The sequence below is a fragment of the Nothobranchius furzeri genome, chromosome 1, assembly GCF_043380555.1.
Source record: "Nothobranchius furzeri strain GRZ-AD chromosome 1, NfurGRZ-RIMD1, whole genome shotgun sequence".
Taxonomy (NCBI): Eukaryota; Metazoa; Chordata; class Actinopteri; order Cyprinodontiformes; family Nothobranchiidae; genus Nothobranchius; species Nothobranchius furzeri.
In genome coordinates, this window is record NC_091741.1 from 76,271,372 (window position 1) to 76,415,550 (window position 144,179).

At 42.0% G+C, this 144,179-nt stretch overlaps 1 protein-coding gene and 1 long non-coding RNA gene across 4 annotated transcripts; one reads left to right on the forward strand and one right to left on the reverse strand.

The window, feature by feature from the left end:
* The first annotated feature begins 10,898 nt into the window (after positions 1-10,898).
* Positions 10,899-102,335, forward strand: pdgfc (platelet derived growth factor c). Of its 3 annotated transcripts, XM_054739291.2 has the most exons (7): positions 10,899-10,915; positions 10,990-11,060; positions 76,759-76,951; positions 83,207-83,387; positions 98,225-98,432; positions 99,432-99,652; positions 101,228-102,335. In XM_054739291.2, exons 3-7 carry the CDS (start codon positions 76,809-76,811, stop codon positions 101,333-101,335), a joined length of 861 nt encoding a protein of 286 aa, XP_054595266.1. In that variant the 5' UTR covers positions 10,899-10,915; positions 10,990-11,060; positions 76,759-76,808; the 3' UTR covers positions 101,336-102,335. The 3 variants fall into 3 exon arrangements, with proteins under 3 accessions (XP_054595266.1, XP_015806298.1, XP_015806306.1); XM_015950812.3 differs by lacking the exons at positions 10,899-10,915; positions 10,990-11,060 and adding an exon at positions 12,164-12,980; XM_015950820.3 differs by lacking the exons at positions 10,899-10,915; positions 10,990-11,060 and adding an exon at positions 12,168-12,980 and having other exon boundaries at positions 99,435-99,652.
* Positions 102,336-120,042: 17,707 nt separating this feature from the next.
* Positions 120,043-120,893, reverse strand: LOC139070888 (uncharacterized). Its single transcript, XR_011521278.1, has 2 exons — positions 120,791-120,893; positions 120,043-120,244 (listed from the first exon to the last, which is right to left on the reverse strand). It is a non-coding gene; the product is annotated as an uncharacterized lncRNA (long non-coding RNA).
* Positions 120,894-144,179: the final 23,286 nt, after the last annotated feature.

Genomic DNA, 144,179 nt, shown 5'->3' on the forward strand with positions numbered 1-144,179 from the left:
GGAACAAAAGATGCACAGGGAAGTCCTGTGGGGAGGGTGAGCAGTTGCTCGAGTCCATAAACGTTCGGGGAGAAACGATGTGAGAAAGCTGAGGTGAGCTCAGGTCAGTCCAGGGGTGATCAGGAACAGGTAGACAGCGGAAGGGGTCAAGCCAGGCACAATGTAAGAGGATGGGACGTGGTGTGAATATCCAGTCGGTGAAACAGCAAAGTTGAGACAGGTTGGATGATAATCTATACAGGAGCAATCATCTGGCGTAGTGAGGTGTCTCCATCCTCCTTTTATACCCGCGTCCCTGATCGTGGATCTTCTGCAGATGCGGCCCCCTCTGCTGTCACCTGTGGGAAATCAATCTGATAGCGTGAGATGGGGATCGTGTCACTCACCTCGGCTCAGGAACATGGCAGTGCCCCCCCCCCCCCCCCCCCCCACCCCACCCCCCACGCGGACGGTCGGACGCGGATAAACATGGCGGACCGGCAAGAACTAGTATGGCAGAGGTTCGTAAATACAGACATTTGTATGATTCAGCTCTCAGAGATAACCGTGATCAACATGTTGTTAATAATTCTTGGAGAGAAATAGCTCGCACTGTCGGAAAAGACGAGAACGCTGTTAAAAATGCTGAAATGCCATGTTGTAAACAGTCATTTTTACTTCTACTATGGTGTAGTGTTGGATGCATGCCGTAGAGCTCCATGCTGCCCCGTTCAGTTTGGGAGAATATTGGCTCACCGCAGAGACAAGCCGCACGAACCATAAACGCTGCGAGTTGTGAAGCGCGTTCCATCCGCGAGCCGTATCACCAAGCGGAAAGTGAATGCGTCAAGCATAAACCAAGCTTAACCCTCCCAGTCGACCAGGCACTGTATTCCTCGACCACGGGGACGTGAGTCGAGGATGCGCCGAACCTTGTAGACCAACCCCTCCTTGTAGAACTGGGCAGGGGGAGGTGAAGCCGGAGCTGGGCACAGGGGACTGGAGACCACAGGCTTTACCAGGGAGACATGAAAAACAGGGTGGATCCGGAGAGATGATGGAAGGTCCAGACGTATGGTTGTTGGGCTCGGAACAGCAATCACCTTAAAGGGACCCAGGTACCTCGGTGCGAGCTTTCTAGACAATGCTTTCAGGGGGTACATCCTTCGAGGAAAGCCAAACCCTCTGTCCGGGGACGTAGGTAGGTGCTGGGCGACGGTGACGATCAGCCAACCACTGATTCCTTTCCGCGGTACGTTGAAGGGCCAATCTAGTAGCCAGCCATGCACGACGGGCCCAACGAAGAAATTGGGGAGTGATGCTGGTGGAGTCTGTCTGGAGTGGAAACAGAGATGACTGATATCCAAGAGAGGACTCGAACGGGGACTGACCTGTGGCGGAGGAGGCGTGACTGTTATGGGCATATTCGACCCAAGCCAATTGGTCACTCCAGGAAGACGGGTTGGTCGAGCAGATGCAGCGTAGAATGGCGCCCAGCTCCTGATTCATTCTCTCGCACTGGCCGTTGGTCTGGGGATGAAAGCCAGATGTTAAAGCCACCCGGGCCCCTAAAGTGGTGGTGAACTCCCTCCACACCCGGGACACAAACTGGGGGCCACGGTCAGAGAGAATCTTGGTCGGTATCCCATGGAGGCGGAAAACATGCTTGATCAGGAGCTGGGCTGTGACTGCGGAGGTGGGAAGCACCTTTAACGGCACTAGGTGGCAGGCTTTAGATAACCTGTCCACTATTGTGAGGATGGTGTTAAATCCACGTGAGGGGGGTAACCCACAATCAAAGTTAATAGCAATATGAGACCACGGGCGAGAAGGTACAGGCAAGGGACTGAGTAGTCCAGCCGGTACTTGGTTGGTACCTTTTTGTTGAGCACAAACATGGCAAGCTGACACGTACTCCCTCACATTCTTGAAGATGGATGGCCACCAGAACGAGCGCCGAATCAGGGCTAGGGTCCGACCCACTCCAGGATGGATAGAAAACCTCCCGGTGTGAGCCCAGTGGATCACTTTCCCTCGCAGCTCCTGGGGAACAAACAACTTATTTGTTGGTCCATTACCTGGGCCGGGGTCCACCTTGATGGCTTCCAGCACCTGATCCCTAATAGTCCAGGTCACTCCTGCAAGGATGCAGGAGAAAGGCAAGATGGTGCCTGGTGTCGCCTCATGCTTGGAAGCGTACTGTCGGGACCGGGCATAAGGCTTAGTGTTCTTCGACCCTGGCCGATAGGACAGAACAAAGTTAAAACGAGTAAAAAACAAGGACCACCGATATTGTCGGGGATTTAGTATCTTTGCTTCCTTGAGATAAATCAAGCTCTTATGATCAGTCCATATAACAAATGGAAGTTCAGACCCCTCCAGCCAGTGCCTCCACTCCTCCAGAACCAGCTTCACGGCCAATAACTCCCTGTCTCCTACATCATACCTGCTCTCAGTAGGCGTAAGACGCCGTGAGAAGAAGGCGCAGGGATGAAGCTTGTGGTCGACCGCAGATACCTGAGAGAGCACTGCCCCAACCCCAATGTGTGAAGCGTCCACCTCCACCGTGAACTGAGTTTTAGGATCGGGTCTGGAGAGGACTAGAGCCTCTGTGAACCTTCTTTTGAAAGCCTGGAATGCTGCTTCTGCCTTTGGAAACCAAGAAAAGGGTTTAGTCACAGAAGTCAGAGCTGTTAGAGGAGCTGCGGTTTGTAGTTACGGATGAACCGACAGTAAAAGTTCGCAAAACCCAGGAATTGCTGTAGCTGCTTCCTGGTAGCAGGGGTGGGCCAATCAGTCACCGCTTTTATTTTGTCAGGGTCCACCTTCAGTCGACCACTCTCTAACATAAAACCAAGAAACTTAACAACAGAGACATGAAATTCACGTTTCTCTGGCTTAACAAATAATCTATTCTCCAACAACCGTTGGAGCACTGCTCGTACATGTTTTTTATGTTCAGAGACTGATTTAGAAAAGATTAAAATGTCATTGAGGTACACAGTTACGAAGTCATTGATATAATCACCCAAAAACGAGTTCACAAGCCTCTGAAAGACTGCTGGGGCATTAGTGAGACCAAATGGCATCACTAAATATTCAAAATGCCCCAAAGGTGTTTTAAAAGCAGTCTTCCATTCATCTCCTTGTCGGATCCTGACCAGATGGTAAGCATTGCGAAGGTCCAGCCAAGTAAAAATGGTGGCGTCCTGGACCGGCTCGAAGGTGGATGAGAGTAGTGGAAGTGGGTACTTGTCCTTAACAGTTATTTGGTTTAGACCCCGGTAATCAATACAAGGACGAAGAGAACCATCCTTTTTAGCCACGAAGAAGAACCCTGCCCCCAAGGGTGATGTAGATGGCCTTATGATCCCATTGGCCAGCGCTTCAGTAATATAGGATCGCATACAGTCCTGCTCAGGTTTCAAAAGACTATAAAAGCGACTTGTAGGAAGTGGGGCTCCTGGCAGCAGGTCAATGCCACAGTCGAAAGATCGATGAGGCGGTAAGGTGGCGGCTTGGTCCTTACTGAACACCTGCTGTAAGTTGTGGTATTCAGGAGGTACCTGTGCGAGATCAGGAGGCTCCTTTGGAGTCACGGCAGAATCTTTAGTTCCAGAAACAGCAGAGGCCAGACAGGTGAGGTGACACTCCGGACTCCAGGTCTCAACAGGGTTGGCTCTCCAGTCCAATTGCGGATTATGGACCTTAAGCCAGGAATGTCCCAGAACCACCGGATTCTGCGAAGAAGGGAACACAAACAGCGAGATCATCTCTGTGTGGTTACCTGAGACCTGGAGCTGGAGAGGAACAGTTCGGCACGTGATAGTAGATGGGGCCTCCCATCCAGAGAAGAAACAGTCAGTGACTCAGGGAGAGGTTTAGTAGCTATACCCCATTCGTGGACCAGTCGTGGGTCCACCAATGACTGCTCGCTGCCAGAGTCTACTAAGGCTGTCGTCTGGTGAGAACGGTTATTGCAGGTCAAAAGACAGTATATGAGGAAACGGGAGGTTCTATTACCTGAGTTGCTGCCCACCAGAACTCCCGGTCCTACTGGTGGGCTCGACCTTTTAACAGCTCCGGGCAGGTTCGCACAAAGTGTCCTGGTTGCCCACAGTATAAACACAGTCCTCTACTGCGGCGGTGATGTTGTTCCTCCGGAGTCAGGTGAGCCCTTCCCAGCTGCATAGGTTTGTCAGAGGTGTCCGGAGAAGATGGTCTAGGGGTTGAGTGGTGATGAGAATGTGCAGGTGAAATATCCTTTGTTGCAGATCTATGTAGCTCCCGATATCGCTTGTCAATTGAGATGGATAACGAGATCAGTCCATCCAGGGTGGATGGCTCGGGGCATAGAGCCAGCTGATTCTTGATGCGGTCACTTAATGCCTCGATGAAGGCCACCTTCAGGGTGTCCTCGTTCCATGACGTCATGGCTGCCCAAGTTCGAAATTCCTAGGATAATTCTGCCACTGTCCTCCTACCCTGTGGGAGGTGTAAGAGCCTCTTTCTTATGTCAGTAGTAGTATCAGAGCTACAAAAAGTCATTTTAAAATCCTCCAAAAAATCAGTGTAGGTACCAGACAGAAAACCAGGATTCCTACTTTTTGCCTCCGCCCATCTGAGTGCCTTACCTCTCAATAGTCCGACTATAAAAGCAATGTGCCAGTCAGTCTTATTTTCTACAGCACTTGGAATCTACAGCTGTGTAGACTTTGCTCTAACACTCCCAGCCTGAGTTAATCCATCTTCTTCTCCTGATCTTTAATGACCTTGTTGGACATTTCATTTGTGTTGGTCTTTAGTGAGTGCTGTTTTGTTGACCAAACTCTTTAATTTGTGAGCTATGAAAACAAACACTTCCAACTACAGTCATGTGTGATCTCTAACAGGAAGCATTCACAAGGACTTTTTGGAACGTTCTGCATCCATTAAATATTTTTGTAAACTAAAGCCAAACGAGAGCACGTTACACCAGTTTTAGAATCGCTGCATTGGCTCCCCGTATGTTTCAGGATCAATTTTAAGGTTCTCTATGGTTTTTAAGTGTCTTAATGGTCTTGGGCCCTCGTATCTTTCGGAACTGCTTTTACCTCACAAACCCTTGCGGCCTATGCACTCCTCTGGCAACCGTCTCCTTGTGATTCCAAAAGTCAGGACACATACCCATGGCGAGGCGTCCTTCCAATCTTATGGCCCTTGTCTCCGTAGCAGGCTGCCAGAGGACCTCAGGGTCATAAAGAATGCTCATGTTTTTAAGAGCTGGCTCAAGACTCACCTTTTTAGCTTAGCTTTTAACTGAAATCTATTTTAGATTGCGTGTGCCTGGCAAAGGGCTGTGGGATTGGGGGGGTGTAACTGTCACAATTGTTTTTATATTTATGGGGAAGGGATGGGAATATGGGTTATATTGGGTCATTTTAATCTGGTAAGCACTTTGAGCTGCATTTTTTTTGTATGAAAAGTGCTACTGTATACAAATAAATAATAAAGTTTGATTGGTTGATTGATTGATTGATTGATTGATTGATTGATTGATTGATGTTCACTAAGATGTATTTAAATCCATCAAACAGTGATTTGCTGTTGTTTTTAAACATGACTGATGAAGTTATGCTCCTCTAGATTAAGTCAAATTAAAGAGGTGATATAGTTGTGTCCATCGGGCCTCATGATGATTGTATAGAACTTTGATTTTGTCACTTCAAAAAACATGTGTTTTCTAGAATTATTATTGTTATTATTATTATTATTATTATTATTATTATTATTATTATTATTATTATTATTATTATTATTATTGATATTTTCAGTACCTTCCTAAATGAGGCATTTCAGGGCTTTATCACTTTAAAATGCCTTATAAGTCTTTCTCTGGGGTAAAAAAGCTCTGGTGTGTCTAACTGGCGATGGTGAGATTTAGACGGCAGGATTAGAAGTCTGACTTCCTGATATTCTGAAATCTTGCCTCTGATCGGCTAACAGCAAAATGACTCTACACCTGACTCTGTTTGCTTTGCAACGCTGCTGTTTAACCCTCTGGAGGCAGGCGTTGCAGATTTGCAACATTAAAACCTACCTACCTGGTTACTCCACATACGTATTTCATGAGCATTTTTTAAACTCAGAATTCCCCTGAAGGACTTAGTTGTTCGTCCTTTTATCAAAACTTATTTTGAGCCTGAGAGGGTTAATCCCCACAAAAAACTCAAGTCATCATGATGGACCATTATTGTATTCTGTTTTATTCAGCAGGGAGGTGCCCTTTAGCGGGAGCTCTTTACCTTCTTTGTGACTTTTAGCTGTAATGTTAGTGGTTAGCATTTTCAGTTTGCCAATCTTGAATGAAAAGCACAGGAGGATAAAAAAGAAGAAGTGAACATAATTCCTAAACCAAACACAGAGAAAACGGGTGGATGAATTTATTTCTCGTTTGATGTGTTTATAGATGTAATAGAAACCCACATGGCACCACAAAAGGATGAAAACAGTAAGTTTTGCATAAAATCAATCCATTTTCATCGGCTTACCCGGAGTCAGGTCACAGGGGCAGCAGCCTAAATCTTGGTTTATGCTTGACGCATGTACTTTCCGCTTGGTGATGCGGCTCGCGGATGGAACGCGCTTCACAACTCGCAGCGTTTATGGTTCATGCAGCTCGTCTCTGCGGTGAGCCAATATTCTCCCAAACTGAACGTGGCAGCATGGAGCTCTACGGCATACATCCAACACTACACCATAGTAGAAGTAGAAATGACTGTTTACAACATGGCATTTCAGCATTTTTAACAGCGTCCTCGTCTTTTCCGACAGTGCAAGCTATTTCTCTCCAAGAATTATTAACAACATGTTGATCACGGTGATCTCTGAGAGCTGAATCATACAAATGTCTGTATTTACGAACCTCTGCCATACTAGTTCTTGCCGGTCCACCATGTTTTTCTGCATCCGACCGTCCGCGTGGTTAGAAAATTTCCTAGGTGCGCGTTGCGGATATTTTGGGCCGTGCGGAGGTGCGGTGGAGGGGCGTAGTTGTTAAAATGACGGAAAATGACGCAACTTTTCCGCGCTGAGCCGTGCGGACCTAGCATAAATCAACCTTTAGCCGAGAGGCCCAGACTTCCCTCTCCTCAGCTATTTGAGCCAGCACTTCTGGGGGACCCCCAAGGCTTTCTCTGACCAGCATAGAGACATAGTCCCTACAGCAAGTCCTGGGTCCTCCTTTAGGTCTCCTCCCAAATGGGCATGCCCAGAAAACTTTACCAAGGAGGTGTCCAGGAGGAATCCTGACCAGATGCCTGAGCCACCTCAACTGGCTCCTCTCGTTGTGGAGGAGCAGCAGGTCTCTATTTGTATTATTTGCATAATGATAAATGACCTGCACCTGTATAGCACCTTTCAGAGTCAGAGGGCTCCAAAGCAGTTTACATCACAGTGTATCATTCATCCATTCACACACACTTTGCCCAAGGACACAACAGCAGAATTATCCATCCGGAGCTGGGATCAAACCTGCAACTTCCCAATCACTGGACAACCTGCCCAACCTCCTGAGCTACTGCTACCCATAAGATGTCCCATTTAACTGTAATTGTTTATGGTTTTCTTTACAATGAGTGGGTTCACAAACCTTCCAGAGAGGTGTGTATTATTTTTCATTCATCATTATATCACACAACAGGAAATCAGATTTTGGTTTCAACAGCAAAAAGAAAATTCCTCACAGAATAAAACTCAGTGGATCTGCTCCATGATTTGGACATTTATCTCAATTATTACTTAAAGTGAAACAACCTTCTTAGCCCTTGAAAAACAATTTAATTAGCAGCATTTTATTCATGTTTACGAATTAAACTACACCATATGCATGGAAACAAATGATTAAAGTTGCTGGTCACGGTATGATGCTGGTGAACCAATCACCTGAGAAAATATTCTTTTGTTTAACTTTAAGAAGATGTTTCTTGGCTGCCTTTAAAACACAGTTACACCAATCCAGAAATCTGTCAGGATGAATTGATTCAGTCCTCAGAGCTCAATTATTACCTGGCACACAAATCCCACTTCTGCAACTACTTTACCAGTATGAAATACCTGTTTCACAATGCAATGTCTAAATAATGTTTATTTAAAATTCCAAAGTCAAAAATAATTATTTAACTAAACCCAAAAACTAAATCCTAAAAACTAACTGTTTTTGGGACAAAGCACATTATACTGTGTCACAAGACAAAGTGTTTGGAACAGAAGTAACAATGTCACAAGAGCATTCAGAATGAAATAGATCTTGAAGAACTGTAAACCCTCAAGTTTGAAGAAATTAAATATGTGAAACATGAAATGGGAAAATGCTGAACTCTTTTATTCTTTAGATATTTTGTTTAGATGATCATACTCATTTGAAAATTATCATCCATTTGCTGTGCAATATGTTTGAGGGCAACACAGCTACTCAACTGCAGTTTTCTGGCTAAAAGCACCTGCCAACATCATCCGTCAGCTTTGAGTACTTCAGTTAGCTTGTAGCTACATCGTTTCAGAGTTTGATAGTTGTAGATCATCTGCCCCGCCCTGAGGCTTGTTAATGTATCATCTTTCCAAACACAAACATGAGAAATCTTTCCTACAAACTAACATTGTAGAATTTCTCATTTGTAGAGTGCTGGTTACAAGCACAGTAATTTCATGATGACATTTGGCAGTGGGGTGAATCTGAACTTTGAATTTTCAAATAAACTGATGGCCATAATGGAAACAGAGCCCTCCCATCAGCAAATGTCCCATTAGTGGACAGATAAAAACAATGCAGTGGGGGTACTGAGCCAGAAAAGTAAAGAATATGAAACATTACAGTTCTTGAAATGTTGAAGGTATTTTGTACTTAGATGGTAAAGGACAACGTGAAAAAAAGATGATTAAAAAGTGTGAAATGCTCTTTTTGCTGCACAGATGATGATTTAATAAAGTGCATTTCTTTGTTTTCTTTGGACTTTAATACTGTCTTTGACCTTGGCAGTAAATGTTAAAACTACAATGAAAGACTAATGCAGCATGATTTGGGTTTACTTCATCAAGGTGCTTTGAAGAGAAAAGGGTACAACCAGTACAAACCTTTTTAGTGGAAATAACATTTTCACATTTTTCCAAGATAATAAAAGCCTAAAGTAGAGGGTTAGACTAGAATGAAAACACACATCCAGTTTTAGAGTTTAGAAAGCAAAAGTTATTTGTAAAAAAAAAAAAAGTTGACTTTTGTTCTTTTTCAAAACTCCAACAGCAAAACTGCAAAACAAGCTGCACAAACTTAGTCACAGAACACACAGACGCATCACCTTCTTATAAGTGTTTAAAGCTGGCTCGGCTTACAGATTTGCTATTGTTGCTTTAATAACTGGTGGTTTTGGACTCTGAAGATGATTTGTGGCAAAACATGGGGCAGCAGTAGCTCAGGAAGGAGAGTAGGTTGCCCAGCAGTAGGAGGGTTGTGGGATCGATCCCAGCTCCTCGTAGTGAATGCTGCTGTTGTGTCCTTGGGCAAGACACTTAACCCACATTGCCTGCCAGTGGTGACAGGAGGGACCGGTGGCGCCTGTGCTCGACAGCCTCACCTCTGCTACATTGGAGCTCATCGCCACCAGGGAGTGAGTGTGTGTGTACATGGGTGGATTACTGATTGTTTTGTAAAGCACCTTGGGGGTTCAAGGACTCTACAATGTGACCAAAGGCAGCAGGCCATTTACCATTAAAGCTCAGGCAGTTTGCAAGGGATTGTTTTTATTCATAGACACAGGAAGTTTATTCTGTGTCCTAAATTTATTTGATTCCCGGCATTGTGTCATGATACAATTAGTTCCATCTACAAAAATGACAACATTCTAGTATACTCATTTCAACAACTGTCCTGACTGTAGCTTTGTTTGATGCACATGATCAACACCGGCCACTGAGGTGACCTGTGTGAAACTTTGGGCCACTGCTCTAAATGCCTAAAATAAAGAAAACCCTTTAACTACTACATACTTGATCCCACACAGGATATGAGGTTATCCTGAGGACACAAACGATTGGAAATCAGCAGACTGTTCAGCAAAGTTTGAATTATAACAAAAATAGATATAATTTATTTATTCCTGCTGTGAGGCCTCAACTTTTTAAGATGGGTATAAATAACATTGAAACCCATCAACATGAGTTTTTACTGCAGCAAAAACCAGTGTTGTGGAAAAAAGGCCACTAGGCATCACAATGAAGTTTGCAAAGCCTGTTTGACCTTCAGATGGGATAAGCATTTAGAAACATTTGGATGAGTGAACGGGTGAATGGCTGCATCAAAAGTATTTTATCAGAGAAATCCTTTGAATCACAGGATGAAATATGCTTCCTGTGCTGGAAACAAAACATGTTATTTTTTAAACAAAAGCAAAGAAACTTTCCACAGCACTTTTGAGTGGCAGTAGCAAACACTTGGAGCAGGAATCTGGCTGTAGCCCAGAGGAGCACCACCACTAGGGGGCTCTGGTTTCAAACTCAAGTGCAGCTGGGGGCAATTGATCCCTGTATAGCCCAACTTTTCTCCTGATCATTCCACAAGCAGAGAATCAAAACTGCAAAATATTTAGAAATTCACCCATTTACTAGTCTGGTAAAACACCAATAGTCACACTTCTAAATGTTAACAGGATTATCTAAGGCAAAACTATTCTCCTGACAGCATTGGTCTAATTTCTCTTTGAATAATCAGGCTTTCTGCCACACCTGTGGCAGATCCTGTCATTCATAGGGACCTATTGGTAAAGAACACTAGTCTGTTTGACTAAATGTGTCCTGAAAACTAAAACAAACCTAATGGGATTTAGCCTTGAGCTGATAACTGTGACAATAGTTGTATATATTTGGTGGAGATGGATCCCTCCTCCTGGCCAGCTTGCCTCTGCATGTAAGCCGTGACCCAAGTGGTTTACCTTGTCCCTAATTTCCTCTGTTTATTTCTCTTTTTTATTTGCATCAAAGTCTCCACATTACCCAGGACCACCGTGGTGATCAAGTGTGGATGCAGCCCTTTGCAGACAAAACCTTGTGAGGTGAGTGAGAGTGTGTGTGTGTGTGTGTGTGTGTGTGTAGCTGCACTGCGTGTGTAAATGTTAAGAAGAAAAAAAAAGAAAGCGGGATTCCTCAGTGCGAAGTGCTGACATCTGCTGCAGGCCCTTGCAGGGTTGGAATGTGATACTCTCCTTTACACAAAGGGCCTTGGCCCTTGCAGAAAGCACACGAAGACCTCTGTTTGGCTCTCTCCACAGGGGCAACACAATTATGAAATGACTGCATCTATTGCCCCATGCCTTCAAGCATTCCCTTTGATTAAAGCCACACAAACCTCCCTTCATACCTTGATACTACAGAAAGGCTGCTCTCTGTGCTGCTCGTTTCTGAACTATGTGAGTCTGGGGGTGAATTGCTGCAGCATTGCATCATGTGTCCAGCTCAATGGGTTCAACATGTCTGCGGCGCTTCTTTGATTGTTGTGTCTGTGCTGCAGCAGCATTAACCTTACAGCACGGGGATACACTGGTGGAGACTGCCAACAATGGGGTGGGAGGAACCACATGAAACACAGTTGATGAGGCACTGCAGGAGTGAGCTGGGGAGGAAAGGAAATTGGGAACAGGAAGGAGTACTGTTTCAAGCAAGGTTTTTGCTTTGATATGACAAATTGAGAAGCCCTTAAACATTTCCTTCCTCAGAAACATTTAGGTGGAAGGCAAAGCAGAAACTCAGGAATTTAGTTTAAATATTTCTTTGTTAGAATGAATTAATCAAGCTTTTAAATGATTTCCATGTTTCTTCTCTTTGGACACCTTTACTTAAAATTATTATTTGTTGTTAGACCGAACATTTCTAAAAACCACTATTGTGACTTTATTTAGTCATTCATCATATGATTCATGTATTTGTGGTTAAACAGTTCCTAGTGTCTCTCTAAGCTTCGCTTTTAATTGTCTCATTTAATTGTTTAATTTGAATTCTACAGTTTTTAATATTTAGTCTGATATTTGTTTTATTTCTACAAAATAAACTCAGAGATCCTTTTTGGTCCAACTGAAGTTCCGTTAGAAACATATAAAGTTTAAAGAGGAAGAGAACAACTGAACGTGCAGACATCTCATTAGACAGGACAGCAACTGAATAGTTAACATCAGGGGAGTTTCCTGGCTGAGAAGTTGTGCTTTATGCACAGCACCTGTTGTGCCGTCAGTTGCCAGTCTCCAAAAACCCAACCCTGTCCGTCCGCGCAGCGATATTTTACCTCCGTCTCCAAGTTATGAGTCTAGACTGCGCCAGACAACAGTACTCCGCTGCGGATGGTTTTTGGGCACAGACTGGTATCAAGTTGCGGGACTCCCTTGCCGACTCAGTGTGAGATTTCTCTTTAATGCATGCAGATCTGCTGGGAGCAGAACGCACATCGGGCGCGCGCGCTTAAGCCAAAATGTGTCTCTGTATTTCTGACCATTTCGTGCCATAAATGATACGCGTGCATAAAGGCGATTTTCCAACCAAGTCCAGCTGGATTTGAACCGCTTAAACTTTGGTCAACTCAACAAGTATCCACGTTAGAGCCAACAGGTGCGCACTTGCACTGCGCAGCAGAGGCAGTTTTGGAGGCTCAGCAGAAGCTTTGTTTCAGTTCATCACTTTAAACAGTTCTATTTTTGATTTTTGTTTTTGTGCGGACGAACTGATGCTTAAGATCATGTGGATTTTACCCAACGCTCATCTTTCCCAAGTGCGTTCAAAACAGCCCCTGTGTCCTGCGAACGACGCATGCTTGTGCTGATGCAAACCCACTCTGTGTGCAGCGCTTTGTAATCGCCAACTACCACTCATCCAAATGATCCTTCCATTAATATTCCTTCTTGCATCGCTTCTCCAACACTACGGCGCGGAGGCTGAATCGAGTCATGTCAGCAAATTCCTCCTTCCAAGCGTAAAGGAGAAAAACGGTGAGTTTTCCTGAATTCTTTGTGTCTTTCAGTAAAGTTATTAAAGTGTGAATAAGACCTGGGAACTTCTCACACAACTAAAGGCTCATTCTTACTTTGCTTAAAGCCAGTCTTATAAAAATGCGCATGTGGAGTGCGTGAATGGTTGCATTTCATTTAGTTCAAACAGCTTTTTCCCTGGATAGGAAGTCCCACATTACCTTTTTACCTTTAAAGTGTACCCGTGCTTGTGTGTTTAAGAGGGGAAACCCTCCTGAAATTCCTCGTCCCTCGGGAGAAGTTTGTGAACATGAAAAAGGCTCCATTCATTCGGCTGCAGTCGCTCGCTCCGGGCCATGCATTTACACCGACCTAAAGTTCACGAATTCAGTCAGAAATTGTTTTCCAGTGTTTTATGTTTGGCACAAGTTGATATTAAGGGCACATCTGGCTCAAGCTGGAAAGTTCTCTTGCTATAATTTTTTGCCATAATGGGTTTGATAACCAACTCCTGCTGCAGGGGTTTGGAGTGTGAGTAGTACAAAGATGTCTTTAAAATCTGGATAAGTATTGACATTTAGAGGAAAATATATCAGGAGGATCAAATGTTTACAAAAAAGCAAATTTGTCAAAAGTGGCACATTTAATTGACATTTGACTATTTCTGCACAAATAGAGATGTAAAAGTAGGCAAAGGCACCAGCTAAAAAAAGGAATTCAATTTGGATGTAAAGTATTCTTTTTTGTGTGAATGTGTATCCCCCCCCCCCCCCCCCCAAATAATTACTAATTTCTGTAGGAATAGCTGCATTTAAGCGATGTTGGTATATACGAGTTATGTTTAGTTCAGCAGCAGAGATTTGCACACTTTGAAGTAAAATATAGATTTTTGTCAATATTTTTGGTTCTCCACTACTTTGAGGGTCTGTCTGAAGAAATGAACTAAACTGTGGTTTAAAGATAATTAGTATGGTCTGTTTTTTATGATAAATTAATGAACCACATCAGACAGTAAGCTGCTTCATGGCCTATTTTTAACACGTTTTCATTTAAAATACACACATCCCTTTATTCTGCAGATGTTTCATTCCTCAAACCCCATTTATGAGATGTGTGTGAAGGCATGGAACATCAACTTTGTGATCGCAACAATAAGAGCTGGAAAAATCAGTCTTTCATTGGGATTTCCAGATGTAATCATGATGACAAAGACGAGTAATGCATGAAAGAGTAAAGATAGCAGTCACACGTGGGTTGAAGGTAAAGCAGCTCAGGCTGTCTGTGACCTTTGACTTGAGTGTCTGAGTGCTCACTCTTCTGCTTCTCTGATGCCCTGAGAAACAATTTGATATCGATCTGATTGTGAAGTGAGAACCAGAGCTGACTGGCATGTTTAGCAGTAGTTGCCTGGAGAGTTACGGTCCCCAGTCGTATTAAACTTGGCAAGTGGCTGTTGATGACTTCATAAGATATCAGATGGGATCATCTTCAGCTGACAGCCAGTGCTGTGGAGATATTTATGAGTGAGAAAATAATTTTGACAAAACCCAAGTAGAGAAACTGACCCAGACGCTGCTGTCTGATTTATCTTATTTTGTGGTCGGGAATATTTTAAGCACCTTTTCCTCTGGCACTTGGATTTACTGAATCATAAATGTAATTTTCATGCGTTTAAAAACGTGATCTCTTGGTTTATTCAGGGGGTCATCTCCAAACTGCAGTGTGCAATTTAGGAATTATGATGGGGCTGAAGATAAGTGATGCAATCTTTCATCCTGAGTGATGCAACAATGTCTGTTTGAAATAATTGAAAGACAAAATAGTTGGAAAATATTGATTTTATTTTAAAAGGTGAGTAGACATTACTTTTATCATCTTAAAATCAGTATCAACAGAAAATGCGTTTCAGGTCTGTTTATGTTACAAATCAAAGCTTTTATATAAAATATATACACCCTCTAGTTGAGCTTAATGTTCTACTTGATCAATAAGTCATATCAGGAAAACCTAGACAGACACCACTGCTGTTAAAGTACAGAAGAGCTAAATGAATGCCTTGTAAGTTGTGCTCTGGATGCAGAAAGCCCTGGTGCACCTGGTTCAGGATCTGGAAGTGATCTGGATCAGAGGAGAGCTTCAGACTGCAGAAAAAGTCTTACTTCCTGATATTTAGACAGCTCACCTCTGATTGGCTAACAACATTGCGACTCTATCACCGACTCAGTTTGCTCTGCAAAATTAATGTTTCATCTCCACAAACAGCACAAGCCTGGAGGAATTCTGCCATGTGGTGGAGTTGCTACTGCTAACGATTAGCTTCAAGTAGTCGAGAAGATCTCGACAAGGGTTGGGCAGTGTGCGTAATTTTTCCCACTGCCGATAGTCAGTTAAAAAAAGACAGGACGATTAATTTGTGCATGTGATGTCATGGCACGACTGATTTGCGAACACAGAAGAAGCCCAAAACATAGATGTTTTTATACAAGCGCAGCACATGTATTTTATTTGGTGTTTGGTGACATAAACGGCCCGTATTAAACACGGTTGAAGTGTTAAAAAGAAGCCTCATCTTTGTTTCACTGTGGTGCCACCCATCATGGTATTTTATTTAAGCAAGATGCTTTTTTTTTTCTGAACACAGACTACTGGGTTTCATTCTTTTATCTGTTTGAGTGGGAAAGGAAATGAATCTCTGCTGCATTTGGACGCATTCTGAGGACGGGCATTTGCTTGCAGCCAGAGGCCGCATGATCCATTTATCCCAGTCACTTTCATTTGTTAAATAATAAAGAATCATTTGTCAAATTTCATTTTAATTTATATTTGGTCCAAACGAGCTGATCAGAGTACCCCAGTAAAATAAACAATGCAATTAAATGATTTCACTTAAATGTGGAACATTTCACCTGCTGCGGCCCTAACGCACATTCCCTCTGCTCCACATAAACCTCAACTGGTCACCTGCAGCTCGTGCGTTATCAAATGTCTCCACAGAGCTTGATGAGGAGGTTATGAGGTTCTGGATTTTTGCCTCAGACAGACTTGTGGCTGTTTAAATATTTCTGCTGGAGGAATCCACGCTCCGCTGACACACTCGAAGCAGGTGCTGAAAAAACGAGTGCTACTTAAGACAACAGGAAACCTTTCACCAAATGAAATAACCAGAAGTCTTCCAGACTCTCTGAAAGATGGAAGGGTTTCCACTCAACACCGCGCTGCTGTGCACGATGTCGACTGCGTCACAGCCGCTCTCCGAGCCCTCCTCGAGAGCAACTGAAAGAGTGGAACACGGTGACTTAAAAACACATCTGCTCCAAGTGGTTTCAAACATGAGTCTCATGTTTCTAATATCTGTGACTTTCCCTTACGTGACCTTTCACCCGGGTTTAAGGGCATTGTCGTTTATTGGTTAGTAAACACTTGAGAGTGACGTTTGCTGCTCTTGCTGCTGGCATCTAATAACATCATGGTCATAGTGTCAAGGATACGGAAGCCAAAGGACATTTTGTGCACATCCTAGACATGCCACAGGCTACAACAAAATGGCAGAGTGTGATGCACTTGGAATGTGAACTGGCTGATTAGGACTTAATGTGAAAGCCCCGGGGAAACACTTTGTTCCTGATCAATCTGCTTTATTTCTACCTTCTTTTTTGCCCTCTTCCCTCTTATTTTTGCCAAGCCCATTCACTATCATCAACTGACATGGTGTTCTTAAGAAAAAACACGTTCAGCTTGCATGCTTTCTTTTACCAATAATCCAAGTCTACACGCGTCAGTCTACCTAAAGGATATCTTGCAATCTGCAAGCAAAGGAAAGCTGACCACAATGTTTAGAAGTGGGTTGTGTCAACTCTAATTTAGACAATAGCAGCAAAAACAGGGTCATGTTAAAAGACACCCCTACCTTATGTCGTACATGCACAGGTTTAGTAATTTACCCTAGTGAGTCTACTTATCAGCTTTTTCTACATCAGCAGTACATGCAATGAGAAAGAGACATGGACCATAACAAGTTAGAAACTTGCAGCATTCATAGTCAGAATATCTAAAGTGATACTAAAGCTTAAACAGCTGAATTATGCTCCCGATTTGAGCAAACACACTCTTATAAAGAGTTACAGTTCAGCCTGGTTTCTAGTTCATTACCTAATGGCCTGCAAAACTTGTGTTATTACAATATAATGGCTTTTCTTAATGCTATGTTTGTTGTAGTATTAGCTGCAGGCTGTGATTTGCTGGCAGAGGCGCCAGTTGTTAGCACCATATATCCAGCAGGAGATGCATCTCTGCTTCCCAATCACACAGGTCATCTCAGGGGGCGCCTCTCCACATCACCTCTCTGAGCTAAGTGGTTTCTCCTCTGTTTACCCTAGAAGGGCATGTTTTCTATCCCTGCCTAGCACTCTCATCAGCACAGCTGCAGATCTCATCACAAAAATCTTGCTGTAGAAGCTACAGATTACCTGTGATATTGCCACATATCACCCCCTGAGCACCACTAGAAAAAGGCATGCACCCCGCTGGATCTGCTAGTGATCACAGAGGCTGCTGTTTTACTGAAGATTATGAGATTAGAAAGAGGACTGGGGTCTTAAGGGCCATCGGACTATGGCTGGGGAACATATATACACACCACATATACTTGAAGGATGGAGGTGTAATGTATACTCATTAGATTATGATGTAGGTAAATAACATTTTTGCACAAGGCCTTAAAATAAACAGATGGACCTGGGTGGTCTTTTTTTTTTAGGAATAAATGACTTTTCAGCTGAAAGGGAAACTACATTTCACCACATTTCAACCACCAAAAAGCTCTTTCACAGTGCAGGAAATGTTGCTTATTTGCTTTTGCTTCCATTCTGTTTAACCAGCAACTCTTCTAACTTTACAAAAGCCGGGTGTTTTGGGTGACGTCAGCTGATGTCATTTGCTACGGAGTTGTAATCAATCAGCATGAGTTAACCAAAAGTTCTGCACAGCTACTCAGCCGAGCCATTTCAAGTACCTACCCCTGTTCAGGTATTCCGTTGGTTCCTGAAAATGGCCTGTTTGGCCTGGCTGGTGAAGTGGAGACGCGCACATGCCAGGAATTTCCAGTGAAATTACCCTAAAGTAGTGTAAACATGCTTCATGTGAAATTCTGTGCTCAAACTAATATGTTTGTTATTTATAGCCACAAAATCAAAGTGATGCATGCAAGCTGTGCATTTCTAAAGGATTACATTTGACCTATCTAACATCTTGATGAGGCTACTTTATATACCAGCATGGCTAAAGGCAGCACCTCATCAGGCTGTGACCCTTTATGACTAACTGGATATGCAAATCACTCTTGACTGTGTGTGATTCCTGGCTGGGACCTTTCTGCCAAGAGTTGGTGTGTTTATTAGGTAAGATGGGGGCAGCAGTAGCTCAGGAGGTAGAGCTGGTTGTCCAGTAATTGGAAGGTTGCTGGTTCAATCCTGGCTCCAACCAGAGAATGCTGCTGTTGTGTCCTTGGGCAAGACACTTAACCCACCTTGCCTGCTGGTGATGGTCAGAGGGACCGGTGGCGCCAGTGGTCGGCAGGCCTCGCCTCTCTGTGTGCCCCAGGGCAGCTGTGGCTACATTGTAGCTCATCACCATCAGTGTGTGAATTTGTGTGTGAATGGGTGGATTGTAAAATGGTAAATGGCTTGTATTTGATATAGCACCTTCTAGAATCTTGGGACACCCCCCCCCCCACCCCCCCCCCATGGTGTTTTACAGCACAATCAGACATTCAGCCATTCACACACACGTTCATTGATTGTGTTGTGAAGCACCGTGGGGGGTTGTAGAACCCTAAGAAGGCGCTCTACAGGCCTTTTAAAAATGTGTTCCTAAATGCTAAACTGAATCACTGAAAAGTCTTTGTCATTGTTGAAAACTGAAATCAGGGAATTCAGGCTAAATAATTCCAGTGGATCATCATGTCCCTTTAGTGTGGGGGTTGCATCTTTTGTTTCTTGTTGTCCTATATTATTTGTTATCTGTGGAATTTTATTTTCCCAGAACTCGGATGTATAACTAAAACCAACAGCATTTTTGAGTTGAAATCGTGCCTGACCTCATCATTTTGAACGTGTTTGGCAACATTTAAGGACTTCCTCTCTACCAGACCCAGATGTAATACTGGCAAACACCAGAGATATTTAGTCTTTCCATCATCACCTCACTTATCTTGTTTGACATATTTCCTTACGTTTATAGAAACAAATGCCCCCCTTTACATTCAGGCATGGATTTGTCAAATCTAATTACCCTTTGTGGTGATTTTTTTCTTTCTCTGCAAACTGTTAAATATGTCCAAACATAGTGATTTATGTATGTTAGACACTCTTCTGCCAACTGCTGCAAATTTAGCTAGCTGGCATTCAGATTTCTGAAATGTTATTTTTAAGTGGTTTCCTCTATAGTGCTTAACTTCATGATGTAATTAGAAAATATGGTGTGGGCCTTAAAGTAGTGAAACAAAAGTAGCTTGGCTTGGAATCTTCATTCATTCTTTAACACAGCTCAGACATTCTTCTGTGTGCATTTCATAGGAAGGCTTGTTAGAAAACTCTACTTTGATGCTTGAATGAATAAATTCAGCCCTTTGTAGTTAATCATTGTGTTGGGCAGCTCTGTAGCACCCTGTATGCTTGGCTGTATTAAAGTCGTCAAAGAAAACAAATTACTTCAACATTCAATGAACTCAGTAGAAGCAAAGGAGGGCAACAGCTTGACCGAGAATCATAGCTGTTTGATAAAACACATAAAGAGACTTATTTCATTTCTTATTCGCTCAGCTATAATATTTTATTATACTGTAAAATAAGAGTTTGGCCTCAATTCAGACCAATGAATGCAGGTAGGACTGTGTGTACACCACACCCTCCAGATTTGACTTTTATCTGTTCCTTTCTGCACTACTTCAACATGAAGTGGTTTATTTTGGCTGGCATTGCATGCCACTGCCTTCCCGGTGGTTTTTGTTTTAGGCAAGCAGCATTCTGGTTGTCCCAAATCAGGAGCTCTGGAAGGATCCAGGTCAGAGGCTTGATCTGTGCTGTAAAACAAAAAGAGAGAAAGTCAAGTCTGTTTGGGAGTTGATGCATTGACGATCAATAGTCTTCACTAATAAAGTTGTAAATATAGCCATAATAACACATTGGCAGCAACACACAATGAACAAAACAATGAAGTTTTTGATTTAGCAAATCCACCCTAGAGACTGCATTATGATAAGAATTTGTGATTTCAAAATTCAATAAAGCTTGTCATTGTTTAATGCCTGACAGCATCTCAGCTCTGATGGAAAAGTCTGATTTTTTTTTAATTAAAGTGTATTTTCCTTGACAATAGGGGGCAGTAGATACCTAAATCATTGGAAGCAAGCAGCATTTTTGTGTTTAAGTAAGACCTTACCAACGGATGTCCATTAGGGTCAAAATCCCTTGGAGCACAACCTCCAGCAAAATAACAAGAACATCAGATTCCCTTTCATCACTTGCAATGAGTGAAGAGGTATGTATAACAACAATGTTTATTATTGCTGAAAGTTTTGTAACTATTACAAATCAGCAAATGTATTTTGTCTGCACAGGCTTCCGTAGAAGGAAACATGGCATCCAATATGGCGTCTCGCAGAGACTTAGGCCCACTCCCATGTATTTTACACCCGATTTTTATGGTTATGTTCCAAAGCCGCCAATATTTTTCAACAACTGGGTATCTTTTAACTAATTTACAACAACATTTCAGTGGATATTCCCAGAGATTAATTGTATAAACTATACATTGTCACTTTAAATGTCATGGAAATAAACAGTTTAAAGTTTAAACTTTCTCCCTCTAGTTTTAGCTAAATATTCTGAGCTATGCCTGCCAAACTGGCAGACGTGAGAATTTCTCATGCAGGACATTTTTGAACCACGTAGGACAATGTCCTTGTAGAGATGTGTATCTACGTGTCTAACAGTGGGTTTTATAGTGACCTCTGACATTTTTACTGTGACAATCTGTTGAAATAATTTAATAAAAGAAAAATCTGCGTGATTTTCTGCAAAATGCAAACAATTTTCTAGCCTGAGGTTCAGACAGTCACTTTGCTCAGAAAAATACAGAAGTTAGTGAAGAGAGTGAAAGTGAAACGTTGAGGTGGGGCCTTATCTCAGCTGACACCTTTTATAGGACTGCATTCAATGAAATTCATAAACTCAATGTCATTTATCTCTCAGCAATCCGTTTTGTCACTGGTGCCCCTTTCACTACTCATCATTGTGATCTGTACTCACTCGTTAACTGGCCATCACTCCATTCCTGCAGGTTGTTAGATTGGTATCAGTTCATATATAAAACAGTCATCGGTAGAACCTCGTCATATCTTCACTCATTACTCAACACTTCCAACAAGCAGCACAATTTACGTTGCAGTAACTTCATTTCTATGATTACTCCCAAAGCTCGCACCTCCTTTGGCTGCCCCTCATTTCAGTTTGCTGCTTCCAACGACTGAAATGAGCTGCAAAAAGCACTAAAGCTCACTACCTATATTCCTTTATCTTCCTTCAATAATTCGTGGTGATCAATAGTTTCTGATCAATGTGCTTCTGAGTACTTAAAGGATGTTTGAAGTATGTTTTGATTGCTTGTACATATTATAGTATATGAGAACAGTTTGTTGTCTTTATGTCTTGTTTCATTTCTTTTTTATCTTGTATATTTTTATGCTATCTGTTTTCTTTGGTGTAAAGCTAACTATGTGTCTGTTACTGCTGCCTCTTGGTCAGATTATCGTCGTAAATGAGAATGAGTTCTCAATCGACTCATCTGGTTAAATAAAAATAAATAAAACAAAAGGTGGTTTACACTACAGTAAACAACAGTTAAACATTTTGTGCCAATAATATTATCATGATGGACTTGTTTCTTTAGCAAACTTAACTTTAAGTAACTTATACGTTTCTTTGGAAAACAGCTCCTTATGTCTTCAACCTTTTTTTAGCCTCCATTCTCTCTTGCTTTTGGCGCTATGTGTCACTTACGCCACATTTCAAACACAAGAGTCTTGATTTCGAACATTTTCCTTCTAGCTTTGGCGCTGCTAACCAGCATAGTTTGTCACGTGAGAATCTCGTGACAACTTGCGCAGCCAATCACACCAGCCACATGCGTTACTGAGGTAGAACTCGAGGAGAGTATATCATTTAACCCTTTTTGCACCTCTAGGGTAACGAGACAGTCGACAAGCTTGTTTTTTTTTAGCGGAGGCGGTCAAATTATTGGTGGGGACTATTTAGTCATCACTGGATGTTGATAGGGGCATGTCACTTCCATCCATCCCAAATCTACGCCCATGGACTACCCTAATAAACCACCTTTAAGAGCAAACTGTCATTCTTTCTGGTGTTTTAGTCCTGCACTAATGCTTTATTAATAATAGATTATCTTAAAGTGGTACTTCATTGAAAAAAAAACATTTTAAATTAATATTTCTGATTATAATCAGTCACTCTGAGTTTTTCATGCAGGCCGAACATGAAAACAGTCTCTTACACATAGCTCCTGCAAAAGCTGAGGGAAAATAGATGAGAAGTTGAAAAGCCAGACAGATCTACATCACACTGTCACTCAACATTCATGGACTCACCCATCTTGACTCACGACGAAGAAGGCTGTTGTTGGTTTAGCGTCCAGGAAACAGCAGAGAACGCCTTGGCCTGTAGAAGTTAACTGTTAGCATTAGCAATTCCAAAACATGGCAGAACTCCTTCAGGCAACATTAACCTTGCACAGCAAACAAAGTCAGTGGTAGAGTCACGTTGCTGTTAGCCAATCAGAGGCCAGATGTCCAAATATCAAGAAATAAGATTTGTCACGAGTTGGTTTAGGAGGAAGTTTAGGACCCAAGATGCAGATACCAGATGAATGAGGCTGGAGGTGGAAGATGAAATAAAAATCCTTTATTTAGGAGTAATCCAAGAAGGCAGGGGACCAAAAACCAAAAATCCAAATGACAAAAACTAGAGATGCAAAAACACTAGAGAACTTGAGACACTAGAAGCTAGAGAGCAGACAAGACGAGACGAGACTGACACGAACAATCTTCGTCTTCGTCTTCCTCCGCTTATCCGGGTCCGGGTCGCGGGGGCAGCATCCCAATTAGGGAGCTCCAGGCCGTCCTCTCCCCGGCCTTGTCCACCAGCTCCTCCGGCAGGACCCCAAGGGGTTCCCTGACAAGATTGGAGATGTAACCTCTCCAACGTGTCCTGGGTCGACCCGGGGGCCTTCTGCCGGCAGGACATGCCCGAAACACCTCCCCGGGGAGGCGTCCAGGAGGCATCCTGACCAGATGCCCAAACCACCTCAACTGGCTCCTTTCGATCCGGAGGAGCAGCGGTTCTACTCCGAGTCCCTCCCGAATGACACGAACAATGAACCGACAAAACACTTAAGACACAGACAGGGTTATATACACTGGGGAGGATAAGAGGGAGATGAGCTGCAGGTCTGTGGGGAGAGAAATCAGGTGAAGTCAATTACTAATCAGGGAAAGGGCAGTGAGTTGAAGAGGAAGAAAAGTAACATGACCTAAGATTAAAGACAAAACCTAAAAACAAGAAGAGCAAAATAACTAACTAATAATCTGAGGAAGGAGGACTAACGAACCGGGGGGGGGGAGAAACACACTAAAAAAGACTAATAGATGAACAGCTGACACTAAACATGTCGGTATGTCCACTTGACACATTTAATGTTATGAAGAAGAAATGCTTCCCTTTGCCAGTCCACTCCTAAATCTTTGGTTTTATTTATTACCTGCATGTTTAATTATTAAGTATTATTATTATTATTATTATTGTTACTATTATCATATATATATATATATATATATATATATATATATATATATATATATATATATATATATTAGCTTTGGAGTCAGTATGTTTTAGCGCCTCTTTGAGTAAAAAACTCCTACAACAACTTAATAAAGGAAGGTTTTAGCGTCAGACAGTGTTGGGAGTAACGTGGTACAAAAGTAATTAACTACTGTAATGCATTGCTTTTTGCTGTAATGTGGTAATGTAAGGCATTACAGGGAAAGAAAATGGTAATATTTACTCGGTACAGTTGTCAGTAACGCGGTAATTACAACACATTTTTAAACCCAGAATCAAGATGTGGGTTTCCTAAAAATTCTAATTGCGGGAAGCCTGAAAAAAGATCCAGTGTCTACATATATGACGTCATTTATGGACTCAGATTTGCAGCATTCTATGAGCAGAGAGGACGCAGCGGTAATGGCTCAAATACTCCAGCTGCGTCCTGCGCGCGGCCGCTGTTATATTCACAAAATCTCTCCACCAAAACAAAGTAATTCGTTTGCGATTGTTTATATCCGCCCATATTCTGTGGTACTTCATGTACTTTTCAGCTGAGTTCATAATCTGTGCGCCGGTGATTTCAACTCATTGCTGCTGGAGCGCAGCGCGAAGCTTTTTTATTTTTTTTATTTTATTTTTTTTTTTGCGTTCGGCAGATCCCTTTGGCTATTTAGTTAGAAAGTAGGAAATCTAGGAAACAGTTTTTCTGGAAGACGGAGAGAACATGCAGCATGCAGGAAGGTTAGAGAGAGAAAGGGCAGGAAGTTATTCACATAAAATCAAGAAAACAAAACAAAGTGCTTGAAAAGAAAAAAGTAGGTAGATTTATCCCCAATACACATTTTTACCAGTGAAAAGCAATAATATATCAGCATTTAATATTTATACATGTGATAGAATCAGATCACCCCAGAAGTCAGTCCCACATCCAGGGCCGTATCAAGGCATTTGGGGACCAAGGCAAATATAGGCTTGGAGCCCCCACCACCTCACTCCCTGCTCAGTTAATATAAGATGGCAGCGTGCTGAGAGTACAGATTGTTGTTGCTTTTATTTAATAAACAATCATTTTAAAGCACTGTTATTATATCTGACTGTTTTTAACAGCAACCCTAGCTCAGACACCACATCACTTTCCACATTTATGTCATGAGCTCACTGAGCATCACATTACCAGATTTATATTGAAGTTGTTTTGGTGAAAGTTACTTCAAGTAATGCAAAAGAAGTGTAATGCCTTACATTTTAAAATCAGTAATATTGTAATTAATTACTTTAAAATGAGGGTAACAAGTAATAAATAATGCATTACAGTTTTGAAGTAACTTGCCCAACACTGGCATCAGATGGGTGCCAAAACGTGCACGGGTCCACATCGCGCGTGGGAACGGGACTCGCGCGTGGAAGTTAGAAACTCTCGAGTGACAATATACATGGCGAGAGGTCATTTGTACACTGAGAGGGAGCAAACTGTGTCTGTGAGCGCACAAGGATGTGCACAAGTGACAAACTTGCGTGCCTTTCTGCGTGCGTGGCAGCCTTTCTGCGCGCATGTTTTCCTCTGCCGTGTGTTCGTTGGCCAACGCACGCACGCAAGTTTGTCACTTGTGCACATCCTTGTGCGCTCACAGACACCGTTTGCTCCCTCTCAGTGTACAAATGACCTCTCGCCATGTATATTTTCACTTGAGAGGTTCTAACTTCCACGCGCGAGTCCCATTCGCATACGCAATGTGAACCCGTACACGCGGTCTTGGCACCCATCTGACGCCTTAGAGGGTGTAAAAACATAGCATAGCATTGAATTTAAATAGCTGGAACATAATAGTAACAAAAAATAATCATATTAATGAACATCTGGTCATATTTCTTAATGTTGCCTCCCTGCTTTACACTCATCTTTAAGGGGTTGGATTGGGGGGTTAAACCACCAAATAGCTTCTGAGCGCAGCCACAGCTGCAGCTCACCGCTCCCCATGGGGATGGGCAAAAGATGAAGATAACTTTCACCAGTGTGTGATAATGACTAATGGGACTTTAACTTTTAATTAAAGACAGAAAATTATCAGCATTTTCATATATTTCTTTCTTATCCTGTTAAGTCACAATGGGAAGTGTGTTTTCCCTTGAAACCATTCACAAATGCTAAGAATTTACAAAAATGGTATTTTCACAAAGTTCTGCAGAGAGAAATTGATTGTTTTGATGACCTTTAAATGCCAGCAAGAATGATTGTCTTTCTTGTTGCAGTAGATCTTCTGAAACAGTAGCCTCCATTGATGAAACATTTCATCCGGTTTAAGGCTATGAAGCTTTGCCAGCATGGCACTGTCTTTGCACAGAGCTTAGCTGTTCTCTAAGCACTGATTTCCTGATGTTAGCCATAAATCCATGAATAGCAGACTAAAATCTTGGCAGTGACCTTAGTTGATCTGGGGTTCTGTCTTAGATAGGCAGGTCTGCAAGACTTTGCAGAAGTCATCACCTCCAACAGGGATGTTTTACTTGGTTCAGTGGGTTTCACAGACTACTGCGTTTGATCGATGGGGAGAAGTGCCAGAAACGTAAATGTTGCATTCTGTTAATGAAACTTGGCTTCACATACCAGTAACAACACATTTTTTATTTAAATTATTGAAAAAGCATTCAAGAAACAAATTAGCAACTTGCATTTGATGTATGAACAGCAAGCAGATTCTCCTAAAGCAACCATGTGCTCTAAGCTAATTTGTCACTGACTGCTACGTGTTGTTGATAAAGCGATGTTTGGTGTTCTGCATTCTAGACATTCATCTCTCATGAATCATCCCAAATCGTTTCTGAATCCGATTCTGTAACATTATTTACAGTTTTGTAAGGAAAAAAAGAAAAAAGAAAAGTTGGGGACAAAGAACATGTTTTGGTAAATTTCCTTTTTTTCCTACTAACTAGTTCTATCCTAGTGAACAACCTGTATGTTTGGTGGCAACATCATTGTATAAGCTTTGTTTTTGTACATAAAATAATAGAAGATTTAATGTCAACCTTTAATTTCATGGTGGATGCCTGAAAATTAGTATGTTCATTTCAGATGTACAAAGCTGTTTAACTGAACCATGATACCTACTAGTTGCAGGCCAAACATGTGGCAGGTTCTTTATGCATAAACGCCCGGTTCATACAGCAAGAGTTAGGGAAGTTAGGTTATCACATTTAAAATCATTCAGGCAGTAAGAAACACAAATGTAACAACAAAACTGCTAAACTCTTTCCAAAACATATGTGAAAGAACAGAATTGAAAAAGCGATGCAATGTATTTTGGCCGAGGGGTATTGCTGTAGTATGATGACATCAAAAATCGGCATGATAATCCAACAGTTTGTGCCGAGCTTTAGACATCTAGAAATGGCTAATGTGACTCACTGAGGTTCAACAGAGCAACAGAAAGGGGATGTGAGTAACTTTGGACACAGCATGGAAGATGGTGCCATAAATGCTGCACTGAGCCGCTCAGAAACTGCTGATGTACACTACCATTTCTAGGTTTCAGAGAAAATGTTCTGAAAAAGACAAACAGTGAGCCTCAGTTGTGTGGAAAAAAATGTTCTGTTGATGTCAGGTCAGAGGAACTGGGCAGACTGAATTGAGGTGATTCAAAGACAATTGTAGCTCAAACAAACAGTTGTTAAAACCCAAGATCTTGCATCTCTGTAGTACAACATGTTGAGCAGAGATGGACAACAGCAGCAGAAGACCACTCCTGGCAGCTTACAGTAAACGGAGGCTACAATAAAAACAGCATAACTGAAACTGTGTCACACCCTGTCCTGTCTTCTCTTAGGTTTTAGTCTGTGTCTCCGTTAATTGCTCCCACCTGCCTCTTGTTTCCCAATCACCATAGCTCCCGCTCCTCGTGTATTTAAACCCCTTCTGTTCTGTGTTCCATGTTGTGTCATTGTTTCAGTGTCCAGCGTGTGTATTTAATAAACCTATGTTAAACTGACCTACCTGTTCGTCTTCTTCCTCCCCGCGATTGGATCCCACCTCCGCTCCACTCACCAGGCACGCTCGTGACAAACTGGACTAGAAACAAAAAATTAAATAAATAAATTAAATAAAAATAATAACTATTCCTGGTCTGATGAATCTTTGAGCAGCATCTCAATACGGTCAGAATTTGGTGTCAGCAACATTTAAACATGGACCCATCCTGCTTGGATCAACATACAGATTTGCTGCTGGTGGTGGAATGATTTAGAGGATGTTTTCTTCGGCCAATACTGTACCACCTGAGCCTGGTTTAAACACCACCTACCTACCTGAATTTTGTTACTGACCATGTCCATCCCTTTTATGACTACAGTGGATCCATCTTCTGATGGTTACTTCCCACAGGAAAAGGCACCATGTCACAGAACTGAAACCATCTAAAATTGGTTTCTTGAACATGGCAATGGACAAGTCTCGGGTCCTCTACCAGAGGCCTGGGAGCTTGAGCCTTCTGCGCAGTATCTTAGCTGTTGTACATACATACATATATATATATATATAGGGGCGACGGTGGCACAGGAGTTAAGTGCTCGCCCCGTAATCGGAAGGTCGCAGGTTCGAGCCCCGCTCAGTCTGTCGCTGTCGTTGTGTCCTTTGGCAAGACACTTAACCCACGTTGCCTGTTGGTGGTGGTCAGAGGGACTGGTGGCGCCAGTGCTCGGCAGCCTCGCCTCTGTCGGTGTGCCCCAGGGCAGATGTGGCTACATTGTAGTTCATCCCCACCAGTGTGTGAATGTGTGTGTGAATGGGTGAATGACTGATTGTGTTGTAAAGCGCCTTGAGGGGTTCCAGGACTCTAGAAGGCTCTATGTCAAATACAGGCCATTTACCATTTATATATGTTTTTAAATATGTGTTTTCCTAAGATCATGTACACATTGAATCAGCATTTCTTCATGACAACAGCCTAAGATTTACATACCCAAGGACAGTCAGCTGTTTTGTTTCACAGTGACTCCCATCCTTTTCATTATCGTACAAAAGATCCATCATGTGTAAAACTGAGCCAGTAGGTTCATCTGATGCAGCAGAGACATTTCATGGTTATCAAGCTTCATCATTAAGCAGGCTAACTTTAGAAAGCAGCAGGGAAAGTTAGTGATGTGTGTACAGCCTCATAATGTACAAAAGACACACACAAGAGAACAATGGAATGAGTTTAAATATATCTCTAGAGAAGAAAAATAAAACAAACTGGTCCTTGGATTTAGCCTCAAAAAACAGGTACACAGATTAAACCATTTGACAGATTATGCAGTTGTTGCAATGTAATGTTAGTGTTTGCATGTTCAATTGTTGACATATTTATTACTGCTTGCTTGGCCAAATGTTGTTTTGTACTTCTGCAATTGTGTTTCTGTTCAGTTTATGAGTGATTGCTGATGGGTATACTGTACATACATTATTAGCAGTCCAACAGAGAATCAACACTACGTGCTGCCTAGGCTTCATACATTTTTAGCTGCATTGTATTTACCCAGCCTCCACCAATCATGATAAAGTCTTCATTAGCTACTGAACAGTGGAATATTCTCTACTGCTAATTGGGATTTTCATATGCTATGTTTATGGAAGCATCACAGCTTTTTTAAACTGTAAATTTGTGCTCAGTCATCATTTGCACAAAACATACAAAATGATGAGTTATTCATCTTCCCATGGTTTATAACAATGTCTTTATGTCATGGGTATGCTAGGGATTTAAGCAGGTAACATAAACTTGTGACCAGACGTTAGAATGGGGCAGTACAAGTGTGTAAATTATAGTTTATAATTCAAACATTCAATAGGTACCATATGTAATTTTTATAATTTTTTCATGTCAAAAACAAGTGGGAAGAAGCATATTTAATCCCATCCCAAACTCTAAATTGCCTTTAATTCATAGCTTTTAGAGAATAATATTCAACATTATTTACATAAATATATTTAAATGTTTACAGAAGGAGTCAAAATATATTATATCTTGTCAGGAAAAGCCAGTATACTCTGAATAAATATATTATTCATTCTTTATACTTGAAGAGGTCTTTCACTCATATTAATGGTCACTACAGTAGACAGGTACTCCAAATTGTTATTTATTTTTGCTATTAAGCACAGCTGTTGAAGACTTTATTGCATTTGAGCCCCTCCGTTTGGACTTCAGTAAGTCAAGCCAACATATTTCATGTTCAGAATGCATGCTGTCCACTGGGGTGGACATGTAATAAATTATTTGTAAATTAAATGTTACATAAAATATGTAAATATGAAATTTGTTTCATTCACACCTAAAGATGAATGAAAAGAAATGTTTAAAAAATCATGGTTGAAGATTTCATAATTCATGCGTCAAAGGGTTAAAAAAGTTTGCTTTAGTCTCTTGTAGGATTCAATGCTTTGTAAGAGAAAAAAAAAAAAGCTCTGGTGAACCTGTATCAGGAACTGTCTGCACTTGAAATAGCCAATTTTAAGAAGGTCAGTCTAGCCAATCAGAGGCAAGAAAGGCAGGATCTTCCTTGGATATCCTTTTATTCCAAATCACGCCTCATGGAAGCTACTCTCTGGTTTGAAACCTGTCTCCTCTGGCCAGCATAGGATATGTGGCTTAGGCAACTTCTGTCAAGTAGCAGACTTGGTAGCTTAAATCACGGAGATACAGCTCTGGATAGTGGATGGAAAAACAATCAATGATGAACAAGAGTCCTGCAAGACCTGCAGAAGGAGAGAAAAAAAAGGGACACAGAGCAATACAACAGGAGCAAGCTATCACTGCGTCAACCTGATGAGAAAATACAAAATCATTGTTTTACTGAACAGTCACAATAATAAATCACAGTGCATTAAGTGCCAACCACAGCCAACATGTGTTGAACATGCCCAAGACCTTACTTAATGAGAACACCATGTGAGCACCTGCATGCGTACCCGTGCTTGTATATATGAGGTTTCTCTATAGGAGCGTCCAATAGTGAGTGTGAGGGGCCACAGGTCTGCCCCCCAAAGATGCAAAGGAGATGGAAGGAGCTCCAAGTCTCAGAGATTCAGGAGCTGCCCAGAGCGCAGGGACCTCAGCGAGACAGCGACAAGAAAAGCCCCAGCCCCCTTGAGAGGCACAGAGGATTGCCCCGGGGGGCCACAACCAGCAGCGGGCAGAGCGGTGTTAATTTTGACAGGAAATTTTAATTTTATTTTAGTCTTAGTCTTTTGGCTAAAAATTAATTTTAGTCTTAGTCCAATTTTAGTCATTGGATTTATTTTATTTTAGTCCCATTTTAGTCGACGAAAATAAGCAATTTTAGTAAACAAAATGCATATATTTTTTCTAATGAAGTAATTTCCTACTTTTATATAGAGCACAGAAAAACTAGTGTAATTTAATACACAGGGTCCAAACTCTTAACCACCACTGATCAGATATAGCACACACAGCTAAGAACATAGAATATTTGAATAAAAAAACCACTTCACATGTTTAACACTTACGTGTTTAATAAAAAACAAAAAGCACACTGGAAATTACAAAGGTGCTCTTTTTAGCAATTGCACAACAAGAATTTACAAGAACAGCAAATTTAAACATGTTAACCCTGAGTCTGTAGATATTCACTTGTTACAACACAGGCTCAACCAAACAGTGTGAATATTTATTTGCTGCGATTCATTTTGAGAAAAGCACTTTGTGCTATTGTGACCTTTGCTCGGTTGTGTTTCCCTCTAGTGAGGTCACCTGTGATACTGAACACTCTGTCTGCAAAAGATTGAGAAGCTGGCATTGCCAATATATCTAATGCTAATGGTTTCAGGCTGTGATAAAATGTGTCACATTTTCCAAGCCAAAACTCCATTCCTGTTTCACAAGTGATGGACTGTGAGAGCTCTTATACTGGCTTATCTGCTGTCTAACACTGCACTTGGAAGATTTTGGTTTAGGCTTTGTTCCGAATTTGGAGAGAAACCTAAAGACTGGTTGTCTGGAGGAGGAGGAGGCAGATGATGAAGAAGAGGCGGCGGCGGGTGGTGCCGGCCGGTTCAGGTCCATTCAGTTCCTCCAGATCAGAGTGGTTCTCCTGTGTCTGAGAGCACCGAACAACATACCCTTCTGCCTGCTTGAGCAGCTCCTGAATGTTATCAGCCACATTGAGGAGGGTCTGACACACAGTAGGATTGAGAAAGCAAGCAGCTGCTACAAGTGGGGAAAACTTGTCATCTGAGGGATCAAGTACCCAGGCAAAACGCTGGTTCACATTCCCTTCCATTTTACGTGCTAGAGCAGCAACATCTCGACTTGTGTTTTGTTCCACATCTGCCAGATGGCTGAGTAAATCAAAGAGAGCAGGGAGTATTAATGACATCGCCATTGTGTCACTCTGAAGAGTTAGTGTGTGTTCAGCAAAAGGCTGCAAAAGTTCTTGCATTGACTTCAGCTTCTGCCACTCACTTGAGAGCAAACAGTCCCATCCCATCTTGTTTGCTACTTCACAAACAGATTCTTTAACTTTGAGGAGACGTGCAACCATTTCATAAGTACTTGACCAGCATGTGGGGCAGTCATTCACAACAGTTAGGCTGCACTCATCCAAAATCGTCTGTGTTGCGACTGATGACTTGCGAAAAAGTTTCACGATTGATCGGACTTTGTTCAAGACTCTTTTGATGCTTTCCTCCTTGTTTATCATGTGGACAACAAGCTGCAGCGTATGGACGACACATGGCATCCTGTACATGCCTAGGTCCTGACACTGCAGGTTTTCTGTCACCTTGGAATCACTTTCACTTAGGATGGATGCATCTGGATCATCGGAGCTGGAATCTTCATCTTCTGGAGCACTATGTTTGAATGCTGCCACCATATTGCTACCATTGTCTGTTATTACGGTGAGAACTTTCTCATTTAGGATCCCCCATTCTTGCACTTTTCCACACAAGCCTTAATGGACTGGGCGGTGTGCGGATGGTCAAGTTGTTCAAGAGCTAGCAGTAAGTGTTCTGGTTTTTGTTGTTCAACACAGAAAAAGCAGCAACTTATGCCCAGGAATGATGCTGTCAGTCCCTTTTTAGTCCACAGATCAGTCCCAATACATACTTTTCTGGCACTAGACAGTCTTTTCTTAAATGTAGCTTTTTTGTTTTCTTAGTGTTTTTCAATTAGATTACTTATCTTGGTTTTCTTTCGCACAGTAAACTTCTTATCCAAACTTTCCATCATCAGAATAAAATCCTCATCTTCTACTGTTGTGACCGGCAATCCTGTACATCCAATCCATGTAGCGATAGCCTCTTCTTTAATTTGTTGTTCTTTGGCATCACTCTTGTTCTTTGTATTACTTGTAAATGCGTCCTCAATGTTCTGGTTGGACATTTTTGCCTTTTTGGTAGCTGGTTGGCCACCATCAGCAATGGTTTTCTGCAACTGCAAAAAAATAAAAATACACAATTAAAACATTGACTTTCTAACAATGATTTACCTGTTGCTTTTTGAGATTTCATACATTATATATATATATATATATATATATATATATATATATATATATATATATATATATATATATATATATATATATATATATATATATATATATATATATATATATATATATATACATACACACACACACATAAACATCTGTGTGGGCTCGGGACTCGGATCATATCAGTGCAAACCAGACATTGTGAAAATTATAAACAGCCAACAGCATGCTTCACTTTACTGGTCTAGTCCTGGTTATGAGCACACGTGCAGCGAGCGGCTGCGACCCAAAAAGTACCAGAACCGCTCACGGTGCATGCGCAATCATGCATCAGCACTGCTCACCCGCTATTTCCCTAATATCACACGTTATAGTCATGAAAATACGGTACTTCCAAATTTTTATCCCAACATGACAGTGTTGATACAGTTTTATTTGCCTGTATATTACTTTTCGGGTCGTCACGTGTACAACATTTAAGTGGATTTACCTCGGAGAAAATGGCGAAGTGGCCATTCTGTAGATGCCTCTTCAGATTTGTTGTGTTCTTTCCTCGGAACGACAGTCCACACTCTCGGCATGTAGTTTTGGTAGCAATGTTATCATAAGAAAAATGACTCCACACATCTTCTCTTCTTTTTCGCCCAGCAGTTAACATTTTCCTCTACTCCTTCTTCTTATGCCGTCGATATATTCAGTGAGCTATGTTTAGCACACCGCGCATACCTGCCCCTTTATACTATTCAGGGTCTGTCTTCTCTCACGTCGTCCCGCACGTTCACGACACGCCACGCCCCTTGTCTTCTACTACGTTCGCATCTCACAACAACACAATAGTCGCACCGCACCATAGAGCGCCATGTAGAAGAGCGTCATCGTAGATTGTCGTCTAGTCTTTCATTCGTTGACTAAAAGTTTCAATCAATTTAATTATCGTCTTCGTCTTTTTCCAAGCTTTTATTTTGAATTTTTGTTTCATTTTCGTCTGTAAATATATTTTCGTGACGAAAAAAAAGACGAAAATATTTTGTCAACAAAATTAACACTGGGGCAGAGTCCCGGGAGATATCAGCGGCAAGCCCACAGGCCCACCCGCAGCCTCCCACCCCCAAGCTGGCCGAGCCCGGAACCCAGCGACTCAGGACCCAGGGGTGACCAGCCCCACTGGGGACCCAACAGAGCCCAGGGACCCAGATCCCATCAGGCAACCACTGGGATTAATCAAGCAGATGCTAAAAATCTTAAACCCCCTGACCCGGGAGATGCAAACATTCAGGCAGACCAAGGCACCACCCCACACCAAGTTTGACAGGGGGAGGGGAAGCGAAGATGTATAGCAGCAAAAGAAGTCCCAGGAGAGGGGAGGAGTCAAAGGCCCCACCTGACATATACAGTCATACACAGACACACACACTCCCTCTCTCATGCTCACACATACACATACAACCTAAGACTCACAAAAATGCACACCAGACACCCACTCATACTCCCCATACACACTCTATTCACTCTGGTCCCGGTACTGCTGCACAAAGGGTACAGCAGTCACCGGTTCCCAGAGTTGGACCCTTTCTGCTGATGAGCAGGCTCCTCCGCCCAACGCCGAGCAAAGCGACTCACCAACCAGACCCCAGATAGATGGCCAGATCCCCCTCCTAGCCTCCAGCCCCGGGAAGCCAAGCGACAACAGAGGTGTGCTAAGACCCCTAGTCACCCTCCGCCTGCTCCAATACAGTGTTGGTGCGTGTTGATGAGGTTTATTCGTGGCTGTGGTGAGCTGGCAGTGCAGGCATCGCCTGGCCTACGCCAGCTGATGCAACCACACCACCCCTCTTCCCCCCACAGCGCTCTGAGTCTAAGTGCTGTTTAAAATTGGAAGTGGCGGATACTGTCGTCAGCCTGACAAAGTTTGCAGCTGCAACAAAATGTTGCAAGTAAATAAAACCTTTCTGTGTTTTAAAAAGAACTGAAAGATGGAATTAGAAGTCTATCAAATTAAGTAATCTATATGAGTTTGTGGATGACTGTGTACCCTTAATGAAACCAGTTTGGTCAGGTTGTATTATAAAAGGGGTTACCTTCTCTAATCTTTTTGCCAGCGCTTTACAAATTATTTTGAGATCTAAATTAATAAGAGAAATTGGGCAATAGCTGATAGGAAATACCAGGTCTTTGCCTGGTTTTGTCATGTTCTGGGGCAAATGTCTAACCCAAGACATGCAGAATCAGGAGACGGGCACCAATTTGAAGGAAAAAATAAATATTTATTTAACGAATAACTAAGGGCGCACTGGAAGTCCAGCGGGTGAGGAAAACGGGAAGCTGCGTCTAGAGGGGAGAGCAAACAGAGGTGATTACTGGGAGTTGTAGTCCAATGAGGGAAACTGAAGGAGGGACTTACGGGGTCGAGGAGACCTGAAGAGCTGGGAGGGGATGAGCCGGGGTAATAGTCCAGGAAATGAATAGCGAGCAATCCAAGAAGGTGTGATGGGATGTTTCCGAGAGGATGGTGTGGGGGTTGAGAGGGAGCGGGGTACGTCGGAGAGCAGGTCAGTCCGGACGGGTGGATGGTGAACCTGGAAGCAGAGCCAGCGTGAGGTCCTATGGAGTTTGGTGGAAATCCTGAGGTGAAGCCAAACCTGAGGTGCGCGATCCAAAATAAACACCCAGCGGTTAGTCGAGGTCAAAAACAATACACAAGAGAGCACAAAAACTAGAGACAAGTTTCGAGGGCAAGAGACTACCAGTCAGTAGTAATCATCCGGCGTCGAGTAGCGTTCACCATCCTCCTTATGAAGTAGACCCGCTGATTAGCCGAAAAGGTGCAGCTGCCGCTCCCTCTCCTGCAACCAAACACTCAGAGATGGTAAAATGTGAGAAGAGTACTCACCCCGGCTCATGACAGGTTTTAATAAAAGACTATAATATTGGCTGAATTCATTTTTGGCTGTAATCTGCCGCACTCTTCGATCTCCCTCACCATTCTGAAGAATGTTGAAGCCAGAACAATCCAGAATTCTTTGTAGAACTCTGCTGCACCCTTTTTAACTGATCAAAAATGTTAATCTCTTCTCTTTGGAGCCAGCTCCATGTACGTTCCATGAGACAAACCTTAGTGCACCCATAAATGTGTGTGTGAGTAGCTAGAATATGACGCCTTCATGTGTATGAGATAAGTAATTAAATGCATACATTAATCTGACAGTAAATAATAGAGTAAATAATAAGGGTGTCGTTATAATCATTGTCATTTGCAATATTAATAATAAATAATGGTAGCAATATTATAATTAATTATCATATTTTAACAATATTAATATAAAGATACTAATGCTGATAAGGCTACTTATCGTGTGACTGTGCGTATGGATTGTGTGTGTGTGTGTGTGTGTGTGTGTGTGTGTGTGTGTGTGTGTGTGTGTGTGTGTGTGTGTGTGTGTGTGTGCGCGCACGCACACGTTGTGTGCTGCAGTGTGGAAAGGGAATAAAAAAGCTAACTGTGCCATGCAGATGTAAAAATCCAGAAGCAGATAAAACAGGGAAAGAAAGGAATTATAAAGGTTAAGAAAAGGAGAAAAGAAGAAAGAAAAGAAAAAATGTTGTGTGTGTGAGGTGGTGATGGAACAGGTGAACATATTTAAACACGGATCTAGCAGCTATAAATGCTGACATGTTCAAACCCAGTTAGTGCTGTTAATAATAATAAAGTTGTACCTGATGTTTGTCTAATAAAGCCAGTCTGTTACTTCTCGTTCTTTGTAGATCTTACTGTCGACAGTTTATCTACGGAGATAACATCCCGCTTCCCATCCTGGATGAACTTCTTACGCAGCGGGAAGAGAACTTGGTGGCGATCCAGAATTTCCTTAGGAAACTGATCATTCACGCTGTAGTCTTTACCTTTAAGCTTTCTCCCGCGGCTTTTAACAAGATCTTTCTGCTTGAAGTGCTCACATTTAGCCACGGTGGGGCGAGGTCTTCTGCTGTCTGTTCTCCTGGCTCCAAGGCGATGTACCCGATGAAAGGTGATATTTCCAACAGTTTCCTCAGGTATCTTCATGTGGGTGTCTAGAAAGTTCTTGATGGTTTGTTTGCAATCCTCCGCTTCTCCTCCGGTGTGCTCTGGAAGGCCTGCGAACAGGGGCGGTTCTAGACCAAATTTTCCAGGGGGGCCACAGTGGGGCCAGTATTTTTTCATGTGGGTGCAAGAAAATAAAGGGAATATTTAGGGCAATATCAAAATTGTTTTTTGTCTCCGCCATATGGCTAATTTTGTGCTTGTGCACAATTCTGCCAAAGGAAATTCCTAGTACTGCGAAACTACTCACTTTTTTGTTCTCTTCCTTTTCATATCTATCTTTACTATATTTTGGGGATCAAATTTATCAAAAATTTTCCTTTACTTTTTTCATCTATGATCTTTTACAGCTATATTTTACTAAAATAAGATTCAAATTATTTCATAAGACAATGAACAATTAAACTATTACAGCGAATGCAGAAATGGTTTACTTGTGAAAGTAAAACTGGCATGTTTTTATGGTATTCAGATAACAATTCTGAATGCTTCACCGCAATATGAGACTTGAGTAAAAAAATAATTCTAGTTGATTATTATAGTTTGCGACTTTAATTGAAGATTACATGTACTGTATATATGAAAAATAAACATTCAAACAAATTAAATATGTGCACAATACAATTTCAGACAATTTTCAGACAATTTCAATTTTTGCCTTTCAGACTTTGCATGTACCGGTTCTACAGGGGCCCAGGCCCCTGTGGGCCCCTGTTTAAAACCGCCAATGCCTGCGAAGATCAGGTTCTCTCATGCTGCGTGCCTGGAGATCCAGAACCGTCTCCTTTAGAGCTTTGTTGTTCTGGGAGATCCGATCAAATCCTTCAGTCAAGGAGGAAACCGATTCCCGCAGAGAAGCGTTCTCAGCCACGTGTCGCTCCACCTGCTCCTGGCTAAACTCGAGATGTTCAGAGGTCCTGGAACTCCTTGTGAAGAACCTCAAGCAGGTGGAGTCGCCACTCAAATCCCAGCAGCCGTATATCTATGGATTCTAGTAAATCTAGGACATCCTTACGAGGAGTTGAGGCTTCGGGTGAGTCCTGGGGACGGCTCCTCTTGGTCCCAGGTGTTTCCGTCTCAGCTGCTGATTTCTTTGGTCCCATGACAAAAAACTCAAAAACTTCGTCAATATATGTTTGCAAACTTTCAAATTTTTCTCCACTTACCTCCAGGTTGAGTGAGTTATATTTACCAGGTTTTTTTTTTGTGTGTGTTGTCAGTGAATAAATTAGGCAAAAATGCATCTTAATTGTTTGTGAATGTTGGTTAACGAGCTGCCATCTGCTTCAAACACTGCCGTGTGTCCGGTGATCGGCCGTCAGGGCAGGCTCATTCCTCAGCAGCAGACTCAGTCCTGAGCACCCTACAATAACTTTCAATGGCTCTATAGGAGCTTCTGCACATGCCATCCAACATCTTGGATGGGTCTCCTTTTGCCCCCAGCACATTTATTTCTACTGAGGAAGTTTTTTACTCAACTAAAAGTCACATTTTATTTTAATTTTTTTTCACAAAATTGGGTGTGGAGAGTGAGGGGCCCATCGAATATGACAGCAACACTGTTATGCTCTCCAGCGCCCAATGGGGTGTCTACAACAATCTATGACTGTAGATATGTTTTGTTGGAGCGGGCGTGGGCGAAGTTTAATTGAAACAAAACATTTTATATCCAGGTGTAAATTCAGGCTGACAAAAATAATTATGTTTGATTATGTTAACTTCTGCGTAGAGGACATCGTCCCAACACGAAGGGTGAGGTGTTTCTCACATAATAAACCCTGGTTGACCCCTGAGCTGAAATCCCTGCTGAATGAAAAGAAAAAAGCTTTCATGGCTGAAGATAAAGAGAAGCAAAGACAGGTCCAGAAGGAGCTCAAATTTAAGATCAGACAGGCTAAAGACGGCTACAGGAAGAAGCTGGTTTGGAGAAACAGCTGGGACAAAACTATGCTCGTGGCAGTGTTTCCCCTAGGAATTTTTCCAGCTATGGTGGTGGTGGGAAGGGGAAGACAGACAGTTACCCAATGAGGATTTTCCTTCAGCACGATTACAGATATTTACAAGTTTTACTCGTTTCATGCTCGTATTAGTCAAAAATGCTTTGTCCGAACCGGATACTAGTCTGAAATGAGTATCCGGCTCATCCCTATAACCACCCTGCCCTGCCTCCTCCTCCATGCTGCCTGTTGGCTGTGATCACAAGCAACAACAGAGTAGTTCCCGCTTCTTTGGGAAATGGGTCAAAAAAACAAACAAAATCAATTAAACTTGGGATCTTGTAGGCGTGGCGCTGAGACTTCAGCCGTGGCGGGCCGCCATGGCTACGCCTATGTAAGGGAAACACTGCTTGGTGCATGGAGAGGCCTCAGAAACATCACATTCACAGTGGGAGGAGTGGTACCAGTGAGTCTGCTGAAGGAGACCAGAACTGGGCTAATGAGCTTAACCTGTTAACAGATCTGACTCCACTCAGCCCACAGCTGCAACAGGTACCACCAACCCTCATGTAACTGCAGCACCGGGCTCTCACTCACCTCAAGATGCAAAAAAGCACTGTGAGAATCATGTTCTTCGACTTCTCAAGGGCCTTCAACACCATTCAGCCGTGTCTACTGCAGCAGAAGATGAGGAGTGCAGGAGTGGCGAACATCTGACTGTATGGACCATCAACTACGTGACCAACAACTGTACATCTGAGGTGGTTTTGTGCAGTACTGGAGCTTCCTTCACCAGTAAGACAAAGGAAATGGTGACTGACTTCCAGAGAAACACTCCTCCTCACTCACCAGTAAACATCCAGGGAGCAGATATTAAGGTGGTGAATACCTTTTAAGTACCTGGGTGTTCACCTCATCAATAAACTGAGCTGGTCCAACAACACAGATTCTCTGGATTAAAAGGGCCAAAGCTCCACCTCCTGAGGAGGCTGAGGTCCTTCAGAGTTAATCCCCAGCTGCTAACATCCTTTTATCACTCTGTGGTTGGCTCTGTTATTCACTCTGCTGTGGTCTGTTGGGATGCAGGCAGCTCTGACCGAAACAGGACGTGACTGAACAAGCTAGTTCACAAAGCTAGCTCCGTTCTTAGCTGCCCACTGGATTCAATTGAGGAGACATGTGAAAGGAAGATGCTGTGGAAGATGACCACCATCCTAAAAAAAAAACCCTCCCACCCCCTGCATTCCACTGTGGAAGCCATGAACAGCACCTTCAGAGGCAGACTGAGACAAGCCAGATGTAAAACAGATTGCTACTGTAGGTCATTCATCCACTCTGCAGTAAGAGTGTATAACTCCTCAGTTTAAGCTGTACTGGTATTATCCTGGTACATAAAAACACCGATGCAATATTCATTATGTGTTCAATACTCTTTCACTACCAGATTTACATAGTCTGTCCTTGTCTCTTGCAGTATGCTGCATAGTTCTGGAATCCAAGTTTTTTTTTTTTCCTTTTTTATTTGGTTTTTTTTAGTGGTCAAAGGTTACAATTCTAGACTACTGTCTATGTGCATGTACATGTACTTTTGTTATTATTTTTCTTCAACTTGTTCCATTAAGTGTTGGTGCTGCTGTTACAAGTGAATTTTCCTACTGTGGGATCAATAAAGTCAATTCTATTCTATTCATAACTTGTATTTAAAATAAATGACATGTCAATATTGCCAACGGTAATTAGGGCTGGGCGAAAAATCGATCAAATGAATTAATTCAATTTTTTTTGTTGCGGGCTATTCATAAAGTAGGTAAATTGAGTTTTTTGTAGTGGCGCCTTTTTGGCCATCCGGAGGTTCCGTAGCATCAGGTTCCCCACCCATGAGCGAGCGATAACACACAAAACAACAGACCGCAAGCAACCACATGGCGACCGGTGACGGCGGTGAGAGTGGGAAGTTTGTTCTAGTCTTGGGCAGTATACCAGTTTATACCAAAAACTGGTGTTTATTTTTGTTATGATATTAATTTTTCACATACCGCTATACCAGTGAATGGCCTAGACAACGTACAGAATGTTCGTAGTAGGAAAGTGTTTCAATGGGGACTCATTTCACTGCTACACACAAACACCAGAGCGTGGTGAAACCAAGACAACATCGAAACTTTTAACGCAGAAGAACTTATTCCAAAAAGAGGAGCCACATCTGTTGTTTGGAGGTTGTTCGGGTTTAAACGTTCGGACGTGGAGCAAACAACTATTATATGCAAATGCTGTCGAGCAACGGTGGTAGCCGGCGGGGGTAATACCAGCAACTTGCTTTATCACCTCAGCCGAAAACACGTCTGGGAATACCAAGAATGTCTCAAGCTTCGATCTGCACCCTCCACCTCCAAGGCTAAAACGGCTAGTAGCAGTCAGATGTCCATTAAAGACGCGTTTGCTAAAGGTGCTGTTTATTGAAAAAAACCAAGCGGTGGGTTGAGATAACCAACGCAATAATGTTGGATTTTATATCAGAAAGATGGTTAACTGCACATTATATCAATAAAAACAGTTGATTTTGACTGCAATATTTTATCTTTGTAATTGTTTTTTCTTAACTGCTTTCTTTTGACAAGGATACTTTGTTTTATCTTATACCTCAAAGGTTTAAAATAGCATGATATTATAGACTCACATAATGGTCGAGATGAATCGTAAGCTTGGAACTTTGGCCGAGATTCATTCTTTGGCACAAAAGATGGATGCCATCAAGGAGAGAGTGGACAAATCAGCACGGATTGGGATAGATTAATGTCCATTATTGGGATTTTGAGAGGTTGAGGACCAACAAACTGTAAGACAGAGAGGACATTATCTCTGTCTGGCCCCAAAACAGTTTCTAATCGGAATCTGGCGCCCTTGAGTCTGCAAGGCTCCAATGAAAACTCCCCCCTCAGAAGATATGTGGAATGTGCCGTCGCTATGGCAACTCAACACTGTCTCCTTTCCCAGCCTGGGCGGGACTGCGGGAAGGATGCTGAAACATTCCAGGGTCACTGCAACCCTCCAACCCTCAATGCTCCTCCCCCTATCCACACTGAGGTGACATGCGCTGCTTATCGTGGCTGCAGGAACTGAAGTGGGGATAGTCCCAACCCACCACCCCACCTAGTGGACACTTATGTTGTGTTGTCTGAAGTCTGTTGCATATCTGTCTGAGGTGTTTTTTTTGCAGAGCAAAGCAGCCCTCCCAGTGGAGGGTAACTCTGAAGTGCATTTTTTTCCCCCTCCACCTGAACAAATCCTCATGTAACCCTCTTATCTCTATTAAGGTAGCGCGACTCAGGGTTGCGAATGACCACAGTCACCAATTCTTGTCATGTGTCTTGTCCATGTATGTCTGATCTCTGAATTGTGTGTACTGAAACTCTAATTTCCCTCTGGGATTAATTAAAGCATCTTTGATTGATTGGTTGGTTGGTTGGTTGGTTGGTTGATATGAAGCCTTTAAATACCGCAAATATTCGCCAGAACAATTTCTTTTTTTATATTCAGCAAACACCATTTTAAACACTTTGGCCAGTTAGCAAATATTGTTTCTATATAAATGACAGAACTTTGGTCGCAACACTGATCTTTGTGGTGCACCGCATGTGCCATTTACTAAGAACAAGAGACATAAAAACAACAAATAGAATGATAACGGTCTCAATAATAAAACAGAAATACCAAGAGTCTCAAAACAGGTGCTCCCAAAACATTGACAATAAAAAAGTAATAATTTGCATATGAGGATGACTAAACAACACATTTAAAGCCCTTAGTGCTGAGGGTAACGATTGTCCAAAAAAAAAACCTGGTACTAAAGTAAATTAGGTTAAATGTTGAATTTATGGCTGAAATCATGGTCACTTGTTCCTTCTGCCATTTAAGCATGAGCCCATGAGAGTACAGAGAAAGGAACTGTGATATTGGCACAAGGCTCATGAAAATGTGGACTCACGGCCATTTCACGAAGACATTATTCAGACACTTTCTGACAAAATTGCAAGTATTCAAATGAGTTTTAAAGTTGGAATTATGTCTGCACAACACAGCAGCAAAACTGTGGTGTTCCTGACATTGTAAGACATTTTGGAAACAGTCAGTTTGTTTTGAACTGTTGCAGCTGAGTATGCTAGCTTAAATCTTGAATATTGTTCTCTGTAAAGTTTGCATTTTGTTAGTTCCCCTTACATGAAATGTCCATTTATTTTTCCTCTCCATGTGTCATTAGTGTAGTGAGGGAAAAAAATGAAACTAATGAATGGAAACACGAATTATACCAGCTCTGATGCATTTAGAGAATAAAATAATAAAACACACCTGTCAGAGTAATCATTGGTACTGCGCTGTCGTATACTGGCTGGATTATACCAGCTCTGATGCATTTAGAGAATAAAATAATAAAACACACCTGTCAGAGTAATCATTGGTACTGCGCTGTCGTATACTGGCTGGATTATATCACCTAGCACATGGTGAGATGTGATATATTACTCGATGCCAGTGGCATACATAGACTGTAATTCTATCACACACACTATTTTGAGAATGTATGGCTTTTCCCAAAGCACAAATAGGTGTTCAGTGCATGCTGGCTATGCTCTGCCATAGAATGCTTACACTCTGGTGTCCCTGAGGGGGTAGGGTTGGGGGTGTATCCATTTCTACAGACCCGCTGGAATGAAAATGCACATCAGCTCTGACTGTAATCGCTTGTCAACTGTGTGTGAAGGCAAGGGAGCTATGTAGCTGTCTGCAGATGGATCAGAAACTGCAACAATCTTCATTTGATTAATAAGGAGTATTATTCTCTTCTGCTTTGGATCCTTTGCTAGAAATAGTTCTACCTCAGATAAATCACCTTTGATGTTCTGCAGTTGCTTATCACAAGAAGCTCTCAGATGAAATACACACTAAAAAGAAATCGGTAACCATATTTCTCACTTTGGGGTTTTGGGCAGTATTTGCATCTCACACTGTTAGCAAACCACAATATATACATATACTGTAAGTGCTGTGTATAATCTGCATTTATGTGTAGTTTAAAGATGTTCTGTCACTTTTACCACTACCAAAATGTCTTGTTGTATTTTCTGTTCTATTTTGGACACAGCAATCTTTACCATAGACTTATGCTATGACTGGCGCATGCATACTGGATCCCTCTCCAGTACAAAGAATAGGAGAGCCTTTGGGCAAAGACGTTTGCGATCGAAACATACACAGAAGCCAGGCCGGGGAGAGTCTCAATTCAGATCAGGAAGTTCAACCGGAACCGGAAGGGTCTCAACCCCCAATTTGGGAACTCCTTGTTTAGATGAGCCACGTCTTGTTAAGTACATGTGCAGTTTGCATCTATTGTTGAATATTAGGCATGCTTTTGAAGCAACATTGTTGCTGGAAGTGCTCGTGGACCTGGTACCAGTCAGGTTTAGGTGAGTGCTTCTGGTCGGTAACAAGATGGTGCCTGTGCTTGGCTCAGTTGCAGTCACCGGCCACTTTTTCAAACTTTTCTCCACTAACCTCTTTTCCACCTTGCTCCTGTCTGCGATCCTCTTCAGTAGTGTCCCTTTTACCATCTCCTATGATCGCCAGACTCTTTTGTCCTTCCGTTCGTTCACGATCGCCCAAGATGCACCAAGGACGTACCTTCCTGTTTGTTTACCGGAGTGATGCACTGGCTCGGAGCCAAACGATGATTCCAATCATGGCGCCTCCAGCGATGTTCATCCGGTCCCGGGAAAACATCGGAGGACAAGAGGTAAACGAGCAGGAATCCAGGTGAGAATAAGACTTCTCTTAAAGTGTGGTTTATCTAGTAATCATCGGCATGATCTTCTAGTCCTTCATTTGGCGACTTGAGCGCCACTTCCGCATTCCCGCCAGGCCGCATTGCCGTGTGGTTTCTCTGTCCCTTGTGGTTCTCCCTGGCAGAGGCCGATGCCCCTCTGGGGATGGACTCCCTCGCCAATGCCTGGCCGTTGGTTCGGCTGTACGCTTTCCCACCTTCTCCGTTGATCTTACCAACCCTCCATCGGGTGAGGGAGTCGTCACACGAGGTCCTTCTGGTGGCGCCAGACTGGCCCATGAGGCTCTGGTTTCCATTGCTTCTCAGTCTGCTGAACGGGGAGCCGTGGCGGTTGCCGGCGAGACGGGACCTCCTGTCTCAGATGGAGGGGAGGATTTGGCATCTGTCCCCAGATCATCTTCAGCTCACGGTGTGGCCATTGAAGGGGGCAGGCAGCCCCCAGTCGGCTTAGAGCCCTCCATCCAGCAGGTGCTGGATAGTGCCAGGGCTCCGTCTACAAGGGCCATGTACGCTCGCTGTTGGCAGCGGTTCTCTATCTGGTGTTCCGGCAGGGACGTGGACCCTGGTTCTTGTTCCCTGCATGAGGTTCTGCAGTACCTCCGGCACCTGTTTGACAAGGGACGGGCCGCCTGGCGGTTATTTCGGCCAACCACCTCTTGGTCGATGGCAGGAGCATTGGGGCTCACTGTTTGGTGACCCAGTTTCTGCGAGGCGTGAGAAGGTTGCGTCCTGCCTTGTGCAGGCCGGCACCTACTTGGGACCTTCCCCTGGTCCTGCAGGCTCTGTGTGGGTCACCCTTTGAGCCGATGACTACCGCCCCATTGGCAGTGGTGTCCGTGAAAACCGCCTTTCTCTTGGCAGTGACGTCAGCTAAACAGGTCAGTGAGCTGCACGCACTGGACATCAGCCCTGCCTGCCTGCGGTGGAGGGCAGATGGGTCGGGGGTGACGCTGTGGCCCAACGTTGCCTTTCTTCCCAAAGTTCTGCCCTCTGGCTATGTGAATGCCGCAATCAAGCTGGGGGCATATTTCCCTCCCCCATTTCTTTCGGAGGTACAACGGCGGGCAAGTTTTTTAAGGTCTGTTTATCCTCATTCCTCTGTGGTTTCTCCTCCTGTTCTCTCCATAAGTGGTTTTTATAAACACTGTGGATCTAACCCTGCTAATTTACGTCCACAAACTCCAGCTGTTTCTGTAGTTTCTGATTCCTCCACCTCACTCAGCATGGCTCTATTAAATACCCGCTCTGTTAACAATAAATCCTTCCTGCTCAATTATTTAATTATCTCTAAAAACCTGGATTGTCTTGTTTCTGACTGAAGTTTGGCAGCAAACATCTGATTATTCTGGTCTGATTGAACTCTGCCCGAGTGGTTATTCTTTTCTTAGCCAGCCCCGGGGTTCTGGTCGAGGTGGAGGCCTAGCTGTTGTTTTCAGAGACCATCATCCATGTAGCTCTACAACCTCTGGTCACTTTGCTTCCTTTGATCTGCAGCTGATTAAAGTTGGGCGTAAGGGCCCATTCTACTGTGCTACTGTGCTGTGGTTTATCGTCCACCTGGTGCAAACAGTTCTTTCCTTCAGGAGTTTAGTGACTTTCTATCCTCCACTGTGAAGCTGTCCAGACTGGTGATTGTGGGTGACTTTAACATCCTCGTTGATGATCCCTCTGATCACTTTGCCAGGAATTTCTCCAGCCTTATGGACTCCTTTAGTTTTACCCAGCATGTTTCTGGCCTCACACACACCAGGGGGCACACTCTGGACCTTGTTTTTCCCCTAAGTCTAAATGCTGACAGTGTTTGTCCTGAGGATGTTTATATTTCAGATCACCATTGCATTTTCTGTAACTTGTCAGTTTCTGCATCCCCACCTTCTGCTTGCCGTATGGTTAGTTCTCGTTTTCTTAATGAGAGCACAGCTAGCAATTTTCTGCTGCTTTTGATCCATCCTGTTCTTCTGATAACGACCCAGATTCCTTAACTTCTCAGTTTAACGAGCACTGCCTCTCCATTCTGGACAACATCTGTCCTGTCAGAACCAGATCAGTTCCTGCAGTGAACCCTACTCCCTGGTTTAATGACAGCCTTCGCAGCCTAAAGCACCAATGCAGAAAAATTGAGCGCTTGTGGAAGAAAACCCATCTCCACGTCAATCTGCTGCACCTAAAGGATCTTCTGACATCCTTTAACTCTGCAGTCAGAGACGCTAGGGTTTCCTATTTCTCCAACCTGGTGTCCCAGAGCAAAGGGAACCCCAAGGCGCTGTTTAACACCATCAGCAGTATCGTCTCTCCTTCCTCTCCTACAGCCTCCATCCACTCGGTTGCAGATTGTGAGAACTTTCTGTCTTTCTTTGCAGACAAAGTCAATAAGGTTAGATCTAGCATCTCTCCTTCAGCCTTATTGCTGCCTCTCCCGACTCCAACCATGCCCATCATCCTAGATAGCTTTGCTCCTGTTTCTTTGCCTGAGTTAACCAAACTAGTTAACTCTATGAAGACCTCTGCATGCCCCCTCGACATCTTACCCTCGTCTTTGTTTAAAAGTGCTTTTCAGTCCAATCAGTCCCAGCGTGCTCTCTATAATTAATGCTTCTTTGGTTTCTGGTCAGGTCCCTGCTTACTTTAAAGCCGGGCGTACACTGTGCGACTTTTTCACTTTTTTGAGCCGATTTTCCAGTCGTGCGAGAATCCACGACATCGGGGCGAGTTTTGCGCCGAGCGGTCGTGTAGTGTACAGGGGGTTACGAGAGGCGATTAATACCACGTGACCAGCTGCCGATCAGCAGTCGTGAGGTCGCACGGACTTCTGGCGTGTGTTATATTTCGCTCGTCCCTCGTGAGGGTATCGCACTCTTGAAGCGGCGCTGCCAGCAGCTGCGAGCAGCTACGATCCAAAATGTATCAGAACCGCTCACGGCGCATGCGCGCGCAATTCTGCATCAACGCCGGTCGCTCGCTATTTCCCTAATAACACACGCTGTTCGTTTTTGTTTCTACACGTTTTTTTACTCACAAAGATTGTCAAGAAAGCGTGTTTGTCATGTTCATGTCAAATTAAACTGATCACAAAACACAGATTTACTCTCTTTATTTCGTTTTCCTCATCCAACCCCCATAAATCCCTGTGTCCTCCTGCAGCACTCCCGAAGGACAACAGGCAAGACAAGACAAAAAAGTCTGACGTGTTGAGTAAAACTGCTATTTTTAGCACATTTTTAGGGCCGACGTGTTGCTACCAGACGTACAGTGTGAGCAGTCAGGTCGCATGCGAGAACTGGGTCGTACAGTGTAAGCACATGACTCGTGAGATCTGCTCTGCGAGGAAGTAGTACAGTTTGAGCTGAAGCTGAACGCTGCGAGTGAAAAAGTCACACAGTGTACGCCCGGCTTAAGAATGCTGTAATCCACCCGCTTCTTAAAAAAATGAGTCTTGACCCCTCTCTCCATAGCAGCTTCAGACCCATCTCTAAACTTCCGTTCATCTCCAAGATCTTGGAAAAGGTTGTGGCTAAACAACTCACAGTTGCTCTTGATGAACATAACATCTATGATAGCTTCCAGTCAGGTTTTCGTAGAGTTCATTCTACTGAAATAGCTCTTCTTAGAGTCTCTAATGACCTTCTGACTCACAGTGATGCAGGGGAATGTTCTGTTCTGGTCCTGTTGGACCTGACTGCAGCCTTTGACACTGTTGACCCTCACCTGCTACTGGAGAGGCTGAGAGACTGGGTAGGCCTATCAGGAACTGCTCTGGAGTGGTTCTCCTCTTACCTTTCTGAGCGCTCCTTTTCTGTGGCCGTCTCCAAGTTTAGGTCCTCCACCACCTCCCTTACCCATGGCATCCCACAAGGTTCTGTGCTGGGGCCTCTGCTTTTCCTCCTCTGTTTGCTCCCTCTTCAGCACATCCTGAGCTCCTTCAAAGGAATCTCCTACCATATTTATGCAGATGACATCCAACTGTACATCTCCTTTAAGCCCCATGAGATGTCTAAGCTGCAGCTGTTACACACCTGCTTAGACTCTATCAAACCCTGGATGGCTGGGAGCTTTCTTAAGCTGAATGGAGATAAGACTGAGATCCTCATCTGTGCCCCAGACAAGCTGGTTCCCAAAGTCAGAGACTCTCTTGGTCAGCTTGCTTCTCACATCAAACCTCGTCTCGTCTCGTCTCGTCTTCCTCCGCTTATCCGGGTCCGGGTCGCGGGGGCAGCATCCCAACTAGGGAGCTCCAGGCCGTCCTCTCCCCGGCCTTGTCCACCAGCTCCTCCGGCAGGACCCCAAGGCGTTCCCGGACCAGATTGGAGATGTAACTTCTCCAACGTGTCCTGGGTCGACCCGGGGGCCTTCTGCCGGCAGGACATGCCCGAAACACCTCCCCAGGGAGGCGTCCAGGAGGCATCCTGACCAGATGCCCAAACCACCTCAACTGGCTCCTTTCGATCCGGAGGAGCAGCGGTTCTACTCCGAGTCCCTCCCGAATGTCCGAGCTCCTCACCCTATCTCTAAGGCTGAGCCCGGCCACCCTACGGAGGAAACTCATTTCGGCCGCTTGTATCCGCGATCTCGTTCTTTCGGTCATTACCCAAAGCTCATGACCATAGGTGAGGATTGGGACGTAGATCGACCGGTAAATCGAGAGCCTGGCTTTCTGGCTCAGCTCCCTCTTCCCCACGACAGATCGGGTCAGCGTCCGCATCACTGCAGACGCCGAACCAATCCGCCTGTCGATCTCCCGATCCCTCCTACCCTCACTCGTGAACAAGACCCCGAGATACTTAAACTCCTCCACTTGAGGTAGGACCTCTCCCCCGACCCGGAGGTGGCAAGCCACCCTTTTCTGGTCGAGAACCATGGTCTCAGATTTGGAGGTGCTGATCCTCATCCCAGCCGCTTCACATTCGGCCGCGAACCTACCCAGCAAGAGCTGAAGGTCAGAGCTGGATGAAGCTAGGAGGACCACATCATCCGCAAATAGCAGAGACGAGATTCTCCTGCCACCAAACTCGACACAATCCACACCACGGCTGCGTCTAGAAATTCTGTCCATAAAAGTGATGAACAGAACCGGTGACAAAGGGCAGCCCTGGCGGAGTCCAACCCTCACTGGGAACAGGTCCGACTTACTACCGGCTATGCGGACCAAACTCACGCTCCTCTGGTAAAGGGACTGAATGGCCCTTAACAGAAAGCCACCCACCCCATACTCCTGGAGCGTCCCCCACAGGGTGCCCCTGGGGACACGGTCATAAGCCTTCTCCAAATCCACAAAGCACATGTGGATTGGTTGGGCAAACTCCCATGCCCCCTCCATCACCCTTGCAAGGGTATAGAGCTGGTCCACAGTTCCACGGCCAGGACGAAAACCACATTGCTCCTCCTCTATCTGAGATTCAACTATCGATCGGACCCTCCTCTCCAGTACCTTGGAGTAGACCTTTCCAGGGAGGCTGAGGAGTGTGATCCCCCTATAGTTGGAACACACCCTCAGGTCACCCTTCTTAAAGATGGGGACCACCACCCCGGTCTGCCACTCCCTAGGAACTGCCCCCGATGACCACGCAATGTTGTAGAGACGTGTCAACCATGACAGCCCTACAACATCCATAGCCTTAAGATACCCAGGACAAACCTCATCCGCCCCCGGGGCTCCGCCGCTGTGTAGTTGTTTGACTACCTCAGCAACTTCTGCCCCCGAGATCGGACAGTCCATCCCCAGGCCTCCCAGCTCTGGTTCCTCCTCGGAATGCGCATTGGTGGGATTGAGGAGCTCCTCAAAGTATTCCTTCCACCGTCCGACTATAGCCTCAGTTGACGTCAGCAGCTCCCCATCCCCACTGTAAACAGTGTGAGCGAGTTGCTGCCTTCCTCTCCTGAGGCGCCGGACAGTTTGCCAGAACCTCTTTGGAGCCGATCGATAGTCTTTCTCCATGGCCTCACCAAACTCCTCCCACGCCCGAGATTTTGCCTCGGCAACTGCCACTGCTGCACCCCGCTTGGCTATCCGGTACCTGTCTGCTGCCTCCGGAGACCCACAGACCAGCCACGCCCTGTAGGCCTCCTTCTTCAGCCTGACGGCTCCCCGAACCTCTGGTGTCCACCAGCGGGTACGGGGGTTGCCACCACGACTGGCACCGGCCACCTTACGACCACAGCTAGCAACAGCCGCCTCGACAATCGCAGAGTGGAACAAGGCCCACTCGGACTCAATGTCCCCCACTGCTCTCGGGACGTGGTCAAAGCTCTGCCGGAGGTGGGAGTTGAAGACCGTCTTGACAGGTTCTTCTGCCAGGCGTTCCCAGCAGACCCTCACTATGCGTTTGGGTCTGCCAGGTCTACGCGGCATGTTCCCTTGCCATCTGATCCAACTCACCACCAGGTGGTGATCAGTTGACAGCTCCGCCCCTCTCTTCACTCGGGTGTCCAAAACATACGGTCGCAGGTCAGATGATACGACTACAAAATCTATCATCGACCTGTGACCTAGGCTGCCCTGGTACCAAGTGTACCGGTGGGCATCCTTATGTTCGAACATGGTGTTCGTTATGGCCAAACTGCGGCTTGCACAGAAGTCCAATAACAAAACACCGCTCGAGTTCTGATCAGGTGGGCCGTTCCTCCCAATCACACCCCTCCAGGTCAAGCTGTCATTGCCCACGTGAGCATTGAAGTCCCCCAGCAGGACAATGGAGTCCCCTGATGGAGCACTATCTAGCACTCGTCCCAGGGACTCCAAAAAGGGTGGGTACTCTGAACTGATATTTGGCCCATAAGCACAAACAACAGTCAGGACCCGTTCCCCGACCCGAAGGCGCAAGGAAGCTACCCTCTTGTCCCCCGGGGTAAACCCCAACACACAGGCAGAGAGTCTCGGGGCTAACAAAAAGCCAACCCCAGCCCTCCGCCTCTCACCCGGAGCAACTCCAGCAAAGTAGAGTGTCCAACCCCTCTCCAGGTCTCGGGTTCCAGAGCCAATGCAATGTGTCGAGGTGAGTCCGACTATATCTAGCCGGTACCGCTCAACCTCTGCCACAAGCTCCGGCTCCTTCCCCGCCAGCGAGGTGACGTTCCATGTCCCAAAAACTAGTTTCCTTGTCCGGGGATTGGACCGCCAAGGCTCCCGCCTTGGTCTGCCACCCGATTCACATTGCACCGGACCCTTCATGTTCCTCCTGCGGGTGGTGGGTCCACAGTTGGACGAGCCCATGTATCCGGTTCGGGCTGGGCCCGGCCGGGCCCCATGGGCGAAAGCCCGGCCACCAGGCGCTCGCTCACGGGCCCCAACCCCAGGCCTGGCTCCAGGGTGGGACCCCGGTAACCCTCCGGGCCGGGTACTCCGACTCTTCGTTTTCACCACCATGAAAGATCCTTCGAACCGTTCTTTGTCTCACCCTTCACCTAAGACCAATTTGTCATGGGAGACCCTACCAGGGGCACTAAGTGCCCCAGACAACATAGCTCCTAGGATCATTAGGGCACTCAAACTCCTCCACCACGATAAGGTGACGGTTCCTTGTCTGAGCAAAACCTCTCTGAAGCGTCTACAGGTGGTTCAGAATGCCTGTGCTCGGCTTCTGACCAAGTCCTCCAAACACACCCACATCACCCCGCTACTCATCCAGCTTCATTGGCTGCCAGTCAACTTAAGGTTTCATTTCAAGATCCTGGTTCTGGTCTATAGGGCCTTACATAGACAAGCACCATCTTACATTAGTGATCTTCTTAATCCCTACACCCCCAGCAGGTCCCTGAGGTCCAGTGATCAAAGCCTACTGGTTGTGCAGCGCACCAGGCTAAAGATAAAAGGTGACAGATCATTTGCTGCTGTGGCCCCCAGACTCTGGAACTCTCTCCCCCTGAGCCTGAGATCAGTGGACTCAGTGGTCTCCTTCGAAAAGCAGCTGAAGACTCACTTGTTCAAGCTAGCTTTTATATGACCTTCTTCACCACTCTCTCTTTATTCTGCTCTCCCCACCTATTCCACCTTCCTCAGGATCCACTGATTTCCCTCTTTCCTATTCACTCTCTCTCTTTCTTAACATTTTGTTTTTTAATCACAATTGTCTATTTTTTGCTCATTTTAAATATATTTTTAACCATTTTCTAAATTATTTTTTATATTTTTACATTTTTTTGTTTTTGTGAAGCGCCTCATGATTTTTATCTTGAGAGACACTGTAGAAATTTTCTTCTTCTTTTCTTCAAGTTGTGTGACGCAAAAGAATGGTAATTTTGCATCCCCTTTTGGTGATATGTAGTTTGCACATCTGAAAGCTGACTTGCAAAAAAGTGCGTTCCCCCCCCCCCCCCCCCCCATGAGCTCATCAGGCTCATTTAGTCAAATTTAAGCTTTTTTAAAGTTACTTGATATTTTCAAACAATGTACCCCAGCTTCAAACTGGGAAATCTTGTACTGTTTTTTTTTCATTTGTTATTTCTTAACTAGTTAATAATAGAAAAACTAAAAAATAACACAGACACGTGTGGTAATCACATGTTTATTACAGAATATATAGTTATAATGAAGGAAAATAACATTCTGTAAAAAGGTGGCTCATTACAGTTCTTTTTCAGTAATATAACTAATGATCTGATGTGTTACATCACTCCATTACCTAAATACAGCATGTTCATGTTACATTTCAACCTCACACAATATGGCCAAGATATTAAAGTTCATACGTAGGTCTAAACCCTCATCTGTTGTTCGATGAGAGACTCATACGACTCACTTAAAGCCATTGCCCTTGCCTGGAGACAGTTGTAAGCAAAACTTCAGGTTTACTTTTTTTTTTTCCTAATCCTCAAATTACTACTCACGTGAGCTCTGAAGACCCAGGCACATACTTCTTTGGTTTAACAAAGCCAGCCCCTTGGCGAGTTGTATTGAAGATGTTTGGGCAATAATGGTTCATTTCGAAAGCTATGGACTGGTTTCTAGTGTTTGACCAGGAGTGTGTGCATCCATTTGTTTTTTTTTTTTTTCAGCAACATTCACTGCAGTAGTGAACAATGAGTTTGTTTTTGCCAAAGCAAAAAGAGGATTTAACAGGAAAATAAGGACTGAGCATAATTTAATTGGCCTGCATTGAAGATCGGGACCCATCTGCACCAGACAGCTGCACCCAAAGGTTAAGAAGGCCCGGTCGGGTGGTAGTAATTAGAGATCCAGGGCTATGTGGTCAAAGAAATCAATTTGTCTCTGGAGGCTCAGAAAAAAACCGATAACATTTAAGTCATTTTTCACTTGTGCCTCATTTTTATTTTTGGGATATACTTCCTTTTTGTGCTTTGCTTCAAATCTGCATGTGTAACTCCAGACCTACTAAAAAGCTATTAAGGGCTCACACATTTAATGCATTTTTATTGAACAAGAATTGTATTTGGGTTTAGTTGAGTTACAGTTCATAGGATTTTTAAATATTTATAGGACCTTTAGGTTTTTACACATTTAGACCCTACAAATGTGGCTATTAAAATAATGAGCCAAAAGAGGAAAATGTTTGAATGAACACTAAATCAGTTTTGTAAAGATGTATTTGTTGACTGAAATCATTTGGTTGAAAATATTTTCTCAAACTATTCCATCTTCTCTCATTTCTGCTTTTCCTACTGTTTCTGTCTCAAAGCCAGGGAACCACAAACTGGTTTGTGATCAGCTCTTCTCAGTTATGTTCATTGGAAAACCTGGATCTTTGATCTGTCCTAATTGCAGTTTTTGAGTCTGGTACAACAAGCTGTGCTCCAATCTGGCTCACCACAGATCAAACTGTAATTTTCTCCAAATATCCAGCTGTCCAGCTTACAGATGTGACTACAAAGCAGCCTGGAGCTGCCGTTCACAGCTGTGCAGAGAGCTTTTAAAAAGACGAGGTTCATCTGTCAGCACATGGTTTCTGGCCAGAAGGGGGGCTGTAGCAGTATCTGAAACGTTTCACAGAATGATTTTTTTCTTTTTCTTCTTCTCTGTTCTTGGTCTCTATTGTCATGATAGACTTATTTTATCCTGATTATTAATGGAATACTTTTCATTTCTTCATTTAGGTACTTTTGGGGGCATTCCAAGCCTCGCAATACTGTTACAGGCAATACTGACACCACTGTGTGATTTGTAATACATGTAATGCATATACTTTTATCTAATTTGTAATTATAAATGCATTTGAACCTGCCTTTAAGCATTATTCATTTTGAAAGTACAGCTTTGAATGTCATCATTGTTGTGTTTAGTAGAAATAAACAGATTTTGGAGCTAATACTGTGTCTGAAGGCAGACTTAAAGGCTCAGACGAAGAATTTCCAAGGGTCAACACAGTGCACACATGCAGTTAAAATAGTGTCACTCAATCATGCGTTTCCCAGATGCCAAGCACAACTGTGGGCACTAATTAGAGAGTAGGAAGAATCAGAGGGGCGGGGAGGCGTTGTAATATGAGGAAGGGTGCTGGGTGATGATGAGTTTTACTCACTGTGTTGGATGGCCCTAAAGCCTGGGGGGGGTGGGGGGGGGGGTCTGGACGGACTTCAGTTTAGTTTTGATGTGTCTGCTTCTCACACTGCACTTACACACTTCTCTGCATTTGCTGTCATTACCAGCCTGCAGCTGTGGCTTTAGGATATCTTATCACAGTTAGTTATCACTTCTCAGATAACTGTTTACAAATTGCGTTAGGGATATGTTTCAAAGTCGTTGTGGAAGTTAAATCCATCGCAGGCGTGAAGGCTTCCTGTTATTTTGACTTCGCTGTTAGTAAACAACATTTATTTTTGTGCCTTGGATTTCCTGTGATCCTATAAACTTGAAATTTAATTTCCTCTCATATCTAGAATGTGTCTCTTGTTCTAGAAAAATGACAGCTGCATGTGGTAGTTTGACCAAATCAAATGTCAGTTCAGGTTTTGGTCTATAAATACAAGCAAAGGAATACCATTTTGCATGATTGATTCATACGTTCTCACCTACTGAACCTTGTCTTGCACAATTGTAATTGCATGACTTTGCAGAGATATCCGGAGGTTGGCCCATGTGATGTGATCAGCAGATGTTTTGATTTGCCTTTGTAGCAGGTGTTCACAGATGACTCTCCTCCTCTTTTGGTGACCTTTCTGTGCAGCAGCCCTGCTGGAAATGATTTTGTCTGTCAGACTGTTACAGGACAGATCATGAACCCCTCCTACTTCACAGGACTCCTGAGGAGTTACTGTTGTGGCCTCTCGTAAAGAAGAACAACCTGAGAATGGGGATTACATGCACGGATTTATAAAGTATCATATTTGTTTCACACAGCAAAAACACGGTTATTCATAACGTTTTTCACCTTTGACCCTTCTTTACTTAAAATTCTTTCATGGGTCATAATTAATCATTTCAGGATGACAGAACTTCAGTTTTTGTAGCTTTAGAATATGAAACGAAGAGACTGCTCTGAACATTCAAACTATGAGTGTAATGTTTTTCCAATTGGACATAATTCTCTCTAATTTCTTTATCACACATTTTTCCTCAGTTTGTAATACACTATTCTCTGCTAAGTACAACTAATTTTGTTGTTGTTTAAGATTTTTCCTGGTTAAAATAACATAAATAAAAGCTGCTACAGGACCAGTGTCCCCCTAGTGGCTGGTTGTAGTATACATTTTAAGTCCTGCCTCTCCTTATGAATACATTTAATATCGTCCTTGTAAACAAAGATCGTTATCACACATGAAAAACATGAACATTGATTTTTGTCTAATTCACAGACTTAACATTAACCCCCAGGCACCCACGGTTGTAATATTACAACATCAGATTTAAGTCTACAAAAATAAACCTTCCCCATTTTTTTTCTTTTTAAAACCACATTTACATTGCTAATAGGTCCTATTGTTCAGTTCTGCAACACTATTGGCTGTTAAAATGTGTAAATAGGCCCGTTTATCTGGCCTCCTAGAACAACATGTGAAAGGTTAAAAAAAGATTTTGCAGTTGTTTTCTAAATTTGGGTCTCTGGGGGTTAAATTGACATAGCTCTCATGTTTTCCGTTCTATGGTATAAAAATCTCTCCTCTGCTATGATCAGTTTTTTATTTTATTTTTTGCCAAAATTTGAAGGAAGTTTCATTGTCAACCCTGCTACAACCCACAAGACCATATGCCTGGCAGATCAAATGGCTTCATAAAGAGTTCCATGCACCCAAATTATTTTTTAATGGTATAGAATTCCAATGTGTGTGTTTCAGGTTCCCTTTGACTTGACCCACTGTAAACCCAGAAGTAATAAATATCCTAAAGCACAGTTTGGAATTTACAGCACCTGCAGTATCCACTGCATGGTCCTAATAAGCTGCAGATGCTGGACTGATTACATCAAGGCTGAAATAAACACTCTTAAAAGAAGGAAATTCTTTGTTAGGTGCTGTTTCATTACCTGACCAAAATGCTTTTTTTTTTCTTTTTATAGTCAACCTTCTCTTCATTTTGATCAAAGTGTAATAAGCTGGGCGGCACAGTGGTTAGAGCTGTTGCCTTGCAGCTAGAGAAGGTCCTGGGTTCGCTTCCCGCCCTGGGATCATTCTGCATGGAGTTTGCATGTTCTCCCTGTACATGTGTGGGTTCTCTCCGGGTACTCCGGCCTCCTCCCACAGTCCAAAAACATGACTGTTAGGTTGATTGGTCTGTCTAAATTGTCCTTAGGTGAGTGTGTGTGTGCTTGATTGTTTGTCCTGTGTGTCTCTGTGTTGCCCTGCAACAGACTGGCACTCTATCCAGGGTGTACCCCGCCTGATTGCCCATTGACCGCTGGAGATAGGCACCAGCCCCCCGCGACCCTACATGAACAAGCGGGTTCAGACAATGGATGGATGAATGGATGGTGTAATAAGCCCTAAACTTAAAAGCAATTTGGATTTAGTGTCACACTGAGAAGGCTGTCAATTACCGGACAGGAAATAGCTGTCATGAGATGTTATCTGTGATCCATGTAGCTGCAGGGGAAAGGGATGGACAAATGCTCAGCTCCTTGTGTGTGAAAGTCCCAATATCAATAAAAAATGTGTTTGGAAAGTTATTTGCTAGTATCCAATGTTAAGTCCTGAACATGATTCCATTCAGTATCTGCTGCGGAAAGCTGTAGATAGCAGCAATAAGACACACCGCAGATGGATGGATTAGCGTCCCCTTTAGTGTATTTATTCCTCCTTTGGCTTATTTATGAACTGAATGGAGGAAGAGTTCATTACCATTCCATCTTCAAGATTAAAGTCTTATTTGTTTTTTGAAGCATTAAGAGAAGTAAACACAGTGTTTGGGTGCAGAAATGTTTACAACCACTAATACACGCATTGGTTTTATGTGCAATATTGCAACAGTGTGCACATATCTGTGGTTCTCTGCGTGCACATTCCAGTTTTGTTTTGGCAGGGAAAGGTTAATGTTTAACAGCGTGGTTGGTTCAGTCACCAACGTGTGAACAAAGCACAATGGCTGCACTGTATAGGCTCCTATTTATTCAGAGTCACTTCCTCCCTTAATAGTCGGCTCTACTTTCCTCACACAGGAAAAAAGTAGGTCAAGGAAAAGTCATGTTTGAGGTAATTCACTCCAGGGGACTACACCTCTGATCATTAGATGACAGTGGTTAACCCTAAGAGTGAGGTCATACTCAAGCCAGCTTTACACCCAGAATCCAGCCTGGCAGCGTGTCGGAGTGTTTTACGGTGCACCGAGGATAAATCAAAGATGGCGCAATCACTGTGAAGGCTGAAAAGGAAGAATCATGAAGGCTTAGATATAAAATAGTCTGTTGTTTTGACCTTGTGCATTTGATTGTAATCGGTTTTGGATTTCTGTAGATCTGAAGGAGGTCACTCCTGAGGACTTTTTGCTCTGATGCAACTGAACAAAAGATCAAGTGAAGAATCATCAAATGGTTCATTCTTGAGTTTAAATTGCCTGAACCAAAGATGAATGAAAACATATCATTCTCACAGCTTCTGCAAAAAAATTTGATGAGCGTGAGGATTATGCTATGCTGCATGTTAGCTGACATATGGGATTAGGATTGATTTCAGCCATGAATACTGCAAAAATACCTTTAGATCTGGATTTATTTTGTTTTTCTTTGTCTTCTCCTTTCTTTTCACTTCAGTTTTCTCTCTCTCGTGGTCTCTAGTATAAACAAATGCCTTGTGAGACAATTTATGTGGGGAAAAACTTCTCATTCTCCTGTTTTAGGAAGTAGAAGATAGTCGGAAGAAATTTAATCAGAAATAAGCAGGATTTAGAGTCTTATTTCAGACCTCTCACATCTGAATGACTAACATAAACGTGCGTCTACTACTGACTCCATTTGCTTTGGAACGTTGATGTTTTATCTCCACTTATAAATCCGCCTCAAGGAATGCTGCTGTGTGGTGGAGATGCTAATGCAAAAGGTTAGCTTCTACTAGCTGAGACGCGCTCTGCTCTCTCCTGGAGGCTTAATCACAGTCTTCCCTGGCATGAGCCAAGATGGGAGAGTCAATGAATGCTAGTTCACAGTGTGACTTAGAAGACACTGCCTTTTTCTGTTCCAACTGTTTCACCGTCTATTCTCTAATAGACTGCTCAGGCGAGAACTTGGTGTGTGTGTGTGTGTGTGTGTGTGTGTGTGTGTGTGTGTGTGTGTGTGTGTGTGTGTGTGTGTGTGTGTGTGTGTGTGTGTGTGTGTGTGTGTGTGTGTGTGCGCGTGTGTGTGTGCGCGTGTGCGTGTGCGTGTGTGTGTGTGTGCGCGCGTGCGCGTGTGGCACAAGATTGTGAGGACACACAGCAACTTAAGAAAATATCAGTCTCCAAAAGCTCATGTCCGCCTTTTGTTTACCTTATGGAGCGGACTTTTCCGCACATATTAAACTCCGCCCACAGGCTCGGGGATTTCCGCATTCTTGAGAAATCCCTCACCACACCACCAGTTCGAGACCGAACGCATGCCATCCAGCCCCACAAAACTCAGACCATGCCAACGCTAATGTGTAATGTGTAAGCGCTTAAACAAGGCCCTGCTAGGAATTTTTAAAAGCTCCCCATCAGCTTCTGGAGCTCAGCATGGACCTCTCTGACCTGGTTCAGATGCTGATCTGGGCTCTAGGAGCAGGCAAGCATTTTTCAAAACTTCACCATGGAGCTCTCGAGGATAGGAGGCATGTTGCACTCCCATCACATTACTGGGATTGTAATCCTTCGGTCCAAAGTGCGCACCACAAACGAATTGTGTTTTCAGCTGCACAAAACGCACCAGGAACGGAAGATGGTGCCTTTCATTCTCTTATTTAAAAGCCTGTAGACTCAATGTCCAGACCTGCTGGAGCTTGTACAGCCTCCACACATGCAATAATTTACCATTTCTAAAGAAAAATGAATGCAATTCAAAACTAATAAATACACACACTGACACGATAACAAGACCTATCTACCCGGAAACTACCTTCACACCACAATGAGCTTCAGGCATGACAAGCTTATGACTCCCCCTCATTACGTCAATGGTTGAAATTTAATTTCGTTTTTAAGAGTTTTGCTGGAAAATGCCACTTTTTACACTAAATAAGGGGCTTTTAGGTATTGTAAAACAAAATACCCACAACAAGTGTTTCAAATAGTATTTTTTGGCTCCATTTTAAATGGAATTACAAAATTGAACCTGCAATTTGCTCTTTAATACATTTTATTTAATCTTCAATAAGATGAAAACAAATTTCACTAGTATAAATGATGAGATCAAAAAGATCAACGAAAGTAAAAAAAAGTTGTTTTCATAAGCTTTTTGTGGTGAAAAATGCTGAAAATGTTTTTATTGCAAAGTTCAATAAAAAGAGGTTGCTGTATTTTTGTCCCTTGGCATTTTCTTTCCTGCAAAGACAGTAGCCTGCTTAGTGAGGTCGTTTGGAATTGAAGCCAAACTCTTTGTGCGTTTATGAAAGAGCCTGTTCATCTAGAAGTCATGCCTGGGCTTTGTTTTTCTTTGCATCTGGCTCACCATCGTTCAGTTTGTTCCCACCTGGCTCGCCACCAAACCTAAATGAAAACATCAAAGTAACATTTCTAATAAGAAGAATCTGTCTTTTCTTCTTCTTCTTCTTCTTCTTCCTTTAAATCTGCCTCAGGTAACATCTTTTTTCTTAATATAAAACCACATGGAAACATTTCAAGCACCACTGGGTCACACTTTGATTAAAATTCAGTTTGTTAGTTGATCAAAGAGTTAAGACACTTCGCTATTACCAACACTAAATGGTCTTAAAATGAAAAAGTAACCCAATTTAAAAGGTAATTGAAGTAATTTACTTTTATCAAAATACCTGTTAAATTATAAAAGTAAAGTGTACCTTGTTTGCCTCTAATTATTTTAAGTATCTTTTCAAAGCTCGCTGAATACAAACTGTTATTCAGTAGCTGCAAACAGATTCAAGTCCTTGAGGTTTGGGATTTCAAACATATTGCACAGAGCAAAAAAAAAATGGGCATTTTCAGTGTGTTTTCACTGCCTACAGCAAAGGTAGGCAACTCTGGTTCTCAAGAGCCACTAGCCAGCATGTTTTTGTTGTTTCCCTTCTCTAACACGTTTGATTTTAATTAGCAAGTGATTAACAGGCTCCTGCAGAGCCTGATGAGCTGCTGAACAGGTTAATTAAACGTGCTGGAGCAGGGAAACAACTTAAACATGTTGGATAGTAGTCCTCTAGGACTGGAGTTGCCCATCCCTGCTCTACAGTATTTCAATCATGCTGTGAAAGCAATCATAATTATTACTAGTTATAATCACAGTGAATGTGATTGTTAAAAAATCAGGGTGTTATCTTTTCAATGAGATTCTAAATGTTTTGCATGTACTCAAAAGGGTTTAAGAGCGGTAGCTAATTTATTTTAGGTATGCATCTATAGGCATTAGGGTTGTAACATCTAAAATGGCCTGATTATAAGACTCACAGGCCAGATACACAGCTTGGGTCACCTTGCCCTGGCTACAACTCCGATCTGCAATATAGTCCTTCACAGGAGACTTAAAGTCTGCTACCCTTCCTTTAATCTATGCAGCTGTCTGCTTATCTGACTGCTATTCTATCCAGCAAGAAGAGGACATTTCAAGATTTAAAAGAATCATTTAAATAAACTTTTTACTGCTAATCATCAAGGTTCATTATAACTGTGTTTAATTACTGAAATGAATTATTATTCTTTGGTTAATAATTATTTATGATAGTAATGTTTAACTATGACAAGCCTCATGTGCACTTATACAGAAACACAGGTCACAGTAACTAAGTTAAAGGTAACTTGCGCTCACATGATCTTTTCCCATAACACCAGAACATTTGTATCTTCAGGGAGGCGTGTTTCTGAGGGTTTGGTAAATCTTCCCTCTACATGTCAAAACCTGATTCGATGTGTGTTTTAAAACCGAACTCTCGTCATTTGCGAGTGAGTTCTAGAGAAGTTGGGACGGCCGCCCACACTCTCTTTAACCAACAAAGTGATTTCTGTCACGTTGGATGAATTGCTCTGACACAACAAAATGACACCTGCAGAACAAGCTGATGGTAAGAGGTTACTTAAGAATCTGCAGACGCAAACCAATTCTGCCAGTGTGCCTACAGCATCTCTATGACCGGAAAGAGTCTTTACCATCGGTCTTCCCTACCAGACCCAGTAACCTGAGGCTGTTCAACATCCTCCCCTCACCTCCGGATCCACGATGAGGGTCGCCTGACGGTGAGGTAGAACACAGATTGCGCCTGAATGCTCTTTAATAAGAACAACTTAGCTTATTGACAAAACCAAATTATTTTTCACCCAGAACGCGTCCTCTCTCCAAGATACAAGTTCTGAGACATTGCTTCATCCGCAAACAAAACACACTTCACCTTAGATTCATCCAAACACAGGGTTGTTTTTAATACCAAAGCTTTTATAAATTGTCTTTTATAAATTGCCTTTAAAATTGTCATGTTTTAAATTGTTTAGTAATATATTTCTTAACCTTTTTAAACTTGACTCTTTCTTGAAATAAACACAGAGTGGGTGTATATTGATCACTGAACAAGCAAAGATCTTTAGATCTCCTGAATTAACAAATAACATTTGATATTAAATTTAATCTTTAAAAATAAATATTATAATCTTTTGATTAACATAGACCAAGCAAGTTGGTGTATGAATTTATATCTTATGTATATAAATAGATATAGATATACCGTAAATCCTCTAATATTAGCCTGTATTTAATTAACTGCCGGGTATCATATTTTGGCCGGTGTTGGAGTCGGCGGAGGTGAATAATGGCTGTTTTTTTATTGTGGCCGGGTGGAATGTGGTAACAAGCAAGAACGGGGGCGGTTGTGTCATCCGTCTCACTTTTGATTTGCCAGTGATAGACCGCGAGGGTAACTTTAACCGTGCGGAGACAAAGAGGAGGTGAAAATTTGATGTCAAGTTCAAAGAGAACGTGCTGATTATGCTGCAGAACACTCTGGGGAGCAGTAGTAGGGGTTGTATGAACTAGTCACTAGTCGACTTCACCGCTCTATAGTGACTTTTTATGCCTGTCATTGACTAGTCGCCGTCACGTGATAATGACCGGCAAGATGCAGTCCTCGGAAAAGACAGCAGCCTGCTGTCAGCAGATGACAAGCTCCTGCACGTCGGGAGGCAACGCGCTGTGCCATGAGCGTCGGTACTGACACCTGCCGTAAAATGGACATTTAACCAAATTGTGACGTTTCCCTCTTGCAATTTAACCTTCCCCTCACCCCTATCCTAGCCTTTCCTTATTGAGATCATTCAACACCCACACTTTTGGCGTCGCACCCGTGGGGGATTCAACACCCTCAGTTTTCCAGCTGTTTTGCTCACCTCCACACCAGTCTGGTTTCTTTACGTCGCACTCAATCTGTTTGCCTCATCTCCTTCGTCATCTCCCTCTTCTGACAGCCGATGTCGGGTTTCCAGGAGAGCAGGAGAGGGAGGGACGAAGAGCTTGACTGAATTCATATTTTTACATCTTGACATTAGCTGTACAAAGTCTGAGTTTGATAAAGTGAAGCACAACAATTTGCGGAGGTTTATAACAGGCACGGCGCCAGGTTTTCATTTTTGAGTGGGCCACGGTCATTTTGGACGGACCTTAATAAGCAGTGACTTAAGTGAAGCATATTTCTAAAATATGAAGTAAAAACTCATAATTTAATTTTCATTCATTTGTCATTAATATGTAGTCTACACCCGTGCGTTAAGTGGACCATCTTCCAGTAAAAGCAAAGCATCCAGCCCACCTCTCCAAATGCGTAAAATGTGCATCAGCCGCTAGTTAGGCGCGCCACGCGCACCGTCAGCTACATCAGCCCAGACAAGAGCAGAGCAAATAGAGAAAGAATAGAGGATAATTCTGTCTGGATGTGGATGGAGATTACATTTTACAGCAGCCTGATCATCATTTAAATACGTAAACCATCACCTGTCTTCTAGTCCACGCTATCAGCATTATCTTAGTTGGTGTGTGTGTGTGTGTGTGTGTGTGTGTGTGTGTGTGTGTGTGTGTGTGTGTGTGTGTGTGTGTGTGTGTGTGTGTGTGTGTGTGTGTGTGTGTGTGTGTGTGTGTGTGTGTGTGTGTGTGTGTGTGTTTTCCACTTCAAACACTGGTCTAACCAACCAGACCAGCATGCCCAGTAACACATTAATGTTACAATTAAACAGTTTCACTTCATGTAGGCTAGGAACATTTCACCTGCCGTGGCCCGACCGCTTCTGCTCGACATAAACTTTGTGCGTAATCAAATGTCTCTACAGGTGCTTTCTGAGCTGAAGAGGCTATTCTGCCTCAGACGTCATGCGTCTCCATATTAGAGACGGGAACAAGCGCTATCCAGCCAAAGTTTCATAATTTCATAAAAAGAACATTTTTCCAAGTGACACATCCCTCAGACAGACCGGGTTTCCAGACCGCTTCAGTGGGAGGAAATCTTATCGCATGCGCCGTGGTTCTGCGCTGCGCTGCGAACCCCTCTACAGATCTTCAGCTCACTGTCCACCGTGCGCGCTCTGATCCACACTGAGCAGTGTCCAGTATAAAGCTCTGATGTTCTGATGGGAATCATTTCTTGATTGATTTAGTTACCTCTGCAATGTGCGTAACGATTAAAATGTCAGCTCATCCATGCGCATCAGTGTGCGTCGGGGTAATTCTTTCAAAACAACCAACATCCTTGAGTTTATCCGTCAAAATAAACAGTGAAATGGAAATATCTGTAACCTGCCATTTAACAGTTTTGCCTTCCTGTGAAGATTGTTGCAAAGAGAAACAATTAAACTTGATTAACCCCAGAGCCACGCGCACTGTGCTGTACTGACTGTAAAATGAGGGGGAAACGATTTCATCTGATCCTTTTCTTTTCAGCATGGTTTAATGTAAAGTTTCATTCAGTACAAACTTTAGTTACACCAATCTAACGAGACAGAGCCTGGATTTGTATTCTGAACAGTTTCAACATGTTTAAAACGGAGACATGCGTGACATGTCTAAAATTCGCACCTGCTCCGCTATTATGGAAATTAACCTAACAAGATTAATAACATGAACTTATTTTAGGCACAGACAACATCCTCCACACTTTTGAAAAGCTTGCAACGCGCCTGGTCGCTCGTGTACGTCAAAGTTATCTTTCATAAGACGATAATCAATAAAACGATTTATATGAAGTGGATCCAGAAGTTGTAGCCCGTCTCTGCCTACAATATTTTGATATTTTTCACCCTGTTGATGGTTTTACTGAGCAGGTGCCCCTGTTGTCATACGTTTCTTTTTAAAACATGTTTAGACTGTTCAGAATACAAATCCAGGCTCTGTCCCGTTTGATTGTTGTAATTAAACTTTGTAGGTGGGGAAGGTCAGAAAAGGATTCGATCATTTTGTTTATCCCTCATTTACAGTGACGGAGATAACGGCGCAGTGCGCCTGGCTCTGGTGTTAATCAAGTTTAATTTTATCTATTTTCACAAGAAAACAGAACAGTTAAAAGCAGGGCTTGTGTTGACCGGACATTTCCCGTATTTGACCGTTTATTTTGAAGGAGAAAGAATAGAAAGAATTACCCCGACGCATGCAGACGAACTTACATTTTATTCCACTTAAATCGCAGATGTAGCTAAATCAGTCAAGAAAAGATTCCCATCTGAACATCTGAGCTGGACATTGCTCAGCGCAGCTCACTGTTAGCGTGTACTACATAAGGTACACAGCGAGCTGAAGATGTGGAGAGGAGCTTGGAGCGCGTCGCAGAACCAGAGCGCATGCGGGAAGGTTCCTCCCACTGAAGCGAGTGTTTTCCAAACCCTGTCTCTCAGAGAGACTTGTCACTTAGAAAATATTCCCTGATTATGAAACTTTGGCTGAATAGCGCTTGTTCCTGTCTCCAATGTGGCGACACATCCAGGAGCCGTCTGAGGAGAATCCCAGAATCTCACATCCTCTTCAGCTCAGAAGCGCATATGATTACGCACAAGCGTGACGCGTCAACCCGGTCTCACAGTAACACCGGGTTGGACCTGTTCAGGTTTAAGCAGACAATCTTTACATAGAATTGGCATACAGATGTAAAATTAATGCAGTAAAATATAAAGCTTTTTATTTTAATATGCATTCATTATTTTACAAGCACAGAGGGCCACATCAGATGGATGGAAGAGCCGCATGCGGCTCCAGAGCCGCGGGTTGCCGACCCCTGTGCTAGCCTACTTTATTGTCCCCAACAATTTTTAAACCCCACTCAAGTGTATGGTTATTGTCCCCAGCGATTCTGAAAACAAACTGACGCCCTTGGACGCACCTAACTGATGTGGCCGGCGAGCACTCCGCTGTTTCTGCGGTCTGTAGATCTTTTAGAACTGCAGTTCAAAGGTAAATCATAATGTGAATATATATGAACCCAGGTAGCAGTTTTTCTTTAGGACTGAGAGGAGATGCAGGAAGAAAATAAACAGACAGGACAGAAAAATGGTCAAATAAAAACAAGTTAGGTTTTGTACCTGGTGGTTGCAACAAACAGACACCATTGAAGGTAATCAGAAGTGAGGAACAGAAAATGAAATAATTATTTTAATGTTTAGAGCAGCAGGAACTCCGAGAGGCTGCAGGCACATCAGTGAGTTTGCGGCCGCTGCGCAGGGGGAGGGAGGAGAGGGCAGAAGCAGAAACTACCGTTGTTAAAAGAAATGTGTTTAACTTTGAAAATGTGGGCGCAATTTTAATTGTCAAAAACTCCAGCGAACCATTAGTTCATTTTGCTCAAATAGAAATTGAGGCCTGCCTCTAATTCTGGTCCTCTTTCCAATAAAGGCCTGGAGCTTGATGAGCTTGAGTAAAATACAGGCCCGGGCCTGCATTAGAGGATTTACGGTATGTATATATATATATGTATATATGTGTGTAAATTTCATTCGTTAATTTATTTGATCTTCTTAGGAATTAAAACATAAGCTGATAGCAACAGCCTTTAATTCCTAGATATGTAGTTCTTTAACACTACAGGGTTGACTATTAAAAAGTTAAAAGAGCTACACTCTCCAAAATGTCAACATTATTTCAAAATTGTTTCTCTCACTAGATGTCTATTTAGATGAAACTGATTGTATTTTACAAATTCCACCAGCAGCAGCAAAATATAACGTTTTAGAGCATTATTGTCTAGGAGAAATGCCTTATTAGTTATGCAAGAATAGTTGGTTATACTTGACAGCCATAAGAAGGTTTATAAAGTTATGTGAAAATTTAGCTTCAAAATCTAGACAAACTGTAACAGTAGCAAAGAAATGTTGCCCTTCAAGTTGGTCTAGCCATTGCTTCATTGTAGCCTAGCAGGTCTCCTATTGGCTTAGATAAATGTATGACAGGCCAGTCACAGCAATCTATGTTTGTGGAGAGACGTTGGGCGGGTTGTGCATCATTGTGGCAGAGATTATTTATTTATTTATTTATTTATATGATGATGGAAACAGAGCTTCGACGGAGCCTAACAACAAAGATAGCAGTGTCACAGGAATGGTGCACATTTGCAACGACATTGACATCAACTTTCGACGAGTTACACCTGGTCTTTTTTTTATTATTATTATGAGCAGATAGAGGTTCCTGCATTCTTTATAAAAAAAAACATTTTTTCCTCATCTTTGACACTCTATGGCAGACTGCCCCATTGACTGATTTCCATAGCTATGAATACATCATGTTTGTTATTACTCTGATTGGTCCTAGTGCTATCCAATTAGGTTCAGACTATTTTAAAAACAGCTGTAGATTTTGCCCCTATGACTCTGCTCTGTTTATGGGTTGCAGCCAGACTAAATATTTACCTATGCTTGCCAGGCTAGTGGAAAGTAGGGTATTGGAGTTGTTTTTACAACACACTTTGGCATTGTGTCTATTCAGACCACATTTATAGGCTAAAAATAGCTTATTGAAGTGGACCCAACTTTAGAGTAGAGTGCAGTTGCAGTTAAAATGTCTCTAATTTCCTAAATTTCCCAGTGGCTCAATAAAATGTTTTTCATAAACCATTAAACTGAAGTCAACATTTGCATTCCACTGTTATTCCTGCAGTAATATCACTAAAACTCTGCTGAACTAGATTGGAATTGTGTGTTCCTGTATGTGCCATGCATATAAGGGTAAATCAAACACCTTCAGCATCGTTGGCCCTGCATTCACTAAGAAAATACAAGTAAATACTGAAAAATCTGAATAGCACTTCAGTCTGATTAATTTCTTTCTTACTTTATTCTGCTCATCAGTGTGTATCATGAACTGACAATACTTATGTGGTAGTTTTTGAACAATAGATTCCAGGATGTGTTGAAGTTGGTTCACAAAGGCCATTAATTAGTAACACAGGCAACAGCTGAGAGCTGAACCTGCTGTTAGATGTGATGTTGTGTTAAATAGTAATCAGGACATCATATTTACTGACTAAACTATGGAAACATTTTTAAAAAGCCTATTAAATGTTATTGCCCTTCCTCCTTTTATTGCATTTTGCTCACAGGTTAAATTTATTAAATATGTTTCCATGAAATAAACAATAAGAGAGCAGAAGCTTTGCCAATGCATGCTCATTTGAGAAATTAGGAAATCCCATAAAAACTTCATAGATGCAGCTTAAGCAAAATGACAAAAAGCTTTAATAACAAGAATAAAAGTTGTTAGTAGGACTCAGTAGTAGTAACTCAATGCAGTACTAAGCTACTCATCGTGTCATGCAAAAAAATAAGCAAGTTGAAGTTTAAAACCAACTAATCCCATGAAGCCAGTGTCTCGCGGGGCTGCTACTGGGGGAGACACAAAATTACAAGAAAATCCACACAGCACTGTCACAAAATGTTTTATTTCTTGTTTTGTGATTGCTCTTTCTTATTACTTGTTTTAAATGTAATACAAAGGTTCCACTGTACTGGCAGATTGGGGTGGTGGTGGTCCTTCTATTTAAAAATGGGGACCACAGGATGTGTTCCAAATACAGGGGAACTCCTGAGCCTCCCTGGTAAAGTCTAGTCAGGGCTTCTGGAGAGGAGGGTTTGTCGAATTGTCAAATCTCAGATTCAGGAGGAGCAATGTGGTTTTCGTCCTGGCCGTGGAACACTGGACCAGCTCTATACTCTAACCCCCAAATTCCACTACCTCCACTCCGCCCCGGCACGAACTCCGGAGCAAAATCGGTCCCGTTGTAGTCAATCAGAGCAATTCCACTACTGCGGCCATGCTCCGGCAGTGCGCCGCCCTCTGTTCCGGCGTCCGGCAAAATTAGAATCGATCCTATTTTTGCCGGACGCCGGAGCACCTCTGCAGTCAATGGACAGGAATCACAACTGTCCAACAGGAAAAGGAGCAAGCACAACTTCCGTTTTTCACAATAAATCGGTAAACAAAAGGCGTTTTTTGTTTCATATGCACAGGTTTAACAACCTTTAACAACTATCAATGGCGGCTGAACTTTAAATGCGCAAAAATAAGACATAAATACAGTTTCCACTATCAAAGTAGTCACACTTTGTTGATCCAAACAGTGCTGATCTCTCAACACAAATGATGGGCAGATTAAACAGTTCATTTCGATGCTTGTCCCACACAATGGGTGTTTGGATCTAACTTCCGCGTTTATTGCTCGAACTGTATCGCAAGATCTCGAAAATCCCGCGCATGCTTGTTTGCCCACCTCAGGTCTCTGCACCGGAGCGGAGCCATTGTAGAGCGGGTACCAGTAAAAATTGAGTTTGGAAGCGAGCGGCTGCGGAAGGTGGGGATGGACCGGAGCGGAGCAAAGGTAGTGGAATTTGGGGGTTAGGGGGGTCCTGGAGAGTGCATGGGAGTTTACCCACCCAATCTACATGTGTTTTGTGGAATTGGAGAAGGCATTCAACCACTTCTCTCTAGAGCACTGGGGGGGGGGGGTACTTTGGGAGTATGGGGGGGGGGGGGGGGGTACTTTGGGAGTATGGGGTACCAGGTCCTCTGATACGGGCTGTTAGGTCCCTGTATGACCATAGTCAGAGCTTGGTTCGTATTGCCGGCAGTAAGTCGGGCTCGTGTCCTTTGAGAGTTGGATTCCGCTAAGGCAGAATGGACAGGAATTCTAGGTGCAACCAAGGTGTTGAAGGGATATGTTTTGGTGGTTTGGTGCTGTGTCTGCAGAGATATGTGCATTGAACCCATCTGTGGTGAGAAAATAGAAGGCAAGCTCTCAATTTACTGAATTGTCTGTTTCTACCCAGCAAACATACCAGTTTGGGCCCATCATGGGCTGTGTCTGGGCTAGTGTGAGCAGGACAAACCCCCACTTACCCCGGCGTTCACCCACAAGGATCTTGTTTATGGTTGCAGGAATGGTGTCCAAAAATGTTTTCCACATGGGCCCCTTTTAAGTTTAGTTAAGGGCAACCCACAGATGAATCTACCCAAATCCATCCCATGCTGAACCCTTGTGGGGTGCCCTGGACCCGCCCAATGGGTGTTTGCACTTGTGCATTAACTTTGATTATTTCTATGGGCACCCCCACAGTGGGATCTGCCCAAAAACTACCCACAGTGGCCCTGTGAGTGTCAGTCCACATGGGAAATCCAGGGGTCTACCCAGTTCAATCCCTCAGTGCGCTTCATGTGGGCACCCCACAGTGGGATCTACTCAAAAATTACCCACAGTGGCCCCATTAGTCTCAGCCCATGTGAGGAATCTAGGGGTCCACCCAATTGAATCCTTCTTTGGGATTTCTGCGGGTACCCCACAGTAAGATCTACTCAAAAATGACCCACAGCGGCCCCATGAGTGTCAGCCCATTTGAGGAATACTGGGGTTCACCCAGTTTGATACATTGGTGTGATTCATGTGGGTAGTTTTTGCACATAACGTTACAGAGTGGCCACAAAGATTTAGACTTGGCATATTGCTGGATTCCCTATATTGGCTCACAACTATTGGGCCACTGTGGGTAGTTTTTGGGGCAGATACTACTGTGGGGTGCCCACAAAAATAAACGCAGTTAACAAATGAGTGCAAATACTGGTCCCCCCCACAAGGGCTCAGCGTGGGATGGATTTGGGCAGATATATTTGTAGGTTGCTCTTAACTAAATCCCAAAAAGGACCACGAGGGAAAAGACATACTGGCCCCATTTATCTTAAGATCCTTGTGTGTTAACTCTGGGGTGAGTGTGGGTTTTCCCAGCCAATACTACCCCAGACACAGCCCACTAAAGCGGGCCAAAACAGGCATGTTTGCTGAATGCCTTTGTAGTTCATTTCAATTCAGTGTGGATTCTAGTCCAAAACCTTATCATTGGATTCTAAAAATGTAGTTTTAAAAAAAAAATTTAACATACATGACACAAATTCTCTAAATAATGAATAGGGAGCCTAAGTTTCCTCTTCTTCCAGTCGGCTCACGGGTCCCCGAAAGAACGAAAAAATGAATTCAAGTCAACGGGACTAAAAGAGCTATTTTCTTATCTGCTTTGCCTTACGCCCTGGATCAAACATATGTTGTACTGCAATATAAATGAAAACTAATGATGGGTGTTTCAACCATGCCTGTCACATACTTTGAGATTTATCACCTTTTGAAAGTTCGTAATTAGCACGACTACAAACAAGACATCGGCACGTCACATATGTGACGTCATCACACAATCGCTTCTTCCCTAGCTTAACGTCATCTTACCGCATGGCTAGATTTATGGTGGTTCTTACCTCCTGAAGGATGGATTTGAAGTTTGCTGAACTTACAGCCATTTTCCCTCTGTATTTCTCAGTGTCTGTTTCGATGATGTCACTTTCGTGAAGCGCATTTGTAGTCTTAGACTTATTTCACACAAAACCTAAAATAGCGTTTCCCCCATTTGAAAATAAACACATTATTGGTATCAAAATGTTTTTTTTTTATTCACTGACATCATATGTGAAATCAATTCCACATAACATGTGGAATGAGAAAATAGTGTTTTTTTCCCCATTGACTTGCATTTGTTTTTTTGTTCTTTCGGGGACCCATGGTCCGGAAGTAGATGAGCGTGACTTAGGCTCCCTATTAGAGTTATTATAATATTTAGTGATTGTGATGATGTGGCAGCAGCAGGTCAGGGGGTAGAGAGGGTTGCTCAGAAATCAGAAGGTTGCAGGTTCAATCCCAGCTTCGTCCAGGCTAACTTCCCTGTGTTGGACTCAAATGGCAGAATTGGCCAATTAGTAGATTATCATTACCTGCTGCTCCTCCACACCGAGACGAGCCAGTTGAGGTGGCTTGAGCATCTGATTGGGATGCCTCCTAGATGCCTCACTGGTGAGGTTTTCCAGCCATGTCCAACTGGGAGGAGACCCAATGGGAGACCTAGGACACTTTGGAGGGATTATGCATCTTGCCTGGCCAGGGAAAAGCCTTGGGGTTCCCCCTGAGGAGCTGGCCGAAGTGGCTGAGGAGAGGGCAGTCTGGGCGTTTTGATTTAGGCTGTTGCCCCCCGTGACCCAACTCCGGATAAGCGGAAGAGAATGGATGGCTGGATAGATAGAAGCATCTGAAGTGTCTGAATTTTTTTCTCTTCTTTGTAATTGTGTTATTTGTTCTGCTTTCATAACTGAAACATAAATAAGGAGAGAAAATGGCACAGAGGCAAAAAATAAAAATAAATAAATAACTGATAACATGGAAAGTTACATTTCTGAGACAGTCCGTTTGAGTGTTATTTTTGGTTGAAATATTATTTACCTAATAAATTAAAAATTATCAGAAGTGATAAACTTACGAGGTGCCTTTATTAACCTTTAAATGCGCACTTCAGCGGCGGCGTACCGTGCACTGGTTGTCGTCGTCTTACGCTGGTTTAGCTGTTTTCCGCGGTGGTCAGCCGTGGAAGCTTCTTTTGCTTATCTTGCTTAAAGACGTAACTCCTTGTTCGTTTTAAACTAAACAGGTGCGCGCAGGAGCGGAGTGACGAGATTGCTCACAACCACTCTGTCAGACTAAGTCTGAGTGTTCCCGAATGCTTAAGCTAAGTCCGGTTAAGCTATGTTTCGGAAAACGGGGTGCTATTCTTAGCCATGTCGGCTGATTAGCTACTAGCTTTTTGCTAGCGTGAAGAGAGGGAATGAATTCTCTCTCAGGAGACACTACGTGTCAACCTAGATGGTGAATAAACGTTCAAACACACAAGCAAACAACACATTCATTTACTTTAGCAATTAGGATGTCTTTAAACAGTCCCACAGGCTCGTGGATTAATCGCTGAGTAAACGCTGTGTCAACGAACTGCCGGATGTTTATGCCGGAGTCGGTGTTACAGTAAAAAGCTTCCCTCCCGGAAGTTTCCGGAGGAAGAAAATTAAGGTGACACAACTCCCGTTTTTAGTAAAATATATAAAAAAAAACACAAAAATAAAAAATAAAGCACAGAAATAGTGTGTTTTGATCTGAAAAAGACTGGCAATGGCTCGACCAATTATGTAGCGTGTTTAACTACATACTAGAATCAACACTGTTTGCTATCAGCTTTGTTAGATTCTGAGAAAAGATCCAAACGAGTTAACAATGGAGCTTCTATCATATCTAGGATATTATATATTCGAAAGAAGTTCATATGCCAACGAGCTTGGTCTAATTTTAATCCAAAGATTAATGTTTAATTTAAGATAATTAAATTTAGAGCAAAAGTTTATTTATTTAATCAGAAGTTAAAGGAATCTTTGCTTTTTCAATAACCAGAAATACACACCATTCTGTGTTTAATTTCAAGAAGAGAGTCAAGTTTTTAAAGTTAAGAATTTATTACTAACACTTTTAAAAAAATGACAATTTGAAATGACAATTTAGAAATGAGAATTTTTGAACAGACAATTTGATGTTAAACTTGTTTTGAAGGCAAACCTGTGACTGAATGAAAGCTAAAATGAAAATACGAGTTTTTGGATGCATGAATGAATATCAGAATGTTTCTTTCAGAGAGAGAAGCGCGTTCTAGGTTGTAAATGATGTTTTGCAGCTAACTGAGTCATTTCTTAGGAAGAACAGCATCAAACACAATCTGTCAGGAGTGTCTACCTCACCCAGATCAGGAGACCCTCTTCTGGATCAGAGATGTCAGGTGGAGATGATGTCCTCCAGGCATGAAGTTGGTAGAAGGACCTTAGTGCGACCAAATCGGTCCTGAGATCTCCGTGGGTCACTCGACTGGTGGAACTATTTGCGTCTCAAAATCAATAACTCTGAAGAAGTAGAGAATTGGGCGGTCGTCCCTTTTCTCCTGTTATGGTTCAAGAACTGGCTTACAGCTGCGGGATTTTTGGTTTTAACAAAAACCCTCAGAACACGCCCACTCTCAGCATCAGAAAGCTTTGTCATGGTGTAAAGACATGTGATAACTTTACCCTTTACCCTGGATATTCCTTCTGAATGAGGCTGGTTACGTGCAAGATGACCTTCTGGTTTGCTGAACACACATAACCGATTATCAACAATAATCATTAAGCATAATAAGTCATTTCAGTAATTAAAATACATTTATACTGAACCAAGAGATTATTAATGATGATTGTAATAACAGTAATAAAGTCAAGAGTTTATTAAAATTATTATTTAAAATTATTATTGTGATCTTGAAGTGTCCTTCATTCTGGGACAGAACAGCAGCAGATAAAGATGATTTTCAGCAGACATTATGGCTCCTTGCTTGTTTAATCTGTGGGGCAAAGTTACAGTCGACCCAGCTTGACCCAGCTGGGAAAATGTGACCTTTGTCACAAATTAGATGGCATTCATGACGCTACACAGCAGTCTGACTGATCAAGGCCGTTCTATAGTGACGGTATGGTGGCGCCTCTGGTGTTAAATTTGTAAAACAAGGTTGGCTAAAATAAATAGATAAAAAAACAGCTATTTACCTTAACCCCTTAGCATGCCCGCATCCCGCCGATGGGACAAAACCCCATTGCGTTCATTAAACCTGGAAATTGAAGGGGTTCCACCCAGTCTACCAAAGTGTCAATCATAACTCTGAATGAAACGTGACATGTTAATGACACTCATTTTAAACCTAGTTGTTATGAATCTATTTATTCATTAATCAAGCCCAATTGTTTGTTTGAAACGCTTTAGAACATTTATCCAAAATGGCTAAAAGACAGCGTATTGATCGTCAATCCATCATCAAACCTGATTCAGAACAGACAGATAACCATAAACAATTATATTCACAACTAATTTATAGTCTCTAATTATTGTACCATGCCTGTCTCTGGGCTGAGGGAGGAAGCTCACACTGGCACCGTGAGAAGATGAAAACTCATTGTGCAACAATACATAAAGGCTCTGATGCCCTGGGGCATCTTAAAGCAGATGACCGAACAGTTGTCTTCCACTCGGCATTGCTGCAGGTCGTTGTCACTGTGTGAGGCTCAGGTGGAAGCATCCTGGCAATTGTTTATCTGAAGGTTATAGGGTCTCCCAGAGCCCTGCAAGAAACTGACTGACAAGTTACTCCTCTGTAATTAACCCCCCCCCCCCCCCCCCCCCCCAGCTACTGGTTCCCAGCCCATGCAGGCTTTGATGGGTTTATGGGAGATGCTTGGTGATACCCATAAGATCCATACTTTTAATGTACTCTGTTTTTGATTTACTGTCACAACAACACACAATGTCATTTTCTTAGCTTCATTGAGAACATTTGCTTTTGTGGTCATTCCTAACATGCTTATCTGAGTCGGTTTATTTACACATTTGAGCTTCTTTGACCGTGTCCAGATTTTAGTGAGGATAAAAAAGCACATTGATTTCACATCTGAGTCAAAGCTGCATGTTTTACAAAATAAAAGACTGGAAACATAGCACAATATTTGGTGAAGCCTTACATTGGTCAGTATTTCATAGATGTTGTTTTACGATTGATATGGCCATCCCCTATTGTCTTAACCAGCTCAAGCTATCGCCAGTCAGATAAAACATGTGGATAACAGAGATCTGTTTTAGTCCAGCAATAAAACTATTGCACAGCCTGGTTTAATCAGCATTGTGTTTTCTGTTTCAGGAGTGCAAGATTCAGCTCAGGAAAAAGTCTTAACAGTGTCTGGAGAAGGAATGGTCCACAGTCCAGACTTCCCACACACTTATCCACGGAATACTGTGTTAGTCTGGAGACTGGTGGCAGCCAGCAACATGAGAATTCAGCTTACATTTGATGAGAGGTTTGGTCTGGAGGACCCTGAAGATGGAATATGCAAGTAAGTCACCTCATTTGGACCAAAAAGTAAGACACGTTGGACAAAGACTGAATCAACATACAGTCATGAAATTCTGAACAAGCATAGATATCACCCAAAGTCATAAAAATTAACTGTTCAAAGTGCATTCAGTGGTTTACTCCAACAGGATTTCAAAAATGTTCTACCAAAATAACCAGATTGTTATAAGTTGACAGAGAAATCATGTGTTAAATGTTTGCATGCTCCACAGGGAAATTTAAACATTTGAAGCTCTTATAAAAGCAGAAATCCATCTAGGATGTATGAAGCCATTTTCAGAGTTTGTGTTCTTAAAACTCCATCCATGTCATTTATGTGTTATTTTTACAACGCCATGAGTGTTACATCACATGGTAATTTTTGTTTAAAAAATAGCTAAAATGTCCTGCTGAAAACATGGTCTCTGCCTGCATCAGATGTTATATTTTGCTGCTGTGTGATAAATAATCAAAGAATTGAATTTAAATGATCATGTAATTAAAAGTTAATGCTATAATACAATGTGGGGTGATGGAGCTGGTTTAGGATTCCATCCATCGTTGTAAATGTTGTTTATGTAATATAATATTAGGTAACCAGACTTTTTATTGTACCCTGCTGTACAATGACTATAAAGCCTGTTCTACTTTACTCTTGAAATAGCTCATCAGTCCAGTGAAGCTCAAAAGCTGTTTCTCAGAAAGACTCGGGAAGCTATCTTCACTGGGTAAATTATTTATAACTTTTACAAAGAAACTCACTTCAGTATGGTTAAAAATTCTCTTTAACTTTCCTTTCTTTCTGCCCTGTTAAAACCTATAAGACCCAAATGTGTTGTGGTTTGTAATTTAAAATTCCCAGTTTGAGTATCAGTGATCATTGTCTGTTCATCTCACCGGGATAATCTTTTTGTCAGCTGGCAGTGTTCAAGTCTGTCTTTAACCATTCCTTCTGCCCGGCCAGCTCCTGTCAGATAGCGGCTTTCCCCACCGCCATGACAGATACATGCTGGTGTGAGGTAAAACCGTGTCCTATCTGGATTGTAGTCCATCTTTAAAGATTTAAAGTCCTAGTGTGGCCATTTGTGAAATTGCCTTTGGCCTGCCATGGCAGCTCGTGAATATTGAAAAGCTCGCATCAGAGTGATTTGTTTCACCCAGGACACCGCGGTGACGCTGTTCAGGCCAGCATATTTTACAAGATGTAGTCGATATTTTTAGCTGCTTAAAGAATAGTCTAGATGACGTGCCACACCCTCTGAATGAAAATGCACAAACACACACACCTACAAGAACAGTATATCATCTGCTTTATCAGGGAGCTGACTTTCAGTTACTGCTGGGCTTTGGCTTTGTTTTCATGTGATTTAAACAAAGATCCTAATCCCAGACGATCAATTTACCCTGTGTGCATTACGCTCCGTACCTTCATGTCAATATATCACAACTGACTAGTCGGCATATTGGAGGCCAGTGGGTGGGTGGACGGTGGAGGAGGCCAGGGGGAGGGAAACCACACTTCTAATTCTTGGAGAGCCCCCTAATGGATGATAAATGGAACTGCTTCTTCCTCTAAGAGCACTGCTGCAGCAGATTAACATTTATCATGCCACCAACTATATTAGGAGAGTGAAATATTATGTGGCCATGAATGCATACGCCCTTAATACTCTGACAGTTAGTGGAAACTCAATGAGGTGTGTGTGATATGGGCTCTAGGCTCGGTCCATAACAAAAACAAAAAGGGTTGCTGCTATAATTGTCTAAAGTGCTGTAATGTGCCACCGTGTTGGATCTGTGCCTGTGCTCCACATTTTATTCGGTGTACTTCGTCACTACTGGCTGTTGATTGAAAGATTCAAAAAGAAGAGGAAAAAAAAAAGAAAAACTTTTTTGAGCTCTGGCAATTTGAGAACCCCCTCTGCAAAAATATAAGTACACCTGTCGAGTGTTGAGTGCCTGTTGACGAATGAGGTGAGCGTTGCTGTCAAAACCACGTGGGGGGAAAAGTGCACAGTGGGAAAGAGTGCAGATTGACAACTTTTGCGCTGCTCCATCTCTACAAGACCGTTCTTGTCATACACCTCAAAGAGACAGGCGTAAGAGACGATATCAGCATCCTTTCACAGGGTCCGAAAAGTCTGACCTCACCCACACTGCTCCAATTGAAGTATTTTCACCTCACCCCCTCCACAATCCCCCTCAGCGCCTTCCAACCCCTGACTGAAGCCCAACAGGTCTTGGTTAGATCCCAAGATACTGACTCTTGGCAGGTTGGCAGGCAGATGAACGCAGCATGCAATTACAAGCCTATCTTTGTGCCTTTTCTTTCACCCTCCCTCTTTTTCTCCCCCTAAACTCTTTCCTTTTCTAACATGCACATATACACTCACATCCATAAGCTCCTGCCTTTACTGCTGCTTTATTTTTCATGTGTGTTTAAAAATGTATTCACAAAACTTCCTCTCAGACCTCCTTTCCCTGTTTTTCCTCTGGTGTCCAAAAGGAAGACAGCAGATCTAAACCAGCCCTATTGATACTCAGCTTTTACCCCTGTGTCGCTGCACAATGTGATTCAAATAAACAGGAGTGCGACGTCCTATCCAGTGAGCCACAGCAGTGACAGGGGCTAAAAACAAACAACACTGAGAGATGTGTTCAGCTCTGGTTGCAAGCCCAGAGCAAGAGGTCTATGCTAAGATGAGAGAGAAGCTGCATAGTGGAGATGCTCATCTGCTATTCTGTTTGTCTGTGGCGAGATGAAACGCATTCTTACCAAATCCACTGGAGGAGAGGCATATTGAAGAGGGATTGCTCTCACTGCTGGTTGGCATGGCAGCAGAGTCGTGCTTGGCAGCTCCCAGACACCGCTGTTTTCAGAGAGGCATTTATGCCCTCTGTCTTTAGTCTGAAAAGAGATGACTGAAGAAATGTTTGTTCTGCTAATCTGCGTCATCTCTGTGGCAGACATTGGATATATTAATAATGTACAAGGAGAAAGCTTTATGAATACTAAACACAGCTACCCTTAAAGCGTGAGCTTAGAGGAATGTTATCCTGGTAGGACGGAAATCTAAAAGCTTCTGCTGCTGGTCTCATCCTGTTTCTGATATCTTTTCATTAAGTCTGGTATTTATGTCAGTGCATTTGTTAATTTGAGAATTTTCTCTTGAGCATGGTAATTCTGAACACATGGTGATGTGGAATGATCACGGTGTTGTGCATTATTGATTAGCCATCTGTCGATACCATGGAGTTGCCTAAATGGCAAGTTTTAGATCAAACCTTCCTTTACATCTTCAGTAAGAGCTCTTAGTTTTAGTCTTTTCCAAAATTGCTTTGAGTCAGTGAGGTTTTCGCTAAAACTAAGGCTCCCTGATCCTATATATCAAACTTGCATTTCTGAATCTGAGAAGTGAGTACCTTTTTTCATACTCGCAGTCTTACACTTTATTTAACTTCAAAGAAAATGTGCTTTTAACGTGTTCACATCCTTCCATGTTGTTTTAGAGAAACCAGCTTGAACTGAATCTGTCAAGCCAGTTAAAAAGGTAAATAATGTCCTTGAAATCCAAATATCCGAATTGGCAGTGGAGAATGAAAGGTGAGCGTGCTTGTTGAGGCAAATGGCAGAGTGATTAATTCCAGACTGTGAAGAGTTGGTGAAACAAGGCTGAATGTATTCCAGCCTTCACACAGGCCTAAATAATAAATGCTGAACTCCTGAACTGAAGGGCTGAGATTGGGCAAAAGAATGAAATGTTCAAAAAGTTTGGTCTGAAATATAATAATAATGATAATAATAATAATAATAATAATAATTATTATTATTATTATTATTATCCATCCATCTTTTAAAACCCGCTTAGTCCACATAGGGTCGCCGGGGTTGGTGCCTTTCTTCCGGGGTCATTGAGGGAGAGTGTGGATGCACCTTGAACAAGTCAGCAGCCCACTACTGGGCTTCACAAGCTCACACTTAGGTCATGTGCACTTGTTGCTGAGTTTGTGTAAAACCAAACATTCTCCCCCTCCCATCTCTGAAAAAAAAAACTTCAATTAAACACATCCAGTGCATTGTGAAGCACAGTCTTTGACAAGCTACACCTGTAGGTGGATAGGTGGAAGTAGGTCCCAACAAACATTCCTTAGATGGGGAATAACAAAGTGACAGGCAATAACCATTGTTATACTGTCTTTCACCTGTGGTCTTCTATGTACAGGTGAAACAAAAAAAGTATAATATGATGCAAACGTTCATTTATGTCAGGAATTCAACGTGAAAGGTAAAACTAATATATGAGACAGACTCGTCACATGCAAAGCCAGATGTTTCAAGTCTTTATTTGTTATAAGTGTGATGATCATGGCTTACAGCTGATAAAAATCTTGCATTCAAATTCTCAGACAATCAGAACATTGTGAAAGGCTCAATGTTCTAGACTCAAAGGGTCACACTCTAATCAGCTAATGAATCCTAAACACCTGCAAAGGGTTCCTGAGCCTTTAGATGGTCTCTTAGTCTAAGTTGGATTACTGGAATAAATGGAGTTTTGCAGCATTCTAAAATACTACAACTGTTCAATGTACATTTTACACTTGAGTGATCCCACAAAATACAGTTTTTCTCTCAATATTTTACTTAACTTAAAGGGGCATTATGGAAGTTTGACAGCCAAAACATGTATAGAAATAATAATTTTCTTCTTCATACATTCTCCTGCAATGCCCTGGTCCTGTAGAATGAGCCCTGGCATTTTTACTGTGATTGCCTGTTTTTCTGTAAACTCACAGAAAGAGAGCTGCTCGGGTCGAGCAGGCTGCTTCATGCGCGTTCACACTCAGGCATCGCCCGTAGCATTTGCTATCAGTAGCTTTAGCAGCAGAGAGAGAGGTAGTGCCAACTCAGCGACTTTGTCGCTGTTCCTAACGCCTAGTGACGAACCTAGCTACATTTCTGAGGACCCTTTAGCTACTTTCTTCTCGATATTTCCTGCAGATTAGCAACAAAATAGCCATTTTCACTCCGAACCGTTCTTTGAACGTTATTTCAGCTGTGATCAAGGATATAAATGTTACAGATGCAAAAGACTTCACTGGTGCTTTAGCTCACCTAGTTAGACGGCGGACTCTCGTGCGGAAGACCCGGGTTTGATTCTGGATGTGATCATAGTTTATTTAGAGTTTCTTTTTTACATTAATGGTATTTTTTTTTTACAGTAAGATGCCCAAATTTTTATTTGAGACTCTCCAAACGGCATTGAATTCACAGATAAAAAAGATGTGGGTTCAACTTTCATTTTGGAACAATTTTTCAAGCAAGGGAAGGGCATGATCTGAAGAAGGGGAATCCTGGTTCCTCGAGGGCCGCTATCCTGCATGTTTTAGTTGTCTTTCTTGCTTCAACACACTTGATTTAATCAGCAGATGATTAAAAGGCTGCTGCATAGCTTGATGAACTCATTAGCACATGATTCAACCTCTGAATCAGGACTGTTGAAGCAAAGAAACAACTAAAACATGCAGGATAGCAGCCATCGATTAACAACCAGGCTTTCCCACACCTGTTATGGTACCTGTCATAGAATGAAGGTGTGAAACTTTACATTCCTTGTGACTGTTTATTAGTTTGCTGCACGTAAAACCAAGTTAATATAAAATGTAATGTTAAATGCTTAACCACTTCACTTTGTCAGGTCATCACTCACTGCTTGCTGGCTGGCTACAGAAACCCTTTATGGACATTAAGCTGTCTCACATCACTATCCAACTTGATTTGGGCCGTCACATCATTTGGAGGCAGTTTGGCATTGTTTCATAACTTTAGTTACTGTAATATCTACTACTAATTTACATGTGTAATCCAATACTTCCAGCACAGATTGCCAATTAACATAATAACTTATGGGATGAAACTGAATTGGAACAGTATTAGCAAAATGTGTTACCAATTCCCTCATGTAAGTTGCAGGAGTTTATGTTTCTGGATTTTAAAACATGCTCAAAAAATGTGTTAAATAAATTTTCTCTACAAATAGCCTGTGTGGAACCCTGCACAATTTTTGTTCCATGGAACAGAGAGTGTGGAAAAAGTGCAAAACTGGACATGTGTTTTGAAATTCAGTTGATGGCATTTTAGGTGAAAATGTGCAGAGGTAAAGTAAACCAACAACTGATCTGTTCCAGCTCATCACCAGACATTTATTCTCATTATTTAAACAGGGTTCCTCTGTTTCTCTCTGCGTGACTCCACTAGGTATGACTTTGTGGAAATAGAGGATCCAACTGAGAAGACACTCCTGGGCCGATGGTGTGGGTCACAGCCTGGAACAGAGAGTCACAAATCCAAAGGGAATCAGATCATTATCCGTTTCATCTCGGATGAGTATTTCCCCTCAGAGCCGGGATTCTGCATCCACTACTCCCCTCTGCCTGTGGTATGTAACAGTCAGGAGTTGAAATGGTGGATTGAGAGTTTCTAAACATTTGGCTTAAACAATCTGCATGACTGCTAAACACAATTGAACTGATTGTTTATTTCACCACATGGTGTCTGATTAGCAATAATGCAATCCTGCTTGGGTCTTCCTGATGTTTTAACCACCACTGAGGAGAAATGATGTTTTATTATGTTTAAAAACTCTGGATTATCAGATATCTATGCCACCACTGTAGCACACACGCTTCAGCAGTCAACACGTTTACACGAATAACACAAACATTAAATAAAATAACAATATAAGTAAAAAAAATTGAATATAAATGCAAAGAAATTATAAATATTCCCTGAAATATTTAAAAATAACGGAATGAGCTATTCTTATGAGGTGAGCTAATGAATGTGAAGGTCAAAAATTCCTTCTGAGAACAAATAACCCAAGGCCACTTTTTCCCCCTTAAACAAAAATCTCTATTTTAGCTGCTTTTACCGTGTCTCGTGGTCTTATTTTTGGACAACGTGACACTTTTTATTCTTCATTTTTTAGGAATCAGACAGTTATTTTCTGAATAATTGACCTCTGAAGCTTTGCTGTTGCTACACATCCTGTCAGATTACAGTGACCGCTGAGGTGTCACTGATGTTGAATCAGACTGAAATAAAAACATCAGTGGCTTCACATTCCCAAGTGGTCTTCTGACCCTTAAAAGGATTCATTTAGGCCCCTGAAATGAAAGCACTTCCATAGCTACATAACGTATTACACTCTTGGAAAATGCAACAAAAGAGTTTTGGAAAAGCAAATTTGGCTGAACTGTTCAATAAAAGGACTGAAACACTCTTAAATTATAGCATTTGGCATTAAGCCTAAAGCCTGGTTCATGCTTCTCCGTCAGCTCCGCAAGGGACAGACATGCACGGATTGACGGAAGCGTTTTGCTCTCATACTTCTCCGTCTCCTGGAGTGTTGCAAAGCAATTGCCCGGCAGGACAACAGAGGGCGTAGTACTATTGTGTGGTATCCTGTCATGTATCCGGTCCAAGATAGTGTGTTTATATCATTATTTTTTGTATATAAGAGACTTTTTAACAGACAAATTTGTCTCTCATTCTCCTCCACCTCTGTATGTGCTCGCCACCTCTAAACCCACGTTTCCTGTCATTTCCGTCCACAAATAAAATGCTTGCTGCGCTTCTTTTCACTCCTCCAGTCACGGGGGAATTAAATGTTCATGTTTTTAGAGTTTTTCACGAGGTATTCTTCAAGCTTCTCGGTGTCTGCCGCTAGTTATTTTCGATTCTCTTTATGTTTTTGAGGGCGCAATGGCGGCGCCATAAACAACAGCGGCGTCCTGACCAATCACAAGCTTGTGTAATCCGTCTCGTTCGACGGATGTTTAAAAAAGTGGGCTTGACTCCATACGTACTTGCATGCCTGCTGGAGCCCTACGCAATGACAGACAATGGCGTTGCGTGTCTCCCATCGACATAAATATATGGACAATGGGTTTCCATAGGCTCCAATAACAAGTTTTTTTTTGCTAAAATGGGAGGTGGCCACCACCGCCATTTTGAGCGTGTCACAGGTTCCGTCAAGCCCAGACAATTCCATAAAAGGGAAGAGAGGTGGAGCTGAGGGTGGGGCTGTAAGGCTGGGATCAACTGACGACACCCGGTCGAACTAGCTACAAGCTAACCCAAAGCTAATGCGGAAGTGGGAGCTAAGCTAATGGAGGTACCAACCTAGCTACAACCGGAGTTAACTGTGCACAACACCAGAGCTTCTGAGTCAGAGATACGCCGGGCTGACCGCTGGGTAAAACCAGGTGGAACACCGAGGTCTCTGAGACCTCCACAGAGGTCTCGGAGACCTCCACAAGCCGGCAGCCGCACAGCAGACTAGCGCCACTGCGATCTGAGATGCACAGAGCTGCCGCTGGGGAGAACCGGGTGGAAAGGTTTCCATCCCAGAGCTCCACAAGCCGTTAGCCCGCGCAGCAGACAGAAGCCGCGATCAGACAGACATGCGCCGAGCTGCGGGGAGAAGTGGCGTATTTTGGTGGTTCTGGCTTGCCATAAGAACCAGCCGTCAGCCCGTGCAGCTAACAGAAGCCGCGATCAAACAGAGATGGACCGGGCTGCGGGGAGGGGATAAGGGTGGAAAACATCAGTCTCCCGATAGCTCCACAAGCCGATAGTCGGAACCCAGCTCCACCAACATGTTATATTTCAACCCATTTTCTAAAGTGCAGCATTATGTTAAATGCACTGGGTTTTACCCTATTACATTTAAATTTCATGGTTAAACAGTACATGTTAAAATCTAAGCTCAGCTTGTCAGTGACCTAAAATACATAAATATAATTTTACTTACCGAAAAAAATGAAGTGGAGACTCCTTGGACGCTCTATTAGTGCAATTAATGCCACAGCAAGTCATTTTGTCCAACAGTTGCACAAATAATATCCAAAAAAGAATACACAAACACAGAGACTCAAAATCCCGGAGCAGTTTCCAAGCCAGGCCGAGGCTCTACTGAGGCCTTTCCACAGAGCTAGCTCTGTGGTCACCTGGGTCGGATGGTCATTAATTATACAGAATTTTAGGCTTTTAATACACTTAAGCAGAAGAGTGAGAAAAAATTCACCCCCCTCAGAGTTGTCATGAGTGTAAACTTGATCATTTAAACATAAAACATGCTTTGGTACCAGTCTGTTAACATGTTTATTTCTGCTGTGAAATTGGTATTTTTAAAATGGGAGTCAATGAGGATTTGCTCGTTTCTGACACCAGCCCCCAGCGGATGAGGGTGGAACTGCAATTTATTTCACTTCCGGGTTTGACTCAATTTCAGAGCTGCATTGTGGGGGCCTGGTGTCTCCGCACTGACGCAGACGGAGAAGCCTTAAAGCATGTGTTTTTCATCAGAGGACTCCATCTAGAGATAGAAAAAATGTATTGTACCATAACCCTTTACAGGGCCTGTGTCTGTTTCCACTCATCATAAATTATGTCACTGTACCTTAAGCCTAATTCATACTTCTCCGTCTTTGTCGAGATTCAGATGCAACGCCATTATCCATCCTTGCGAGCCTGCTGGAGAGCACTCGCAAGGACCGACGAAGTTGAGCTCTCTTTTCTAAACATCCGTTCGACGAGTCGGAGAACACAAGCTTGTGATTGTTCAGGATGCCGCTGTCATCTACAGCGCCGCCTCTGCGCCCTCAAAAACATAAAGCGAGCCTATGATATCTAGCGGCAGATGTGGAAAAGCTTGGAGAAAACCTCGTGTAAAAACTCTGTTAATACGAACTGTTATTCACCTGTGACTGGAGGAGTGAAAAGATGCGAAGCAAGCATTTTATTCGTAGACAGAAATGATGGGAAACGTGGGTTTAGAGGTGGCACATGAAGAGGTGGAGGAGAATGAGAGACAAATTTGTCCGTGGTAAAAAAAAGTCTCTTAAATACAAAAAACACATTATAAACACAATAGTAAATGCACTAGCTTGGAATACATACGACAGGATACCACAGAAAAGTGCTATGCCCTCTGTTGTCCTTGCTGGGAATTGCTTTGCAACACTCCCCAGGAGACGGAGAAGTCCAAGAGCAAAACGTCTCCGTCCGTGCATGTGTGTCTTCCTCGTGGAGCTGATGGAGATGTATAAATTAGGCTTTAGAATCTCTCAGGAACTCGAGATTTCACCCAATCAATCATCAGAGCCATGGTTCCATTCGAGCACTCAGCGTGGGTTTGTGGCATGTTAAATAGTAGTGTCTGCAGAACCAGAAAACTGCTTTCCTGTAGCTCAGTCTCTCCTCGTGTTTACAGTCAGATCTCTAAAGCTACCATTGGTTGAGCCCCTCCCTATTTCTGTGATTACAACTGGAAGGAACACCTGTTGTTCATGAATGCACACCTATAGCCGGCCAACAGAGCTACACACATTGTTTTACAACTATTATTCTCACGTTGTTCTGATCACACACTACACACGCACCCACCCACACACAAATGTATGTGTGTGTGTGTGTGTGTGTGTGTGTGTGTATATATATATATATATATATATATATATATATATATATATATATATATAAACACACACACATGTATGTGTGTGTGTGTGTACCCACCCTTTTTGGAGTCCCTGGGACGAGTGCTAGATAGTGCTCCATCAGGGGACTCCATTGTCCTGCTGGGGGACTTCAATGCTCACGTGGAAAATGACAGCATGACCTGGAGTGGTGTGATTGGGAGGAACGACCCGCCTGATCTGAACTCGAGTGGTGTTTCGTTATTGGACTTCTGTGCAAGCCGCAGCTTGGCCATAACGAACACCTTGTTCGAACATAAGGATGCCCATCGGTACACTTGGTACCAGGGCAGCCTAGGTCGCAGGTCGATGATAGACTTTGTAGTCATATTATCTGAACTGCGGCCGTATGTTTTGGACACCTGAGTGAAGAGAGGAGCAGAGCTGTCAACTGATCACCACCTGGTGGTGAGTTGGATCAGATGGCAGGGGAAGATGCCGCGTAGACCGGGCAGACCCAAACACATAGTGAGAGTCTGCTGGGAATGCCTGGCAGAAGAACCTGTCAAGACGGTCTTAAACTCCCACCTCCAGCAGAGCTTTTACCGCGTCCCGAGAGCAGTGGGGGACATTGACTCCGAGTGGGCCTTGTTCCACTCTGTGATTGTTGAGGCGGCTGTTGCTAGCTGTGGTCGCAAGGTAGCCAGTACCAGTCATGGTGGCAACCCCCATACCCGCTGGTGGACACCAGAGGTTCGGGGAGCCGTCAGGCTGAAGAAGGAGGCCTACAGGGCGTGGCTGCTCTGTGGGTCTCCGGAGTCAGTGGACAGGTACCGGATAGCCAAGCGGGGTGCAGCAGTTGCAGTTGCCGAGGCAGAATCTCGGGCCTGGGAGGAGTTTGGTGAGGCCATGGAGAAAGACTATCGATCGGCTCCAAAGAGGTTCTGGCAAACTGTTCGGCGCCTCAGGAGAGGAAGGCAGCAACCCGCTCACATTGTTTACAGTGGGGATGGGGAGCTGCTGACGTCAACTGAGGCTATAGTCGGACGGTGGAAGGAATACTTTGAGGAGCTCCTCAATCCCACCAATGCGCAATCTGAGGAGGAACGAGAGCCGGGAGACCTGGGGATGGACTGTCCAATCTCGGGGCAGAAGTTGCTGAGGTAGTCAAACAACTGCACAGCAGCGGAGCCCCGGGGGTGGATGAGATTCTTCCTGGGTATCTCAAGGCTATGGATGTTGTAGGGCTGTCGTGGTTGACACGTCTCTGCAAAATTGCGTGGTCATCGGGGGCAGTTCCTGTGGAGTGGCAGACAGGGGTGGTGGTCCCCATCTTTAAGAAGGGTGACTGGACGGCGTGTTCCAACTATAGGGGGATCACACTCCTCAACCTCCCTGGAAAGGTCTACTCCAAGTTACTAGAGAGGAGGGTCCGATCGATAGTTGAATCTCAGATTGAGGAGGAGCAATGTGGTTTTCGTCCTGGCCGTGGAACTGTGGACCAGCTCTATACCCTTGCAAGGGTGATGGAGGGGGCATGGGAGTTTGCCCAACCAATCCACATGTGTTTTGTGGATTTGGAGAAGGCTTATCACCATGTCCCCAGGGGCACCCTGTGGAGGACGCTCCAGGAGTATGGGGTGGGTGGCTTTCTGTTAAGGGCCATTCAGTCCCTTTACCAGAGGAGCGTGAGTTTGGTCCGCATAGCCTGTAGTAAGTCGGACCTGTTCCCAGTGAGGGTTGGATACCGCCAGGGCTGCCCTTTGTCACCGGTTCTGTTCATTACCTTTATGGACAGAATTTGTAGGCACAGCCGTGGTGTGGAGTGTGTCGAGTTTGGTGGCAGGAGAATCTCGTCTCTGCTTTTTGCGGATGATGTGGTCCTCCTACCTTCATCCAGCTCTGACCTTCAGCTCTTGCTGGGTAGGTCCACGGCCAAGTGTGAAGCGACTGGGATGAGGATCAGCACCTCCAAATCTGAGACAATGTTTCTCGGCCGGAAAAGGGTGGCTTGCCAACTCCGGGTCGGGAGAGAGGTCGTACCTCAAGTGGAGGAGTTTAAGTATCTCGGGGTTTTGTTCACGAGTGAGGGTAGGAGGGATTGGGAGATCGACAGGCAGATTGGTTCAGCGTCTGCAGTGATGCGGACGCTGAGCCGATCTGTCGTGGTGAAGAGGGAGCTGAGCCAGAAAGCCAGGCTCTCGATTTACCGGTTGATCTACATCCCAATCCTCACCTATTGTCATGAGCTTTGGGTAATGACCGAAAGAACGAGATCGCGGATACAAGCGGCCGAAATAAGTTTCCTCCGTAGGGTGGCCGGGCTCAGCCTTAGAGATAGGATGAGGAGCTCGGACATTCGGGAGGGACTCGGAGTAGAACCGCTGCTCCTCCGGATCAAAAGGAGTCAGTTGAGGTGGTTTGGGCATCTGGTCAGGATGCCTCCTGAACGCCTCCCTGGGGAGGTATTTCGGGCATGTCCTACCGGCAGTACGCCCCCGGGTCGACCCAGGACACGTTGGAGAGGTTACATCTCTAATCTGGTCGGGGAACGTCTTGGGGTCCTGCCGGAGGAGCTGGTGGAGATGGCCGGGGAGAGGACAGTCTGGAGCTCCCTAGTTGGGATGCTGCCCTAGCGACCCAGACACGGATAAGCGGAGGAAGACCACGATGACGATGATATATATAGTAAGACTTTTTTGTCCATAAGAAATATAGCAAACTCTGAATCAGTGTAGGTAAGTCCTCCAACGCTTGCCCACGCTCTGTGAGGGATATCTGTATGCAAGCGGATGTCTGACGCTATTGGCTAATGCTAAGCAGCGCTCAATTCAGACTGCATAGGACTCTATGGGTCGGGGGTGGGCTTAGCAAAGAACAAGCCAGATTTTTAACCAACACCGACAGACGCATGCACATCACACCCATCCTCGCAGATTTACACTGGCTCCCAGTCAAATTTAGGATTAACTTCAAGGTCTTGTTATATGTTTACAAGGCTTTGTACTGCCCATCCCCATCCTATCTGACAGACCTGCTGACCCCATATGTTCCCGCCCGTGCCCTTTGGTCAGCAGATCATCTGCTGCTTGTTGTTCCGAAGGTTTGGTACACATCACGGGGGGAGTGTGCCTTCTCTTATGCAGCCCTTAAACTCTGGAACTCTCTGCCCCTCCATGTGCGTCTGGCTCCCTCTGTTAGCACTTCAAGTCGGCCCTGAAAACGCACTTCTTTAGCATTGCCTTCCCTCCGTGACACTTTTCATGACGATTTAGCACCGGATTTGAGTTTTTAATTCCGTTTTTATGATTCAGTTGCTCACTTTTGGCACCTCGCACCATCTGGTATTTTATTTTGTTTTATTTGTGCCATTTCAAATGTTTTTATCATTCGTCGCATTATTTTATTTTTATAGTGCTGTTAACTGTTCTCCTATTTTATTGTTTTTAGTAGGAATTTTTATCTCTGACTATTTATGCTTTTTTCTTATGTATTTTGCCTGTTCTTATTGTGTTTCTCGGTCAAGCATTTGGCTTTTTTATGTACAGCACTTTGGTTAGCTGCCATGCAATTTTGAAATGGTGCTTTATAAATAAATATGGTATGGTATGGAAACAAAATTGATGTATTGTCTACATTATATCATAGTACATGGTCAGACTGTCACTTTTACTTATTTGTAATAAAGCATACATAAATCCTGAAAAGGGTTGAACTCTGGATTTCTGCTTTAATGCCATCAGATTCATTCAAATCTGTTAAAAGTGAAAAGAACATTTTTAAAACTCCAAGTCTTGGTGTTTATTCTTCTTATTCATTATTTTCTTTCATCTCTATGCTTGATTGTCCCTTTTCTAATCTGTGGACCACACACACTGACACATGCAGCAGAATCCTTTTGTACTGTTTTTATACCAACAAAACCACAGAGATAAACTGAGGAGAAACCCCCCTCATGCTTTCACCTGTCAGGTGTTTTGTTAACTCGGCTCAACTCATTAATCCCCATGGCCTACAAAGAAAATAAGCAACTGAGGTTACTAGAAGTGCATTCACCCTGTAACCACTCTGAGGGTTGAGGGTAGCTTTAAAGGTGATTTCTGCCTTTCAGTGTTGTCATTATTACATTTTTTCTTTAACTTTAAAACAAAAAATCGGATAAGTTACAACTCCTTGAAAGAACTGGCAATGGCAAACACACAGAGGTTTGTTTTGTTTTCTGTTGTTTCCGTTGGAGACTTTGCTGCCTTCCTCTAAAATTGTATTGCTAAACAATTTAAATATAATCATCACATATGTCCCAACAAAACCTCTGTACCTAAGTACAATAATACATGTAAATGAGGAACCACATCATTTAGAGATCCAAAGCAACAATGGTGATCCATTCATGCTTCTTTTTGCTTTATTCCTTAGGCTTGGACAAACATTTTACCAAACCTTTTAAAATGCTCTAACATTTGTTTTAGTCCTTGTTTGCAGAGATACAAATTAATGAAATGAATTTAAATGAACTATGTTTGGTCTGCCTATATGCATGAAAAGCAGATAGTATTGGTAAATTGGTAAATAAACGTGAGTCAAATGTATATATAACATTGTATACTGTATACATACATATATATATATATATATATATATATATATATATATATATATATATATATATATATATATATATATATATATATATATTAGGGATGAGCGAGTACACCACTATCTGTATCTGTATCTGTATCTGTTCAACCAACTAAATTATCTGTATCTGTACTCGGAATGGGCGTGGCATAACCCGGAAGTGGGCGTGGTTTAACCGGAAGTGGACGTGGTTTACATCAATGTATTATTTTAGGTCTGAAATTGATATGGATTGATCAGAAGTTGATATGTGTATTGTTTATTTGAAAACTATTTACAGAGCAGCCTCAGAATTGAGATTAAATATTTTTGATCACAATAGTAAAGAAACTATTACAGAACAAGTGTTTCAATAAAATCAGAACATTAATATTTGAGTGCATGGATTAATACATCTGAACTCATGCAGTAGGAACTAGGAAATATGAAATGCTAGAACCAGACACAACTTTATATATACTTTTTAATTTTAATTTGATTAAACTGATTTTTTTCTTAACGTTCTTGGCATTTTCCCACACAAAGTTAAACAAAGAAATGTTGATTAGTGTGTGTGTGTGTGTGTGTGTGTGTGTGTGTGTGTGTGTGTGTGTGTGTGTGTGTGTGTGTGTGTGTGTGTGTGTGTGTGTGTGTGTGTGTGTGTGTGTGTGTGTGTGTGTGTGTGTGTGTGTGAGAGAGAGAGAGAGAGAGAGAGAGAGAGAGAGAGAGAGAGAGAGAGAGAGAGAGAGAGAGAGAGAGAGAGAGAGAGAGAGAGAGAGAGAGAGAGAGAGAGAGAGAGAGAGAGAGAGAGAGAGAGAGAGAGAGAGAGAGAGAGAGAGAGAGAGAGAGAGAGAGAGAGAGAGAGAGAGAGAGAGAGAGAGAGAGAGAGAGAGAGAGAGAGAGAGAGAGAGAGAGAGAGAGAGAGAGAGAGAGAGAGAGAGAGAGAGAGAGAGAGAGAGAGAGAGAGAGAGAGAGAGAGAGAGAGAGAGAGAGAGAGAGAGAGAGAGAGAGAGAGAGAGAGAGAGAGAGAGAGAGAGAGAGAGAGAGAAAAAACACCTGACCGGAGCCGAGGTAGTGACAACAGCACGTCAGCTCTGTCTTGTCAAATGCACCATGTCAGTTACGAAAAAAGTAACTTTAAATATTCAACCGAAAAAGAGGCGAGCTGAAGAAAACCTAGGGAAAACTGAAGAAACGTGAGAAACAGTGAAGCCATTACAGCGAGATCCGTTACTGTCTGTGTGTGTGCGTGGATGAGCCGGACGGACTGCGCTCCTGGTCGGCTAGAGTGTTTTGTAAGTAGGGAGGGGCGGGCGCTCTATGTGACTGGCCAATCACAGAGCGTGAAGACAGTCAGTTACCCAATGAGGATTTTCCTTCTGCACGATTACAGATAATGACTCGTTTTACTTGTTTCATGCTCGTATTCGTCAAAAATGCGTTATCCGTACCGGATACTCGTCTGAAACGAGTATCCGGCTCATCCCTAATATATATATATATATATATATATATATATACATATATATATATATATATATATATATATATATATATATATATATATATATATATACAAAAGCACAAAAGCCATGAGCTTTTTTACAAGTGGCCAAATGAGTTTTCTCTGCGGGGTGGCTGGGCCCAGACTTAGGAATAGGGTGTGGAGCTCGGACATTCGGGAGAGACTCGGAGTAGAGCCGCTGCTCCTCCATATCAAGAGGAGCCTGTTGAGGTGGTTTGGGCATCTTGTTAGGATACCTCCTAGACACCTACCCAGGGCGGTGTTTCAGGCATGTCCTGCTGGCGGGTTGGCCCCCTGGTTGACCCAGGACACATTGGAGAAAGTATTCCTCCGAACTGGACAGGAACACCTTGGGGTCCTGCTAGAGGAGCTGGAGGAGGTGGCCGGTCTGGAACTCCATAGTTGGGATGCTAACCCTCGTGACCCGGACCCGGATAGGCGGAAGAAGACGAGATGAGAGACGAGACAAAAGTAATCCATAATGACAAATGTGTGCATATGCAAATGCATTAAGTTCCTTACTTCCTTAATATATTTTGAAACTTCATTATAAAATAAATAAAAACCCATATTAAAACGTATTTACTTTACTGATACACGACATACATGGTGGATAGATAAGCTATTCAGCAAAAGCAGAGATCCTTTTTTTCATACTCCAAACCTAGAAAGGTGTGGAAACCATCAGCGGAAAGGGCAAAGTTTGAGCTTTGCACGTTCAGTTTGCCTTCCCTTTGAACCTCCCTCTGACAGAGGAGGAGCTCGCTGAACAGCAGCACTCTGTTTCCTCTGTGGTCAACCAGCAGCTACTGGAACCTCATGCCATGCAGGGCCAGCACTTTAGTTTATATTTAAACAAGCAATTCCTGCTCACCACTTCCATGGAATGGAAAGGAGGAAAAAAGAAGAGCCAGTCTGTAATTCACAGGAAGAGATTTTAGGAGGAAAAAAAAGCTGAAATGGCTGAGGCAAAGAGGTTGTTAAAACACAGAAGAGAAAAAGCCTGTTGAATAGAGCATGGTGAGTGCTGAGTGGTGGGCGTTGTGGCTTGTAGGAGCAAACAAAACATACATCATTGTCTCTGTGTGATCCTTTGGCCTGAAAGATCACTTTACCAGCTCGTTCATCTAAATAGATTGGAGTGAATTTTAAACAGTAAAGATGTAACATTGTGCTTCTTTAGAAAGCAGCACAAATAGAAAAATATGCACATATAAGACTTGGTAAAGTACTTTGTAACATTAGAATGGGGTTTGTGTTCACACTAACCTAAACTGCATTTAATGATGTCTAGTGAATGAAAAAAGAAACTTCATTTTCATAATATCCAAACCTATTTACTTGCTCAAAGTTCCCTTGTGCAAGACAGTGGTTTGCAGCCGCATGCAAAAGACCCAGATATATTGTTTCCAGAGCTCTCCCAGGATGCTATTTCAAAATTGTCATCTCAACATAGTTAGCTGAACCTGTCATTTCAGTCACCAGGAATAAGATTCTGTGGTTGTGCGTGACAAGAGCAAAGAGCTTTTTGGAGAAATGGTAGGGAAACAAGCCTGTTTTGTGCAAGCCAGGGGGTTAAAGCTGTTGACATTACAAACTGTTGCATTTAGATTGCATCTCCATAAAGTCATCTTCTCCCTTTTACATAGACTTTTTTTCATTTTTGTATGCATGTATAGCCTATGTAATAATTATGCAATCCTTTTTGCAAGACATAACAAAAAAGCTTGAAAAGGTAAGCTTTTTTAGGTAGCCTATGTTGACCTCAGGTGCAATCATAAAAACATTGACTTTTAAACAAAATCCTGAATATTGGCTTTTCTCTTTAATTACGTGTATTTTTTTTCAAGCTACTGTGAAAGAATAAAATGTTTTGGTTGTAATTATTTGTGGAATTTCAGCAACCTCAGCTGCTTGAGTCTTAGTGTAAAATCTACATTTTACAGTGTATTTCTGAGACCATCTTATCTTGGCTGGAGTGCAATTCACATTTCTAGTAAAGTTTTAAATTTGTTCTGTAAAGAAGTAATGTAATGATCTTGTTGTTTCTGTCATTACCCACAGCTCATGACCATGAGTGGAAGGTGGAACAAAGATGTATTGGTGAATTAACAGCTTTGACTTTTGTCTCAGCTCTGTCTTCACTTTGACAAGTCAGTATAGCACCCTAATCACTTTGCAATATTGAGTTTACTACAACCCTTGATTTACATCTGTCACTCAATTCCTTCTTTATTATTCCTTAGACGTCATCTAAGAAATAAATTTAGAGCCTGGAATTGGTTTGGACATTTTCCCCCCAGAAGCTTAAAGACAAAGCTTGAAGCTGCTGGCAGCCTAACAATGTTTCAGATGCTTCACAAGCTTTTTCTTTCTCTCTTTTTTTTCATGTCACAATGTTGCCTTCTACCTGCCAGTCACAAAAGATTAGAGAAGCCAGCAAGTTGACATGTTGGACAAACGTAATGTCTCACTGACTGAAAGGTTTAACAGATTAGACTGTTCTGCTGTGGGAGGACCAACAGGCCAGTTATCAATCGTCCATGTGCCTGCCTCATGCTGTAGCCCGGAGAGCTGAGCATTTCAAACAAATAAAGCTGTCACTGGAAAAAACAAACAAAACTAACAAGCAAAAAAATAAAACATGTATGCAAAGTGGGCACATCAGGTGACAGATGAAATGACATTTGACAACTCAGTAAAAAAGCTGTAATTTATTCAACTTTTTGAGCATCTTGAATATATTTAGCACTATGGAGGCTCCAGCTTGTTTTCTTAACACTAGAACTCCCAGGAACCGCCAGTTTGACGGCTGTCACTTTGGCCATTAAATGCAGGCTGACGATGACGTTGTGGATCAAAATGGTTCAAGTGTGTTTATAATTAACTCTTTATGAATGTGTGAAACTTACGAATGTGTGAACCTAATAAAACTGTAAGACAATATAATTTTAATCTAAACCTTGAAAAGAAGTCTCTCTATTGTTCGCTTGGTAACCGACACGGATCTTTTCCGTGGATAGGGGTGAGAGGTCCCAGATCGTCTTCCGCATTGCTGTCAGAGTCTCTGCTGCTTCCTACTGACCCGTTTTCATCAGTTTTCCCCTCTCCTCCTGAAGCAGCTTCATTTCTCATGCATGTTTCACTGAGAATGTTCTTCTCAGCCACTATTTCACTCGCAGTACGAACGGAGAGGAAGCGCGTGCGAGCTGGAAAGTTGGTTGCTTAGCAACGGCGATGCTGTCTGTTAGTCATGGATGAACGTTACCATGTAACCAATAGAGCGGTCAAATTGACGGCTTGTGGGATACGAAGACAAACACAGCTATATTTATTTTTTGATACATTATTTTATGGAAATTATAAAGCAAAAATAAAGGACACATAAAAATAGGAAAAGCCAGGACAACATGAGATCCATCTAACTAAAGTTATTACATACCAAAATATGAAAACTGTCAAAATGACTGCCTTGGGAGTTCTAGTATTAAAGTGACAGAGCCCTAAAATGGCTCATTCTGGAAGGTACTGAAAATGTAAAGATTAACTGCTGAAACTGCTTTATGTGAGAGGGATTAGTGCAAAGAACTTCATGAACATGTTTTGTATTGACCATATAAGTATTATAACTTCAGACAAGATGTCACAATATGTCTCCTTTAATGAGACGAATAGCAAAAAGCTAAGGTCAGCATTTTACACTAAAACATATGCAGTCATCAATAGTGTGATACTGAATGAACAAAAAAAGTTTAATCCCCCAAACTAGAGAATTTAGGATTTTACTCTCAAGTGTAGCATTTATAATAACAGTGTGACTTCAGTTTTAAAAATCAGTAAGTGTTTTTTTAAGCTGTGCGTTCTGTAGAACTTAAAGATCATATTATGATGCCCATCAAAATACGTGACAGAAACTTCATTGTCACAGTGTTTTGGCCATTTTGGTTGATTTCTTGTACATCATTAGTTTCATTTATTCTCACTTTCATTTTATTTTTAATGTGTGATTAGTTTGATTACTGATTCCTATTGATTATTACATGATTACAATGATTTGATGACTTTTGGACCCTCTCATTAATCAGGAGGATTGAAAGCATGCTGGGGGTGGGGGGTGCAAATGTTGCTGTTTGTCTTGTGTCAGCCAGAGGCGACTGAAGGCTTTTTCAAATGGTTTTCTGACCACTTTCTGAACTTGCTGAATGACAATGTTATTGTTGTTTTTTTATGGTGAAATAAATTATTGTTTGAATTTTAGGCATAACTTTTCAAGAAATAAACAGAATATATATTATTAAATAAATTAAGATAAATTCACGTTACAAAACTTTTTTTCGTTCTGCTGACAAATTCAGCTTTAATGCGAAAAGCAAAAATGTCTGCAACTCAACTCTTGAGAATGCTGATGCAAAAGTCGTGTTAAAAATAAAATTTAGTTTAGTTGTTGTACAGATGACAGGTTGACAAGGGAACAAAACGTTATACTCCTGCATAAATTATTTTGATGTGCATGTTTTTACAAATTAAGCTTTGACTAGAAGATATATGCTTGTTCTGTCCTTGTCAAATACATCTAAAACTAAATCACAGACAGTACAGGACTTATAAAAAAGCAACGTTAAGTGAATAATCATTAATGTTGTTTTTCTGCAGAGTATATCAGAGCCAGAAGTCCCTGCGCTCCCACCACCATCCCTGCAGGGTGTTGAGGAGCTGTCAGAGGCTGTGGCAGGGCTGAGTACTGTGGAGGAGGTCATGAAATACCTGGAACCAGAACGATGGCAGCTGGACATGGAGGAGCTGTACAAGCCCACATGGCAGGTTCTAGGGAAATCCTTCATTCTTAACAAGAAGGCAAGAGGTAAGATGTTTCAATGTGTTCAATGTAGATTAAAAATAATAATAATTAGAACTTAATACAAAAGTTAAGTGGCATGATGACTAAACACTAATGCCTCTGTCCCACTGCAGGGGACCGCTATCAGTCTGCAATTTTTAGTAAAGTGTTTCTGTTGCATTTTAAGCTCTCATGTTGGCAAGCGGTGGGGGTACAACATACCGCCATGTGTCATGCGCCATTTTATAAATAAGTTTTACAATTATTCAGTATTTTTGTGTTGCAGTATATGGTCTGCAGAGCTAAGGACAAAAAAGAAATGTTCACCGACAGGCACCACAAGTGACTCCAGAGTGTATTCGCTCAGTCCAGTTCTGCCTCGCCACCTCGGTTTGCTGGTCTGTGGCTATATATAGCATCCAGCGTGTCGTAGCGCCTCCATGTATGTTTCCCATTCCTACCCTGGCTGTTTCTGTCTTTAACTTTTCTAAATTGGGGTTTTAATTTCTTCAACTTGGCCCAACACCGTTCTGATGTCCGCTCCAATCCTTTGGCTGCCATCCACTGAGAAATTTCTTTAAAAACTTGCATTCCTTACCGATCCATCTAGAGTTTGGACTATCATGATGATGGTGAAGCTCTGAAGCTAATCAAGCCTTGTTGCTACTTATCAGGCATTTTCACATCTGTGTACAACTAATGAAAATACAAGCAGCGCAAGTCCAAGGTTTGTTTTGCTTGTGGCAAGTAGTGATTTATTTCTGTCCCCCAATCAGTGAACTGTCCTGCCCTAACTGTACCGCTCCACAATGATGGCCCTAAAACAGGAGGGGGCCACAAAAGTGGCATCTGTGGCATGTTCCGGGTCAGTTGTTTGGACCGGCTTTACAACTGGAACAGAAAAAATGGCACCCCACCCCATCCTGAATCCTGCAGTGGATCTGAACTATAAAGAAGCAAATTGTAAGAAATGTAAACATTTAGTTCTAAATTAGTTTTAATAGCTTGTTTTATGCTTTTGAGGAGGTGCTGATCTCAACCTGCTGAGGGAAGAAGTCCGACTGTACAGCTGCACACCACGCAACTATTCTGTATCCTTGAGAGAAGAGCTGAAACGGACTGATGTCATTTTCTGGCCCAGCTGCCTCCTTGTGAAGCGTTGTGGGGGAAACTGTGCCTGCTGCTCTCACCACTGCTACGACTGTCAGTGTGTCCCTGCCCGGGTTGCAAAGAAATACCATGAGGTAACTCGTTACAGAATGTGATTTATATACTGATAGCCGTATACATTTATATACATAAAAGCAAATTTACCAACTGGTAAATTTTGTATATCAGAAATTACAATGTAAATGCTTTTCTGTCACCCATATAAATTGCCCATTTTGAATGCTTGGATTGTTTTGTTAGTAAATGGAGATAAATACATGTCTAGCTTAGAGGAAAGAAAGAAAACAATCTTTTATATGGCGCCTCTCAAGATAAAAATCATAAGTCTCTTCACCAAAACAAAAAATATATAAAAAATATGTTTTTCAAAATGAAAAAAAAAATGTTTAAAATTACAAAATATTGTGATTTAAAAAATATATGGAAAGTGAGAGAGAAAATGAATATTAAAGAGGGAAATCATTGGATCCTGGGAAAGGTGGAATAAGAGCAGAATAAGGAGAGGGTGATGATGAAGGTCACGCAAAAGCCAGCCTGGTACACTGCACAACCAGTAGGCTTTGATCCCTGGACCTCAGGGACCTGCTGGGGGTGTAGGGACTGAGAAGATCATCAGTGTACGATGGTGCTTGTCCATGTAAGGCCCTATAGACCAGAACCAGGATCTTGAAATGAACCCTGAAGTTGACTGGCAGCCAGTGAAGCTAGAGGAGAAGTGGGGTGATGTGGGTGTGTTTGGAGGACTTGGTCAGAAGCCGAGCACAGGCATCCTGAACCACCTGTAGACGGTTCAGGGAGGTTCTGCTCAGACACGTGAAAAGAGAGTTACAGTAGTCTCAGCATGAGGAGATGAAGATGTGGATAACTGTCTCAATTTCAGAGCGGGACAGAATGGGACTCAGCTTAGCAATGTTCCTGAGATGGAAGAAGGAAGAGCGAACAAGAGAAGTGACATGAGGATCCAGGGTGAGAGTTGGGTCAAAGGTCACACCAAGATTCCTGACGGAAGGTTTGGTGTAGAAAGCAAGCTGACCAAGAGAGTCTCTGACTTTGGGAACCAGCTTGTCTGGGGCACAGATGAGGATCTCAGTCTTATCTTCATTCAGCTGTAGAAAGCTCCCAGCCATCCAGGTTTTGATAGAGTCTAAGTATGTGTGTAACAGCTGCAGCTTAGACATCTCATGGGGCTTAAAGGAGATGTACAGTTGGATGTCATCTGCATAAAGATGGTAGGAGATTCCTTAAAAAGGAGCTCTTAAATTTGTATTAAAAATGTTGTTGCTTAGTAAATGCACAAATCCAATAAGTGTTTGCTAAATTACCAATGAGTTTGGTCAGTGTTTTAAGAGTATTAATATTTGCATGAGGGTTTGAGCATAAATTATGTACCAATAATTTGTGTTTGTGGATTTCATAGCAATGCTACCTTAAAAAGTAAAGGATTTGATAGAGTCAAATGTTGTTTTTACTACAATAATTGTGTCATTATATGATATTTTAATTTAATTAGTAGGTCAAGGAGGAAATTGTCCAAAGTTCAAAAGACATAAAATTTATGCGCAGTTATTAAATTATTTTCTTTATATTCCCGAGTCACTGTAGAGTCACGCAGCATGACATAAACAAAGTTTTATGTACTTTCTTGGCAGGTTTTACTGTTGAAACATCGAGGTGGTGGGCGAGGCCTGCTGAAGTCCATGACTGACGTCCCCTTGGAGCACCATGAGGAGTGTTCCTGTGTGTGTAAAGATGACTAGAACTGACCTCAGACATGCCAAACAGTTGTTAATGGAAAGCACATGGGACATTAGGAATGAGCCTTTGCTGCTGTTCTGTACCTCATCCACTTCCTCTGGGAGCTAACAAGATTCTTCCTTCATACTGTTGTCCTTTCAGTAATTGGATGAAGCAGAACAGACGGGAATCTAATAAATCTTCTGAATGGATGCGGCCATGGTGGAATACCAATAGTGTGCTTGGGATGCATTTTAGAGTGACTAAAATTCACTGAAGCAGATGTGGACTATTACCTATGAGTTCTATTTTTCAGCTCAAGGCGTTTGCCTCCTACTTTTTTAAAGATCAGTTGGTGTGGGCTGACTCTGTCATATACTGTACAATGGAAGCTCATATTTTCAAGTAGTGTTTGATGTCCATAAGTGAGCTGACTCCATCGGCTTTAATTCCCCAGCTTTTTGTATTTTTATCACCGACGCAAAGAGAGGTGCTGTTTATGAGTAGTTTATCTTTGCTTTCTTCATTTTTTCTCTTTGCTATGGATTTAATCAGAGGCACAAAGCATCTGCTTAAGACTGCATTATGTGTAAATATTTTATTTTCGCATGTCTTTTATACCATTGTGCCTTTTCAAGCAAAGATTCTCAAGGAGAAAAAGTTGCACAGTGAGTCAGTTCTTTGGATAAAACGTCTTCCTTTGATTTGTCTTTGCAATGTTGAATTTGCTTGTGTCAGGAATGCCGAGCATCAAGCGATTTTTGCTAAATGATTGTTCATAATATTTATTTGTTTCATGAAAGGGAATTCAGATCCACTGAGCTTTGTTTGATATATATTTTTTTTTTTGCTGTACAGTAGTTTTAGCGTGCGTTTCTCCACTTTTAGCCAACTTTTCATTTCATCATGGATGTTTTCAATTTTTTTGTACACCAAAGCTATTTATAAGAACCTTTGGAACAACTGTTTGTGTATGTTGTTGTAATGAATGCAATAATTAAAAATATTCCATTTCTACCCTGATAGTTGTGATATGTGTGTTTCACTGGCTTCTTACTGAATCACTGGGTCGCCTCTTTTTGGTTCTTGGTTAGAACTGATGACAAGCTGATAGAAAAGTTTATTTTAAAGGACAACATTTTTTTTTCTCTAGCTAGCAAAATCTATGTGAAATAGAGACATTAAGTGTTAGCCACAACAAAGTGAGATTTGTTAGCCCATGCCTGTTAATCTGCCTGAATTTGGAAGAACCACAACACCTAAGCTGTCGTTAGCTTTGCTGTGTCATGTTCTGTGTCCCTTGGTTCCCCGGCCCCTCCAGTTCCCACTCCAGGTTCTCCTTTTGTGTCTCATTGTCTGCATCTCATTTATGTGTCTCCTGTGCTCATTTAGTTATCCTCCGGTTGTGGCTCCGGCCTCTTGTTTCCCCAGCTTAGTTTGTGTGTCAGTATGTGTGTGTGTGTTTGTGTTAGTCCTTCCTCAGTCTTACCCCGGCTTTCCACAGGCGCCGTCAGCAGCACGTTACTGCAGCAGCACGTCATAGCTGCTGATAGGAACCGCTGTGGTCAACAGAACCTTTTCCACGGGAGCCGTCAGCAGTGCGAGTCGGCCGCGTCTCAGGAGCAGCATGTCGCGGCCTTTACGCGCCGGTTCTATTTCCTACGCGCGACGCCTCTGAAACGGGTCAATTTAGACATGTTTGGGGAAGGAAAGACAGGAAATCGGACGCGGAAATGGAGAGAAGCACCCGAGATTTTCAGAATAAAGAACGTACTGCCTTCCGGTTGCTTTACTTTTAAAAAAGTTACTAACTGTGCGGCCCCGTGAGAAGTTATCACCTAGCTAGCAGTCTCCTTTGTTTTTCAGGTCCGTATTGGCGATTATAAAACGGACAGAACATAAAACACAAACCATGTTGTGATTTTCTCCTGCTTGTTGTTGTTTACTGACGAAGTCACTCGTGTGACTTCGTGCTCTGTCGGTGACAGCTGCTCCCCTGCTGCTTCGCGTCTCGTGGGAAGGGCCAAGCAGCAGCTTACGCGAGCAAGACGTGCTGCTGCAGTAACGTGCTGCTGACGGCTCCCGTGGAAACCCGGGGTCAGGTTCAGTTTTATGTTTAGGTTTATCTGCCCTCCATTGGTTCTGTTTTCCCCATTTAGATCATTTGTGTCACCTGCCTTTCCTCCAGCCCTCACTCCACACACCTGCTTCCTGTTTCCTTAATTGTTCTCCCTGTGCATTTAAGCCCTGTCTTGTCACTCTGTGTTTGTCAGTTCATTGTTGCTGTCAGTGTTGTTCCTCAATGTGGTTTATCTTGTCAGTTCTGCCTGTTCCTCTGGTATTTTTTGGATTTTGGCTCCCAGCCTTTGGATTTATTCTTTATTTTTAACTCATCCTACAATAAAAGGATTTCTTTATTTTCAACTCCTGCCTCGTGTCATCCTGGGTTCTGCATTTTGGGTCCAAACCATCCTTTCAACGTGACATGCTAGGCTTTGCTGTTTCATCTTGTATAGCATGCTCTGATTCATGCTAATTCTCTCTTAGTGGACAATTGCTGGACTTGACTTGAAACTCAATGTGCATCAAAAAGAACAGTTTTTCCTGAGATCAATGGTTTGTTTCTCCTCGTTGAACCATGCTATTAGGTCAGTACTTATCAATTAGTGGCTGTCGGGGTGGTGTGGGGCTGGGCAGGAGAATGTAAATGGTAAATTACCTGAATTTATATAGGACCTTCTCAATTAAATTCAATTCAGTTTATTTAGATAGCTCTAAATCATGAGTCGTCTCAAGGCACTTTACCAAGTAAACATTAATAGAGTTCTGGGGCCTCGTTTATCAAGCTTGCTTACGCACAAAACTGGGTCGGAAAACTGCGTAAGCAACTTTCCATGCAAACTTTAGGATTTATGAAAGAAAACTTAGTGGAAAAATGTGTGCAACTTTAAGTTGACTAAGGACCTGGCTTACGCACATTTTGGACATGGAGAGCACCTGCAGTGCTGCTGCTGAGAAGGATAAAATAATGAAAACTTGCAGCATTATCACTTGTACTGCTTCATTTTCACACAGAACAAGACCCATCACATGCGAGTGTACACACATGCGCGCACACACACAAGCGTGTGGGCGCTCACACACACAGCCTGAAGCGCAGAATTCGGAATGCAGATTATCAGCAGGGGGACAGATTGAGACAGAATGTCATGCGTCTGTGACAGTGTCTGTCCTGTCACTGTGACCCAATTGATCATGCGCCCTGTTTGGCTGACTGGTTAGCGCGCGTGCCTTTCACCCGGGAGTCTGGGGATCCAATCCCAATTGGATTTTTTTTTTATATATACGCCACAGATCTCTCTGAAGAATTCACAACATTGACGGCTTCAGCAACGCTGTGCCACTCCGTGGATTTTCTCTTGTTTTACAAAAGTACTTCCTTTCATTTCTCCACCTCACCCACAGGTACCTCAATTTCTGCTTCTGTGAAATTGCACTTCCTTGATCTGCCTTGATCTACGGTCACCATGTCATTGGTGGAGCGCTGCAACAGCCAGCATATGTATCTGCATGAGATCCACAAGGCACTTTGCATTGACTATTTATGGCAGTAAGTGGGCGTGGTGAGGGCGGGATGTGACTAAAATGCAGCTGAGAAACATTCTCGTTAGTCTCCGATTCATGAAGCAGAGATTGTGTGCAGCTGTGCGTACTCCATGTTTGATAGATCACAAACCTACTTGGCGTAAGTACCTTTTTTTTTTGCTGAGCTTCAGTACGGTTTTAGTAAGGATTCTACGCAATGTTTGATAAATGAGACCCCTGTTCATTAAGCCAATCAGTAAAAAGTTTCCTATATAAGGAACCCAGCAGGTTGCATTAAGTCACTGACTAGTGTCTGAGTCTTTACAGCACTCCTCATAATAAGCAAGCATGCAGCGACAGTGGAGAGGAAAACTCCCTTTTAACAGGAAGAAACCTCCAGAGAATCATGGCTCAGTATAAGCAGCCATCCACCACAACTCACTGTAGCGGTGGCAAATGTGTATTATTATTTGATATTCTGAATAAATATACAATATTTCCTTGCCTGATCTTTATTGTAAATATCAGAAAGTTATAGGGCTTAATCAGAATATTCTAAGATTCTTTGCTTTATTAAGCAATTATACACACTTCGTTTTGATTCATGAAAGAGTCAGGTTAATAATAAAAATGATTTTATTACAAGAAAAACACAACAAGTGAACTAAGCATTTACCGTGAATGGATGGGTCTAAAGGTGATGTAGGCTAATGTGTAAATGAGGTGTTGGTCAGAACTTCCGAATCTCAGAGAGCGGCGTCTCCGGATGAAAATGAATTTGGTTTGCAATTAACTATGAGGTTGATTGTTATCAAAGCACATTCAGACACAAGCTCTCTGTGTTCTACTCTTACCCTTTGGATGACCCTCATCCGTATCCGGAGGTCAGAAGAGGTCGATTGACCTCAGGGCACCCAGGTCCAGTAGATTGACCGTAAGCACTGACTTTCTCCAGTCTCAAGAGATGTCACCAGGTATCACAGGATAGAATCAGCTTGCGTCTCAGAGATAACTCCTAAGAAGTGAACAATTCAGCTTTGTTCTGCAGGAAATGTTTTTCATCAGCTTTGCAGGTGCACAAAAGGTTTCACGACGCATAAAAATCTTGGATGTTTATGGAGTCTTGCAACAGGTGGCCAGTCTGAGCTATTCTCCAGAACTCTCCAGCGCTGAAGAATCTCTGACTGGCTTTAGTTTTAAAGTTTCATTGTTATGGTTTTCACAGCCAGTCAGAGGCAGACAGAAAGGAAGATGTTACCAAGCAACTCTCAGAAACATGCCTTCTTTAATATGGAGGTCCTGATCTGGGTAAAAGGTTTTAGCTATGTGTATGGGACTTTAACTTAGCCGTATTTGTCATGGTGGATGGGCAGGTGTGTGGACCTTGTCGTCAAAACATGGGGAACACATTGCAGTCTAGTGGATAAACAACATCCACTCAATGAGCACAATTAATCAAGCATTTCATTTCATAATACTATAATTATGAGTATTTATAAATAAAAGATTATTTAATGATTATCTAGATTATAAGTCATATAAGGAGTTCATATTGATTTATTAAAATCATTCTTGACATTAGCACTGATTTGAGCTGGATCTTCTGTCTTCTGCAGCTGAGACCTTGAGGAAAGTAAGGTAATGTCGTGATTTAGACTTGTGAAGTCTGAATCCCAGCTTGTGTGAAGGCAGACTTGTTTAAAGGGAACACATGCGATGCTGTGTCTCCTCTCTGACCAGATGTTTAATAGATGGTGGAAGGTCAGGCTGTACCTAAACTGACCATTGCTGGACGCTACAGGATCGAGAAGACAGAGCACACACACACACACACACACACACACACACACACACACACACACACACAGGCACAGGCACACAAACACACACATATATAAGCACACACACACACACACACACACCACATATACCAAGTAGTGTTTCCATGGCTACATTGTGATTTCTTAGTAAACATGCTATTAGTAAGAGATACACTTTATTGTATTTATCCTAGTGAATCTATAATTAATTCAACAGGTAAACTAGTAGTAGCACATTCAATGTCAACGAGAGTAAAATGTTATTATCAGGAGAGGGAGAATGTTTAAGTGGTTAGCAGCAGTGTTCAAGTCGATAGCCCCCTTAATGAGGCCACCACAGCTCAGCAGAACATCATTGTAGCTTCTTCTGGGGAGAAAAACACTTAAGAGAAAAGATAAAGTTCACAGCTGAAATAGCAGGAAATAATGCAATTAGAGAGTAGTGGTGGAAGAATGTATTAGTGTGGAAAGTGGTCAGTATGTCCTCCAGTCTCAGCCTATAGCAGCATAACTACAGATAACTCTGGATAACCTAGGCTTTTAGACGGAGGCATGTTGGAGGCAGGGCAAGGGAGAGCCGTCTTTACCGACTGTACACTCCACCTCCCTGTACTCCCCCACTTGTCCAGATCTGGGCTAACATCAGACTTTAACCAAAGGCCCTCAAATAAAATGTGTTAAGCCTAGTCTTAAAAGTAGATAAGGTGTCTGGCTCACGGACTCAAGTTGGGAGCTGGTTCCACAGGAGAGGAGCCTGATAACGAAAAGATCTGCCTCCCATCTTATTAGATATTCTAGGAACCACCAGTAAACCACATACTGCCCCACTGTTGATGTCTTGGACTTCATTCTTGCCATTCGGCTAGCAGGAATCTACTCAAATGAAAAGCAAAACATGTTCAGAAGACATTAAATCAAATCCATTTGATTTAATCTTACCAAAAATTAAAATAAAAGAATAAAAAACTCAAGATTTGCCAAGACCTGGATGATTTATCATCTGCAAAAACTTAAATGCATCATATATATTGCTCTTTTGTATTTAATAGCTGGATATTGGAACTACTTATAAAGCATCACTTGTTATTTCTGTCAGTCTGTCATCATGACTGTGTTGGTAACTTTACAAGCATTCCCTAAAACCCTATCATCAATCATTATTTCCTTGAAGCTTCCTCATGTCCCATATAAGACACTGAGCATTGTTGTTCTTTCTCCCTTTGGCCATCAGGTCACCCAGCAGGAGGTTTTCATTTGTCCATCTCACACTGCTGTCCTGGCCAATCATTCTGATTTAACTTCCATCCTGGCAGGCGTCTGAGGTGAGGCCAGATGCTCCTGCATAAGCCCGACAGCTCCCAGTGAGGTTTTTATAACATTAAACAGCCTGCATTTCTTGGCCCGTGCAGCATTACTTTGCAGAGGAAACCTCAATGAATTGGCACAAGATATGAAATATCATGGGCAGTTGGTTTTACTCTTGACAACTTTCTGGACGTGTGTGTGTGTGTGTGTGTGTGTGTGTGTGTGTGTGTGTGTGTGTGTGTGTGTGTGTGTGTGTGTGTGTGTGTGTGTGTGTGTGTGTGTGTGTGTGTGTGTGTGTGTGTGTTACAACTACAATCTAGCACTTCCAGCATTCATCCACATGCTCTCTCTGTTATTGTCTACCTCCCCATGAAGCCAATCCAATACCAGGTTACACTGCAGATTCAATGTGTTGTTTTAAGGGGGCAGTAGAACGTTAAACCCCATTTACCTAAATGTTGTTTCATGTCTGCAGCTTGGGGTGTCTAATGTAGCATGCTGGAGCACAATGGTTGCTTGGTGGCTAGAGGCCCAAAGAACCGTTTCCAATAATAAATAAACAGTATTCTACTGACCATTTAAAGGTTCTATATCATGCAACATCCATGTTGTGGAGCTGTTGACGGTATTACGTTTTTATTTCCACATGACCCCCCCCCCCCCCCCCCAAAAAAAAAGTCGTTTTAGGCTTTACTCATGCATTTCCTTGTCTTAGCTGCAAATCATCAGGAGATGGGGTTGTTGCTACATCATGATGCTCTCTTCTTCATCCAGGAAGACAAGTCCGGACCCCTCCTCCACTGAACAGTAAACACTTTCGAACTCTTAAGTTGTAATTGTGATTTCTTCCCTATCTAGTCTGTTCTTTAAATAAAGCCTAGAACACAACAATTAATCTTTGTCTGCTAGAGGAACCAGGATCCCTGTCCACTCCTCCTGATCCTGAAATGAATAATGCTTTTGGAGGGGGGCTATTGGCAATCACTGAGTTGGACATGTTGTCATGAATTTGCGGTTTCCAGGTCTACAGCTGTGTACAATTGTGGAATTCACATGGGAGAAAGCGGGTTCTCTTCTTTCTTTCTTTCTTTCTTTCTTTCTTTCTTTCTTTCTTTCTTTCTTTCTAATTGGTTCAGTGTATATAGATGGAAAGGCCAAATTGACGGGTGTATGTTACTTTTTGATAATTGTAGGGTTGAGCGGTGGTGGTTTTCTGAGAGCTGAGTGTTAGTGGAAATGTAAGGTCTTTCTCATTACTCAAAAACGAATCACAGGTTAGGAAATCATACATAAAGCTGCAAAACAGACATGAGCTGTGTGTTAAATATAAAGGAATTTGAGTCATTTGACAGACAACTCCTATTTAGGCTTTGATTTGCCCAGCCTTTAAATGTCCCACTGTGCCACACTAAGATGAAAAGCTTATGGACTCTGTGAGATCGTATGCATTTAAAGTGCTACTGTAAATTATTTACATTAGCATAAATTGGATTAAACTACTAAGAACTACTAATATAGTGCTGCACAGTAACACACAGACATGTAGTTGAAAAATGTTTCTAAATGCTGCGCCATAATCGCTGCATGTGTGAGTGAGTCAGACTATTACTACCTCCTTCTGAGTGTTACTCTTAAACTGTTAACTACCTTCCTTTATCCTAAAGCAGCTTTGGGTCAGAACGTGAGCTCGCTGTCACCACACATCCACAGTGTTTCACACACCAGGAACGGTGGCTGTGTTTCAGATACACCAGTGGTCCAAGACTGATGAGATCTGACAAGCATCTCTGATGCCATTACTCAAACACACTCAACTCTGTCCACAGCAAGAAGTGAACAGAATCCATTCCAAATCCAATGTGTTTGATGACCCCATAGATAGACCTAATATCTGCAGCTCTCTAAAGGCAGACTTCTTTTTTCTTACTTTTGGTAAAAGAATATACAAAAGTGTGAATCTAGAAGTTTTTTTTGTTGCTTTTCTTTTTCTCTTTATTTATTTCATTCAGTGTTAAATATGTGTGTGTGTGTATATATATATATATATATATATATATATATATATATATATATATATATATATATATATATATATATATATATATATATATATATATATATATATATATATATATATATATATATACACACAACAACAAAAAACATACATAAACATGAACACCAAACAATTTGAATGAAAAGGGGCAGAGGGAAGAAATATCTTATATTATCTGCCCCTATTTACAAACCAAACTTTTTAATAATGCTTCCATACAATTCTCAATAAACAACAAAACAAAATGAAACAGATTCATTTTATATTCCTTTAACTTACAGACCTAATCAGACTCCAACTGAATTTAGGTTATTGTAGTTCTGTAATACACTTGATTTGATACATTTCTTAAATATATTTAGTGACTTTGATTCTTTTATGTCTTTGCTAAGGTTGTTCCATATTCTCACGCCATTTACAGAGATAGTCATTTCCTTCATTCTGGTTCTAAATTTCAGTTTTTTAAATACTTCAGATCCTTTTAAGAAATAATTACTGACTCTTTTTTCAAACATTTTCTGAATGTTGGTGGGTAACGTATTGGTTTTAGCTTTATACATTGTTTGCAATATGTTCATATTCACTAGATCATGAAATTTCAGTAGTTTAGATTTGATGAATAACGGATTGGATGGATCTCTATAGTGATTGTTATTAATGATTCTCAATGCTCTTTTCTGTAGAATAAACAGTGGTTGTGTATGAGTTTTACATGTGGATCCCGACATTTCTACACATTAAGTCAAGTATGGAACAATTAGTGAGTTATACAATGTCAGCAATCCAGAACTGTTCAGTAAAAACTTAACTTTATGTAGTACTGCAATGGCTTTGGCAATTTTACCTCAGATATAACCTGTGTGACTTCCAGGTGATAGCTTCATCAAACATGACTCCTAAAAATGTAGTTTCTTTCACCCTTTGAATGTCCATTCCACTTATTTTTTATTTTTACACCTTTGTTGTCTCTGTCATTAAACAATATAAAATTTGTTTTATTAAGATTCAGTGAAAGTCTGTTTATGTCAAACCAGTTAACTTTTATCAGTTCGTCTTTTATCACTCTAGTTACTTCATTAATTTCTGACCCTGAATAGAACAATGTTGTGTCATCAGCAAATAAAACAGTACCAAGTAGCTTAGATACACTTACAAGGTCATTAATAAATAGTATGAACAGTTTATGTCCAAGGACCGACCCTTGTGGCACACCATAATTAATCTCCCACAGTTCTGATGTAGTGTTATTGGACAAATTGTTTTCTATTCTTTAAATAACTTCTAACCCATTGATGTGCCACACCTCTTATTCCATACTGATGCAATTTCTGAAGTAACCTCGAGTGATCGATAACAGCAAAAGCTTTCTTCAAGTCAACAAATATACTGATGTAGTTTTTATTGTCTATTGCTGTAGATATTTTGTCTATTAGTTCCATTATTGCCATTGCAGTTGAATGTTTGGTCCTAAAACCATACTGTTCATTATTTAAAATATTATTTTCTTCAATGAATTTATCCAACCTTGATACAAATACTTTTTCTATTATTTTGGAAAACTGTGGAAGCAGTGACACTGGCCTGTAATTGGAGAAATTGTGTTTATCCCCACCCTTAAACAATGGAACCACCTTAGCAATTTACATTGTGTCAGGGAAAATTCCTGTTGAAAGCGATAGATTACAGATATAAGTAAACGGATCAATAACAGATTCTGTTATAGCTGTTACAGTCATCATATCCAAGTCCTCATAATCAGTTGATTGTTTGTTTCCACAGCTTTTTTACAATGTTCCTTAGTTCTTCTTTTTCTACCTTGTCAAGGAAAATACTATTAACATTATAAAATGTCTTCAGTTTATCTTCTATTATTGGTTTGTTATTTGCCAAATTCGCACCTATATTTACAAAAAAATCATTAAATTCATCAGTGATTTCTTTAACATTATGAGTGTCTTTATTCTCCTTGACAAAGTAATAAGGAATCACTGATTTTGTTTTATCTTTATTTGTCACACCATTTATTATTCCTCATGTAGCTTTTATGTTATCTTTATTCTTATTCAATAGTTCACCATAGTAATTCTTTTTTTGTTTCCTAATTATCGTTGTTATTTTTTAATTTTTATTTTTTATATTTGTGTTCACCTTCTTTTGTTTGCAATTTTAAGAAATGCCTATACAATTTATTTTTCTTTGCACAAGCATTTTTTATTCCTTTAGTCATCCATGACTGTTTTTTCCTTTTACCATTACTTTTTATTAACTTGCAATTTTCATTATATGATTCCATCAATAATTTAATAAAAGATGTATATGCAGCGTTGACATCTTTGACATATACTTCTTTCTAGTTTTGTTTATTAAGATCTTTATTTAGTGCTCCCAGTGCATTAACGGACTTATTCCTTTTGTAATTTATAGGACATTTTCAGGAAATGTGTTGATGAATTCTACTAAATATAAGTTTTATTTTACCTAAGTTCCCAAAAGATTTTGCAACTTAAAAGTCCCCAAAAAATACTAATTCCCAGAAATAAAGACAGTCAACAAAAATCCATGAAATCCCAGTACATCATAGAATTTAAGTGGCCTGTATTTAATATAGAGCCTTCTAGAGTCCACAAACTCCCCAAGGCAGTGGTGGTGCTGGGGGTGGGGGGGTGGGGGGGGGTGGGGGGGGCTATAGCTACTCCTGGATAAATCATTGCACCCTCATAGCACTCCAATTAAACATTACATTTTTTTTACAACTTAACGTGTGGATGTGATAATATTTATCATACAAAACAAAAATAATCAGTAAATTATCATATAGATAGTAAAAACTTAAAACAAAATAGGAAATTGATGTTAACCTTTGACCTCATTTTCCACCTGTGAACGAGTGAAAAGGTAGAGCTAGTGGTAAAATGGATCGCTTTTTGTTGCCCAAATTTCCACAGGTTCAGCCAGAAACGAATTAATATTTGGAATGATCTCAGACCCACAAAAACCTACGGATCTGGATGAAGAGAGTCAACCCTCAACCGCCGCAGCAGTCAAGGGTTTTGCCGCTGGAAATGCTAACACTAACGTTTGCTAACCTTGCAACACTATAGATGGTTTTCTGTGTGGCTGTATGTGTTTCTGATTTCATGGAAAAGTCAGCGATTGTTCATATGTTTATTATGTATTTTAATGATTGTTTCAGGTGTTGTTGAGGTTTTGTGCACGCACATGTATCTGCTAGTGTTGAAGGTGTTTTAGAGAACGATAGGTACGCATGACCACTTCCTTCATAGCACCCTCAATAAAATGATTAGCTCCTTCATAGCACCTGCAGAAAAAAATTTCTGGAGCCGCCACTGCGCTTTACAACATTCCCGCCGGATGACCACACAGTCTCGGCAAGAATCTTGGACTGTCTCTCCGACATATCAAGATGGATGAAAGCTCCCCATCTCCAACTTAACCTCTTTAAAACTGAATTAATTGTCATCCCAGCGAAACCATACAAACGGCACAATATCTCAATCCAAAATGATTCCTTGTCTCTGGCTCCTTCAAATGCAGTTTGAAACTTGGGTGTTGTGATTGATAACCAGCTGACCTTAAAAGATCACATTTCCCCTGTTGTTTGTTCATGCCGCTTCGCTCTGTATAACATACCAAAGCTCAGACCGTACCTAACACAATATGCCACCCTGGTGCAATCTACTGTCATCTCCCACCTTGACTACTGCAATGCCCTTCTAACTGGTCTTCCAGGCTGTACTGTGAGACATCAAATGATCCAGAATACAGTGGTGCATCTGGTCTTCAATTAGCCTTAAAGAGCACATATCAACTCTCTATTCACTGAGCTCCATAGGCTTCCGCTAGCTTCATGCATCAAATTTAAATTGCTAGCACTAGTATACAAAGTCCTGGATTATACGGCTCCCATCTATCTGAATCCTCTTGTAAAGGCGTACATTATGGCTTGGTCGCTCTGGTCATCAAAGGATTGTCGGCTAGCAGTGCTTGCTCCACACACAGGACAATCCAGACTCTTTTTATGTGTTGCTCCACAGATGTGGAATGACCTACCAACCACTACCAGAACAGGGGCTTTCTTGTTGATTTTCAAGAAACTCCTGAAGACCCTGCTCTTTAGAGAGCATCTTCTAAACTAGGACCTTCCCTGCACCCATCCCCCACTCTGCTGTCCACTCCTTGTTCATTTCCCTTTACTATTCATTATGCTGCCTCACTTCTACCTAGGAATGACTGATTAGTGTTTGTTGTTGTGCCTCTAGGGCAACCTGCTGACTTAATTATCACTTGTAAGTGAATTTGGACCAAATTGTCTGCTAAATACATATACATAAACAACACAGTCATCCACCCATTCAAACACACATTCAGTTCCTGGTGGTGATGAACAGTATTGTGGCCACAGCTTCCCTGGGGTGCACTGATAGAGGTGAGGCTGCTGAGCACTGGCACCACCGGTAACCTCGGACCACCACGAGTAGGCAAGGTGGGTTACACAAAGACCCAGCAACTGCAACAGATGGTGCTCGATCCTGTAACCCACAGGTTACGGGGCAGGCACTTAACTCACTCTGTCACTCTTGTCCAAATGACAGTTATAGAATTTTTGGCAAAGCCCATTGCAGCATCAATGGACCTGTAGTTCATTACTCTCAGGAAGTCCACAGAATGTAGTTAAAAGTCTTCAGCTTGTCCAAAATGCTGCAGCTAGAGTTCTGGTGAGAATTAAAAAGAGAGTTCATATCTCTCCTGCCTTAGCTTCCCTACATTGGCTACCTGTTAAATTCAGAATAGATTTTAAGATCCTTCTTCTCACATACAAAGCTCTTAATAATCAAGCTCCGTCATACATCAGTGATCTGATGGTTCCATATGTTCCTAACCGAGCACTTCGCTCTCAGACTGCAGGTTTACTAGTGGTTCCCAGAATTTCTAAAAATAGGATGGTATGCAGATGTTTTAGTTGTCAGGCTCCTCTCCTGTGGAACCAGCTCCCAGCTTTAGTCCGTGAGGCAGACACCTTGTCTACTTTTAAAACTAGGCTTAAAACATTTTTATTTGATAGGGCCTATGGTTAAAACCTGATGTTACACTAGGGGTCTTAACACACCTCTGTCGTCGCTTGGCTTCCTGGGGCTGGAGACATGGAGTCAGAGGTGAAAGAGAAAGGAAGAGACAAAAGGTGATGGGGGGGGGGGGCACAAAAATAAATAATAAAGACAATAATGAACAAGAGTCTGCTTCTAGACCTGCAGAAAGAGATAGACGAGAAAAATAAATAAATAAATAAATAAATGTATAAATAAAATGGGACACACAAAACAACAAGAGCAAGCTATCACTGCGTCAACTTGAAGAAATATACAATCAACATTGCTTACCTGAACAGTCACATGATAATAAATCATAGTGCATTTAGTGGCAACGACAGCCTTAAGACATGTGTTGAACGTACCCAAGTCCATACTTATGAGAGCACTATGTGAACACCTGTGTGTGTACACTCGCTTGTTTATGTAAGGTTTCTCTAAAAAAGAGTCCAATAGAGTGTGAGGGGCCACAGATCTGCCTCTCAAAGATGTGCAGGAGACGGAGGGAGCTCCAAGTCCCAGAGATCCAGGCGCTGCCCCAGAACACAGGAACCCCAAGGAGACTGCAACCAGAAAGGCCCCCGCCCCCCTCGAGAGGTGCAGAGGATCGCCCCAGGGGGCCACAACCAGCAGCCGGTAGAGTCCCGAGAGATATCAGCGGCAAGCCCACAGGCCCGCCCGCAGCCTCCCACCCCCAAGCCGTTTTTTTTGCACTTCTGCAGCCAGTGGCCTTGTTCGAGATGAGCCAGTTCTGCGCAGATTAGATCACCGATGATCAGCGCGCAGTGCTTGCCGGTTAGATTTGCGTCCGACTTGATGCCGACTTGCTCTGACGTCATGCCTACGTAGGCAACAATAACCTCATGAGATCAAGGTGGCCGAAGATTTTGGAGCAAGGCACTGCAGTTGCTCTTTCAGATCTGATTGGTTCACATTAAGTTGAACCGTGTTCAGCGCTTTGGGCTTCCTGACAGGGTTGCGGAAGGCGCTTTATAAATAAAGCTTTGATTGATTGATTGATTTTGATCCAAACATCCGGTGTTATATGACATGTTAGTTGGTCACATGTATTCTGTAAATCATGTTACGTTTATGATGACAATTATATAAGCCATAAAGAGAAATGTGTTTTGTGCTCTTTTGTCATGTTTCCTATGAGCACACTGAAGCTACAGCTGATAACCTTTACTTATTACAGTCATGTCTCCATATGCATTATATTAAATCCACAAGCACGTGAGGATGTGTTTTGGTTGCCAACAGGCACCAGAATTAAAATAAAAAAATTAAACAAGTAGGAACGCTAACGCAATTTCTTCATGCATCGTCACCCGTGAGCTACACATGTAGGGAAATCTGTCCGACTTAAACGCTGGCTTTCAGCCACTCCCCCTGCTGCATCCGTCTGCTCTCGTCTGTTTTCCAGTTGAGACGCTGCTCAACTTGAACAAGGCCAGAGTCTCAATTTCGCAAGTTTTCTTGTTTCTGGGTAGAACGCAGGGAATTTCCCTCATGTGCTGAGGATGTAGTGTGACCAAAGATGGTTAATTGAAGGCTTTCCTGTATGTAAATGACTGAGAATGGATACGAGCACATGGGTACGCACAGGTGGGATTTATCATCAGACGAGTGCAGAGGAACATGCTTACGAGAGGCCACCGCATGTTTTATAAATCAGGTTTTTGACCGTTTGTACGAACATTCTAAATTTCGTTCATAGGAATGAATTTAGGAATTTTTCTCCAAAAGTTTGATACATGAGGCCACTGGACAGAAAAACAGATTAAACTCTAAATAATCCTTTTGTCATCTGTTGATAATCATTTACCCGGAGCATCGTGTGACCATTAGGAGACTTGGATCGACTCATTTACAACAAAAGACCTATAAACTGAGGCTCTTTGCGAAACAAGCAGAGGATCTTCTAAATGAATGTTTGCTATTGTTTTTTACAGTGTGCGATGTCTGCAAGAATAGATTCATTAATCCGTTCATTCATTCATTCATTCATTCTTTCACTTTCCTGTTAAAATTAGCAACACAACTCCGATTAAAGTGGTTAAATGTTTCAAATATAATATAGATGGTTTTGTGTCAGGTTTTTATAACTGTGGTGGTGCTGAGAGTTTGGCTTTAACTTATTGTACTTCACAGAATACATTTGATGAAACACTCAATTCTTAACAGAAAAAGTTAAGATTTGGTGTAAAACTGGTGTTTAGCATATTTTTCTGACTCATAATAGATCTAAAAACCCATTAAGTGACAAGAAAAGGAGTTTATAATTTCCAAGATTCAGATCATTTAACTTTTGAAACTTTTAGCCTTTGAGCCTCTAAATGAGAATCATCAATTGATGTCAAGATCACAACAGATACATCATAGCACCAGAGCTAAAGGACACCTTGTGCAGGTCTAAAAGATTACTCTCACTGAAAAGAAAGTAGTTTGGGTTTCCAGGGGAATGAGAATGAGCTGGACCAAATTGTCTGCTAAATACATATACAGAAGACTTCTGTCTGTTTGATAAAGATCACACCGACAAGTCAAAAGGTTGTTGAGGTGTTGTTGGCGCACTTTGTGGATCAAAGGGGAAGATGTACGTATGTTTACAAGAGATCTCCAGTGATGTGCTTTTCTCATTTGTGAAACATTGAGCTAAAGATCAGAAATTATCTTGGATCAAGTCTAAACACGGTTGACTTCTGTGCTGGAATTCACAAAGTTGTAAGAATTTTTCATTCTTGAGTGACCAATGCTGCATACTGAAAAAAAAAACATAGCACACACAATTGTCCTGTTTATTTATTTAGGGGGGATCTTGGTTCTGATACAGATGTTTAGACATTTCAAAAATTTTCCTTTTTAACAAAAGTGTCACCAAGTATCTTAAACTTGAGTGTTTCTGATACTTTCAGAATAGTAAGGATGTCCACATTAGATGGTAGTTATATCACTTTTTCTATTTTGCTTCTCTATGGTGTTTAGAAAACTAAAAACTGTTTTACATTTTTTATCCTTCTCTCAATCAAATGTGGTTCCAAAAGTAGAGTGCTAAACACCATGTGTTATTCAGCTAACTTTGTTTCTTGTTTTAACCAGGCTGAACTTGCCCCTCACCTCACTTGACTCACACATGGGCTGAGCTCTAAGGTTCATACATCCTGTTTTCTCTTCTTCAACGATCTTTGACCACATGTGAGGCACAACACAGGTCCCAGTCAGGAGTCCACTAAATGTCTCATTCATGTCAAGGAACAGCTGAACCGGTTCTAAAAAATCTGCTCAACTGATGTGGTCACAGCAGAAAAAACACACCCACCGGGGTCAGTTTACTCACTGGTAATGAAGGTCTGCACATTTAGGAAACCACCCTGGGCTGATGGCGTGGAGCAACGTCTTTTCTGTAGACTTTCCTGTCATTCAACCTCTGGAAAACCTCAACATAACATCACTCATGTTTAGGCAAACTATAGAACGCCTAACATCAGTAAACGTTACTTCTCATCATTCAAGCACACAATGTCAACTGAAGATCCTGTTTTATTAAAAAGGATAGATTTTTGGATTACTGTTTCAAATCCATTTTTAAACAAACTATTTTTATCATGTAATCATGTAAACAGGGTACAGAGTGTTTTTTGTAAGTTTTATTTCTTATTAGGCAACCCTTTTCACACAAACTGCAGATAAAAGTCAAAATCAGCTAAGTTTTAATGCACTTGTCATGACCAGCCTTTGCAGGCAACTGAACAAACATCCTTTTATTTATTTTATCCTAAATACATGTCATGTAATTGCAGTTTCATGTGTAAGTCTTTGATTTCAAATCAGGACGAGTGGATAGAACCGCAAGAGGAAAGTAAAAAAATACTATATACAACAAATTATTTCTAAAAACCTGAGTGAATGATTTTAAAATGATTAAATGTGCACAGTGGTAAGATTTCCCGACAAAGCTGAAGAATCTAAGGGCTTTATGTGGAGTAGAAATGCAAAATACAGAGTATTTGGACCTTTAAATAAGACACAAAAGCTGTTTAAATCTAAATGCAATATAACAGGTTGTGATATCTGAACATTTGAACACAGAAGTAACACAAATAAATAATAATATCATGTCCTGATAATTGTGAAGCACATTGAACGGCCTCTGTGTTTGAAATGTGCTTTATAAATAAAGTTGCCTTGCCTTGCCTAATATTTCAGAGACTACAGTATTTTACAGAGTATTAATAAAATTAAAGACAAATCTCAGTTACTGCTACACGACAACAATTGTTGCAAGGACTGCATCATGTACTTTTATAAGCCAAGACTATACCCAGATAGCAAATTCTTTTTGGTCCTAGTTTGGCAAGCCAGTCTTGGTACTCTTTTGGATGGAATGATGGGCCAAATATGGCCCATATTAGGCACACCAAAATAGAATTATGGATTGTCAAAAGGTTGCCAGAATTATTCCAAAATAAATTGTGGAATTCCAAAGCACAACCATAACTATACCAAAAGAACCCCAAAACACCACAAAATGGCCAAAGGATATCAAAGTGTAACCATAAGTTTGCCAAAAGATCACCCAAAATAAAATGTGGCTTTCCAAAGCATAGCCATAACGATCCCAAAATCCCATAATAAAGCCAAATATGAACCATAACTTATCCATAATTAGCCATACATTTACCAAAAGATTGTATTTTATTCTGAACCTTATGCTAAATTTAATTTAACATTTGAATAGACTATAAAATGTCCTTGTACAGAAGATTCAGATTTTGTGCCTCAGTCAAATAGCCTTGTGAAATAGCCTAGGTTACTGTGTGTACGAGGTGCATAAACATAAAACCAAACAAGAGTAAAATTTGAATATTTTATTTATTTATTTTTGTAAAGGTCAGTCCTGGACTGAGTCCTGGGCTGGTTGAGGGGTTGGTTGGGCGGGCATTCTCCTTTTGCGCCCTCCGTCCCTATCCCCAGCCCAGTAGAACCATTTTTTAATTGTATTTATAATTTCTGCCTCCGTAGATGCCACACAGACCAGATTCCTTCTCACTGCAGCTGAAAATAAAGGCATACACATGGAGAAAGACTTAAAAAAGGACAACGCAACAGTCCATGCAAAAGAGACCTGTGGTGGGCTAAGTAACTGGCTAGTTAAAAAGTCAGTTTTGCATTAGTTAATGGATGCATCTAGTCATATGGGGTTGAAAGTGACAGCCAAAGTTACAATATTAAATCATCATAGTCACTTAGTACTTACACTGCCACAGTTTGCTTTACCAAACACAAACCAGCGGTTCTTTCCTGACACTAAAACCAAACAAGAATTTCACGAGCGAGAGTTGACCCTGAAGAACGCGTCACATTGCGGGCAAAGTGGCAATAGCTGTCTTGAAGCCAGCGATAGAGTGGTGTTATAATTTCGAGGCTTGTGACATTCACAGGCGCACTGCGAGCCATTTCGCAAATGAGTTGTTAAGACTATAAGTATTTTGACTTTGAAAAGAAATGTGATTGTCATGGGTGGCTAATAATTTTATCCTAAACTATGATTTTATCAGCTGTGTGATAGAACAGTCGTGTTACTGTTGTGATTAAACTTACCAATTACAATGCCTTTTAGATGGAGCCTCTCAAAGGCCACCTTCCCATTTTGCCCTCGCCAAGTAATTCCCTTGGTGAGGGCATTAGTCATGGCTCCTTTGAGGACCCGCCACACCATGTCCTTAACTGTGGACCCCCCCGCAAGGCCGAGTGTTGAACCCTAAAATTAGAAAAATTGATCTTCATTAATTTTTTAAACAAAGATTGATTTTCATTGAATTTTCAAACAAATATTATACAAACTTAAAGAAAAGCCTGGATAGCCATTGTGCTCCACTACTTATTTATTTGGCGTTTCATGGTTGCCTGATGAAGGGCAGAGACCTGAAACGTGTGTGTGTGGGGGGGGATAATTGGGTGGAGCTCGTTGACTGCACAAGCAGTCCTTTAACTCCTTTGGCATATCTACCACTTTAAGATATTGAACAACACATAAATTGGATGTGCATGCCGATATGCATTGTCCAAAACTTTGTTGTAAAGAACAGAAAAAAGCTCAATTCATGGGCCAATGTTGGACTGATTCCAAGCTCCCTCTCCAGGGCCATCAGGGCCTGAACATCTGCCAAGGGGAAGATGCCGTGGTGCCTCGTCTCCACACCTCCCCCTGTGGTCAGACCCTGAAGAGCAGCAACAGCAACAAAAGGTCCTGCACCATTTTGGTGAGACCGCGGTGCTGCTGAAGGATTATTTCCTGTTTCACCAGGACTTCATGCAGGAGAGCTGAAAAGCATTTCAGACACAAAGAAACAACATAGTTTAAGCATTTTTTGCATTTACATGTTGTGTGTGTGTGTGTGGCATTTTAATTAACCAAAAAGAGCACACGTCACCCCTCTGTTCATTGAACTCCACTGGCTACCGCTAGCAGCACGCATCAAATTCAAATTGCTAACACTAGCATACAAAGTCCGAGATGGTACGGCTCCCATCTACCTGAATCCTCTTGCAAAGGCTTACGTCTCGGCCCAGCCGCTCCGGTCATCACAGGATCGTCGGCTAGCGGTGCCTACACCACGCTCAGGACAATCCAGACTCTTCTCATGCATCGTTCCACAAATGTGGAATGACCTTCCAAGCACTACCAGAACTGCGGCTTCCTTTTCAATTTTCAAGAAACTCCTGAAGACCCTGCTCTTCAGAGAGCATCTTCTTAACTAGCACCCCCCCTGCACCCGTCCCCCCTCTCTACCATCCACTGCTTGTTCCCTCCTCTCCATGATTGATGTCAAGTTGTTGTTATTGTTGTTGTTAGCCTCAAGGGCAACATGCCGATTATCACTTGTAAGTCGCTTTGGACAAAAGCGTCTGCTAAATACTTAAACATAATTTTTTTCCATTCAGACTCTGTGTGTGTGTGTGTGTGTGTGTGTGTGTGTGTGTGTGTGTGTGTGTGTGTGTGTGTGTGTGTGTGTGTGTGTGTGTGTGTGTGTGTTTAGCTTTATAAACCATTTTATATTAGTATGTATGCGTGGATCGTGTGTGTTTGTACACTGAAACTGGCATGTGAGGACTGGGTAAGTGTAAACCATAATAACCTTACATGTCGTGTCGTCCCTCTGCTGCCACTGCCCTGGAGAGGAGTTAGGGCAAACTGTAGGCACCTGGACAGCCGATTCCTCCCTCATCATCCCACCAGATGAAGAGGGAGTTTGAACTGGAACCCCCTGGGTTCCCTGGTGACCCTGCAGGTCAATGGCCTGCCGCAATGATGTCCCCAGGGTCATGACATGCTGGAAGAGTGTGTAGAAGAGGGAGAGGAAGAAGAACAACAGTTTACAAAATGAAATTATCGACCTCAACAGTGACGTAATGGCTCCAGTTTTTCTCCATGTAACTGCCTCATTAACCTTTGTAAATTTCCTAATGTATCACATTTGAAACACCACACTTACATGATCAGCTACACTCAAACCCATTTGCTATCCATACGTTACTGTGGTATTTGTTGAGATTTCCATTACCTGGTAATTAGTCAGGTCAGGCAGAGGTACAGATTATTGGGGAGGATGAACCTTCTTGTCACTGGGGGGATGGCTGGGGGTGGGGGAAGCCCTCTTCCAGGGGTCTGGGCTTCATCTTCTGATGAGGCCCGGTCCTGGACATGTCTACTTGGCCTTTGGAAATGAACACACAAGACAAAATGTTTTTGGAATTAAACATTTATTTTAAGTTAATGAGTGCAAATTCAACACAGGCCCAAGAAGTAGAGGAATGGAAAGTTCACAAAATTCTTACTTAACTCTTCTTCTTTGAGGTCTTTCAATGGCTTCCGCCTCAGACTGGAGGTCTGTCTGCTCCTCAGCAAGAGGGAGCTTCCTCCTCGCCTCATTAAGTCATCTGTGTTCACAACAGAGTACATTTTCATGTTGTGTCACTTTCTTAATTATCTTTATTAAATATCCTGTCATGCCCGCTCCCGCTGAATTTCTGACCATTACCGCCTGCATCCGCAACGTGTGTGTAACACTCCCGCACCCGCTGTGTGCATGTCTACTCCCGCCCGCAACCGCAAAACTCTGAGAAATTATTACCTCACAATAAAAGAGATGTATTGAGTTTGTGTGCTCTCTGGTCCTGGAGAAAACATGTCATTTTATAGGCTATACTAGGGGTCGGCAACCCGCGGCTCTTCCATCCATCCGATGCGGCTCTCTGTGCTTGTAAAATAATGGATATTTAAATAAAATGCTTTATATTTTACTGAATTAATTTTATGTCTGTAAGTCAATTCTAAATGTAAAGATTGTCTGCGTAAACCTGAGCAGTTCCAACGCGGTCTTACCGAGAGACCGGGTTGACGGGTCACGCTTGTGCGTAATTGGCATTTTCTGAGCTGAAGAGGATGTGAGATTCTGGGATTCTCCTCAGACAGGCTCAGGGATGCGTTGCCACATTGGAGACAGGAACAAGCGCTATTCAGCCAAAGTTTCATAATCAGGGAACATTTTCTGACAGTCTCTCTGAGAGACCGGGTTAGGAAAACACTCGCTTCAGTGGGAGGAACCTTCCTGCATGCGCCCTGGTTCTGCGACGCGCTCCAAGCCCCTCTCCACATCTTCAGCTCGCCGAGCACCTTATGTACGCGCTGACAGCGAGCTGCGCTGAGCGGTGTCCAGCTCAGATGTTCAGATGGGAATCTTTTCTCGGGTGATTTAGCTACATCTGCAATAAAATGTCAGTTTGTCTGCATGCGTATTCTTTCTATTCTTTCTCCATCAAAATAAACGGTCAAATACGGGAAATATCCGGTCAACACAAGCCCTGCTTTTAACTGTTTTGTTTTCTTGTGAAAATTGTTGGAAAGAGATGAAGTTTAACTTGATTAACACCAGAGCCAGTGCGCCGTTATCTCCGTGACTGGAAATGAGGGAAAAATAAATTGATCGGATCCTGTACGTCTTTTAACACATTGGTCAGGATTGACGCACTTTGTTTTCATTTAGTTTTTAACCCTTTAACCAGTGGCGGCTGGTGAAAAATATTTTTGGTGGTGCTGTGCTATTTTTTATTTTTAAACAAACTTGTGCTTTCTGAGCTTTGTGCACAACTTCACTATTTCCTGAATTAAGCACAGCTCTTTTATTTCCTGTCTTACATCATTGGACAAACTGATTAATCCAGGTGTGTGACTATTGGCACGCTGCCTTGCGGACCAAGGTTGAAAAATACTGCATTAAATTGCACATAAAATAACACGACCATAAATGGTAAATAGGCAATGCAAGAGGCAAGTAACAAAAACATTTTGTTTAATTTCAACATTTGAGTGAACACCAAAAATTACGAGCAGGTCACTGTTACAGTAATGGTAGTAAACACTACTTAGACAAAATGCCAGAAATTTACACTGTTAAATATTTCTGGAGTGTTGTGCCAAGGTCAACTTTATACAAGATCAAGTGGATGCATTTGTGTGTGTGTGTGTGTGTGTGTGTGTGTGTGTGTGTGTGTGTGTGTGTGTGTGTGTGTGTGTGTGTGTGTGTGTGTGTGTGTGTGTGTGTGTGTGTGTGTGTGTGTGTGTGTGTGTGTGTGTGTGTGTGTGTGATACCTCATTTGTACAGAAATTTTGCCCTTCTGTCTTTCTGAGTGGCAAAGCTCTCGATGAGCTTTTTATTGAAGTCAGGAATGTTTGTGACAAGCATTTTTTCCATGGAGAGCATGGCAAGAGCATTCAGCCCATCCTGTGTCATGGTGTTCCTCAAGGAAAGTCTTAATCCTCTTTAAAGTAGAAAAGCACCTTTCTGATTCGGCTGTGGTCATGGGTGTGATGACAAGAATCTTCTTTTGCATGGCTCAGGATGGTGTGAAAAACCTGTCATATGATAAATAAAAAACAACAGATAAGTACATAGGAAACACTTTCATAGGAAATAATGTCATCAGTATCCTCTTACAAATGTCATATTTCCCAGTTTTTGGGACAATAAAACATTTCTGATTCTCAATCAGATGTTTTTACATTTGAGGTAAAAACATCTAACTCTCTATAGAGTTGGTAGCCATTCAGAAAGAGTCTCATTTAGGAGAGGGGGGATTGATATTTTAACACTGGTTCTGGTCTTGTTGCGCCCTGATGATGTTTATCATATCTTGTTGCTTAAGTCCTCGATCTCTAAGAAATTTAAACAGTTTAAAGTGAAAAGGTGCATTGGTTTTTCTTTTCTTATGTTCGGCTCTCATTTAATTTTTTTGAGGGGGATTGGCGGTGCTGGGGCGGGTCACACCTACCTCAGAGTCCTTCTCCACCCACATATCAGTTTTGAAAATTTCAACATTAGTAGGCGTTGCCTGGCAGACCGAGAGGGTGGAACCACAGCAGTGACGAAGATGGATGGGTAACGAGGTGAAGCTAGTTTTATTCACTGAGCGGTCATTAGAAGTGGAGGACGTTTCTTCCCCTCCTTACCCAGACGATGAGAAGAAAGGGACCAAGTCTATTTGGAGGAGACAAGCAGACCTGGGGCCTCATTTATCAAGCTTGGTTACGCACAAAATGGGGTCGGAAAACTGTGTAAGCAACTTTCCACGCAAACTTTGGAATTTATGAAAGAAAACTTAGCGGAAAAATGTAGGCAACTTTAAGTTGACTGGTGCCTATGTTCAGCGGTCAATGGGCAATCAGGCGGGGTACACCCTGGACAGAGAGCCAGTCCATCGCAGCACAACACAGAGACACACAGGACAAACAATCACACACACACACACACACACACACACACACACACACACACACACACACAAACCTAAGGACAATTTTAGACAGACCAATTAACCTGACAGTCATGTTTTTGGACTGTGGGAGGAAGCCGGAGTATCCAGAGACAACCCACGCATGTACAGGGAGAACATGCAAACTCCATGCAGAAAGACCCATGGCTGGGAAAGCGAACGCAGGACCTTCTCGCTGCAAGGCAACCACTCTAACCACTGTGCCACTGCACAGCCCATTAAATGTACCACAAAGTGATAATTCAATTCATGTAATTTATAAATATCCATTAAAATATAAAAACTGGAATTAAAATGAGACATTTGGCAGCACAAAAAACTTGTCAAACACAATATTTATTATAATAATTGTAGGCAGACAGGAGACAGAGCTGGATGGAGGCTCTTAGTCATCGAAGGATGGCTGAAGGCTTTCCAGGAACAGGAGGTGTGGTGTTGTCTCTTCTCTCTCTATTCTGCCAGATGAGGTGATAGGTTACAGGTGTGTGAGGACATTCCATCGACATAAATATACTGGACATCTCCTTTCTGTAGGCTCCAATATCACGTTTTTGTACTAAAATGGGAGGTGGCCACCACCGCCATTTTGACAGTGTCACAGGTTCTGTCAAGCTCAGACAATTCCATAAAAGGGAAGAGAGGTGGAGCTGAGGGTGGGGCTGTAAGGCTGGGAACAACTGATGACACCTGGTTGAATTAGCTACAAGCTAACCTGAAGCTAACCCAAAGCTAACGCGGAGGTGGGAGCTAAGCTAATGGAGGTAGCAACCTAGCTACAACCGGAGTTAACTGTGCACAACACCAGAGCTTCTGAGTCAGAGATACGCCGGGCTGACCGCTGGGTAAAACCGGGTGGAACACAGAGGTCTCCGAGAGCTCCACAGAGGTCTCCAAGACCTCCACAAGCCGGCAGCCGCACAGCAGACAAGCGCCACTGCGATCTGAGATGCGCAGAGCTGCCGCTGGGGAGAACTGGGTGGAAAGTTTTCCATCCCAGAGCTCCACAAACCGTCAGCCCGCGTAGCACACAGAAGCCGCGATCAGACAGAGATGCGCCGAGCTGCGGGGAGAACCAGCCGTCAGCCCGCACAGCACACAGAAGCCACAATCAGACAGAGATGGACCGGGCTGCGGGGAGGGGATAAGTGTGGAAAACATCGGTCTCCCGAGAGCGCCACAAGCCGATAGTCGGAACCCAGCTCCACCAACATGTTATATTTCAACCCATTTTCTAAAGTGCTGCATTATGTTAAATGCACTGGGTTTTACCCTATTACATTTAAATGTCATGGTTAAACAGTACATGTTAAAATCTAAGCTCACCTCGACAGTGACCTAAATCAGAATCAGATCAGAATCATAATCATTTTATTGCCATTGTCAGTGAACAAACAATTCACAAACTAGGAACTTGCTTCGGTACTAATGTGCTACATATAACATGAATAATAAGATTAAAAATAGAATAAAATAGAATAAAAAAAACTAGAATAAAACTTTCAGCTATAAAAAATGAAAGGTAATGGTAACATGGCCGATAACGTGACGTTGTGTCGAGTACAGAAGACCAGCATGGTTGTGTGTTTATAATCTATTCACAAGTCTAACGGCAGATGGAAAGAAGCTGTTCTTATGGCGGGAGGTTCTGGTCCGGATGGACCGTAACCTCCTGCCTGAGGGGAGCGGCTCAAAAAGTCTGTGACCCAGGTGCGAAGGGTCAGCTGCTATCCGACCTGCACGCCCCGAGTTCTGGAGACGGACAGGTCCTGGAGAGATGGCAGGCTGCAGCCAATCACCTTCTCAGCAGAGCGCACAATGCGCTGCAGTCTATGTTTGTCACTCACTGTGGCTCCAGCGTACCGCACAGCGATGGAGGAGGTGAGGATGGACTCAATGATGGCCGTGTAAAACTGCACCATCATCTGGGCCGGCAGCTTGGCCTTTTTCAACTGCCGCAGAAAGTACATCCTCTGCTGGGCCTTTTTGAGCAGGGAGCTGATGGATGGCTCCCACCTAAGGTCATGTGTGATGGTGGTTCAGAGGAAGCGGAAGGAGTCCACAGTGGTGACGGGGGTGTCCGTCAGGACGAGGGGGAGAGATGGGGCTGTGACTTTCCTGAAGTCCACAATCATCTCCACTGTCTTCTGAGCATTGAGTTCTAGGTTGTTGCTGCTGCACCAGTACACCAGCCGTTCCACTTCCCTCCTGTAGGCGGACTCATCACCATCAGAGATGAGCCCGATGAGGGTGGTGTCGTCCGCAAACTTGATCAGTTTAACGGAGTCATGGCTCGAGGTGCAGCAGTTTGTGTACACGGAGAAGAGCAGAGGAGAAAGTACACAGCCCTGTGGAGATCCTGTGCTAATTGTCTTAGTGGTGGAAACATTCTTCCCCAGCCGCACGCACTGCCTTCGGTCCGTCAGGAAGTCAGTGATCCACCTGCAGGTGGAGTTGGGTACGTTGAGCACGGAAAGCTTGTCCTGGAGCAGAGCAGGGAGGATGGTGTTGAACGCAGAGCTGAAGTCCACAAACAGGATCCTAGCGTAGGTTCCCGGGGAGTCCAGGTGCTGCAGGATGAAGTGGAGGGCCAGGTTGATGGCGTCGTCTACAGACCTATTGGCTCTGTATGCGAACTGCAGAGGGTCCAGGAGGGGGGAGGTGAAGGACTTGAGATGAGGGAGGACCAGGCGCTCAAAAGACTTCATGACTACAGACATCAGCGCCACAGGCCTGTAATCATTCAGTCCAGTGATACGGGGTTTCTTAGGGACAGGGAAAATGGTGGACAGCTTAAAGCAGGCTGGAACATGGCAGGACTCCAAGGAGATGTTGAAGATGTCCGTGAAGATTGGACACAATACCTCTGCGCAGTGTCTCAGGGTAGCAGGGGAGACACCATCTGGGCCCGGGGATTTCCGTGTGTTTTGCTTACGGAAAACCCTAAGCACATCCTCTTCTGTCACTGAGAAGGCAGTGGAGGGGGAGGGGTGGGCAGCGGGGACTGTACTATTCACAGTGGTGACGGTGGTGGGGGAGGCATGTGACACCAGAGTGGCTGAAGAAACCTGTGCAGTAGGGGGTGTGGGGGATGGGTGTTGCATTTCAAACCTTGCATAAAAGGAGTTAAGTTGTTCAGCCAGTCGTAGATCGTCAGCAGCATGTTGGGCCCTAGGCTTGTAGTTGGTGATTTGCCTGAGCCCTCTCCAGACAGAGGTGGTGTCATTGTCAGAGAACTGCTCCTTTAGACGCTTATTGTACCGGGATCTCGCCTTTTTCAACTCTTTTGAGAACTGGTACTTAGCGCCCTTGTAGTTTTATCTGTCCTTGGCTCTGTGGGCTGCTTCTTTCTCCCTCCTCAGCTGTCTCAGTTTGGGTGTGAACCAGGGCTTACCGTTGTTAAAAGTGACCCTGGTTTTCAGTGACCTAAAATACATAAATATAATTTTACTTACTGAAAAAAATTAAGTGGAGACTCCTTGAATGCTCTATTAGTGCAATTAATGCCACAGCAAGTCATTTTGTCCAACAATTGCACAAAAAATATCCAAAAAGGAATACACAAACACAGAGCAGTTTCCAAGCCAGACCGAGGCTCTACTGAGGCCTTTCCACGGAGCTAGCTCTGTGCTCACGTGGGTCGGATGCTCATTAATTTTACAGAATTTTAGGCTTTTAATACACTTAAACAGAAGAGTGAGAAAAAAATTCATCCCCCTCAGAGTTGTCATGAGTGTAAACTAGATAATTTAAACATAAAACATGTTTTGGTACCAGGCTGTGAACATGTTTATTTCTGCTGTGAAATTGGTATTTTTAACATGGGAGTCAATGAGGATTTGCTCACTTCTGTCAAGCATACTGACCAATCACAGGCTCAGATATGCTGTAAAATATTCATACTCTGCCCTCGACAAATGGAGGATGTTATGTCTGACTGCCTGCAGGTGATGCAAGCAAGGCCAACAACTGTTGAGAACAAGCGGGAAATAGGGCCTTGACAAATCTAAAAACTCTTGCAAGATACTTTGTATTATTATTTTTTTGTATATTATCTAATAATTAGATAAATCTGGAAGATAAATGTATTTTAGCAACAAAAACAGTAGTTTTGAGGCTCTTTAAGCCTCATAAAATGTTACACCGACTGTTACTTGTTAGTACTGTACTTTTAACACTTTTTAGTCATCTGACAGATGGCACATTGCACAGAAGCACATAAAGTTGACAGGCAGAGAGACTTTTTCATCCAAAGTGCTCTGTGCCAAGAAACAGCAGCTTAAATGAGGTTGTTTTATTGGCTTCCTGAGTGTTTGACTCATGCTGAGTTTAACTCAAGCAGGCATGGCCCGTTGTGTTAAGTAGCTTGTGAGGTCTGGACTTTAAACTTCAGTGGGTAATGAGCTCGTTTGCAATTATTTTAGCCACAACGCAATTATTTACTATACTGTGTATCCACTGTAACTGATAAAACCTTCACCCCAGATGTGTTCGGTGTCGTTACAACATCTAATGATGCTAGGGTGAGGTAGCTTTCACACAGGGACCCTATTGATGGATTTCAACAGAACTGTGGCAGATGTAATTGGAGTTTTACTTAAGAACAGTTTGTGGGTTTGTGGTAAAGGTTAGTATTTTATGACAGGACTTTTGAGTGAGGTAAATTGTTTGTTTTTTTTTCAACTATCTTACCAACAAAGTCCACCAGAATGCTGTGAAATGTATTATGACTAAATATTCTCCTCATGCTAACATGAAAGTATCACTTTTTAGCTCTTCTTTGCTTTTAGGACTAGGCATGCGGGTTTGTCACCACTGCAGTGATCTTAGCTTTCAACTTGAAGCTCAATACAACCAAAATCAGCTAATATATGCCATCCATCCAGCATTTGCCCTCTGCTGTTTAAGTGAACTTACACATTTTTATCCGCGCAGTGAACACAGGATCTACATTTAGCTGAACTCTACCTATTCTCAGCCAAACAACTGAAACAAATCCTTGAGGTTTATAAATAACAGTTGTCGAACATCGCCTCGTCTTGGATGAACAGTACACACTGCTCGGGCCAAGAAACAAGGAGCAGAAAGCGACGTCATCAAGTCCCCTCAAGTCAAACTGCTGGAACTAGAAGTTAAAAGAATAAACTCATAATAACAATAAAGGAAATGAGTCATGCACGGTTGCAGAGTAAAAGGGGAACTGAAACCTCAAATGGAGGTGGTGTTATAATTGATGTTTTTATGTGTGTTTAACCATTGTACAACTCATGGACTATCCTGTATGATGTATCTTCATTGCTGGTATTGTGAGGACTTAGATGGTCCTAAAACAAACAAACTGTACTGTTGGCAGTCTCAACAAGAGTTCTAGGAGCATTTCCTGGCACTGCCACCGAAACTAACTTATGGTCTCACTAACAAAGATATATTGCACAACAAACTCTTTATGGTGTATTTATGGTTCTGTGCAAAGGTTTTTGCCAGGGGTGGCTCAATCCTGTTCCTGGAGGGCCAGTATCCAGCATGTTTTAGTTGTTTCCCTGCTTCAACACATTTGATTTCAATCAGCAGGTGATAAGCTTCCGCAGAGCCTGATGAGCAGTTGAACAGGTGATTAAACCCCTGAATCAAGTGTGTTGGAGCAAAGAAACAACTAAAACATTCTGGATACCGGCCCTCCAGGACCAGGATTGAGCACCCCTGGTTTAGGGTTTTTGTGTTTGTTTTGGTAAATTGAGTGTATTTCCTTTCATTTCTTTGTGTTTTTGTTTGATTTCAGATGTTTTCCTTCATTCCATTAAAATGCATTAGATGCATCCTTTACACAAAGTGCAAAATAGATGCGGTCCAGATTTCGTACAGCTTCAAGATGAACTGCGAATCACACCAACTGTGTTTCGTGTGCGGAACATCTCAAGAAATTTCCTGAATGATTTTGGGACTTTATGGAAAACATACGGAAACCGGACAGTAAATGTGTGTAAGTGTGTCTTTGAATTCCCAGATTCCCTTGTGTTTCTGTATATATGCAACACCACCTTCATTGAGAAACAAGAACTCTTCTTTGACTGAACGACTTATTTAGCCGCTGTGTACATGCCCTGTTTGTGACTAAAGTTAATATGTTTTCATTAGAAATTGTTTTTTTTTCCTTTCCTTTTTTTCCAAGGAGGTTTCAAAATATATCAGATGTTATTTGAATGTATTTGGATAATTGGTTTCTTTGTTAGGAAGTTGCTTTCAGCCTATAGACTCCTTCGCTTCTCAGTCACCATCAGATTCAGCTGTTATCGGTGTCTTGTTCTAACTCGTCGTGGATTTATTATTTCTCTTTGCCCCTTTGTTAGATCCACTTTATGTCATCTGTCTGACTCTGAGACTCCTCCATAACTCCATTATCCACTGTTCAATTCGACACCTAAGAGAAAACCAAACATCTATACAGCTCACATAACCTGCACTCTCTTTCTGCTTCTGATCCCAAACTGACATTTATAGATTTAGCGCTTAATATTATTACCAGGGTCCCCGACTGTAACAAAATTTTATTGGTGCTCTATGAAAGGGACGATGAACTGAGTAGAGCAGGTTTAAAATAAAAATGAACTCTGTGGCAGTAAGCTAGCAGAAATCAGTGGCCTGTCATTGTTGGCACAGACCAACCAGTCCACTGATGATGCCAAATGGTTGCAGGTTGTGCCAAGACACTGATGGATCGAGGAGCTATGCTATGCTATTCCAACATCTCTGTTCACAGAAGGAAGACTCTGCAGGGAAACCTGGGAAAATCCGGAGGTGGGGAAGGTTTTTAATTTGCTCCGTGAGCAGAACTTTGATTCACCAGAACAGCAAACCTCTGTGGCCTGTTTTCACTGAGATCAAAGGGCCAAACCCCAGATCCAAGCATGCAAACGAAGTGCAACATCTGCAGCAGGACCCTTGACATGTCTCTTGAGGATTTTCCCAAATGGACAAATTAAAACAAACTCTTTCCTGCTGCTTCTGGCCACACCCCTGACCACTGATGTTTTGACCACTTTGTGTCCACATCTGTGCGAATGTGAAAAGATGGGGGGAAAATCTCAAAACAGATGAAAATATTAAACTTTCTTTTATTTCCAGTGAAAAATCATATTTCTTGATTCTTTTTTTGCTGACAGGTTAGGCAAAGCAGCTTAATTTGTATAGCACATTTCATACACAGAGGCAATGTAATGTTCCTTTCATTAGCAAGAATAGCATGAACATTAAAAACAACACAATAGCACAATTAAAATGCACACATAAATTTAGATCTAATCAAATCCACACAAATAGTTTTCTGATTTAAGAATCAGAAAAAAGGCTAAGTTAAAGGCTGAGTGGTTACAGTGCAGGAGGTGTAGCATGAGAAACATTCATTCAAAGGCTGACGAATACATGAAAGCTTTCAACTTTCATTTAAAGGATAGTTGGAGCACATTTGAGTTTATAAATAAAGGTCATGACAAAAATACTTTCCTGTTGCTGGTAACTTGTTTTATAACATTCCTTTAGAGATGAATTTGATAGATATGTGTATTAATTATTGAAAATTAAAATCTAACTGGCATGGTTTTGCATTTAATTTCTTTTGTCTAATAATAATGATGCCAATATTTCATAACTTTGAAAGACCCTTAACTCAAAAGTACACTCTGCCTATTGAAAACTACCCAGAGACTAAACATATATGATGATCATGTGGCTGTCTGAACGCATTGCAATCAAACAAGGGGGCTGTTTTTGTCATTGATAAGGCATTAGTGCAAATGACTGGAGGGATTGGTGCATCAGCCTGCTTGTTTGTTCAAAGCACCACTCTAGCTTTGTAGGAGACTGTGTTGCTATGGTAATAAGCATCCTGGCAAGTACACAAGGGAGACAGCCTCTAAAAGCAGAGTCACTGTATGTGAAGATCACCCACTGGCGGAGCATAAATGAGACAGAAAAGCTGCCTGTGGGTGTAGTGGTTGAAAGGGGATCATACTGCCTCGTATGTCTCATGGCTTACTGAGGAATTTATGATACACTGAAAAATAATCTCTCACTTACACACATGAAAATGGGAGAGAGCTGCTAGAGCATCTCCGGTTTGTGAAGTTCTCTGTCTGGGCTGCCCAACAGAAGTCTATAATTATAGCAAAAACAAAAAGTAGGGATCCACAAATCAAATATTTTTCCTATGGTAAGTCAAAAGACAGGTGGGGTCATTTACTCACTATTCTGTTGGTATTTTAAACACAACACAACCTAACATGAAAAATTTCAAACAGACAGCATAAAATAGAAAATACCAATAAAATACTGCATTTAAAATTATGCTCCCGTGCCAGCTGCCATCGCTGTTGCACGGTTTAGCATTTATTTCACTTTTAAAATGTGCATTACTGCTTAAATGTACGAATCTCACAGGCTTCTCACGCCTTTGCAAGTGAAATGTAATACTCCACAGCCACAGTGACATTTGAATGCAAGTTTTAGCAGAAAGAAACTCCCAGCTTAGAAATTTAAGATGAGTGGGTTTTTTTTTTTACTTGCATCTCCGGTCTGAGACTATATGAATGGTTACCAGGCAACTGCGCTGAGAGCTGCTGCCACTGAAATCTCTTCAACAAAAACTTCCTGCACAGCAGGATTCAACAGGAAGCCATCCAAACACAAACAGGCTTTTAATCCAAACTGCTGAACAAACGATGTTAGCTTGGGTTTTTAAAGGCAATTAGGAACAGACACACAAACAGTATTGTTTCAGCGAATGAAGCAAGTGTAACATGTGCTTTCGATTAGTTTCATTGCATTTGAGTTATTTTTTCATTGTCTTGATGTTTCCTTTTAAGAAGCTGTGTAGTCGGAGAATTATTTATTAAATTGACTGCAGGTGTGAAAAGCAATTAATTAGCTGATCTAAAATGCATTATTCAGTTTGTTTAGAGTAATGTCTGTTTTGGCAGCATCATTTTATTTGTCATTTCCTGATTTTCAACTAAGAGGTTTCAGTTTGAAAATCTTTGCCTGCATCTTGTTACTTTCGATTTAAAAAATAATCACTTGACAAAAATTAAGATATTTAATATTACTTTAGTAAAATTTAAAAAAAAAAGGAAAACACAGGGCCTGATCTGTTAAAATTGCAGGGCTTTTGTATTCACTAAATAAGAAATGGCAGATATTTGATAGATCTCCAAAACTTATACTTTGTTATTTAGGAAGCTAATCAGGAGCACAGTGAAGAGTCTTAATTCATAAAAGTGTTCCTTAAATTGCAAACAGTGTCCCTTTTTTCTGGCACAATTTTTCAACATGCAAGTGAGGTTTCATGTATGCACCAACAGAAACAAAGCCACCAAAATTTGGCAATTACATTAATGTTTCCTTTTTAATGATGTTTTGCCACATGCAGAGTTGACGGTAGGTGTGACTCAAGAAAAGACAACAAGTAACCTTCTGCATTGCTGCATTTTACAAAGATGGCAACTGAAGATATTCAGCATCTCCAATATATCGCTCATCATAAAACAACATTTAATCATCAATCGAATTTCCAGACTCAATTTTCCATTTAGGGGATTAAGATCACACATGTGGTGATAAAAAAATCATGGATACACAAGTTTTAGTCTTACAGTGTGTGGTGTGCAACAACTTGGCAAATACAACACACTACACACAAACCGTTTTCACTCCCATCTCAGACATCTACAGGCTGTAGATGAGAGAGATATTATAAATACTGTGGCTTCTTGTAAGACTAAAACATCTGATGACTACGAGGGAATAAATATGATCGTGATTAAAAAGGTGATATGGGAGATTTCAAAACCACTAGCATATATTTGTAATTTCTCATTACAGATTGCTACATTTCCAGAAAAAATGAAAATAGCTAAGGTCATTCCTGTGTACAAAATTGGGTACAAGCACCAATTGACAAATTATAGACCTGTATCATTGTTACCTCAATTTTCCAAAATCCTTGAAAAACTCTTTAATAACCAATTAAAAAGTAACCAAAAAAATATATAAACTACTCGCGGAGAGTCAGTATGGGTTCAGACCTAAAAGAGAAACAAAAATGGCATTAATTGATGCAGTTGAGGGAATCAGTAACTCAATTGATCAAAAACATTATTCACTGGGAATTTTTATAGACTTAAAAAAAGTGTTTGATACAATAAACCATAGTTTATTATTTAAAAAAAAACTGGACCGGTATGCATCAGAGGGAAATCATTAGATTGGCTTAGAAGTTATCTATCTGAAAGGAAGCAGTTTGTGAAACTAAATGATGTTTGTTCATCCTGTCAGGATATTACATGTGACGTCCCACAGGGGTCAGTATTGGGCCCTAAATTATTTTTATAGTACATTAATGACATATGTAATGTTTCTCAAGTACTTAAGATGGTTTTATATGCTGAAGATACCAACATATTTTGCTCTGGTAGTAACTTACAACATCTAATACAAGAGACGAATGCTGAATTGATCAAATTAAAATCATGGGTGGGTGGATATAAATAAACTATCGCTAAATATGAGCAAAACAAATTAATCATTTTTGGTAGACATAACACTAATATGAATTTGAATGTACAGTTAGATGGAGTAAATATTGATAGAGTGAAGGAAAAAAATTCTTAAGGGTAATTATAGATGATAAAATTAATTGGAAACCACAAATTAAACATGTGCAAACTAAAATTTCAAGATCCATTGCAGTATTGAGCAGAGTGAAATATGTCTTGGATTATAAATCACTCAGGTTACTTTAGTGCTCATTAGTTCTTCCATATCTTAGCTATTGTGCAGCCGTTTGGGGTAATGATTACATGAGTGCAATCCAACCACCAATAATTTTGCAAAAGAAAGCAATATGAGTCATTCATAAGGTAGGATATAGGGATCACACTAATAAATTATTTATACTGTCAACACTCTTAAAATTCAGAGACATCGTAGAATTACAGACAGCACAAATATTATTTCTAACAAGAAACAAACTATTACCAGAAAACATCCAAAAATTATTCATTGAGAAGGAAGGGCGTTATAAATTACGGGAACAATTTCATTTCGGAATTCCTTTTGCACGTACAACAAGTAAAACCTTTTGTATTTCAGTATGTGGAGCAAGACTGTAGAATAGGATGGGGGGAACATTAAAGAAATGTGTTACTATGATTCTGTTTAAAAATAAATACAAAAACAACATTTATACCAGGTACAGAATCGAGGAGGGTATTTCAGTTTGACTGAGTCTGTGTTTTAATTATTTACTATTATTATATTAACAAGGACATTATTATATTATAATATAATAAAAAGGACAGGCTTAAATATAAGCATTTTGCTTCTGCTGGAGCCTTTTCAGTCACTTTAAATGTAATGTTTTATGATTATATTATGCTTTGTTATATTTCTGACTGAATAAATCGAATGAACTGAAGACAGGGGATCAATGTGACTTAAAAGTAAACTAACATTCAACAGGTGGCACATTCATTTGTCCCCAAAGATCCAACTTGTTTAACCCTCTGGAGTCAGTGGTACAATTAGCTGTTTTGACAAGTTTTGGTGTTTACCTTGATATTGAACTCTATATTTTATTGTTTATGCCTTGTTTGGTATCATTCTTTTCAGCACAACCTCACCTATGTGGATTTAGAGTCATTTCTTGATTTGTTCATACTTTATTAGCACACTGAACCTGAAAGTAAATAAAAAACTCTAAATCCGAGTAGAAAAAATGTCCTATTTACTTCAGTGAAAATCACTAACAATCGTAACAAACCATTTTCAGCACTCTGAATAAAACTATAGGGTGTGAGTAAAACACAAAAAGGGTCAAATGTAGCAAAAAACTGTTAAAAGCAAGTTTGTGGCATAAAAATACAAAGTATGTCTCAGGCGTTTTTCATGTAAAATTGCGGTCATGCTGAAAATGGAGTTTCACACATTCTGACTATACTTCCAAAAATGTCCAGCAGAAGACAGGATAAGGTTTAGCAAGCCACACAAGTATTTGTGTTTACATCATATACATATATTTACAAAAATGGTGTCATGACCAGAAGCCACAGTTTATGTGTGCCAAGCCTCAAAATAACACACAAGGGAACATCAGAGGGTTTTCAAATCCATTGGGTGTTCTTGTTGTCCACCTGGAAGCAGCATCCACACTCCCTGAAGCAGAAAGTCTTCCCTGCCTCCACCTAGCAACTATTTACTCATGATTTTGTGATTGGGTGATGTGGTTCATGTCTCAGCCAATAGGATGAGCTTGGTCTTGTTTTTTTTCCTGACTGCTGAGTCCTAGCTTACAGTGAGAGCTCCGTTGGCAGCATTTTGCTCTGCATCTGCCACAGATTGAATAAATATGCAAAAGTACCTTTATCTTGGCATGGATTATTTACCATAAATGTTTTACTTTTATTTGGATAAACATGCTAAAACACTACTTTTATTAAGCCCTCTTGTCAAAACAAGCCGTAATCATGACGCTAAGTGGTTTCCTGGTTGCATAATAACGGTATAGTAATGAGACCAGAACGCCATCACGCGCCCATCGCATGGATTGACTCCAAAGGGTTAAAAAAACCAAATTAATGATCAGAGCGGTCCTGACATCCTTCCAACCAGACCAGAGCACTCATGACACACCACACAAGGAAGGATCATCGGATACGATTATCTTTAGAGCCATTAAGGTAATCATGCAAAACTTTAAGGTTGTTGGAAGAAGAGAAAGCTGTACAATGAACCAACTGTAAGAAGCGACTTGTTTGAAAGTTTATGCAACGTTTAATCCAGCGTTCATTTTGTCCTTGTCCCTGACCTCCATGTTTTTCATAATTTATCAAGGAGTCTTTGATATAAGGCCATAAATCAGATCTAATAACCCCATGCTTCATTTTTATTTCTCCCACACTGAGCTCTGACATAATGCACTGTTGTGCCGGAGGGTGATTGTTGAGACCTGAAAAATCTGCCCATTAAAATGCCTGAATATGCCTCAGACCTTATTAAAGACCTGCTGCCTGGTCAGGAGAGGAATTCCACCCACACGTTCTGTTTATGATCCTTGCTGAGACATCTCAGTATAAAAGTGGTTGTACAGTTAGACGGTGCAGAGACTAGAAATTCATCTTGGGACATTTTTTTCTTCAGTTCATGTCTTCAGATGCCAAAAACGCAGGTCAGATGCTATCATGCAAGTCCACCTTTCAGCACAACTTCATAAGCTGCCTGCCATCGTAACAAACAGTCTGGAGTATTGTGTTCCTTTACATCAAGGTGAGGAAAGCAAGTGAGCAATTAAGAGAACAAAGCTACCATTAAATGCTTTATTGCACACCAGCAAACCAATTTACTGAACAGATATTTTTGGATGATTACTCCTTGTGGAGTAATTCACTGCCTTATGAAAATTTAGTTGTCAGAAAAAATCCCCGCAGACGCTGCTTCTGATATCTAGAGGAAGTCATTTAGGACCACTTGAATGACTAACTAATACAACCTCATCTGTGATCTTCTCATCTTTGCCTACATCTGTTTTTTAGATATTCTCTCTGACTTCACATTGAAATTCATCTGCTGTGTGCAGTTTGTCGATTTCTGGAGCAACAGCCTCTGAAAGATTCATGTACCTTAAAGATAGTACTTTTCCACCTCACTTTTTTTTTTTATCTCCCCGTAGTTTTATTCTCTCTAGAATCATAAAATACAAGTCTGGACCTGCTGAGCAGTAAAGCAGATAGGCGGTGTGATGAAAAGGGAGGATGTAGGCCAGAGTTTTCTACTCAAGTACTGTACAGCAAGAAAACAGCAAAGGGCCATTAAAGGGAGACTAAGATGAAGGTCCTCTAGTACTGCTGGGAGAGCACCTGTGTTAAATGGAGGCCATTAAGAAACTGTTACAAGGATATTTCCACAGATTGGAGACCACAAGTGGTCAATTAGACAATTAGAGCAGCTTTTTTTGTCTTCTACATCATCCTTCTACCTCTCCTCCATCACAGGCTTGGTAAAAAGAATTTTTTTTAGTATGGAAGCATATAAAGTGTGTGCTGTAGGCCCAGCAGAGAATAGAGGCAAAAACAGGAGGGTTCAGGGATAAAGAGTAAGTCATTTGTCTTCGTCTGCACACCGCAGAACTTATTTACTCTAAGCGCGAGTCATTACTGCTGACAGGAAAATGATTATAGCTGGATGCATCTGCTTTTAAAACAGGTCATTTTTTTCTATTTCCTGATTTTGAAGTGATAAATCTTTATCCATTGTTAAAATATACGTACAGTATTTTTGGAAACAACAAAGGAAACTGTGTGATCAGTGTCAACCATAAAGATGTGTGATGACACATCAACCTTTATTAGGTGAAATTTTACAGAATGTTTCAGAGTCAGTGTGGGAAACATGCCGTATCTCCTTTTGGCAGGGTGTTGTTTGTTTCGTCTCTAAAGGGATCAAAAATTGGGAATACAATCATTTGTCAATTTGGACCTGATTGTTTTCTGGGGGCTGATCGGTTACAGCCCAGTGACAGACACTGCTGCTGCAGGTTTTAGCCGAAAAATGAAATGCAGTCAGAAAATCACAAGTCACTTGCATTAGTTTAAAGAGGTGCAAAGGGGGTTGTTGTGTTTATTGTTTTGTGGACCAAGCAGCTTACTGATATCTGTGACCCAGTTCTGATTTTTATACCACCCTCAAAAGTACAAATCACTTTTTGAAAACTAGACCCAGTTTTTATCATTTGTAGCTTTAAACCAGATCAGAGGTTGTTCAGTCATGTCATTTTTTATCCAACTTTTGCATCATTGTTCTGTGACTGGCATCATAATAGTGCATCCAAGGAAGAGAAGTTGCAAGAGCAAATGTAAACAATAGAAAATATAAAATTTTTTCATTCTCCCTTGGTTATAATTGGGCCTGCTTTGATTCAGAACTCACACATACTGATAGACAGCATCCATATTTACTTCCTTAAAGACAGTTTGCTGCATGTTGCATCACTTCTCACTCTGAAATCTGGCCTCCCCAATCTGTGTGTGTGTGTGTGTGTGGGGGGGGGGGGGGGGGGGGATTGAATAGAATTTGATCTGTGTAAAAGTGCTTTGAGTCACCTTAAAGACAAGAAAAGTGTTATAAAATGCAGCTTTTGACCATCTGATGAAATGACTTTATTAAAACTATTTTAATCCCATATTAATTCCAAATTCTGATTGAATATTAATCATTAAAACTACCAGTATGATCATTTATATTACTCTCACCACAAGCTAATCCTTTCATGACAACATCTAAGCAAGCCATCCATCACATTCATAAAGTAAATTCAAATAAAAAAAAACAAGGCAAGTCCTGCCTTGCCTAAGGTAACTGAGTTGGATGCAGACATTTCTAGAACCCTGCAGGACAACACATACTGGATGAAGGTTACTCGTAAACATTTAAAGTCAAACTTGTCAGAAATCCAATCCAATTCAATTCAAGTTTATTTATATAGCGCCAAATCACGACAAGAGCCGTCTCAAGGTACTTCACATAATAAACATTCCAATTCAGGTCAGTTCATTAAGTCAGTCAGAAAAAAGTTTCCGATATAAGGAATCCAGCAAATTGCATCAACCAATCCTCATAATGAGCAATCATGCAGCGACAGTGGAGAGGAAAACTCCTTTTTAACAGGAAGAAACCTCCAGAGGATCCTGGCTCAGTATAAGCAGCCATCCTCCACGACTCACTGGGGATGGAGAAGACAGAGCAGACACACACACCAACACCCACCGACCCACACATCTACACAACATATATAACACATAGTGTTTCTATTGTTACATTGTGATTTCTCAGTAAATATTCTATTTATTAAGAGATAAACTTTATTTAACAATTTAGTCTGAGGCTGATGAGAATGCCGCAGCTTTTCAAAATCAGGGCTTCAGATCAAAGTATACGTTTTGCAGATCCATGCAAATATCAGAAAAATAACTGAAGTTGTATGAATGAGTAATATTAGAAATAATGTTGCAATGGCTAATGAATAGTTTAGCTAAAAGTTGATGAAATATTTGTGTTGCTGTTAATCTGAATGGCAGGCAGACAGATAATTGTGTGTGTGTGTGTGTGTGTGTGTGTGTGTGTGTGTGTGTGTGTGTGTGTGTGTGTGTGTGTTTACTGGAAACTATACTGAGGAATTATTTACTCGTACCAATTTCCTTAACAAATTTTTAAATATGATAAAAAGTCACTTAACAGCTTCACAGGATGCGTTTACTTAATCAATCTGTGGGATTTGGCAGAGCCTAGTTTGTTTCGAATTTCTTAACACAGGGTAATACTAAAACTCTCCATGGGATGAAATGTAATTACTGATGTTATTTCTTAGGATTCAGTTAGGATTCTTATGTTTGTGTTTGCCAAGAATCGTCATTATGTCTTTCCCCGAGCTTCTTCTCTCTTTTTCTTTATTTTTGGTCAAGTAGTTTTAGGTTCAGATTCTGAGACAAGTTTTTGTTGTAGGTGTTGCTCCTGCTCAAAGGCCACAAACTGTTTTCTACAGGCACACCTTTTAACATGCATTACTTCTGTTGGTTTTGTTGGTAGATTCAGGATTAGAAAGCCCTGGCAGCACATCAAGTACAGCCAAAATCAGTCACTGATCATAGATATGCCAAGTCACATAAGTTGTCATCAGGTCTTTTTCTGCAGATGTTTTTTCTTGCATAGCATTGATTCAATACTGAGATCCATTTATGCTATTATACTTGGAAATATGTTTATACTGTTATTTTGTGACACAGAAACAAATGTACAACTTGAAATAGTCAGACTTTTCATTTGAAATCTCAACAGAAATAGACCCAATCACTTTAATAACTCTCAGACTCTTGTTCAAGCCTAACCCAAGTTCAGAGATCATTACAAAACAGAATGCCTCAAATGTCCTGGCTAAGGACACTTAGTCAAGAAATAACAGAGACTAAACTTTACAAAATCAGTTCCTTTTTTACTGAATGCACCTTGTGTTTTTGTAAAATGTAAATGTAATTCAAATGTATTCTAATTTGCTAAATCTAACTGTCTGCTTTGGTCTCTATAATAGTAACAGTGTGGAAGATTTCACAGAGACAGACATCTTGATTTACTCTAATGGAGCTGTGTTCTAGCTGTTCCCCAGTGACTAATTCTGCTAAATACCAGGGTTGGAGATAAAAATGGTGCTTTTGTACATCATCACCTCCAAGTAAGAGCTCTGTTGATTCAAAGGGAAACACTGCCATCTTATGGAGCAATACGCTAAAAACAATTTTCTGTTTAATTCTATTTTATTGTTTTTGTTGTTTTTTTTCTTTACCTTGCAGCCATTTTGTTCTGAATGAAAGAGTCATTATCTTGCCAAAAGGTAGCCCAAATCTCAGCCTTTTGTTTGTGTTTGACATCGCTTCAGGGTGTTTCTGCTCTGTTGTTACCGTTGTAAATTTTAACTCTAACGTGTGTGTGTGTGTGTGTGTGTGTGTGTGTGTGAGAGAGAGAGAGAGAGAGAGAGAGAGAGAGAGAGAGAGAGAGAGAGAGAGAGAGAGAGAGAGAGAGAGAGAGAGAGAGAGAGAGAGAGAGAGAGAGAGAGAGAGAGAGAGAGAGAGAGAGAGAGAGAGAGAGAGAGAGAGAGAGAGAGAGAGAGAGAGAGAGAGAGAGAGAGAGAGAGAGAGAGAGAGACCTGATGATATTAATATTTAAAACATGTTATCAAAATATAAAGTAAAAAGTAAAAAATAAAGAAATGCAACCGATATGACTTTCTATATGGGGCCACATCACATCAGAAAGTCTAAAGCAACAGAATAAGTTTCGAGTTTTTTTTTTTTTTTTTTTTACTATGTTTTCCCAGAGAGTCCTTCACTGACTCAAATAGCTGAGGCAGTCCTGCTCAGCTGACCCTCCCTGTCCCTACAGGCTTCCATGTCTGGAAGTTACTGTGTGTTGGGATGCCTGACGCTCTGACAGCCTGAAGAAACAATGCACTGCAAAAAGTTTCAGTAAAACAAAGTTTCCCTAAAAGTACTTCCATAAAATATGGAAATAAATGAAATTTTTGTCCAATTTTTTGCATTAACTAAAAAAAAATTGAAGGAATTTC

Bases quoted from the DNA above. Each gene is read 5' to 3' on its own strand.
- pdgfc (XM_015950812.3), top strand. From the start codon at position 12,869: ATGATCCTTCCATTAATATTCCTTCTTGCATCGCTTCTCCAACACTAC. The intron at 98,433-99,431 runs GTAAGATGTTTC...TATGCTTTTGAG, and splicing joins TCTTAACAAGAAGGCAAGAG to GAGGTGCTGATCTCAACCTG. The intron at 99,653-101,227 runs GTAACTCGTTAC...CTTTCTTGGCAG, and splicing joins TTGCAAAGAAATACCATGAG to GTTTTACTGTTGAAACATCG.